A 141434-nucleotide genomic window follows, 5' to 3' on the forward strand; every position below is an offset into this window, starting at 1 on the left:
AAGAGAACAATTCAAAAGACCGGCATAAAAACTATCCTATATTCTTTCTCAAGGTCAACTCTATCTCTGTACCAAATCTCATTAAAATCAGTTCACTGGTTAGGCGTGAAAGCGTAACAGACAGACAGACAGAATTACTTTCGCATTTACAATATTAGTAGGGATCAGTGGGATTGAGATAAACATGTTTTGTAATTAACAGTTGCTTAAGAACGATAATTTAATAGACGCGATCTTAGCTGTCAACTTGCCTCTATCATAATTTACAAATAGACAATTTAAAACGTCATTTTATAAGTCTCGTTCTTGTATCTGTGTATGTAAGGTATACATAAATGCTTTTGTCGTATCACGCCCATCAAGAATTAAATAAATTGGTTTAATTTTGTAATAAAAAAAAATGTGATTATTTATTATTAAGTTAAGGGAACCCTTTGTAATTTTTGTACGCAATTATTTTTAATGTTTTCTACAATATTTGGTAATTTTGTAGAGTTTATAGTACAATAAACTATATAAATGAGTTGGTTTTTTCTCTTAATTATCATCATCATTCCCCTACCCTTATCCCAATTATTATTTGTGGTCGGCGCAACATATCTTGTTCTTCCATACCTTTCTATCTGACGTACTCCATAAGAATGACACTTTGGAACCGTGCAACTAGAGTCAGTAATATAACGTTTTAAAAGTGCCTGAGATACGGCCTATTTGAAATAAAAACTTTTTGATTTTGATTTTGACGTCATCTCACAAGAAACACTCTTTGCAGCCATATCGTCTTACACAATCCATCCATCGTTTCCTTGGTCGTCCTCTTCCCCTATATCCATCCACATCCTCCACACCTTCCTCACCACATGACTCTCATTCCTCCGCATAACATGCTCATACCATGGCAGCCGGTTGCCACGTAGTTTCTCTGTAACCGACTGACGTTTTTCTTATTGTAGATATTTTATTTACCCCGACGCAAAAGAGGGGTGTTACAAGTTTGACGTGTCTGTCTGTGGCATCATAGCTACCGAAAAGATTGAGCTATTTTAATCTATTTTGTTGGGTTCCAAAGGTGATTTATGTCCCGAGTTTTCTTAGATATATTTGAATATAACCAGTCGAGACATTTAAAAGTTGAACGCGAGTGAAAGTTGTTTCTGAAGATTTTTTTTCTTACTATGTTTATTTTTCACATGTTAGTGGTAATAAAAGAAAGAATCTTATTTTAAATTATTTATTTACAATTGTTTTGGTCCAAATTACTATTTTAATAACAAAAACTTAACAATACACTTATCGACTATATTAATACATTTATTTCAGTATCTTTACTTATGAACCAAGTTTTACGAAATATTTTAATGTTACACAAAGATTTAATCACAATTATCTAGAAAATAATGTAGGAAAGTAAATAACTACAGAGGTATTATGTTATTTCATTTTAGGTCTCCTATAACTGCACAAGTTGATCAATCACAGGTTAAGCTACGCCTGATAAGGCCGGTCCATAGATGGGCGATCGTGATATAATAACGTGATATAAATTCCTCCGTTTTTCGGAAGGAACGTTAAATTGTGCGTCCCGGCTGTTATTTACAAATCTTTGACAGAAGCTAGAAAGTCTGACAACCAGTCTAACTAAGGGGTATCGTGTTGCCCAGGTAACTGGGTTGAGGAGGTCAGATAGGCAGTCGCTCCTTGTAAAACACTGGTACTTAGCTGAATCCGGTTAAACTGAAATTTGACCCGGACATCATGTTTTTAGGTAAAAGAACTTGCGTTGCATTATGAAAGGTTTTAGTCAATAATATATCGGACTAAGTTCCTAAATACAAGCTAACGGTAACTTAACATACTAAACCTACAGAAAGTTAACCTTAAAGGAACTTGAAAAGATGTCTAATTCTTTACCCCTTAACTGCAGGCTTAGTCTAGACTGATTTAAAATCTCGTTTCAATCGAAATGAGGTCGTATTGACACTTTGAAAGCCGACACTAGCGCCACTTAGTACAGTGGCAAAAGTTGGAACTTCATCGACTAAGACGGGTGACAACACTATATCGCTACTCCATCTTGGTTATGTTGGATATTGCCTTCTCAAGACCAAATCGAGAATTTCGAGACAAATTCAAATTAAAAACAGAATGAAACCACTAAACCAGTGGTGTCGAGATTAATTCTTATGCTCCAATTCAGCTTAAGAGACCAACAAGTCGATGTAATGATGGTTTTCTCAAAAAATTCGCATTTGTAAGAACAATTTTGAGGACTATTAATAACAACATTAACAATGAAAAAAAAATACACCAAAAAAATGAGAATACTTGTCAAAAATTTCAAAAACGCCTCCTATACTTAAATGATACGGTTTACTCACGCGTATTTATCGGGATCACTCGTTAAGTTTTTAAGTTTATTGTCAGCTCATGATTAAGGACTCCGGTTGTGTCCGAAACTAGTCGGGCGATCCCGATACATACGCGTGAGTAAACTATCATGTCAGTAAGAATCAGCCTCCCATAACAACCAAACTTTATCATAAACCATCAAATAATGTTTGCGTGTAACAAAAATCATCAAAAAATCATAAATATAGTCAAAAACGTTAAACAGGGTGAATAGAGTTTCAAGGGGTGAATAGAAAATAGTGTTTCTTTATTGCATGCGTTTACTTTCGTTGAATAGTTTAAACGCAATTATTTTATGAACAGCTTGAGAATAATCTTCTAATTCTAGATTACGATGTTAGTTACCGTACTCCTCCGAAACGGCTTAACCGATTTATACCAAATTTTATACGCGTATTCAGTAGGTCTGAGAATCGGCTAACATCTATTTTTCATATCCCTAAGTGTTAAGGGTTGTTCACAAAAATATATTTTATTTTTTGGACGAAATTTTTTGTTTTATTTTTTTTATAATCTGGCACTAAAAAATACATACAACTAGAAATAATTGACTAGGCATAACAACGTTTGCTGGGTCAGCTAGTATATGAAAATTAGAAGTTTGATAGGACATATTTTGTCTCATCAAAATTTAAATCTTGAAAGATTTTTGATTGATTTGTTTTTAAACTATCTATAAACAAAATCAAAAATATTTTTTCACCGGATTATACAAAAACGTGACGTCATATTACCGTAACGGAATTCCGTATCATTGTCGTCCAGTTACTCCTAGTCATGGCTAAAAAACGTTTTACTTTCAAAACTCTTTTTCTATCCAGGCCTGTTGGTCTAGTGGTTAGTGACCCTGACTGCTATACCGGAGGTCGTGGGTTCGATTCCCGCCCAGGACAAATGTTGTGTGATGAGCATGATCATTTGTTCTGGTGTCTGGGTGTAATATATCTATAATATGTGTGTATTTAGAAATATATAAGTAAGTTTATAGTCTGGTTATGGTAACCACAAGGTCTGCTTAGTTTGGGATCAGATAACCGTGTGTGAGTTGTCCCCGGATATATTATAAATATGTATGTACAGAATAAATGATTCTATACTTTATACTACAAATCTTCTTCCTTTTTTTTATTTGTCTATCCACCACAAAAATACCTCTATTCACCCTGAACCAAACTTGTATCATCATTTGTACACCAGTCAATTATCAAAACCAACTTTTTTACTAATTTACTTTAACTCTCTTACTGCTGTGCTCTCCGTCATCTTCCTCTCTCAGTCTCTTGCTGTCTCTTTTGTTCTCTTTCCCTTTCGTTTTCTTTCCAACCCCTTTACCTTTATTTCCCTTTGGATAATATTCTTCTATTTTATGGCTATCTTCTCCGGTTAGTGGCTCCAGTTCTATGGTGTCATCAAGAACGGTGTTCTTTGGTCGTTCGGTTAATACTTCTTCTTCTTCGTCTGATTCTATGACGTTTGTTTTTCTTGGTTTTGAGCTGCCTGCTGTAAGATGTATTTTTTTAAGTTTAGAATTTTAATATAGTAATGTTGTGGGAGCAGCTCTTGCTTGCAACTACTTATTGCTGTAAACATGTATATGGGTTTTAAAAATCGTTTTGTTATTTTCGTTTACATAGATAGGATTCATAGTTTTTATTATAACACACTTTGGATACAAAGAAACTTTGTTTTAGAACAAAATTAATTTTCAAAACAAAGACTAATTACTTATTTTAACAGTAATTTAAAAAACAAAAATTGTGTTACAAAATTAAAAATTTGTATCTATTATTTGTAGAATGATGCAATGATGTGATGAATATTGAAAATAAAATCATCATCCATATTAAAATCATATGTTCTGTAATCATTCTCACTGTTTTTGGGCCTACTACAAACTTTTTTTTTTTTTTCAGCCATTACTTTCCCACTGCAGGGCAAAGGCCTCCCTTAGGTTCTTCCACTCTGTCCGGTCTATTGCTTTTGCCATCCACTGTTTGTACAGAAACATATCTAAATAATAATGAAAACATTATTATTTAGATATGTTTCTGTACAAATACCTATTATAATAATTAAGTACTACATAAGTAATATACCCTCACCAGCCTTGTCCTGGTCATCTTGTTCCTCTACATCAACGTGTTTGGGTTCGTCCTTGCTGATGAAGAATGTGGTGATGGGTTTCTGCCACTTGGGGGTCTCGCGCGGGCACACGGGATTGCCGCCGCCGCCGCCGCGGTTGGCGCGGTCTACACTGCCTATAAGTTAAATATTTCTATTATTATTTCTTTATCTAAGTTCATAATAAATAATGTATTCTTATTTTGTCCAATTTTGCTTAGAGATAATGTCTTATAGTAATGAATGCGATTGATTTAATGTTAGGTTAAATTGTGTATGGTTTAAGTTAAATAAATAAATTACGGAAATAGTATTATATCGACTAAAAATGATTTCTCTAGACAGAAAGGAAATTAAAGTAAAAAAAGTAAAGAAATGTCGATTCAGGGACACCAGGCATGGACAACAGTCCATGTCCAGTGGAATATTGATGTTTTAAAAATGTCATTTAATCAGTTGAATGTAAAGTATATTTACCTGAAGCACCAGAACTGCTTGGAGTAGGCGCCGCAACACATCTGGCCTTGCTACTCTTCCCAGACGATACTACAACAATATTAATTCGATTACTATGTTTATGTGCTTAAATCATCTCATAAGAGTCAGCTGCGAAAGAAAATGCTCTAAAGGAAAAAATATTATGTTACAAAGTGCACTCATAAATAAGTAACAAAAGAACTACAGAAAACAGTTCCTAACTGGGAAAAAGAGTATTGAGCGTACATATTTTAATTTTAATATCGACGACGAAAACAAACAAACAGATTTAAAAAGATTAGAAATTACCTTTTGAACCCACCGACGCCTTCGTTCGGGCCATTTTGTAGTTTTATTTTACACTGGCTTGAACAGTTTTACAACTTTATCTACAAACTAAACAGTACAGTAGAAAACAGCAGAAAACTACGTCCACAACTACACATTACAAAACAAAAACGCGCGAAAACTACAATATTGACATTTAAAATGTCAAAGAAATTATTGTTTTAATTTTCGTTCTAAAATGAAATTAGTGAGTTTAAGTACTAGGATTTTGAGTAAAAAACTCTTCAATTTCGAAAGCTTCGGCAAAATGTACACAAATATAATCTATGCTGAGCATTGCACAGATTAAAAATAATGCTGCCAGCGGATATTTGATTCCTTTATTTTAGGGTAAATGGAAATACCCATAGTTCTACAGCTTGAAAAAAATAACTATAGTTGGACATTAGGCCGAATCGTAAGTAAAGAAAATACCGCGGTAACCGCGGCGCGGTTTATATTTATTACTAAATCTTTATTACTAAAACATCAAATCTTATCATGATTCAGATTTTCTGCGTTAGGTTTATTTTATCGTATAGCTGAACAAACATCATGCAAAACAAAACTAAAACCACGTGACAAAACACTATTCCAATAAATGGTATTTCGGCGTTTCAAGGAAAACAGAATCTGTCGTTGCAACACTGCATTTCTGAGTTTACGTCTTACGACTGCTTTTTTTGGGTGGATTGAACTTTATGAAGTTTGTAGGTTAAAACTATTATAAAAACTCTTATTTTGCTACTAATAGACTTTTGTGCATCACTTTTTAATATTATTGTGATAGCAGATACTTAATTCAATCTTATCCCTTGGCTTTGAGGTAAATTGTTTTATTTCTATTTACACAATATTTTAACGGTTTTTAGCTTGTCAAATAGCTCAATTACGTTGACCTAAACATAAAATAATATTAAAATACGAGTCTATTGACAAACTTATCTGTAGTAGATAAAACCAATGCCTGAAATAACTACAACAATTATAACAAAATTGTCTGTTTACATCCGCTGATATAATCAACGAAAATAATAATTCATTTTTATAGAAAGTTTTTCGTGTGAGTTTTGCATTTCGTAATTTTTATACATTTAGAAAACAGTAAGTACCTAATTTAATTTGTTATTAAGTTTTACGTCGGCAGATCCACTCATTGACTATTTTTGTTGATGACGAACTCACATTATTAACTCCTAATTTTAAGAAACAAACAAAATATTACCGAATATATTTCACTATATCTTAAAAACTACAACTTTTTAAAGAACCAGCTTTTTTTCGTTGAATTACGACTCCAACACGATGTAATTTAATCCTTATTGTTGAAATATTGAAAAAGCATATCTGAATCACTCAAATTCCAGCATAGATCGTGCCTACAGCACGTCACTTAAAGTACTCATTGGAAAGTCTTAAAATACTACCAAGCTATCTGCATTTTAATCATTAATTAATTTCTACTAATTTTTACAATTGCAGTTATGTATATTTCTTACTATGTTTATTCCAAGCATTGTATTGCTTTTAATACCTATTGACATTTACTTCCTGATAACTTTACAACCAACTTCAAAAAAAGAGGAGTTTCTCCATTCACAGGTATTTTGTATTTTAATGTTTGTTACCACAGAACTACAGACTGGATTAGCCCATTTTATTGAAACTTTTTTCTTTTAACCATTCAGGTTTATTCACGAACAACATATTTTGGAGTGACTGTACAATCTCCACCCAAACCCACTGGGTACCACACTACCCCAAAAATCCACACATATTACTTACTGTCCCTATAGGCTCAACAACCCTAATTGTGTCTTGGCCTCTGATACACACATTAAAATGTAAAATATATCTTTATTTGTATTTTTTAATCTAAACCACTTAACCAGTTGCAATGAGACTTAATATCATCATCATCATCATCCACAGCCTTTATCCTCCCACTGCTGGGCATAGGCCTCCCCTTTCTCATGCCTATTTCTACGTTCCTGTGCCAGCCTCATCCAGACTTGACATCCCTACTAATATTATAAATGCGAAAGTAACTCTGTCTGTCTGTTACGCTTTCACGTCTAAACCACTGAACTGATTTTAATGAAATTTGGTACAGAGATAGACTTGACCTTGAGAAAGAACATAGGATAGTTTTTATCCCGGACTTTTGAGGAGTTCTCTTGGAAACGCGATATAACCGACCTCGACGCGGGCGAAAAGCTAGTAGTGTGAATAAAAATGGAGTTTCTTAGAATTACTGCAGCATTATCCTTGCTTAATTACTTAACATAACACATTTATATAGGAAAACTTTGAGCATTTTTCACCACCCTAGGCTATTTTAGATACCAATATATAAAAGATCATTTTATTTAGTAACGGTCATATTAATATTTTGTCTATTTTGGGATTGAACCAGCACTTCATGCTTACAAATCCGTAAATATAACCTCAAGGCCACCACTACAGTATGGTTTCTCTGTTTCATTGCAAATAAACAGACTTATTATACAACTAGCTGTTGCCTGCGACTTCGTCCGTGTGGTTAGAAGATATAAGTTAGGATGTTTTGAATGGAATCCCTCAAAGATGAATGATTTTCACTGTGTTTGCCACATTTTTCATTGTATCTTCGCTCCTATTAGTCGCAGCGTGATGGCATATAGCCTAAAACCTTCCTTGATGAATGGACTATTCAACACAGAAAGAATTTTTCAATTTGAACCTGTAGTTCCTGGAGATTAGTGTGTTAAAACAAACAAATAAACTCTTCAGCTTTATATATTAGTATAGATTCAAACAATATTTCTTGAATATACCAAATTGAACTGAAGCTTTCTTTTCACTTTTATTCTATTACTATCTTCTAAATAAATAAATAAATATCCTATTTTATTGTTATTTTACCAACTTCAAAAGGAGTAGGATTTCAATTGTCTGTATTTTGTGATTTTTTCAATATCTCAAGACTGGTTTAACCAATTTTGCTAATTCTCTTTTGCTTATTGCTATACAAGTTTCATCAAGTTTGTTACAGTAGGTTTTAGACCTCAAATGTTTTAATCCCTCCCTTTCTTGCTTGTTTGTCGTTCCTGTTGGATTTTTGCAACTCAATTTTTGTCACTTCCCGATAAGCTAGCAGGCTGAAATTTTCAGCGTAGCTTTAAACTCGATGACAATACAATTTAAAACTATAAAAACATCTATACCGATTTTGAAAAAACAAAAAAAAATAGTAACATTTAAAAACCTAGGTTTTTACATTTTTTAAATCTATTTTTCAGTAACCATAAACAATGGAGGACGACATAGATATCGAGGAGCATGATGTTATGGACAATCCTCGCATCAAGAGCATGTTCCCGGATCTAAGCATCGTCAAGATTGAACAAATGGATGACGGAGACGAGGCTGTTGATGCAGAGGTGGACGAGCCAGGGAATGATGGTGAGTATTATGTTAAGTACTAGCTGTTGCCCGCGACTCCGTCCGAGACCGTCGGTAAAACAGTGCAACGGTATTACAGTATACCGGTACGGATCTTGAGCGCTCGGCGGAAGAGTGGGGATCGCTTTGCGCATCGTTAAATAAAACGCCAATCAATTGTGCGTACTCATGTGTATGCAACTGCAGCAAAGAACGAATTTCAACTTATCCCTCATGTCGGCTATGACGCGATACGCTGCGGGACACTCCCTGCACTGTAGTCCGCCCCGCGCCTCACTTCATACCGCAAAAGGGACACAAACAATCACTTCCGCGCAGGTCAAGGTCAGCGCTCAAGATCCGTGCCGGTAACTATAACTACTCAGGGTTGGAACTTTACTACTGCACCGATAGATGGCGTTGAAACAATTTTAAAAAAATTCGTAAAAAAAACATTTCATTTTCATATTTTTTCTTTATAAAAAGTATCCTATGTTACATCAAATACCTCAAAAAATATGTGTCCATAGTTTCATGATGATCGGTTGTGTAGTTTTCGGGTGAAAGCGTAACAAACAACTTTCACATTTATATATTAGTAAGGAAGTAAGGACTAGCGGAGGCGGGGCTTGCCCGCTACAAACCTAAAATGATCCCACTTGAACATAAAATTGGGATAAATCGCTGGGATCCAACCCGCGACACGTCGGCCCCTCGACTATCCATTCAGTCAAGAAATCTTCACACAATTTTCCATACAACCTTAGATACTGCACGGATAGCCGAGTGGGTGAGGTCACCACGCCAAACTCACTGAGCCCGACGTGTTAGTCCGAACCCGCGTAGGACAGGCATTTGTGTGATCCAGGAATGCTTGTCCTGAGTCTGGGTGTCTTTGCGTATGTGACTTGTATGTCTGTAAAACCTCCCGCGACATGAGGATTAAATCTGTTAAAGCAAGAGTCACTTTTGTTAAAAGATAAATATCAATATTATATTATGTATATTCACAATTCTACATTGTCTCGGGTCTGAGTGTTTGTGGCACCTTCGTTGTATCTGAATTCCATAACACAAGTGCTTTAGCAACTTACTTTGGGTTCAGAACAATGTATGTGATGTTGTCCGCATTTATTTATTTTTATTATCTTTTCAGAATACTACCAAGATGAAGGCATAAGTTACAATCCTCAACAGCTGAATTATTCATATGAATACTTTGAAACTACCTCAGAGAATGTGCCACAAGAGACAATATTTGATGAGGACTATTACGATAGCAATGACATCATATTAGGTATGTATTCTATAACATGTATTGGTTAACAAGCTTAGTAGAGGATAGTGGCCTAACTACAACTGCACCAGTTGATTGATCACAGGTTAAGTTAGACTTGACAAGGTCCGTCCGTGGATGGGTGACCATTTATGTCATAACGAGTTCCTCTGTTTTTTGGAATGGCCATTTCCGGCTGTTATTTACACATCTTTGATAGTTACAGGTTAGATGATAGAAAATTAAAGAACCAGTCTTACTAGGGGTATCGTGTTGTCTGAAACTGGGTTGAGGAGGTCAGATAGGCAGTCGCTCCTTGTAAAACACTGGTACTTAGCTGTATACGATTAGACTCGAAACCGACCCTAACATAATTGGGAAAAAGCTAGAAAATACGCTTTTATGTTATCTCCATATAATCTATAAACTAATAAATCTTACATAATTTAAATTCCAGCTTTAAAGCCTCAAATAGACCAGGAAACGCTTTACCAAGAAGCCCTGAACTCTACAACTCTCGTTTGCTTAGAGAACTGGGGGGAACGCCTAAACAACAGCCCCTGCTACTGCCAAGAGTGCCAGATCCTCTTCCCGACAATCAACGCATTAGACGCACACAAAATGACCAGGCACTCGTACCTAGTCGCCTTAGATATACAGAAAAACACAGCAAGGAAAAGTACGGTGACCTCGAAGTACTGCAATCATTGTTTCAAGACGTTTCCTGATGATACCTCTCTTATTAAACACTTGTATGAGCTTCTACCTATGAGTAATTTTCCAAAAAAGACTCCTGAAAGTCAAAAAAGTCAAAAAGTTCCCGAGTTTAAGTGTGAGACGTGTTATATGACTTTTTCGGATCATTCCGCTTGTAAATGGCATAGGAAAACCGCTCATCCTGAATTGAGTACTGTTAATAATCTTGCAGTCAAGTTGCAAAAGTCAAAAGTTAAATTAAAGGCAAAGGCTATCAAGTTAGAGCCGAAAACAGTCAAGTTAGAGCCGAAAGCAGTCAAATTAGAGCCTAAAGCAATCAAGTTTGAGCCAAAAGCAGTCAAAGTTGAGAAGAAGGAGAAAAAGTCACAACAAGGACGGAAAATGTTTGGCCATCCGTCTCTTGTACCAAAACACACTTTATTCCAATGTAATATTTGTCATATTAATTTTACATCCTGCTTTGGTGCCTTTAAACATTCAAGGATATGTAAAAAAGAAATTTCATACAAGAAATGTACGATTTGCGATAGAAAAATCAAAAATAAAGATGTCGATTTACATAAATTACAACACAGATACTCAGACAAAATAAAAATCTATACAGTCTATAAGAATATATACGAAAAGGTTTTGTACAAGTGCCCGAAATGCTTGGCTTGTTTTGATGAGTTGCTCTTTTGGGCTCATTACAAGGACTGCGACAACGCTGGCTCTAGTTACTGTCCCGATTGCGATCTAAACATAGCTAGCGCGAGATACCAAGGTCATAGACAAAAGCATAAATCAAAGAAATACACCAAAAAGGATTTTATCATCGTTGAATTCCACGTCAAAGTAAAACGAGAGAAACGAAAACACGATTCACAAGAAGTCATCTTATATTATTGCGATTATTGTGGCATCTGCCAGTATTCACTGGCTCTAAAAGGGCATACAGACGGAACTTGCAACAAAAATATATATAAATACCATTGTGAACGATGTGGTTTGTGTGTCAGCTACAAAAGTAAGAAACACCATCAGTTATTGCATCAACGGACACCGTTCTCTAGAGACAACTTGATAATTTACAGTCTTCAGAATGGCAAAGAGGTGTCACCGCCTTGCCCAAAGATGTATCCGTGCAAGAAATGCAAAAAGAACTTCCTTACTCTATATTTATCAAAGAGCCATGACTGCAAAGAGAAATCTATAACATGTAAAATATGTAATATAAAGTTTAACATCCAGGCTTATAAGATACACAGGCATTATCACGTGAAAACCAAAGAAGAGACTGATATTATGATTCCAGAGTTATTAAAGAAATATAATTCGATTAAACAAATTTGGAACATTCTTTACAAGTGTGTGTCCTGTGATACTATCATTGTTAGCTACGATTCTGCTGTCACACACTCTCAAAATCATTTGAATGATTATCATTCTTCGGTCAAAAAATGTGATGTATGTGATTTTAATGTTATCGAAACCGATTATAATGATCATGAAAATCTTCATAACAATAACCAAGCGATACAGAGGAGTGATTTCAAAATTTTAGAGTTTGATTTCAAGGATCTGTTGAAAGATAGATGGATGGTTTTATTTCAACCGTTGCCGAAGGAACTTGTGGATCAGATTTTGTCGAAGAGCATTTATAAGTAAGTATTGGTATTATTATTTCCTTTATATAAACAAATCCCGTCGTAAGAGGCTAGAAGGATAAGGATGCGAGGAGCCATAGATCGATCTCGATGGTATATTTAGAGGCCTATATACAGCACTGATGATGGGCTGATGATGATGATGTACCGAGTAGCTCGTGGCTAAGCTATAACCGCATAAGTGATTCGATCACAGGTTAAGCTATGCTTGACGCGGTTGGTCCGTACATGGGTGACCATCTTTGTCATAACGAGTTCCTCCGTGTTTCGGAAGGCACGGTAAATTGTGTCGTTGCAGGTAGTCAGAAGTTTAAAAAGTCTGACAACCAGTCTAACCAAGGGGTATCGTGTTGCCCAGGTAACTGTGTTGAGGAGGTCAGATAGGCAGTCGCTCCTTGTAAAACACTGTTACTTAGCTAAATCCGGTTAGACTGGAAGCCGACCCCAACATAGTTGGGAAAAGGCTAGGCCTATGATGATATACCTACTTAGGAATTTGATTTTTTTGTCTTGCATGTCACAAACATTCAAAGCGCGACGTGTTAGTTCGATCCCCGCGTAGGACAAGCATTTGTGTGATCTACGAATACTTGTCCTGAGTCTGGGTGTCTTGTGCATGTGACTTGAATGTTTATGAAACTCCCGACACAAATATTAAATTCCTTACTGCGGGAGTCTTATTTTAACATAAACGTTATTTATTTATTGTTTTGTAGTTAAATTTAATGTTTCTATAACACACAGCCAAATAACAATACAACATTAAAAAAAGCCCCAAAATCCAATTTATATCAATTGAAAATATAATTTAATAATCTCCTTTTCAGATACACGCGATCACTGAAGCTAAACCTACATACGGGTCCAACGAACGAAATAAAATACATTTGTATTAACTGCAAGAGACACGTAGAAAGCAATTCACTCGAGACACACGTCTTAACCGACTGCAGACCAAACAACAAGTACACTTGCACATCATGCCAAGAAATATTCAAAAACTTACAGCAATATTTAAAACATGAAGGAACTCATGAGAAACTATTGAAAACAGGTATCGTAACATTTAATGACCCTGCAGATAAAACCTTCAATGATAATTTAATTGTAAAAGATAGTTTGAAAACTAATTTAGTTAATAAAGTTAAGTCTAACAGTAATTTGAATGTAAAAGATCACTTAATAAGCAAAGATAAAAGGTACACTATATTTAGGTGCGCAAAATGTGATATCTGTGTGTTTATGAGGCATAGCGTTGAAAGGCATAGGTGTGGAGGAAAGAAATTGTGTAAAATTTGTAACCAATACTATTCAAATAAAATATATCCACACCATTTGGCATTACATACTAGAAAACCGTACATTAATAAGAAAACCTTAAGAGTTGTATTGTTTAGAATAGTCAACGGAAAAGCAATTATGGATGAAACTCTAGACGAAAAAGATAAATGTTTTGGCAAAGGAAGAGTTAAATCAATTGAGTTTGGAAAGAATAACCCTGTTGGCAGTAAATTAAAATACAATTCTGTTGATTTAGGGAAAGATTCGTCTTTTATTAAAGATAAAAATAAATCTTTTAACGTTTCAAAAGATACCTCACTTGAGTTAGCAAAAGATAAACCTAGTAAAGTCAAAAATAAATCTGTTATTAAAGAAAAAGAGAAATCTTCACCTTTTAATGATGATAACGAAAGCTATTGGGTTATTTCTTTGAAAGATCAGACACAAGCAAGCACAGCTAAGATCTTCAGATGCGTTTGCAACCTACACTTTACCAGCCTAACCCTTATAAAAGAACACCTTTATATTTGCGAAAATAATCCCGATATTTCGAAAGAAAAATGCAGTAAATGTAATTTATACTTCCCCACCGAAATCTTAGTCACCCATCTATGCAAGCATCACAGCAAAGACATACGAATTGATGTTGAAAATGTTAAAAAGAACATCTTCTTTGAGTGCAGTAAATGCACCTTAATTTTCACGAACACAGACTTATTTGATAATCACTTGGAGAATTGCAATGTTGGTAGTTTTAGAAATTGTAATACATGTCAGTTAAAATTTCACAGAAACAGCTATGAAAATCATTCTTGTTCAGCTAAAGAGGTCGATGTTACATACTTGAATAAAATTATCGTTTTGAAGAATGATTATATGTTTTCGACTGTCTTTCAATGCGTTGACTGCAGTATAAATTATTTGAATAGGAAGTCTTTTAAGTATCACATTGTTGACGTCAATCACGAATCGAAATGTCAGCTGACAATTTGTGAATTTTGCGGTTTACAATTTACATCGTACTCTTCGCACCATCATTATGAAATTCATTCGAAATTAGGTAAATATAAAATTAAAATTGTTGACCCTGTTAATGGGAATCATAGTTATATAGAGGGTGTTAACGTTAAGACATTAACTGACTCGGCGAAAAGAAGGTCTAGTTCTAAAAAGGTTGAGTCACCTGTCAAGAAAATTAAAATTGAGGATACGTCTGTTAATCATGGTCATAATACTAGACATTCAGAAAAAATAAATAATTCTAACACCGATTTGGATGTGTCGAAATCAGATTTAAACGATACATCGATCAAATCAGATTTATCGATAAACGATTCGATTAACGAAAGCTCGGAAATCGATAAAAAAGAACCGTTGTCTAAGAAATTGAAAGCTCGAATACTACTCGATAAATACGATAATAATTTGTATCGATGCATGCATTGCGATCAGCACTATTTGAAATATGCATCACTAGAGTATCACCTGACCACGTTTGACCATAGAGTTAAGCCAGAACTTTTTAAGTGCGATGACTGTGGTCTAGATTTTTCGAGATACACCCTGCCTAGGCACAAATATGTTCATCATTATCATATGAAGCTGAAAAGAGAAGATATTGTCGTTATTTCGGATCTACCGAAAGATCTTAATGTAAAAGAAAAGAATTTTGAAGAAAACATTAAAAAAGATGATACAGTTATTTCAAAAGATAGTACCGAAAAAAAAGCCAGTCAAAAGTTAAAAAAGGTAAACGAAAAATCAACAAAAAATATTGAAAATACAGAAATAACTTATTATAAATGCACAGATTGCAACGTATGCTTCTTAACGAAGAAACTATGTTACAAACATACGAAAAAACACGAAATTCTCGATCTAAAAATGTATATACAATGCAAAATATGCGAATTTCAATTTCTAATCGATTCTTTGAAAAATCATATGGAAAGTCATCATAAAATAGATTTTAGAATCGAGAATTTGAAAGTGGTTGAGTATAAACCGTTAGGGGAAGATTTGGAACCCAAAATTGATACTTATATGGCAGTAGATAAAGTCCAAAGTCGATTGGTAAGTAGTACAGATGGTGTAGTGTGAAAAATTTAAGGTTTTTTCAACTTTATTTTAAGTTTTCTATTCCAATGCAATCCCTACTAATATTATAAATGCAAAAGTAACACTGTCTGTCTGTCTGTTACGCTTTCACGTCTAAACCACTGAACTGATTTTAATCGTACAGAGATAGAGTTGCCGTTGAGAAAGGTCTTAGGATAGTTTTTATCACGGACTTTTGAAGACTTGGAAACGCGATATAACCGACCTCGGCGTGGGCGAAGCCGCGAGCGAAAAGCTAGTGTTATATATGACTCTAAGAATGTTATTTTGCTATTTTTTCGTCTATTTAGACATGCTTTAAGAATAACGAGTGATAGCTTTGTAGCTACTAAAATGATGTGCCGATTTTCATGCGGTTTTTTTTAGTATGTAAGCTTAAAAATGTAGTTCTTAAGTGACCAGTGACGAAGTTTAAAACTTGAAGTTTTACTGCGTTTTTGTGAATGTAGGTGAACCTACATTTTTAATTTAAATATTATTTTAATAAGTGTTTTAAACTTTCTTATTTTTTTTACTATTTGACTTGAATTCATAAATACACCCACCAACTATATTTAAGAATAAAATAACTTCAATTTATAACGCCATCTAGTGTCAAACTAAGCAAATCTTGTATTATCGAGTACTAGACAACAGATAAGCAGACATTTATGTTTCGAACCACATAAATAGGCACAGAACAAGTGTGTCCTGGTTGGGAACCGAACCCACGACCTCCGATGTACCAGCCAGGACCACTAACCACAAGACCAACAGGACAGTCTTAAGAAAACGTTCAAATGTGTATATTTCCTTTGCTAAATATTTATCTTTTCATAAAACCACAACTTAAAAATCTTAATTAAAATGGAAGCAAATAAAGTGCCTTAGAATAAGAGTATATTAATAAATTAAGATATTTTAAGACAAATCATGTTTAAAACGTTTTTTTAATGTAACTTAATTTTTATCCACGAATGCTTGTCCTGAGTCTGGGTGTCTTGGGCATGTGACTCGAATGTTTGTGAAACTCAAGACACAAGGATTAAATTCCTTAGTTCAGGAGTTGTTTAAAAAGCAAATAAATATGTGATAGGCCAGTTTCATAATAATTCGTTTGAATTTGAATCTATTATTATTAACAAATCTTTTGTAATATTATATTGATATTTGTATTATATTTATTATAAAAATATGGACTATGTTCGCGTATGTGCAGGTCTGACGAATGGTCAAATTTAGTGTCATTTACGAGCAAGCGACAAGTGTAATTTTTTTAAATAATAAATGCGGACAACATCACATACATTGTTCTGAACCCAAAGTAAGTTGCTGAAGCACTTGTGTTATGGAATTCAGATACAACGAAGGTAACACAAACAACCAGACCCGAGACAATGTAGAAATGTGATTTTTTACATTGACCCGACCGGGGACCTCAGAGCTAGCGACACCTTGAAACCGGTGCGTACGCCACTCAACCACGGAGGTCGTCATTTTTATGTCAGTAGGCAGTAGCTTCCGATTTTACAGGTGATAGGTCAGAAGCTAGAAAGTCTGACAACCAATCTAACTAAGGGGTATCGTGTTGCCCAAGTTAGATAAGTGTTTTTCCAACGCAAAATGCTAAGGATGAGGAGGAATATGAATTGTGTCATTTTAATCCAATTTCCATTAATTCATCAGTCAGATAGATTTCCAAAAAATATGGGATATTATTCATTTTATCACATCAATAAAAATAAAGGAAGGAAAGGGCTAAAAACATCACTTGCTAGTAAAAAGCGTACTGGTAAGTGACGTCACACGAGATTTTAAATCACTGTATATCCTTCATTTTTAGTTTACGAGATATATATACAATATTTACGTATACAATATTATTTGGAAAACTATCTGAAAGACTTGACACTTCTTTTTTTGGCTTATATCCTTTTATGAATAGCGTAATTCTGGCCCAAGACATTTGTCATATCTGTACATACCCTTATATAAAAACGGTCTTCCCACCTATAATAATTATTATAATATAATTTAAAATAGTCATCACAAACAATTAAAATTAGATATTAAGTCAATTGAGTGTTTTTCACTGCCTTAATGATGAAAAATATTTATGTTTGCGTGTATATGTATATGTGTGTTTCAAGTGAATAGATTTAAAAAAATCGAAATCCCACGTTTTTATATGTCACTCCATTCATTTTTTTTTTCAAAATCTGTCCAGTCGTTTTTATAGTTGTAGACTGCATTGTCATCGGGTTTGAAGCTACCGTGAAAATTTCAGCCTGCTAGCTCATCGGGAAGTGTCTCAAATTGAGTTGCAAATCCAACCGGAACAACAAACAAACAAGAAAAGTGAGTGTATAAAAACGTGGGACAATGATAAAAATAACGTTTTTTAATAAGAATAGTCTATGGATAGATGTCTACCGCCTAATTAACAAAACGCTGATCAATAATTAATGTTAATTATAAATGGTTTGTTTACTTAAATTTGTTGCTTTATTATAAGAATGTTGCCCACTATTGGGCATAAGCCTCTTCCAATATAAACAGTTTTGCATTGATCACCACGCTTTATCACTGCGGGTTGCTAAATTGTTGTGTGTGAATATATTAAATGATTTTTTGATAAACAATTGTTTTTTATTGTTACTCCGTGTTTCGGAAGGCACGTTAAATTGTGAATACCGGCTGTTGTTCTTACATCTTTGACAGTCGTTACAGGTAGCCAGAAGCTTGAAATGTCTGATAACTAGTCTAGCCAAGGGGTATCGTGTTGCCCAGGTAACTGGGTTGAGGAGGTCAGATAGGCAGTCGCTCCTTGTAAAACACTGGTACTTGCTGAATTCGGTTAGACTGGAAGCCAACATAGTTGGGAAAAGGCTAGGCCGATGATGAATTGTTTTTTATTGTATTTTGAAATTGTAGATTTTTATATAAACTGGCTCCTAATAGAATACAGGTCGGTTTCATTCGAATTGAGACTGATTTGCTAGCCTGGAACACAACACTAGCCCTTATTTGTCTAGTGTTCAGTGACCCTGACTGCTATACCGGAGGTCGTGGGTTCGATTCCCACCCGAGACAAATGTTTGTGTGATGAGCATGATCATTTTGTTCTGTGTCTGGGTGTAATTTATCTATATTATGTATGTATTTAGATATGTATAAGTATGTTTATCAGTTGTCTAGTACTCATAATAAGCTTTGCTTAGTTTGAGACTAGATGGCGTTGTATGATAGATGTGGATATTTTATTAAATTACTAGCTGTTGCCCGCGACTTCGTCCCCGTGGGTAGAAGATATAAGTTATGATTTATACCTGCCCTGTTTTTTTCACATTTTCCATTGTATCTTCGCTCCTATTAGTCGCAGCGTGATGGTTTATAGCCTAAAACCTTCCTCGATTAAGGGTCTATTTAACGCAAAAAGAATTTTCAATTTGGATCAGTAGTTCCTGAGATTAGCGCGTTCAAACAAATAAACAAACAAACTCTTCAGCTTTATACATTAGTATAGATTAATGCGTGCCATGGCATGGATTGGAACTATGCTCAAGCGATAACTCTAGTCTAATGATGCCGATAACACTAGATGTTGATTATTATTTCTGAAACGGATAACGAATAAAATAATATACATATAACAACATAACAGTCAAATTGGATTTTTTGAAGTTTTTATTCAAGTATCTACAATGAATTCTATATATAAAAAGGTTTTAATAACTATATTATGCTAAACAGCGTTTTCGCGTTAATGGCTGGACCGATCAGGAGTAATCTGCAACAAAATATAATTGTTGTAATAAAACAAAAAGAAGTACTCTAAATAGATACATAGATATAGTAGTAAGCCTGAATGCTTTTTGACGATAAAATACACCGTGATTTTTTAGTCGTCTTACAAAAGCAGCCCAGTTCATGAATCCAATGACTAGAACACGTTCATGTATAGTTTGAATAAATTTAAAATGCAATTTTTATTCAATACCTATTTTGATGCAATTCGTAGTTTTTTAGAAACAGCTCTGTTGCGAGTGCAGTCCGAGCCTTGTAACAATGGTGAGGGGCGCGGGCGGCGGCGTTTTTATCATTTTTAAGAGTATTTTCAGATGTCTCTTGTTTAATTTTTATTCGTACTTATTATTTTAGTTGATGATAAAAAAAATAATAATCACGCCTAGGGGTATTTTACGTCGGATACATGAACTGGGCTCCTTTTGTAAGACGACTAAAAAAATAACCGTGTATATGAAACTGCTGTCTGTCCGTCTATCTGTCCCTAGGCTGTAATCTAACAACTCTTGAAGCTCATTTAAATTTCACTCATTTTAGTGGCCTCCATAAGAACAAATATAATGAAACTGTTGGTAATCGCTCAAACTAATGTTAACCAATTTTTGTTGCAAACACGTTTTTCTTATACCTAATTTTTGTATGGAACCCTCTGGGTCGCGAGTCTGACTCGTACTTGATTGGTTTAATTTCTGCTTGTCTCAAACAAGGTTTGTGATAAATTCGCCATGTTTGACACCGGTATAATATGATAAAATTTGGTTAATCGAAATGCATGATCCCGTTGGATCGAAAATAGTCAGGCATTTTTACAAATACGCGTGAGTATGTAAATTTACTTTCAGTAAATACTTTGTTGGTTCAGTGACCCAAAATGTCTTGGCTTCTGATACGAGAGGGTGCCACTTTACCCGATCCTTGGCCACTTCTCGCCAGTAATCGGCATGAAGCGCCCGAAGGTATCATCTGTATCAATATCTTTTTTTATATAAAAATGAATTGCTGTTAGTTTCGCTCTAAACTCGAAAACGGCTAAACCGAATACGCTTATAAACGCGTCTTGAATTATTTGTAGCAAACCAGGGAAGGGTTAAACCGTTTTAAAATATGGAAAAATTGCATGAAATAGTTATATACATCAACTGGCAGTTAGGCGGTACGTAGTTGGCCGGGACAGCTAGTCTGATATATTTAATAATTATAGATTCTCTCAATTTATAATTTTGTTTTAGACTTATTTACCTTTATTTAAAAGCCAAACGATAAACCACTGCCAAAGCCTCCGAGTTTAGATTTGACAGCTTCTTTAGCTGCGCTGGCGACTTTAGCAGCAGCGGCGGCGGCTGCGGCGGCTTTCGATGCTTTCGCGGCGGCTTTACTCGCTGCGGCGGCGGCGACTTTGGTAGCCGCACCTGTTATATAACAAGCTTTTAAATAGTTCTGAAGGCAGGTTGAATAAGGTTAGACAGCATGAAAGTTTTGTAACTGAGATAGAGATTTTTTTTTGAGTTTTGTAACGTAACTGTAACATCGGGAGCCAAACATTCGGATTGAAGACAAACATTTTTGAAATCTTCACCTTTTTCCAGAAGGCATCGTAAACATAATATATTTTCATAAAAAAAACACTCAAACTATGTTTTTTATGTAATGATTTACGCTGTACTTGCATTAAAATTGCTCAAATTGCGTTTATCTCTAAAGGTAAATATCTCTTAAAGGTCCAGAAACTGGATTGACGATTTGCAACTCTCCAGTAAAGGCGACAGGAGCAATAACCACTACTAATATAGAAGTAATATACTCACCAGCTGCGGCCGCCTTAACAGCACTGACATCTACTCCTTTAGCCCCACCAGCTCCACCAGCTCCGTCTGCAGCACCAGCCCCACCTCCCACGGCGTTAAGTGCACACTCCCCACAGTCTTTACCACCATCAGCCGCTAAGGAATCTCCAACTTTACTGTCACCAACCTTAGAACCAAGATTAGCTGCTAGCCCATTCTTATTATCAGTACTATCCTTGCCTGCTTTTGAATCTAGACCGGTTTTCGAATCATCACCTGATCCTACTTTTAGATCATCATTTGACCCTTTGATGAGGTTTGTTTTTTCGCTTTTTACTGAATCAATTTTGATGTTTGTTGCGGATTCTGTTTTTGTGTCGAGTTTAGCGTCGGTCAATGATCCGGAATCTACTTTTGCGGGGGCACTACCACCGTCGTCTGCTTTAGCGGGAGCATCTGAGCCAGTATCTACTTTAGCGGGAGCAATTTGATCTGTGTCTACTTTGGCAGGGGCATCTGAACCGGAATCTACTTTAGCTGGGCTACCTGAACCTGCTTCTACTTTAGCGGGACCATTCTTATCTGCTTCTGCCTTGGCGGGGGCACTTCCTCCTGTTTCTACTTTAGCGGAACCATCCTTGTTAGCTTCTGCTTTAGCGAGGGCATTTCCATCAGATTCTACTTTAGCGGGACCATTCTTATCTGCTTCAGCCTTGGCGGGGGCACTTCCTCCTGTTTCTACTTTAGCGGAACCATCCTTGTTAGCTTCTGCTTTAGCGGGGGCATTTCCACCTGATTCTACTTTAGCGGGACCATCCTTATCTGCTTCAGCCTTGGCGGGGGCACTTCCTCCTGTTTCTACCTTAGCGGGACCATCCTTGTTAGCTTCTGCTTTAGCGGGGGCATTTCCACCTGATTCTACTTTAGCGGAACCATCCTTTGCATCCTTGTTAGCTTCTGCTTTAGCGGGGGCATTTACATCTGATTCTACTTTAGCGGGACCATTCTTATCTGCTTCTGCCTTGGCGGGGGCACTTCCTTCTGTTTCTACTTTAGCGGGACCATCCTTGTTAGCTTCTGCTTTAGCGGGGGCATTTCCATCTGATTCTACTTTAGCGGGACCATCCTTATTTGCTTCTGCTTTAGCGGGGGCGCTTTCATCAGTGCCTACTTTAGCTGGGGAATCGGATCCTGCATCTAATTTAGCATCAGTACCAGAGCCAGTGTCTACTTTAGCATCTGAAACACCTTTTCCAATATCAGCATTTGCTCCAGTGATGCCAGATTTCGAATCTAATCCTGATCCATCCAAACCAATGTCTTTAGATCCGTTGTCGGTGTTGTCACCAGTTTTACCAGTAGGGTTGCCAGATCCACCAAGATCTAGGTTACCTGAGCCGGGTGCATCTTTTCCAAGACTTTCACCACCTCCAAGGTTGACTCCTTTGTTACCTACATCTCCTAGACCGGAGCCGTCAGCTCCAATTCCTCCAACTTTGTCTTTAACATCTGCACCGCCAAGGTTAGCTCCTGAACCGTCTACAGCTGATTTTCCAAGGTCACCTGCTCCTCCTAGACCAGTCGGTCCATCACCAGATCCTTCTACACCTGTATCTTTTATGCCTGCTGCGTCCAATCCAGATCCTCCTAAACTTCCGAATCCTCCTTTTCCTAGGTCACCAGCTCCTCCAAGGTCACCAGCGCTACCGAGGCCACCGCCTCCTAGTTGGCTTGGTCCTTCAAGGCCAGATTTTCCTATACTGTCTGATCCACCAGCGCCTCCTAGGCCACCAGCTCCACCAAGACCAGCTCCTTCAAGTTGGCCTGATCCTTTAAGCCCCTCTGCAGCGAGGTCAGCCCCTCCTGCCCCAGCTCCTGCCCCCCCTACGGCACCTAGGCCGGCAGTTTTGACCTTCGATTTGACAGCACTCGCTGCATTTACAGCTCCTGGTAATTAATCATTTATTTTAAAAGACAAAGAAAGGTCTCTAATTAAAAAAAAACTACACTTTTGCATTAGTCCTTGTTGTAAGTGGTTAAAGTAAATGAATAAAATTGTTATCAGCGACACAAACCCACACGGTGATGGTGGGATGACCTACGTTCGTTCTTACCGTACTGGTCACTCGTGGCTCTTGAGAAAGACAAGTGGAAAAGTGGAAAGGCTCATATATGTCAGTAGTGGACATTCTGAGGTGATAGCAATAAGAATTTAAAAGTGCAGAAAGAGAGATTCAGGTTTGGATGAAGTTTTTCGGGTTCTGTTAAACGGGATCCGTCTGCCCGTCCGTTTGTCAACAGGCTGTATGCCACGGTGAAATTTGTTAGCTAAAATTTTATCGAATCGAATAATTTCAAAAATCGATTCTTATACTTAATTATAAATGTTGTAAGTAGTTTTTTTAAGCAAATTTGTATCCACTTATCTTTCCACTTCTTTTATGACAACACATTAAAGATTGTTGAAATGACACACAAAGGGGCATTTGTTTTCGTCCTTAATTATTTCAGCATAATATTGTATGTGTAAATTAAACTTACCACTAGCCTTAGCTGCGGCGTCACCAACTATATTAGCTCCAACTGGCAAGAAAGACCAAATATGTTAGATTATTAATTATAATTAAAAACCTGCACTTTCATTTTTCACATTCAAGAATTTAATCCTTATATCGTGAAGAGTTTCACAAATATTCAAGTCACATGCACAAGTCAAGACACCCAGACTCAGGACAAGCATTCGTGGATTAAAAATGCTTGTTCTACGCACGGCTTAAACTAATAAATTCAACGTTGTCTGTGAAACCCTCCGCGATACAAAAATGGATTTTAGGAAAATAAAAATAGCCAGTACTTACATCCACCTAGGGGTACACTAACTGCGGCACCGACCTAGAACAAAAAAATACTGAATAAAGGTCCAATAAAGATTGATGAATGGACTATGATTATTAATGATGCAACGGTTTGCTTACGCGTACTTATAGGGATTGCCCGAATTAACTAGTCTGGCATTCCCGACAATTAAGCTTGCAAAAACGGTAATGGCGCCCCACCGTGGGGCAGATCACAAGCGTGGTGATCAAAGCTCGTGCTCTGTATGAGAGGCCTGCAGTGGGACAGTTACAGGCTGGTGTTATTAACAGCTTCGGTAATGGCGCCCCACCGTGGGGCAGATCACAAGCGTGGTGATCAAAGCTCGTTCTCTTTATGAGAGGCCTGCAGTGGGACAGTTACAGGCTGGTGTTATTAACAGCTTCGGTAATGGCGCCCCACCGTGGGGCAGCTCACAAGCGTGGTGATCAAAGCTCGTTCTCTTTATGAGAGGCCTGCAGTGGGACAGTTACAGGCTGGTGTTATTAACAGCTTCGGTAATGGCGCCCCACCGTGGGGCAGATCACAAGCGTGGTGATCAAAGCTCGTTCTCTTTATGAGAGGCCTGCAGTGGGACAGTTACAGGCTGGTGTTATTAACAGCTTCGGTAATGGCGCCCCACCGTGGGGCAGATCACAAGCGTGGTGATCAAAGCTCGTTCTCTTTATGAGAGGCCTGCAGTGGGACAGTTACAGGCTGGTGTTATTAACAGCTTCGGTAATGGCGCCCCACCGTGGGGCAGATCACAAGCGTGGTGATCAAAGCTCGTTCTCTTTATGAGAGGCCTTCTAAAACGTTAGCTAATAGTTGTATAAATTAATAATTAAAACTCACCACAATACTTAATATAATAATTAACTTCATTTTCGTATAAGTTATGAGTGCCACAAAGTTTTTGATAAACTATTTACGATTGAACAAGATTTTTCGTTTAATAATGTACGCTGTGTCAATATTAATATGTACGTTACTTATTTCGTTTGGAAAAAAACAAATAATATATTTAAAAACAGTTTTAAAGTATTGTTATAGAATGATATACAGAAAATTGGATATTTGTCTGTCTGTAGGTCGGCAATGTGTAAGCTGCCGATATTAGTGAGTTTCAAAGGGTAACAACGGAACTAGAATAAAAAGGCTCCGCTTTTATTCGTCTGTCACCAAACCATATCCCATGAAACATGTAAGCTAAACAGATGGTTTTTTATTGTTTTCAAAAGAACGACTCCCGCAACAAGGATTTTAATCCTTGTATCACGGGAGTTTTACAAACATTATTTAATTTTGCGCATGTGACTTGAATATTGTCCCGCGACACAAGGATTAAATCCCTTATTGCGAGAGTCGCTTTTTCTAAGTTTACAATACTTTTTGCAATGGCAAGCAAAGCCAAGAGTTTAAACTAGCTACAACATATCTCACTGAGTTATAAACTTTAGATATTTAAACAGATGTGCGTTTTGTTTATTAATAGATATTCAAAATCCGTAGCCAATTATTAAGGCTTATAGACATAAGAATAATTAAAATTTGAACTGGCTTGGTGTCGCAGTGGTTAGTGACCCTGACTCGGAGTTCGGTTCGATTCCAGGACAAAAATATGGCAGAGGGAATGTGAATAAAAATGTTTCAGGACAAATGTTGTGTGATGAGCATGATCATTTGTTCTGTGTCTGGGTGTAATTTATCTATAATATGTATGTATTTAGAAATATATAAGTAAGTTTATCAGTTGTCTGGTTACCATAACACAAGCTCTGCTTAGCTTGGGATCAGATAACCGTGTGTGAGTTGTCCCGGGATATTATATCATATTTTGATGATTGGAATATGATATTTTTTTTCAACTTTGACTACTTACATTTATAATGACTTTTGTCAAGAGATTGATAATTATTTCTTTACCGTAGTTCATAGTCATTAGTCGCCGTGTCAGCTATTCTGCTCTTTCTTTTCTTTGTTTTTGTAACCCCAATTCTGCTATTTACAAATGGCCGATAAATGAATGGAAATTTGATTATATTGTCACTTTTCGTATTACCTACTCTAAGCATTTTTCTAACAAAATAATTTGAAATTCTGTTCGGGACGGACGGTCAATCCAATGAATTTCCATATTGTCTTTTTTGAATGTTTAAGAGAAGAGGATTAGTTTCAAATTTAATCCAATTGCCATTCATTCATCGGCCATTGTATACTTACTGCAGAGTCGGGGCCCAGAACTTCAGATTGGACGAGAAAATGTTATTAAATGATGTAACGGTTTACTCACGCGTATTTATCGGGGTAGCCCGACTAGTTTCGGACCCAACCGGAGTCCTTAATCATGAGCAGACGCGGCGGGATCGCGAGTCGAACCGAACGAGAAAATGTTGTTATTTTTTTACCCCATAACAATTTCATCAGGTTTGTCTCAGTATTTTTGATTTAAAGTCGGTTGTATGACATCTTTAAAGATTTCATTCTAATGACATTCAATTTTCTTTTCATTATTATAACAATTTGAAGTAAGATTTGAATCTCTTAAAAATGTGTACAGTCCTTAAATTAACTGTGTCATGGTGAAAAACAATATAAATCCGAAAATATGTTAATTAGCATTATTATTTGATTTAGTTTATTGTAAATCGAACACACTTTATTAATTCAATAATGTATTCTGCCTAAAACGTCCAAAAGGAATGTGATACGTCAGAGGAAAATATTATATTAATAAATGTTTTGCTTTTCTGACGTGGCTGGTACTGAATACTTATTTTTCTTTTATATTTGACGTAATATATTTCAAAATATACACCGTGATTTTTTAGTCGTCTTACAAAAGCAGCCCAGTTCATGTATCCAATGACTAGAACACATTCATGATAAAAAAAATAGGTATATGAGATTTGAATAAATTTGAAATGCAATTTTTATTCAATATTATGATGCAATTCGTAGTTTTTTAGACACAGCGAGTGCGGTCCGAGCCTTGTAACAATGGTGAGGGGCGCGGGCGGCGGCGTTTTTATCATTTTTAAGAGTATATGTCAGATTTCTCTTGTTTAATTTTTCTTCGTACTTATTATCTCAGTTGATGATAAAATAATAATCGCGTCTAGGGGTATTTTACGTCGGATACATGAACTGGGCTTCTTTTGTAAGACGACTAAAAAATCACCGTGTATACATACTGGAGGAGCCAACACGCGTCGTCCTGCATGATTTTTACAAGCGAGTAGAATGTAAACAAAGTAGTAAATGAAAGATAAATGATATAATTATTTTATCTTCATCATCTATACTCTATACTAATATATAAAGCTGAAGAGTTTGTTTGTTTGTTTGTTTGAACGCGCTAATATCAGAAACTACTGGTCCGAATTGAAAAATTCTTTTTGTGTTGAATAGACCATTCATCGAGGAAGGCTTTAGGCTATAAACCATCACGCTGCGACTAATAGGAGCGAAGATACAATGGAAAATGTGAAAAAAACAGGGCAGGTATAAATCATAACTTATATCTTCTACCCACGGGGTCGAAGTCGCGGGCAACAGCTAGTTTCTTATATAGCTTTTGGGTATAATTTGCATCCAAAAAGAAACATTTTAATCTATCCAGCCGTCTTGCAGAAGTTCAGTGACATACAAAAGTTGTGCAGCAGTAAAAGAAAGACATTTAAATACTCAATGCATATAATTATTTAGTAGATTCCAGCCAAAAAGGAGTCGGGCGCGTCGTCCTGCGTACCCGTTCCTATGAGGAGTGAGGGGAAGGCTTTTCACACCTATCCCTTGAGAAGGAGTCCAAAGGACTAGAGCCAGCCAGAATCGCGCAGAGTATGCGCGAGCGATCCCGTGACTCTGGCTATAGCAGTAGAAGGGGCCCGGGTGGTGTTAGTCGGTGGAAGTCCGAGATATCCCCACGCCGTGCCCTCGACGTGGATTGAAGTCAATAGCGTTTCACGCCGGAAAAAAGGCCAAATTCGAATAACGTTAGACTGAAAAGAGACCTCACGAGTCACGACAGGCTGCGAAGGAAATGGCGGGAAAGCTCGGATCCATTTAACAAAACTGGGGCCTGTTAGCCGTAGACCAGGATAAATCGGAGGAGGAAAGGGAGGCATTGCCAGATGGACACTAATGACTAAAAATAATTAATTTAGATTTATTTTTGTTTTAAGGTTGCCATAACGAAAAAAGGAGCGTTTTTTCTTAGGCTCTGCTGTTTGTCCGTCAGTCATCATGCTGTAACCCAATAATATAAAATAAAGGCCATAACCTAATCCGTGATAGCTAGAATTCTATGTCTGTTACCTCTATCAAAAAGAAATGATAAAAACAGACATCGAAGTTAAGAAACAATTAGTACGGCGATAAATTTGATAGGTCAAAAATTTTCTTTGTAATGTTTTCTTTTGCCTGTTTTGAATAGAACTCGCTGTATTGTTTAATAGTTTTTTAAAACAGTTAACAAGAACTAATTCAATATGTCTTTGAATTTGAACCATTGAACCATGAGTTAATATGACTTTCAGTCAAGATGAACGATTTGACATTCTTCTAACATATGTATATTATGTTAATTTGTTTATAATTAAATATTTATGTTTATAATTTATTACGCTAATAACGATAGCATGTTTTTAATAGTAAAAGAGGTGAAATAAACATTTTTATTAAACTAATTGTCATTTATTTTCGACAAATGACGTGACTTTGACTTGTCAGTTCAATTTTTTTATCTCAAGCACAGATTTTCAATTCTTGTGTCGCAAGTGGTTTTTTCTCATTCAATTAACATGCAGAAAGAAGATACCCAGACTCAGAACAAGCATTTGTGGATCGCAAAAACACTCGTTTCCCTGACGTAACAAAACAAGGTCGGTCCGTGGATGGGCGACCATCGCGTCTATGACATAACGAGATCCTCTTTGTTTCGGAAGGCGCGGTAAATTGTGGGCCCCGGCATTTATTTACACGTCTTTGACAGTCGTTGTGGGTAGACAGAAGTTAGAGATTACCGGGGGTTTCGTGTTGTCCAGGTAACTGGGATGAGGAAGTCAGATAGGCAGTCGCTGTTAAGAACACACCAGTAGCTACTTAGCTGCATTCGGTTAGACTGGAAGCTGACCTAAACGTGTTTGGAAATAGGTTAGGATAATAATGTTATAGCCTACTAATATGCGGACAACATCCCATACATTGTTCTGAACCCAAAGCAAGTTGCTAAAGCACTTGTGTTATGGAATTCAGATACAACGAAGTTACCACAAACACCCAGACCCGAGACAATGTAGAAATGTGAATTTTTACATTGACCCGACCGGGGATCGAACCCGGGACCTCAGAGCTAGCGACACCTTGTAACCGGTGCGTACGCCACTCGACCACGGAGGTCGTGTTCAGTGGTTATTGCGTGAGAGTAACAAACTTAGATAACATCTTAAAAACTTAAGCGTTTATAATATTAGTGAGATATTCAATTATATTTACTAAATCGACATTTGTCATGTCGAATGTTTTCGTTGTGAACAGTTATTTGGATTGTTTGCACAGATGCTTAGTTAATATTGTTAATTAGATATAGTACCTACGTAATTGCGTTTTGGAATATTCCAGAAATATTTTTGAAGACACGAAAACTGTATTTATTTGTAATGATGACGTATTTAATTTAATTAAATATAAAATGTGTTGGTCTAGTATTTCAATAATGTAGTTATTTTTGTACAGCTACATGCTTATTGTAAGTATTTTAATAATAATAGTATTTTGTTTACATATAAGTTCAATTTAGCTTATAATTGTTTTGTGCGCAGGTATTCCAACATAGTTATACCTAATGTATGTTTCATGGGTAGGTATTAATGTAAAAAACACCATTTCAGATCATAAACATTTATTATCAAGTGCAAAACATTCATTTTGTGAGAAAATCACTATCGCACCACAATCTTCTAAACTCAATTACGCAAAATGTGCTATTTGTTATAATAAGTATTCAGAGATACACCCGTTTGCAAATTAACAGCAATCATTGTACAGATTTTGTAATCCCATCGCTTTATACGCTCACTAAAAGCGTATTTGTATTCAATCAATCAAATAAATAATAAATAAACACACACACACAATAAAATTAAACTTTTAAGTGTTTTTTCAATTAAGTATTTTAACAATTTGGTTTCTAACCAAGAAAAGATATTTTGAAATTTCTTTTTTTTCTCGTCGTACAATTATGTTGCAATGTTAATACCACTATTCCTTAACTGTTCAAATGTGAAAGAAAACATTAATTGAGCTATTAAAACAAAAAAGTTGTTAAAATTATTTTTCAAATTATTAAATGTAAAAATAGATTATTTCAATATTGAATGCTTACTTAAAAAAAACATTTTTCAATTTAAAAACATTCGGCCATCAATGTTTTCGTGTCAAATTGAAAAACATACAAAATCTGTTTCATGTCAAAAGCTTCACTAATTAATAATTAAAAAATTTAAAGCATCGTTGTACTTAATTATTTACTATTTGTTTGATTTTAATTCTACAACCTCACTCTTTTAAATCGACAAATCCGCCATACTTTTTCATTCCCGCGCTTTTTAACAGGGCCTCACAGGTTATCAATTTTAAATCCAGATATGTAGTTTTATTTTAATAATGTATTATTCTGAATCAACATGTAGAGGTTTGATGTAATTTAACAATTTGATTACCTACTTAAATATTTCAACTAAAAAGCTAGTTGGTATATCAGGTAGATTACTAAAAAACGATTGAAGTCAACGTTTACAATTAAACTCAAATAAAACAATTAAATAATTCAAACCTCATATAGGACTCAAGACCAGTTGCTTTACCGAATCGATTACGTTTGAGTCCTATGTGGGGTTTAAACATTTCACTGTATTTATTCCATTATTCCATTTAATTCTAAATGTTTCCATATTTTATCGCCGTTTAAACCTTCCCTGGACTGCTACGAATAGTTTAAGACTAAAATAAGACAAATCTCCAGTTTTAGCGAGACTTACAAACAGCAATTCATTTTTATATGTAAAAGAAAGAAGATTCAAACATTCCGTGGACCTTAAGAAACACAAACAAACAAAAAGCCGAGTTAGTTCATCCATTATGGAGTTCATCATCACCAACCACAGCCTGTATCCTCCCACTGCTGGGCATAGGCCTCCCCTGTCTCGTGCATATTTCTGCGGTCCTGTGCCAGCCTCATCCAAACTCGACCCGAGACCTTTACTATATCATCTCTCCATCTTGCTCCCGGACGACCGACGTTTCTTTCCCCTTGTCTTGGCCACCATATTGTCACCTTAGTCCACTTGCCGGCACTTCGTCTGGCCAAGATATGCGCTTACCAACATTCATTTAAAACATATATTATATTTTTTCCTTTTCTGAACAGAATTATTGTCGTTTCTATTATAATTGTTTTCTTTATTTTTGTTAAATATGCTTTGTATAAGTATTATAACCTATCGCCAGCGAAACATGAGTATAATTTACATTCATTGTAACGTTTTCTCTTTCATGTTAAAAATTCTACCATTTTACTATTTTACGCTGTTTTTGGAAACATAAATAATAATGTATAAGATACTGTAATAATTTATTTTTAAAAGAGTAATTTATGTAGTTTCTTGCCGATTCTTCTCAACAATAATAACATTTTGTAACCGCGCAACTACAGTCATTATTGTGACGTTTTAAAAGTATCTGAGAAAACAGTATTTGAAACAAACTTTCTGAGTTCACAATTTCTTTGAACTAAATATTGTTGTATAAGTTCTATCATTATTCGATAGATGGCGTTGTGCATTAAGAGACGTTTTCTAGATGGCGGTGTTAAGATTTTCGCGTGAAAAATAAGACTTTCATCTATACTAATTTATAAAGCTGAAGAGTTTGTTTGTTTGTTTGAACGCGCTAATCTCAGGAAGTACTGGTTCAAATCGAAAAGTTCTTTTTGTGTTCAGTAGTCATTCATCGAGGAAGGTTTTAGACTATAAACCATCACGCTGCGACTAATAGGAGCGAAGATACAATAGAAAATGTGAAAAAAAAACAGGGCAGGTATAAATCATAACTTATATCTTCTACCCACGGGGACGAAGTCACGGGCAACAGCTAGTTTAGTAATAATTGTTATAAATATTTAGTTTCAATCCCTCGTGAAGTAGTTATTGTAACTGTATACAATTGTTTAGGTATACTACGACAGGCATGGAGGTCAGTTAATTATTGAATGGTTGAATTTATAATAACTAGTTTCAAAAGTTCGGTTCAGCTTGTACTAGGGAAAGGAGTAACTGACAGTTGTATTTAATTGAAACTATTTGTCAAAGCCCATACAATTGTATGTGCAGACATTTTGATTTGCTGTTTTTCATAAATAAAAATGGTTGCCTGTAAAGTCGGTTTTACGGGCGAAGATTTTACGTGACAACGTCTTTTTCTCGGTAGAATATTTATTGATATGAATATAATTAAATTGCACAATAGGAACAAGGAATTGAATGACAATAAGAATTGCACAAATTTTAACTATAGAAATATATTTTGTTTACTAAAACATTGTACATGTAAGCGCCGATTTAATGCGCCTAATTCTCTAGTGCTGCGCGCGCGCAGACCGATCACAGTTGAGTGGGAGAGAGACGCAAGGCATTCGGCGGGCCTCTCTCTCGTTCGGTGACTCATCGTAACGTTACCGGGCGTTACAGTTTTTCATAAGTGACTCCCAGCCGCAACCTAATTTAAGACGTTGTCACGTCAAAATCTTGTTTTTATTAATAATATGTTAAAGGCAATTGAAGCCGTCGTTCACACAATTTTATCTGCCATTTAAAGTTATAAAGTAACCATCGAGATATTTATAGTAATCTCTAGTTGAAAGTAGCATTTATTCAGATTCTTGAGTATTATAAAAGTTTAAAGTTAAATTAATGATACAACGGTTTACTCACACATATTTATCGGGATTGTTCAAATAGTTTCAGACCCAACCGGAGTCCTTAATCATGAGCTGTCTCGCGGAAGGACTCAAAACATCATTCATTCTCTCTATTTCTCCAACAACTCATGATTAAGCACTCTGATTTTACCAGAAACTTGTCAAACAATCCTTATACACACGCGTGAGTAAACCGTTGCATCATTCAGTATGTATACAAGACTACACAAGTTTATTAAATACCAAAACATAATCTTTAAAACACATTTATTTCGTTCCCAACAAAACTGTTTCCTTCAAGTCTGTGAAAGACAAAATGTTTGAAGCGACATCTAGCGGTCGAGATGTAAGATGATTGTTCTAGTGTTGTGTTCAGGGCACGTAGGGGAATATCTGAGTGATGCGGCCGATGCCCCTGTGAACATAAAAATAGTATATTAGATATAGAATTGGATAGACTTATATACTTATAGCCACATGCTTTCTTTTTTAAACCTGCGGGAGTGGTTTCTAAGGAATTTAATCCTTGTGTCGCGGGGGCTTTCACAAACATTCAAGTCACATACACAAGACACCCAGACTCAGGAGTGCCCTCGTGGATCGCACAAATGCTTGTCCTACGCGGGTATTGAACCCGCGAAACTTCACACACAGCTCATGCATCATCTACATACTAATCATAACATTATGATTGTTTTTATTGTTAACTAATTTCGGTTTTGCGTTCGTGGATTACACAAATACTTGTCCTACGCGAGGATCGAACCCGAGAAACTTTATAAACAGTGAGAATGTGCATTAACTACTGCTCATAATCCAAGCCTCACCTAGTTCGACACTAGATGTCGTTGTTCAACAGTTTATAGAACACAATAGTTTAGCCACCCACCTGGTCCCCAGCCCCGCGGTGAACAGCAGCCTGCGACCTCGTACGAGGTACTCCGGACAGCGCACGAAGCGGAACACGACGGAGGCGCTCTCCGCCGCGCGCAACACGCTGTGCAGGGACATGATACCCTGTGGGGGCGGGTAGGTCGTGAGCGAGTACTGCTGGAGTGGGGGCAGTGGCTGTTGTGGGGGGAGTAGATACCCTGTGGGGGCGGGTAGGTCGTGAGCGAGTACTGCTGGAGTGGGGCAGTGGCTGTTGTGGGGGAGTAGATACCCTGTGGGGCGGGTAGGTCGTGAGCGAGTACTGCTGGAGTGGGGGCAGTGGCTGTTGTGGGGGGAGTAGATACCCTGTGGGGGCGGGTAGGTCGTGAGCGAGTACTGCTGGAGTGGGGGCAGTGGCTGTTGTGGGGGGAGTAGATACCCTGTGGGGGCGGGTAGGTCGTGAGCGAGTACTGCTGGAGTGGGGGCAGTGGCTGTTGTGGGGGGAGTAGATACCCTGTGGGGGCGGGTAGGTCGTGAGCGAGTACTGCTGGAGTGGGGGCAGTGGCTGTTGTGGGGGGAGTAGATACCCTGTGGGGGCGGGTAGGTCGTGAGCGAGTACTGCCGGAGTGGGGGCAGTGGGTGTTGTGGGGGGAGTAGATACCCTGTGGGGGCGGGTAGGTCGTGAGCGAGTACTGCTGGAGTGGGGGCAGTGGGTGTTGTGGGGGAGTAGATACCCTGTGGGGGCGGGTAGGTCGTGAGCGAGTACTGCTGGAGTGGGGGCAGTGGGTGTTGTGGGGGGATAGGTGCGGCTGGTGTAGTGTATAGGTAATATGGGAATGTCATACATTGTAGCGTTTGTAAAGAATATTAAATATAGTGAGTATATACAATATATGTATTTAGTTGAGTTAAAAGAGTAACTTATGGAGTTTCTTGCCAAATCTTCTCCATAAGAATGACAATGACTGTTGTACTTATTTTTTTTTAACCTCAGACAGTACTTTGTATTTTTATTTAGCCCACAGCTGGTTAAAAAATCCTACAATTCTAGCACTAGAAATCAGCCTATACAACTAGCTAAAAAATAATATAAAAAAATCTAACACGAAAAATACCTTAACTCATCACAAAAACATGACTCGTGCGTGAGAATCGAACCCACGGCCTCCTGTATGACATTCCGTGCTACTAGCCACTAGTCCAACTGGCGTTTAGTGTATACACGCGTGTTACCTCTATTATAGCAGTCTGCCTGACGTTCCCGACGTGGACTGTGCATTGGAAGCCGGGGTATATCGCGGTCGAGTGTCTCAACACTTGTACTGATGCCTGAAATATTAATAAAAATAAATGAATACATTTTAAATTTAAATATCCACAGTGGTGTCTTAGGTTTACGCGAATGTTAGACATTGAAATGAAACTACTTTTACGGATTTTATTGCGGTTTAATTTTAGATTTTAGTTCCCGACGTTTCGACAGTCTGCCCGTGACCATGATACCTGCAAATTAAATCGCGATAAAATCCGTAAAAGTAGTTTCATTTCAATGTCAAATATCCACGTTTTTTAATGTATAATTTTATCTAATTTTCTCAGTTTTTATAGTTGTAAAATGCATTGTCATCGGGTTTGAAGCTACCCTGAAAATTTCAGCCGGCTAGCTTATCGGGAAGTGCCTCAAAATTGAGTTGTAAAATCCAACCGGAACGACAAACAAACAAGAAAGTGAGTTTGTAAAAACGTGGGAATGACACAAGTTAAACTGCACTTAATAAAATAATATTCCACAACTCTCACACAAAGCCATCTAATCTCAAACTAAGCAGAGCTTGTATTATGAGTACTAGACAACTGATAAACATACTTATATACCTCTAAATACACACATTAAATACAAAAATTACTCTAAAACATAACCAGGCTCATCACAAAACCATTTGTCCTAGCTGGGAATCGAACCCACGACCTCCGCTACAGCAGTCGGAGCCAACAGTAATGGATTTTCTTGCCGGTTCTTCTCCATAAGAATGACACTTTGGAACCGTGCAACTAGAGTCAGTAATATAACGATTTAAAAGTGCCTGAGAAACGGCCTATTTGACATAAAAACTTTTTGATTTTGATTTTGACAGCAGCAGTAGTTATTGCCTGTCCCCCCCCCCCTGGAACCTTCCTCCTCCCTTCAAGCTGTCCCACAATTTCCCCCCTCACCTGGAAGTACAGACAGCCGCGCGGGTCGTTGGGGTCCTCCAGCAGGACCTTGTCGCTGCAGACGCACTCCCCTCCCTGGAACACGTCCCGCTCCAGGTCCAGCTGCTTCGTGAGACATTCCGGGGCCGTCGCTATGTCTTGCAGGAGGTTGTTGTTTTTCCTTCGGACGTTCTTGCGGTTCTTAGACTTGTCCGTCGTCGTTTCGTCTAGTATCTGTTTTAGCTGTAATTAAAGAATTATTAATTAAATTGGACATTAATTAATCGAAGATATGAAGGTCTCAAGAGATATTGCCAATATAAAATATCTAAAGCGCGAAATTCTTGCTTTACGAATACTGTTTCAGACGATAAGAAAAACAAAATTAAATTATTATCCGGATTATACAAAATGACGATTCAGCGTCATAAAAAATCTACAATTTGCGTAAAAAATCAATTCAACGACGTTGCAATTGTCCGATTTGCTACAAAATTTTGATGAGCTACGAACGTCAAGTTTACTAAGAAGTCTTTGTATTTTCGAATTTACGATTTGCTACGGATATCAAGTGTGCTTCGGATATAAAGTGTGCTACGAATGTCATGTTGGCTACGAATATCAAGTGTGCTACGAATATCAAGTGTGCTACGAAAGTCAAGTTTGCTACGAATATTGAGTCTCTGTATCTTGGAATTTCCGATTTGCTACGGATATCGAGTGTGCTACGAATGTCATGTTTGCTACGAATATCTGGTCTCCGTCTCTTCGAATTTCCGATTTGCTACGAATTTCATGTGTGCTACGAATGTCATGTTGGCTACGAATATCAAGTGTGCTACGAATATCAAGTTTGCTACGAATATAGAATCTCCGTATCTTGAAATTTCCGATTTGCTACGGATATCAAGTGTGCTACGAATATCAAGTGTGCTACGAATGTCAAGTTTGCTACGATTATCTAGTGTGCTGTGGATGTCAAGTTTACTACGAGTATCTAGTCTCCGTCTCTTAGAATGTCTGATTTGCTACGGATTCCAAGTGTGCTACAAATTCCATGTTTACTACGAATATAAACTTGTCGTCACTGAATGTTTGTCAGTACCTGCTTGCAGTCCCCGGGCGGGCACTCGCCGAACAGCTGGTGGCGGGGCGCGTGGCGCGGCGGCGCCAGCAGCACCATGCCGGGGCGGGGCGCGGCCCCCGCGAGCCCCACGCTGGCGCACTGCCCCGCGCGGACCCCGCCGCACGGGACCCGGTTGCGGTAGATGCTGCGCACGCGGCTGCGGGCGAACGAACCGTCGTCCAGGGGGCCTACGGGATATAGGACATATTTCAATTCCACATTTTTGATGTGAAAATTGGTTACGAGCGCTTGAATTGGGGAAAAGCTGGCGAACGCGTTACTAAAAGTGTGATCGGACGACGTGAAAGGGGGTTGTCTGGGGGATGTAAAAAAGAAAATGCAGTGCGCGCGCATATTTCTATCTCTCTACCTCTTTTAGCTAAATACGTTCTGTATATCTAAGCACAGTGCACGCCTATAAAAAAAAGAAAGAAGTTTCACTTCAATCGTGTGGTCATAAGTGTGACAAAACCGCCAAACATGTCCATCATTGCGACCCCTGTAAACCAGGATCAAAAATGATAACTAAAGGAAACCACCTAGCACCTTAAGCTTGGAGTGTCCCAGGGGAACGAATCCCTTTCTTGGAATAGGCAACGCAATACCGTATTTTAACAGTTTGTAACTGTCCTGTCATAGGGATAGTTTCTGGTGACCGCGATAAATGGAGAACAATACTATCAGATGAGATAGCTGCTGTCCGAAAAGCACGACTATAAGTCATGCCAATCAAAAATCTTCTATGAAGCTACAAGGACCTTTGACCAGTAAAAGAACATTTACAGACTGATAATATTACTGAACATGTATCTCATCGGCCTAATCTTTTCCCAACTATGTTGGGGTCGGCTTCCAGTCTAACCAGTTTCAGCAAAGTACTAATGCTTTACAAAGGGCGACGTTTTGACGCGATTGAGCACGTTGCATCATATGAACCTAACTAATATTATAAATTTGAAAGTGTGGATGTTTGTTACTCCATCACGCAGAAACGGCTGAACGGATTCGGATGAAATTTCTCATGCAATATAACCTTTGATCTGGAAAAGAACATAGGCTACATTTTATCCCGATTTTTGAAATAGTTCCCGAGGGAAAATTGAAAAAGTGTAAGAACTAGATCACTAAGGGGATGTATTCCCATGGAAACGGGGACCACCGAACGCTGTAAACTGAACTCCACGCAGACGTAGTCGCGGGAAACAGCTAGTAGTGAATAATTCTTACGAAAGTTACTATAGAAAACTATGTATATAGTTCACTTACCAATAATGACGCTATCCCCCTCGTAGAGTTGCCCCCTCGCCAGTAGCCCCCCCACTACGGGGCCGGAACTGTCCCCGACGTGGAAAATCTCGTCTATTTGAAATTCACATGTTTCCTACAACGGAAAGAAGTTTATAGAAAACAGAACGTGATAAGTGTACGGTCAATCTGTGTTGGGTTTTGCTCTAACTTGATGTTTTAAGGCAAATCAAATTGGACGGGTTGCTTTGACTTAAATACCAATAATAGTTTTAGTCAATTGTCTAAAAATGTCTAACTCAATGGAAACATAATCTACGCGTTTTAAGTTTGACTGATTCCCGTATTGCTTTGAGTCCCCTACTTGAAACTGGGTAAATCGAATACAGTTTAAACCAACCCGAAAACGTTGACAGTGACAAAAAAAAAAAAGAAACTGTCTCAAAAGAATTTTACGGAATGACTGAAATACTAATTTGAGCTGTCGCAACTCAATGGCAACGCGAAACAAAACCTTTCTTATTGGAAATCAATTTCAATAAAAAACCAAGACTAATTTATATTGTGTGGGCAAGTTCCATGTGGCACAGAACAGAGCATCGTGAAAGGCTTTTGCCCAGGAGTGGGACGCAGTGGGCTAGATAAAAAAAGCTTACATCATCAGCTCGATGCGTAGCCACGGGCTGGGGCGGTCGTAGCGCTAACAAGTACGCGTGTAGCGCGCTCAGGCCGTTCCCTCTCACACAGCTGACCGGGAACACCGGGATTATCTCTGATTCCACACTGTTAACAATAATAAACAGTGAAAAATCAAAATCGAAATTAATTTATACAAACTAGACTTCAATAACATCGACAAAACCCTGCTCACTCTATTGCCTACCTTTCACTGCTTTCTAAGTTATTTAGGTGCGAGAAAGATATACAGGAAGAGTAAAATAGAAAAAGATGGATAACAACTATAAAAATACTTCGACGTAACAAGTTTCGTATTATCTGCTTCGAAATTTACCATGTCGTAGAACGTCTCGTCCTAAGTGCTACGAAACTTGCCATTTAGCTCGTTTATCCCACCTTCTACGAAACTTGCTGTGTCGCTTCCTGCTAGGAAACTTGCTACATCGTAGCTCGTGTCACTTCCTGCTACGAAAATTGTCATGTCGTAGCACGTTTATTCCAATCTGCTATGAAACTTGCCATGCAGCACATTTCATCCCACTTGCTATAAAGTTTACCAAGGCGTAGCACATCTATCGTCTCTCATGCTACGAAACTTGCCATGTAGAAAGTTTCTTCCTACCTATTACGAAACTTGGCAGTTCGTAGCACGCGTCGTTCTACCTGCTACAAAACTTGCCAAGTCGTAGCACGTTGCTTTCCACCTACTACGAAATTTACCAGGTCGTAGAACATTTCGGGAAAAGACATATCGTACGAATCGAAAATCGTTTCTAAATAAAAGTGCTACTACGGAACGTGCTACGAGATTCGTACTACGAATCGTGGCATTTCGTAGCACGTTCTGTCCTACCTACTACAAAACTGGCCAGATCTACTTACGTTTTTCGTCTCACTAGCTACAGTAGCTACAATACAAACTCAGCGTGCGCTGTCTCTATCACTTCCATACTCACTCCTCTTTCCCCTTGGAGTCGTCCAGAGCGTCTAGTATGACTGTTTGCGGGGCTACGCAGTCGCGCGCGAGGTTCTCATCAGTTATGAGCAGGGGTTTCTGTAACAAATATATACATTAATATCATACATAGACATTATCATACAAGTTTTGGTGATGAATGATAGTGATGACTGCGAATTACAAGTAGAAATCTTGGTTTTACGTGAGTTTGACGTAAGTATGATAATATTTCGGTGTATAAGGTGGAGGGATTTATTTGCTATTAAATCCGATAATAATTAAATCCAAGATATGAGTATGACGTGGGTTTGAACCAGTTTGACGTAGGTTTGACGTGAGCTTCAAGTGTTTGATGTGAGTTTGACCTAGTTTGACGTACGTTTAAGCCAGTTTGACGTAGGTTTGACGTGAGTTCAAAATGTTTGATGTTTGTTTGAGATAGTTTGACGTACGTTTGAGCTGGTTTTGAATAAGTTTAAAGTGTTTGTCTTGAGTTTGGCGTAGGTTTGACGTGGGTTAGACCTAGTGTGACGTGAGATTGAACTACTTTGACGTTGGTTTGATGAGGAAGAAAAATTACTTGTGTCTTATTGATCAATCCGATGAACCACACTTACACGCTTAGACATAACTAATACATCTTGACATGACTTTCAGTTAGTATCCGCCATTTTAAACTGCTAAACGTGCGTTTGACGTAAGTTTGACCATCAACCCCCTCACCTTATTAGCTGGTGCTAACAGCTCACTTAGCCTGGTCACTATGGCCCTCACGGCCGTGGCCGCCAGCTCACTCTTGCTTATCACCGCGAAGAACGGAAGGTCCAGAGCTGACAGGATGGCGATGTGCTCCTCCGTGATCGCTGTTATACCTGCTGTGGCTGATATCTGGAGAAATAGGGCAGAATAGTGGTGTTAGAACAATCCTTACTAATATTATAAATGCGAAAGTAATTCTGTCTGTCTGTCTGTTACGCTTTCACGTCTAAACCACTGAACCGATTTTAATGAAATTTGGTACAGAGATAGAGTTGACCTTGAGAAAGAGCATAGGATAGTTTTGATCCCGGAATTTTGAAGAGTTCTCTTGGAAACGCGATATAACCGACTTCGACGCCGCGGGCGAAAAGCTAGTTAATAATAATAATATCCCCAACACATTGTATATTCAAGTTCTCAACAAGGCCTCTACATGTTGGACCTGTGTCCCCGTGCAAGCCTTTAAAAAGGACCGGGTCTCTTCACATGAAGTTATACAGAAAAGAGATACAAATAATAAAATTTCATAACGCCATCTAGTCTCAAACTAAGCATAGCTCGTATTATGAGTACTGGACAACTGATAAACATACTTATATGTATCTAAATACACACATATATTATAAATAAATTACACCCAGACTCAGAACAAATGATCGTGCTCATCACACAAACATTTGTTCTAGGTGGGAATCGAACCCACGACTTTCGGTATAGCAGTCAGGACTTAAAATACCAAACTACATGGCACGCTTATTACATTTTGCGGCACCTGCGATATATTTCATCGGCCTAGCCTTTTCGCAACTATATTGGGGTCATATACCAGTCCAACCGGTTTCAGCTGAGTACCAGTATTTTACAAGGAGCGACTGCCTATCTGACCTCCTCAACCCAGTTACCTGGGCAACACGACACCCCTTGGTTAGACTGGCTGTCAGACTTTTTCAAGCTTCTGACTACCTGTAACGACTGTCAAAGATGTAGGAATAACAGCCGGGACCCACAATTTTATATTTAAGAAGATCGAACTCACCACAAGCATGGCGTAGTGCGGTGAATAACCGGTCAAACCGTGTAGCGTTGTCCGCTGGTACTTGCTGTGACCGGCGAGGTCGAGAAATGACACTAGTTTGGCACTTCTCTCGCCGATACGCTCTGCTGTCATCAGCTCTGAACAACCATAGTTGACTACATTGCCCTGGATGAAGTAAGGAATAATATTTTATAGTGAGAATGATTCATTATTTGGCGAGTCGAAAAGGCGTTATTGCCGCGTCAGCTCATGATTAAGGACTCCGGTTGGGCCCGAAACTATTCGGGCGATCCCGGTAAATACTGCACTTCCCGATAAGCTAGCAGGCTGAAATTTTCAGGGTATCTTCAAACCCGATGACAATGCAATTTACAACTATAAAAATGGCTGGATCGATTTTGATAAAATTTATATGGACATTTAAAAACGTGGATTTTCGTTCTGTTCGTTCATGAATTATTTGGCTTATTTTCGACTTAAAATATCGGTCGAAACTGCTGACAATAACTAGTACACATAACAATAATAAATCTGTATTACCTGAGCATCAAACCCGAGTATCTCGTGACTGAGTGACGACGTCCTGCCACTCTTCACCTCGTGCAGATGCCTGAACATGTTTAGACGGGCGCTACCCCGTCCGTTGTCTAATTCACCTTTAACAAACACAAAATATAGTTTTTAGACTCCGTTTGTTGATATATTTAAAAATGGTATACAATGTTGGTGTGTCTTTGACTTAGTAAGTTTAGCAATAGGATATTTGACCGCATTTAGCAATCCTTGCATTGCGGGGGATTTCACAAACATTCAAGTCACATGCACAAGACACCCAGACTCAGGACAAGCATTCGTGGATCACACAAATGCTTGTCCTATGCGATACGTCGCGCTCAGTGAGTTTGGCACGGGGTGACTTCAACCACTCGGCCATCCGCGCATTCAGTTCAGTAATAACACATTTTTAGACAGTTTTATGAGTGTGTATCATGTGATTGTGAGTGAGTGTTTAAGTGACTGTACATTCTATAGTAAGGCCAACGAGACAAGATAAACAATGTAAACAAATTTTCAGGGGTTCATAATATTTTTATTTGAATAAATTTCGAATCTTGACAAAAATGAAGGAATGAACTTGTTCACAACATGGCGGACCATATGTTGACAACTGCCGCACTGACTGCCTTCTTGTACCACGAAACACATAACGACAGCTGTCATCGCCCAACTCACGCCGTATATGCGCGTACGAGTGACAAGGACAGGGATAATAATCCCTCGCTATCGCAATGTAACTCAGTAACGGTCCGCTTGTTTACGTTTTTTATCTCGTCTCGTTGGTCTTACCATGGGTTTATCTTACCTTGTGTTAACACTCCGATCAGCGTCGACTTGCCAGCCTCGTTGGCTCCCATCACAGCCACTCTTAATTCCACACTCTGTTTTGGGTCTGGTAACTGTAGGGAAACATATATTTTGCTTGAAAATGACTCATACGCAAAGGAATAGGGATGATGAAAATTTTTTTTCCAGTGTCCGTCTTGTAGAATTTTGTATAATAATGGATACGTATTTTTTAATTTGTCCCGTAAACATAAATTGACCAAATTACAGTGAATGAAACTTATGCGTGACGTCACTATTGAGTAAAAATTTTACTCTATCGTTACGTCACAAGCTCCCTTTCCTAAACTTTAAAGCAGTTAATCTTTGTCAATTCTAGTTTTTCTAAAAAAGGAAAAAATACGTGACTAATGAGATTTTTTCTTTTTATACCCAGTCATCATCCCTATTGTTGGCAGGTAGTCAGGTGACGTGAGTATGACCCACCTTCCTGACGTAGGCCTCGGCCACGGCCCGCTGCGGCGCGACCCGGCGGGCCCGCACATGGGTGAGCGCGGCCCCGAGCGCGGCGGCCATGCGGCGCAGCGCCAGCAGCGAGCCGCGCAGCGCCCGCGCGCGCAGCCCCACCAGCGCGCCGCAGTCGCGCACGCCCAGCACGTACACCGCGCTGCCGCCCCCGGAGCGCAGCCGCCACTTCAGCTAGGGGGGAACGACGTCTAATCAAGTCATTTATTTCAATATCATAGGCCATGCGAGTATGGAGCGATCCCCACTCTTCCGCCGAGCGCTCAAGCTCCGCGCCGGCAACTAATATCATTTATTTCATTATCTTAGGCAGTGCGCTGCGATAGGCGTGCGCACGACACGTGATATTTCATGCAATCTCATAAATCAGCGCAGTAGGACCCGCCCCGCGGCGACGAATGTCCGTGTAACAGAGCACACAAGCAAAAATGTTACTAGGAAATCTGAGACAAATTCTCCACTGAACAATCTGGACGCTACATATTGGCTGATTGACTGCCGCTCTTGTCTACATCGTCCTTTAGCTAGGTAGTATATCAACAAATTATTCATGATATCAACTGTACACCTACGCGATCAAACCTGTACTGGCAGCGCTGCTAGTACAGGTTTGATCGGCTACCAGTCTAACCGGTTTCAGCTAAGTACCAGTGTTTTACAAGGAGCGACTGCCTATCTGACCTCCTCAACCCCCTTCTGACTAACTGTAACGACTGTCAATGATGTAGGAATAGCAGTCGGGACCCATAATTAAACGTGCCTTCCCTTTAAATTTCTAGCTTAACCTGTGATCGATTCACTTATGCGGTTATAGCTTAGCCACGAGCTCCTCTGAATAAAATAATAGCTCACACTTGTATGTATATTTAATATACTTTACCTGCGTAACTAGATGCTGGAACCTCCTCTCGCACAGCGACACTAACTGTAGTTTGTACTCCACGTTCCCGAACCTAGGTTCAGGCGGCAGACTGCCGTATACTTCATCTCCTGAGTCATCGGGTTCTGATGTTCTGTTGATAAACAAATATTTTTTTGGATGCGACAAATAGGAGCTAAGATACAATGGAAAATGTGAAAAAAACCGGGCAGGTACACCTAATTCATAACTTATATCTTCTACCCACGGGGACGAAGTCGCGGGCAACAGCTAGTTAGTTATAAACTTCGGTATAATAATATACTTAAATAAAGTAGTCAGTAATCTGTGCCAACTTGTAAAATATCAAAATCACATCTTTACGTAATTATAGGGAATGTAAAGAAAATAAAACGTTCAGAAACACAAAATATCCTACTAATATTATAAACGCGAAAGTTTGTTTGTATGTTTGTTCCCCTTTCACACAAAAACCACTGAACGGATTTAGACGAAACTTGGTACACAGGTATTTATAACCAAGATTAACACATAGGGACATTTTTATCTCGATTTTATTTTTTCCTAGGATTATTTTCGGTTTGGAGCGGGCGGTCCCGCGGGCATCTGCCGAAACTAGTCAGGCGATCCCGATAAATACGCGTGAGAAAACCGATGCTACAAAAGGGATGATGACTATTTTTTTTTGCAGTGTCCGTCTTGTAGGTTTTTGTATAATAATGGATACGTATTTTTTCATTTGTCCCGAAAAGATAAATTGGCCAAATTACAGTGAAAAAAACTTACGCGTGGCGTCACGATTGAGTATAAATTTTACTCTATCGTTACGTCACAAGCCCCCTCTCCTAAACTTTAAAGCAGTTAATCTTTGTCAATTCTAGTTTTTCTGAAAAAGGAAAAATACGTGGTTCATACTTTTCAATTATCTAACTTTTTATATCCAGTCATCGTGCCTATTAGTTAAGAATCACCCTCACAAAAATCACTAAAAATACATGAAAAACTACTCACGATTCATCCACATATTCGTCCATGTCATCGGAACTGTACAAAAAATCATTTTCCAGATCTTCACTGTCAAAATCTCCTGCCAAATACATGTCGTCCTTTAAAATAACCTTTTCGAGTTTATCGATAACATTATACACTTCCCTATCTGTGAAATTATCGATAGACGTCACGTCATTACGTTGTTTATCAACTTTGTCGTTTTTCAGATCGTTAACGCCCTTCCCTATAGTGTCGTCGCATATTTTTTGTACTTCTAATTTGTTGTTCCAACTCGTGTGTTCGTTATCATCTGTCTCGTTCCAGGCCGTGTTTGGAAAATCCTTTGCTGGGGACACTTTGTTTTTTTTCCTTCTTGTTTTTCGTCCTGAGTTGCGACGTTTCGGTTTCTTGTCTGGATCTGTTTTATCTGTGAAGATATTTGTATATTTTTAAAGGTAATTTTATTTAGGAAATTTAAATTTATTACAACAATGCCGATGAAAAACATTACACAAAAAAATAATCGTTTGTCATGTTGTTTCAAGTCTACTTTAGGAGTTTTCACTAATATTAAAAAATATTTGAAGGCCCGAATAATCCATTTTGGATCAAATAGCATGCGTACTAGCCAGTATTATCTTTCTTTTTTGTAACTTTAAACAAAAACGACTCCGGACAGCTATAAGGAATTTAACCCTTGATAATACCAGACTCCCAGACTCAGGACAAGCATTCGTGAATCACACAAACGCTTGTCTTACGCGGGGATCGAACTAACACATCGCGCCGAAACTTAAGCGTGGTGACTTAAACTACTCGGCTACTCAAACACTCATACTTCCGCCAAACTTTCATCTATCCAAAATTAAAAACAGACTTCTACACTTTCACAGTCAAATATCAAGGTTAAGCGCCTGTTACACAATCACTGATCAGCTGCTAACAGGCAGACAAATTGAAGAATTTTACATTGTTTGTATGAAAAAATCTGTCAAGTAATTTAACGGGAACTTATGTGGCGATTGTGAAACAGGCCCTAGGAGTATCGAAAATTAAAAACCATCTTCTAGACTTTTACTATCAAAAATCAAAATTAAAATAAAGAAATTGACTTACCATCGTCCTTCTTTATAATCTCAATGAAGTTCTCAATGTAGCTAACATCTTTGACTAAGAGATCGGTGCTGAGATCCGGTTCGCACAAGAACGAGGACTCTTCTGGTAAGGTTTCGTTCTTGACAGCTGAGCGACGGCCTCTTCTGCGTCCTGAAATACCAATAACTATATTAAAAGCCTTATTTAAGGCATAAGCAAAATTTCTTTAACGTAATACGTGGCGATTTTAATAAAATTTAAAGCTCCTAAATCAGCGCTATACGGAATTCAGATAGATAAACCGATATATTATTGTTTATCACACCACATACTGGCAGGGCAGGATTAATGGGCCCTGGGGTCCCGGGGCAACAAAGGAGTGGGTGCTCCCATGGTCCAAATTATTTTCATTCGTGAAAAATTAATCGCTTTCACGATTTTTTTAAATGCCTACCAATAATGTGGGCTTTTACCTTTATTTCTACCGTGATTTCGTAAAACCACGCAATACGGTTATTTAACAAAAAAAAATCGGGTGTGCTAGGCCCTTAGTCATAGTGGGCCCCTAGGCACTGGTCTAAAGTGCCTTATGGATAATACGGCACTGCATACAAGATTGGATACAAATAAATTGTTACATGTTGCCACAGTTTTAGACGTTACTCATAAAGCTGCTACGTTGAAGTGGAATTGGGCTGGTCACGTCTGTCGTATGCCAAACAACCAATGGGCAAAAATTAGCACCGAATGGTCCGTGACACAAAACCGACGTCAGCGAGGCAGACCCAGACGGAGATGGCGGGATGACCTGGATTCGTTCTTACCGAACTGGTCACTCGCGGCTCATGACAGAGACAAGTGGAAGAAGAGTGGGGAGGCCTTTGCCCAGCAGTGGGACATTCTAGGCTAGTAATAAATAATGGTGCCACAATGGGCGGTCTTATTGATAAAAGATCATTTAAAGACCACCTTTGTATGGACTAGATTATGAAGGAGTAACATTTGTGTAGGTAGTCCGAGACACTAAAAGCATGCTTACCTTTGGTGCCTTCCGGTTTTTTCTTGACTGTATCCAATTCCGGTTTGAGTTTCTTTTTATTCTTATGTTTATTTTGATTTCCTTCTGACGGATCGAAGAGGCTGAAGAATGAATCCATGGTTCTGTGGACAATAGGAAAACAAGTCATAATACATATTTTTTAATAACTAGGAAATACAACTTGATAAAATTCATCAAGTTTATCTAGACCGAAGTTCTGAGGTAAAAACAGAGAAAGAAAATACCAACCCCTCTTTGTAAGGGGAGATAAAGGCGTTCAAATAAAAAAAAATGGTCTACGACCGCTTATAAGACGAAGAGTAATGTTTGTAGAGTGACCCCTGTAAGAAAAAGTGATATGGACAACTCTTTGGTACAAACTTCTACCGTTCTTTCTAACTTCCTAGCTTCCCCGTAACGAAGAGATATCCTTTCTAACCTTCCAGCTTCTGACTACCTGTAACGACTGTCAAAGATTTGCAGACAGAACAGCCGGGACCTACAATTTAACGTGCCTTCCGAAACACGGAGGAACTCGTTATGACATATATGGTCACACATCCATGGACCGTCCGTATTTAGTGTAGCTTAACCTGTAATCGACTATCTTGTGCAGTTCTAGCTTAGCTAGGAGCTACAAAGCTCTAAGACCAACAACAACAAAAAATACTATGTTTAAAAAAATGAAAGGCATTTTGTTTTTCTTCATTCAACAGTTAAATTTTAATCTATACTAATATATAAAGCTGAAGAGTTTTTTGCTTGTTTGTTAGAACGCGCTATTCTCAGGAACTACTGGTCCAAATTGAAAAAATAAACCACCACGCTGCGACTTATAGGAGCGAAGATACAATGGAATATGTGTAAAAAACAGGGCAGGTATAAATCATAACTTATATCTTCTACCCATGGGGACGAAGTCGCGGGCAACAGCTAGTCTAGGTTATTTACGTAAAGTATTTAAACTATAATTTGAGCTAAGCCCTATTTGAACTACAAGATAATTTAAGTAGATCAGATTTTTAATTTAGTCACCTGATAAGAATTTGCAGGCCAAATTTGACGGAAAATACATGTAGGTACATCTTTTTCTTTTTAGATTAATAATACTAGGGGAAAATATGGAAATTGGATTTCAGCATATTTATAAAATATTTGCAATTATCTATCTATACTAATATATAAAGCTGAAGAGTTTGTTTGTTTGTTTGAACGCGCTAATCTCAGGAACTACTGGTCCAAATTGAAAAAATCTTTTTGTGTTGAATAGACCATTCATCGAGGAAGGCTTTAGGCTATAAACCATCACGCTGCGACTAATAGGAGCGAAGATACAATGGAAAATGTGGAAAAAAACAGGGCAGGTATAAATCATAACTTATATCTTCTACCCACGGGGACGAAGTCGCGGGCAACAGCTAGTTGTGGAATATTTACCGGGCATTGATATTATTATTGTCTTATATCAGAGTAGCAGGTTGGAGTTCTGCCTGGATTTTGTATTAAATTGCTTATTATATAGGTAGGTTTTTATATATAGCAATGGCCGCTAACTATCCCACAGCAAAGGCCATATAGAAAAAGCGGAAAAAATATGTATCATTATAAAATTTTCTCATTGGATTTATTAAATTTCTTTTAAAACAGTAGCGACCTTTCATTTAAGTATTTCGACTTGTTCACGAAGTTCAATCCTAACCTAAAGAAAACCTCGTGAGGAACTATTTTTTAATTTTCAGATTCAAACGCTGGTGACTTCAATCCACGTCGAGGGCACGGCGTGGGGATATCTCGGACTTCCACCGACTAACACCACCCCGGGCACCTTGTACTGCTTAAGCCATAGTCACGGGATCGCTCGCGCATGCTCTAGCGATGAGGAAGCCTTTGGTCTTTTGGGATATCATCAATTGATTCCTACCGTTTTGGGTTGAGCGAAAGGGAGTGTCAAGACTCCTACTGACTAAAACCCACCCATGTTCCTTCCTTTGCCCTTCGTGTACCGGGGCCACGATAAACCTTTCGGACAATCCCGATGCCCCGGCAGGCATCGTGAGGAAACCTGGATTCCAAATATCGGAATCTGAAACCGCAGTGAGCTAGCTTAGTGACCTTAATTATTTTGGGGAGGTCTGTGCCCAGCAGTGGGATAAAAAGCTAGTATTGTAAAATAAAATTCTTATACCAGTCGTTTAATCACTTAGATAGTATGACTGCAAGCCGTTTCGTTGTATTTTGGTTTAGTAAACAAAATAGTGGATTCGGTGCCAAGCTTCAATATCTCAATGTAATTTATAGAACTGTCACTAGCCGATACTGCTTTTAAAGGACACACTGCTATTAGAAGTTCACGGTCATTCATTTGTTATCTTCATGGATAGCCGAGTATAGGTCACCACGCCAAACCGACTGAGTGACGTGTGACGTGTGTTAGTTCGCTCCCCGCGTTTGTGTGATCCACGAATACTTGTACTGTGTCTGGGTGTCTTTGTGCATGTGATCTGTATCGTTATGAAACCCAAGACATAAGGATTAGATTGCTTGGTACGGGATTCATTCTTATAATTAGATTCTTTCGTGGTTTAGCCACATTTTAATGGTATAAAGTTTGCCAATATTAATTAGATACTACTGCTGTGATTATGAATGGAAAAACACTTTATCAACGAAAGGCAATAAGCTCAATAAATTGGAAATATAACCGTTCAAGTAAAATCTATTTGCTCCCCTTTTAAGTCTTAAGTCATGACACCAGGTTGTACATCAACCATAACAAAAGAAAAAGATGTTTCGGAAGGGACGTTACATTGTGGGTCCCGGCTGTTATTCATACATCTCTAACAGTCGTTACAGGTAGTCAGACGCTTGAAAGTCTGACAACTAGTCTAACTAAGGGGTGTCATGTTGCCCAGGTCACTGGGTTGAGGTGGTCAGATAGGGAGTCGCTCCTTGTAAAAGGCAGGTACTTAGCTGAAACCGGTTAGACTGGAAGCCAACCTCAACATAGTTGGGAAAAGTCAAATGATGACCAAAAGGAGATGATGGCGTATTCAGCGTGGTTCACAAACAATTATAACTTTACCAACAAAACACATTATTATAATAAAATGAAAATCTAAATAATTCTATTTCGATAAAATGCTTCATGAGAAACATTTAAATTGCTGTGTCATAAACATTTTCGCGGGTTCATCGACACTGTTCGTTTAATACGATCTGATATCACAGCGATAACGTTTCTATTTGTGTTTAAACATAGATTCGCGGAGATAAACAGCCTCTGTAATCTTTTAGAGGGCAGAATATTATAACAGTTTCTTTGTAAGGTTCCTTACTACCACTAGCATTTTTCCCGCGGTTTAGCCGACGTGATAAAAGGAAAGTAACCTATTCAGCTGATTCTAAACTAAATTTTATCAGGACTAGTTTGACGTTAAAGAATATTTGTGTGATTAAAGACGTGAAGTATTTCATTTCTGTTTTATTTTAAAATTTGGGCCGAAATTCAGGTTTATTAAGAATCAAATATTCAAAGAACGTGAAGGCGAATACAACTTCTGACGTGGGTTGTCAAAAATGTGTTAATTTCTCCAAAGTTGTAGTTTTAAAACCTATTCATATATGTTTTCACTGCTTTCATTAAGTAAGCCAACGGAGATAAGATAAATACGATTTCAGATAATTTTAAACAAATTATAAATAGCTTTTCAGCTCTCAACATTCTCAAAGATATTATACACTTAAAAATAACACAACAGAACTCCAAACTGCTTTATTAAAATCACTAAAATAGTTTATAAAAGACGACGATAAAAATAAAACACTATCTGTGGCGTACTTGTTTTTTCAAAGTTGGCAATGCTTGAAGTAAAATGGCGGGAATTTGGCATACCAATAATGTTGTTCAGTTGACGGGAGCCGACATTTTTTATTTACAATCTATGAGCGCCAAAAATAAAATAACAACGCGTGTAACGATTTATAAAGATAGAAGTTAATTCACCTTTTTATTGCGACATAGAAAATAAATATAGTATAGTTAAATGTGACCTCTTTGGTATAACCAAGAACTTGAGGATATATGGATATTTATTAAGCTTTCACACTCTAATACCAACAGGGTAACATTATTACAGCTATTATCGACAATTGCGCGAGGAAAGCCGGAGGTAAATTTAGTATTTCAAATTAATGTAACCCTCTAGCAAATGAAAACATTTATTTCACACTAATATTATCATCTGCTTAAAATAGTTTTGTCATCCTTTAGAGCTTGCAACAATGTTGCTCCCTCTGTTTGAATTACATCCAGAGGTGTCTTTATTTATTTCTTACTAGCTGTTGCCCGCGACTTCGTCCGCGTGGTTAGAAGGTATAAGTTAGGAATTTTTGAACGGAAGCGCCCGAAAATGAATAATTTTCCCTGTTTTTTCCACATTTTTCATTGTATCTTCGCTCCTATTAGTTGCAGCGTGATGTTATTATAGCCTTAAACCTTCCTCGGTGAATGGTCTATTCAACACAAAAAGATTTTTCCAATTTGAACCAGTAGTTCCTGAGATTAGCACTTTCAAACAAAAAAACAAACTCTTCAGCTTTATATATTAGTATAGATTCGCCACCATGGGAAATAACATCATACACAATCCAAAAAGGTCTCCACATAATAAAAACTCCGCAAAACATTCATAGGTTGTCTGTTAAAGAAAGACTTAGCAATAAAGTCTTATTGCTAAATCTATCTCTAATCTGCCCATGGTGGCACCTTGTATCTATTTATATTTTATAAATCTTCAAGTTACGTGGTGTAAAATATTAAGAATGATTTAATAAAAAAACAATAATTTTAGACAACCAAAGTAGTAATGACTAAATTACTGTTAAAATACAAGTTTTATATGATCTCATGATAATTAAATGTAAAGTAAAAACTCAATAGGTATGAATGAGTCATAGGGCAAAACCACATAATAATGGATTGCACAATACACAATGTCATTAGTTAGTCTGTAGTTTTAAATACATTTTTATCTCAACTTATTTCAAAGAAAACAAATTAAAGATGTTTTTTTTTGAGAAATTGCCCCATACGTTCCTCTATGGTGTAGAAGTTTATAACTCTCAACTCATATTTAAGGATTTGTTTGTTTCTCTGCCTGAATATAAACAAATTCTCGGTTTTTTATGAAATTATTTGTGAGAATATTTTTAACTCCAATAAAAATATTGTTCTACTTTGCTGCCCTCGGTAAAACTTGTTGTAAATAAAAAAATATAATTATGTTCTTGTGTTATAGGCAAGAGAACAAAAAAAAATCAGCAAAGGAGATTTAAAAGATATTATTATTAATCCAGAATCATAAACTACTAATGATAGCATTTTTAAAGCAAACAATGTATAAATAGCTAAACTAATTAATAATTATGAAGCAAAACAGAGATATAATTATTTTTATGAATATTCATAACAGAAAGTAGGTTTTCATAATGATGTACTAAGTACTTTCACTATTTCTATGTTAAGAAGAACAGACCATTCATAAGCAACCAATGTTTTTTTCTTAATCTGTTGTCTTAAGCAAGTTTATTATTATAACACATTATTCCATTGTTGCTCATAAAATGCTATTTTATAATATGTGTTTTGTTTATTTAACTTTATCACAAGGTTATTTGCAAATAATAGCAATAAATAAGATTTCTTTGTTGTTGTAAATTGTTTTATTTTAATATTTTCTTGAATCTTTTTAATTTATATAAACCCAATATTATATTTTTTACTTATGCTGCCCATATTTTTTTTTAAGTTGTGTCATGGAAGATTTGCATAACTTATGTTGTTTATTTCATGCTTATAGTACTCAATACCATTTATTTATTCATTACAATGGTTATAATTATTTCAGTTTGCAATCAGATACAGGTAAAGATGAAAATATAATATCTTCCCTACATTAATAACACAAAAACATAAGGTAAGGAAGGAATTAATTAAGAATATTCAATTAGTTATTAATTATACCTAACAGCTGTGATAAAATTACTAATTATTACTCAGACAGATTTAAATTATCAGACCATAGCCATTTAGGAGTTTAGTGTGTGTAACATTTCACAATATTTTTTTCTAACTGATACACTTATGATTCAAAATGAGTCACTTAATAGTATCTTAATTATTGTAACTGCCCTTTTCGTAATCTAAATGACAGCAATTGCCTTTCTTTTAGGCAATAAATACAATCACCTTTGTTGAAAATTTCAAGGTCTTTTGAAAGATAAATACAAATTCGCGGGAAATGATTGCAATATAATTAAATAGACAGAGAACGAATATCTATAGATTATTTTTTAAATTGCTTTTTTTATCGTAATTTATGCAAAGGTACTTACGTTAACAGCTGTTTAAACCAAGGTCACTGTTTCACTAGCTACAAGCTTGTTGCCAATACAAGCTCCCAGGCTATTGTGAGTCAACAAACAAACACAGGAACACAGCCAAATTATTTACTGTGACGTAAATATACGATTTGTTACATCTGAACAAATATTATGTGCAACACATCGCTAGTGACTGCTTACTCTGTTTAGAAACGTCACACGATTATAAGCAAGCGTTATTATATATAATTGTATAATGCTGTTGTTTTAATTCCGATAAGATTATTTCGTTATGGTTGCGAGAATTTCGTCATGAATTGCACTGGACATTTTGACATTTATCGACTTCAACAGTGACATGAAAGTATCGAGAATGAGATCCATTTTTAGCACTTGTTTTCTGAGATGGCAATGCATAGAAGTGTTAAACTTAAAATGGATATGAAATTTAATATTTTAATAATTTGTCTAAATAAAGAAGAGAAAAGAAAACAATAACCACTTGCTTTATTTATGATACGTTAAAAAAAAACACGTATCCGGGATTTTGGTTTCAAAACGCAAGGTTGTGCATTTAAAAAGAAAACCATTGTTGCATGTTTTTTGTTTACAAACAATTACACCATCAATAACATTTTATTTGAATATATAACAAAAAGTTAAATCCATAACCTTTTACTGTTGTAAATCTTTGCACGTTTATGAGTAGCCAAAAGTACCCTCTTACTTCGCAATTTCAAAGCAAATTGTAAGAATTTTTGAATCATGCTTCATAAACGTATCTTATTCTGACAATGACATCTGCCAAAATTGATTAAGTTGGCGGGAAAATTAACAGTTTATTTTGCAATTCTGAACCTATTGAATTTTATTGATAGATAACATTAACACTTCACCTTAATCATGTCGATACAAGTAGAAAATAATCTTCGGAACGTAGAAAATAAAGAAGTGTTCGAACAAAAGGCGCATTATATCCCTTGTAAGGTTGAAGAAGACGGGCCGGCTAATGTCGAAAAATATTTTGAACCGTATGTTCTTGAGAAGGATGGAGGTATTTACACTATATTAATATGAAAATTAATAGTTCAGGCCTATGAAGCGTTTTGAATATCCATAGAGTTACTACGTACGATCTTTTGTTATCACACTTCATAATAGTAATTTTAAAGCGAAAGTACCTAGAAGTGTATTACATTTCTGTTTGTGTGTATATTTGTTACCTTTTTTCCGAAATAGCTAGACCGATTTCTAAAACATTAGTTGTGGAGGTAGCAGACACCTTGGATTAACACACTGGCTACTTTTACCCAAGTTATTACAGAGTAATGCTTTTGTATAACTTATCTGGCGGATGAAGCCGTGTTCAACAGCTAGTCATGTATACCTACTATAATTTTTGATACAAATAATTTATATCCTTTATCTGTTTTTAGAACTCACAGCATCTTTCCGAGGGTACCCTCTAGATGGGACAAAGATGACTTTGCCAGAAGGATACAGAGCTGTTGTCATTACCGAAGCTAAAAGACCACTAGCTGAAGATGCTGAGAGGAAATTCCAGGTAATTGTAGTCAATCATCATTCACAGCCTGTCCTCCCACTGCTGGGCTTAGGCCTCCTTTCTCATGCCTATTTCTCTGGTCCTGTGACAGCCTCATCCAAACCTTAACTATATTGTGGACCCATCATGCTCCCGGACATAATTATTATGGTTTGTGATCTATACTGTATTTGTTTAGCTTCCTAATAAAAGGTAAATAATCTTTTTGTTATAGAAACGCTTTTTAAATAAGAAACAACTAATATATTTGAGTGGTATCTTTAATTTTGGCATTTGTTTGTAGTTTTACATAAGTTTTTAGTCACATTTCTTCTTTATCTAGCCTAATAGCCTCTACTGAGCAAAGGTCATCCCGAAATCCTTTCACAATTCTCCATCCTGGGCCTGATCTTCAATCAAGGCAACCAGCCCAAGTGGTAAGCATATAGATCGCCATCATCATCCACAGCCTTAATCCTCCCACTGCTGGGCATAGGCCTCCCCTTTCTCAAGCCAATTTCTACAAATATATCATACATACAGCAGAAAGATACATACATATATTAAATTACTTATACAATTGTAGGTAGCGGGCGGTTTCAAAGACTTCACTTACTGGAATTGGGATAAAAAGCCTTCTAAAAATGATAATATGGTGAAGGCTTTAGATTGGATTGACATCAGTGAAGCTGTGAGTATTTAAACCACTAAATAATTTACTTTATACCTCTCAACTCTACTGTTGGGCCAAAAGCTGTTTAACCAAAATGCATAGTGAGTGGATTGTGTTTCAACCTAATAAAATCACTTTGTAAATACTTGTCTGACCTCAACAAGCCTCGTGAGAGAGCTCTATACTGTGTATTCCATATTAATACGAATTTAAGGTGTGATAAACCCTCTGTCAAGAGCCATCATCATCATCCCCCTGCCCTTATCCCAATTATTTTATTTGGGGTCGGCGCAACATGTCATCTTCTTCCATACCTTCCTATCGGCCGTCATCTCACAAGAAACACTCTTTGCAGCCATATCGTCTTTCACACAATCCATCCATCGTTTCTTTGGTCGTCCTCTTCCCCTATATGTCCCCACGTCCCCTTCCTCTGTCAAGAGCCATAGCAACACAAATTGTATTTTATAATATTCAAACTAGCTGTTGCGTGCGACTTAGTCCATGTGGTCCAAGTCCAAAGATATTAATTAGGAAGTTTTTAAAATCGGCAAAATAGTTTTAGAGTCCTTGTATATTCGCATCGTTTTTGTCATTACTGATCTGCTCCTATTATTCATAGCGTGAAGTTAGACTGATATGTTTTGGGCTATCTAACACTTAAATAGTTATATTAATATGTCGATTATTTTCTACTTTTCCAGATACACGGCGATTGAAAACAACAAATAAAACAACACGTCTCAACAAAAGTAATTTATTTAAAGACAACAATGAACTAGCAAGTTAATTACAAACGAACACAAAATTGTGATGATACAATGAAATAAAATGTGACGGTAGTACACAAAAAACTGACTTTCAGGAATATAAGATTGTTACTATAACTATATAACTAACTCAGTCCTCCCTATCTGGTCTCCTATGCATGTGATACCAACAGTCCATGAGTGTTTTGATAGTAACTATCGTGAGAATGATTCATTATTAAATGATGTAACGGTTTACTCACGGATCGCGAGTCGAACTGTTCCCGCCGCGTCTACTCATGATTAAGGACTCCGGTTGGGCCCGAAACTAGTCGGGCTACCCCGATACATACGCGTGAGTTAACCGTTACATCATTTACAACTATGAGTGTGACATGTTTGTGTTGGTATCACACGCAAAGGAGACCAGTCAGGGGGTCTAAGAATAGGGTAAATGACTGACTGTTAGATTGATTTAAAAAAAATATTGGATATGTACTCGTTATATTAAATTACGACGAAAAAAAGTCAAAGACTGGAAGTGGGGGCTAATAACATCATTCGTCGGTATATGAAAGTGGATGCTACAAAAGACATTTGTCGGTAGAAAGCGTACTGATTAGTGATGTTACACGTTTCAACTTCAATCATTGTAATCCATACGCGAAAAAACAAAAACGTGTCCATTATTTTCAGGAAATCAATCTTAAGGACTAATTAGACGTTTTCTATTCATATACCTAATTGTAATCTCGACTTAAAAGGGCCTAAAACTTAATAACAAAATTGACTAAAGTTATTAATTAAGATAGTTTCATTAAAAACCCATTATCCTACTCTCCTAAAACAACATAATCAAAATCAATCATTCAATATTGCACTTAAAAATAAAAACTACTCACAATTTGTACATAAACGTGCAAAACAAACAAAAAATCATATTCTAAAAAAACAAAGACTACTGTCTTTCTAATAGTTTTATTTAGTATAAATAGCAAGTTTCATATTCCTAATTAACTTATAAATGGGGGGGGGGCGTGACGGGGCGATGGCCCAGGGCGACAAATTCTGGGGGGCGCCAAGGTCTGAAGTTGGAGTCTCTTGCCTCTCCTGGCGCAAACCCTCAGAACTGTGCTCTACGCTAGAGGTGGAATACTTCCACCGCCAAACGTAACGCTAAAGGAAAGATGAAATTCTTAATAGAATTTCACTTGGGATCAGCAAAAAACGAACACTTGACATTGCTTCCCACAAGTGGGCGCCACAATATTTTCGCCCGGGGTGTCAGTGGCCCTTACACCGGCACTGGTTGTCACTTCAATACATTGGATTGAAGTGTACAGCGCTAGCGAACAGAGTTTATTGTCTAATTGAATGTTAAATATTAAATATTTTTTTATAGTGATACATTTAGTAAACATCATCTTCTCAAACTTCTGCTGTTCTCAAGTCAGACCGAAAATTGTACGGAACCAATACAAAATCGAGTAACGATCATCGATACGCACCGGTCTCTAACCCTGAGGGCCCGGGTTCGATTCCCGGTCGGTTCAATGTAAAAATTTACATTTCTACATTGTCTCGGTTTCTGGGTGTTTGTGGTACCTTCGTTGTATCTGAATTCCATAACACAAGTGCTTTAGCAACTTACTTTGGGTTCAGAACAATGTATGTGATGTTGTCCACATTTATTATTATTATTTATTATTCTACTTATAACATAGATGACCACCCATCCATTAACCGACCGTACCAAACTTAGCTAAACCTGTTATCGATCAACTTTTGTAGTTGTAGCTTAGGCACAAGCTCCTTATTACTCACGTAAATAAGGTTCGAAATAACTTGCAATACATAATTTATAATGACGCTCTTAGTTGCTAATTATTAATTAAACCTTAGTTAAACCTCAAAAATTAAATATACCATCTAAATAACAACTGCTGAAGATTAAGTTTTGACTATTTCATAAGTTATTAAAATATTTTTAAATAGGTAATTCAAAAAGAATTATTCTCTTAGTCAAGACTTTCTAAATTTATTATGTTGGGAGTATCATTTTCTGCTTACATAGTAAGATGCACAGTTAAATATTATCCCACTGCTGGGTTTGACTATATATTTTCAAGATAGCAAATTTAATTAAATATTAACCAGGGCCCATATTCTGCTATTTATAATAGCTGATGAATGTATGGAAATTGATTTCTTAGGTTTAAGCGAATGTTAGACATTGAAATGAAACTACTTTTACGGATTTTATCGCGGTTTAATTTTAGATTTTAGATCCCGACGTTTCGACACCTTTGCAGCAAGGTCACGGGCAGACTGCCGTGACAATGATATACAAAATTAAACCGCGATAAAATCCGTAAAAGTAGTTTCATTTCAATGAATGGAAATTGAATTCTATTTAACATTATTTTGTATTTGAAAAGTCTGACAACCAGTCTAACGAAAAGGTATCGTGTTGCCCAGGTAACTGGGTTGAGGAGGTCAGATAGGCAGTCGCTCCTTGCAAAACACTGGTACTTAGCTGAAACCGGTTAGACTGGAAGCCGACCCCAACATAGTTCGGAAAAGGCTAGGCTGATGATGATTGTTTTGTATTTGCCTAAGCATTTTTCATCACTATAATTGGAAAATTAATTGAGTTTTCCTCTCCGTATTAAATTTGCTTATGAGAATGCAAATAGTTTCATTCCAATCTCAATCATTGACGGGCCTGTTGGTCTAGTGGCTAGTGACCCTGACTGCTATTCCGAAGGTCGTGGGTACGATTCTCACCCAGGACAAATGTTTGTGTGATGAGCACGATCATTTGTTCTGTATCTGGATGTAATTTATCTATATTATGTATGTATTTAGAAATATATAAGTATGTTTATCAGTCGTCTAGTACTCATAATACAAGCTCTGCTTAGTTTGAGACTAGATGGCGTTGTGTGAAAGTTGTGGAATATTATTATTATTATTCCTATTTCTATTCATTTATCGGCCATTATAAATATCAGAATTGGTGCACAGGTTTATTTAAAAACACGTGACTATTGACTATCTTTTAATCTTTTCCGCATTTCATCTTTAATTTGATTCCTTTTCAAATATTCCTTTTTACTAATCATTATAGCTCTCGTAAACTTATTTTTACCTTTTCTAACCACTTTTCTTAAACCACCTTTGGTTTTCACACTGGCAACATTATCAGTAGTGTTGCTAGCTTTAATATTATTAGTATTAACTTCGGTGTTACTATTATACATTTTATGCATACCGAAATCTGTTCTGTTTTCTAGATCTTGAAAGTCGTTAATATTTTCTCTGCCCATTTTGTTAAATATTTTCAAAAACTGCCAAAATTCAATATCTCCGCCTTTGATATTATTATCATAAAATTCAATTAACTCTTTGTCGCATCGATGTTTATTTTTAACCGGATTCGGTTTTGCCTGATTGTTAAAAGTTAAACTAACCGCGCTGTTAATATTTAACTTTTTACCGCCAACTTCTCTGATATTATTGACATCAAAATTTATATCTTTAACTTTAATTCTTGGTGTGATAACTTTTTGTGATTTTTTCTTTTTAATATTTTTACTATTATAACAGTTTAAAATCTTGTTTTTCCAGACTTTTGGTTTGAATGCCTTTGGGTTGTTTTCGTGTTTCCGACTATGTAGTTTTAAAGCACACATTGATAGGCAAATTTTCTCACAACCGTAGCAAGGAAATAACATTTTCAGACCTTTCTTTTTAGCTAAAAAACTCAGACTTTTTATCCTACTTAAATACCCATTACCTATATCTTTTATCTTTTTATAATCATCTTTCGAGAACTCTGGTAAAAGATAGTCATTATTTAAGTTAACCGGTTGCTTCTCGACAATCCAATCATTTCCCTTTTTGACTAATTTCGTTTTACCTAAAAACACGTTTTTCTTTTGACGATTACTTTCGTCAATTTTCATAGACGCGATTTTATTTAAATTGCTAATACTAGGAATGATTTCTAGTTCACAACCGTCATCGATATGAAAAACATATTTGGATCCGTTTCCGCTTGTCCGTTCTTTTATTTTCGCGTATGGTAACTCTATGTAGACATTGTGGACTAGACGAATGTGCCTTGTTATTTGTAAATTCGTGACGTATCCGCAAAACGGGCATTTCTTCAGCATTTTCTCGTTGCATATATCGAAATGTTCTGTGCAGTGTCGTTTCAAATCCGATTTTGTTTTGAAAAGCTGAAAAATAAAATAATAGGTATTCATAAATTATTGTTAATTCATGCGTATTTTTTGGGATCGCCCGCCTAGTTTAGAACCTAACCAGAGTCTGGAGTCGAAACAGTTCCGACTCGCTCGCTCGTTCGATTCAGGACTCCGGTTGGGTCCGAAACTAGTCGGGCGATACCGATACATACGGTTGAGTAAACCGTCATTAAAACGATTTCAAATATTTTCAAAGTTTACATCAAATGGATAGGTATAGACATGGACAATTAATGAAAACCTCGTGGGGAAACCTGGATGCCAAAAAACGGAATCTGAAAACTTCCCATGTATGGCGTTGATCACTACGATAGCTCATTGTGAGCTTTGCAGGATCCATTTAGGAAAATATATGTATGTTTCCACATGTTTTTTTAAGCAACTCCCACACTAAGGAATTGAATCCTTGTGTCTCGGGTTTCACAAACATTCAAGTCACATGCACAAGACACCCAGACTCAGGACAAGCATTCGTGGATCACACAAATGCTTGTCCTACGCGGGGATCGAACCCGCGACACGACGCGCACAGTGTATTTGTGGTAACCTCCACCATGCGGCTTTGCTCAGACCTCATGATATTTACCATCACTGTTCATTTTAGAATAATCAACAAAAAATAACTTCAAATCAAGGAACATACTTACTTTAAAACATATGTAACACTGATGCGTGTTAAATGTTATTTTATTTCTATTGACTTCATCATTTTCAGAATCGCTCTCTCTATAATCTATATCATTTTGATCATCAACATCACCGATAGAATTTCCATCATCGTCATCATTAACTTTACCATCACCAGTTTCTTCGCTCCGGTTATTATTATCACCAGTACCATCAAAATTTTCATCACCAGCTTCATCAGTTGCATTATTTGTATTATTCTCATCACCATTTTCATTACTATTAGGTATTGAATCACCATTTCCATTTTCTTCATTATTTCTGTTATTATTTGTATTGGTTTCTGGTTTCTTAAAGTATCTTATAGATTTATTTTCTAGAAAAATGAAAAAAAAGGACCATATGTCATGTTAAGTAGATAAAGACAGATGGTGTATTGAAAGAGTAGTCGTAGGTTCGAATACAATGCCTATAGATTGTATTTACAAGAAAAAAATAGTTATAAAATTTTATAATATTGTTAAAGAAATAAAACTTTTCGAAGTGAAATTTCTTTATTTTAATTTTCAAGTATGAATATGGGTCTAGGCGCCAACTTCAATTCTAAAGGACACTGACAATTTTTATTTTAGCAGTAGATTATTTTAATTTAAATCCTCTGGTCTTTAAGAATATTAATATTATAAGCCCATATCGTCCCACTGCTGGGCAAAGACCTCCCTAACCACCAGTTATAAAAATAAATAAACAATCACCTGTCTTATTCCCAATGTGAGTTGCCATTCTAATTCTCTTATTATATTCTCTCCTTAACTTCTCAATCTCTCTCCACTCCCTTTGAATCCTCGCTTCTGAGAGGAGTTTCTCGATGCTTCGTTTTACTTTCTCTTCTTTTCGCTTGTCTATTATTTGTTTTGGTAGTACTGGAATAATATAATATAATATTCCACAACTCTCACACAACGCCATCTAGTCTCAAACTAAGCAAAGCTTGTATTATGAGTACTAGACAACTGATAAACATACTTATATATTTCTAAATACATACATAATATACATATTACACCCAGACAGAGAACAAATGATCGTGCTCATCACACAAACATTGTGGAATGCAATAAAGAATTGAGCATTGAGTATTTGTCCTGAGTGGGAATCGAAGCCATGACTTCCGGTATAGCAGTCAGGGCCACTAACCACTAGACCAGGCGAGTCGTGTGAAAACAACAATTGAGATTCATCATCATCATCACGCCAAATTCCACAGTGCCTTAAAACTCGTCTCTTTAACCAGTGCGTCCTGCCCACTATGACCTATGGTGCCGAGACATGGACGCTTACACGTGAGGCTGTCCATAAGATTAAAGTAGCACAGAGAGCCATGGAGCGCGCTATGCTAGCCATCAAACTCCAAGACCGAGTCCGTAATGTGGATATCCGAAAACGAACCAAAGTTCGAGACGTCGGTGACACAATAACGAGGCTGAAGTGGACCTGGGCAGGCCACTTGGCCAGACGAAGTGACGGCAGGTGGACTAAGGCGGTGACAGAATGGTGGCCAAGACAAGGCAAAAGAAGCGTCGGTCGTCCGGGAGCAAGATGGAGAGATGATATAGTTGAGGTCTCGGGTCGAGTCTGGATGAGGCTGGGAGAGGACCGGAGAAATTGGCACGAGAGAGGGGAGGCTGATGCCCAGCAGTGGGAGGATAAAGGCTGTGGATGATAATGATCATCATCAGCCCATATTCGTCCACTGTTATACATAGGCCTCCCCAATAGCACGTCATTGAGATTTCCAAAAAAAAAATCTTACTGTCAACATTATAAACCTACCTCTATCCCGCGTCTTCTTGACCAGCCGTCCGATATAGAACTCGTCATCTTCTAGAAGACGCTCTCGTTCTAGAAGAGACCTGGACATATCTTCAGAGAGAACCTGTCTAGAGTACGCTATGCTGTCAGTATCTATGGGGTAAGCGGGCTGTGGTGATAAGATGTCGGGTTCTACTGGAAAAGAGGAAATATTGAAACATTTAATAGGGTTTTTATTATTCTTATTATAAAATTAAATATTTTATGTCTGTTGTTTCTATTATATAAAATTCTTATGTCACGGTGTATGTAAGTAATTGAACTCTATATAATATACTAGCTGTTGCCCGCGACTTCGTCCCCTTGGGTAGAAGATATAAGTTATGATTCATGTATACCTGCCCGGTTTTTTTTTCACATTTGCCATTGTATATTAGCTCCTATTAGTCGCAGCGTGATGGTTTATAGCCTAAAGCCTTCCTCGATGAATGGTCTATTCAACACAAAAAGAATTTTTCAATTTGGACCAGTAGTTCCTGAGATTAGCGCGTTCAAACAAACAAACAAACTCTTCAGCTTTATACATATATTAGTATAGAGTATAGATTATATCCCTACGAATATTATAAATGCGAAAGTAACTCTGTCTGTCTCTCTGTTACGCTGTCACGTCTAAACCACTGAACTGATTTTAATGAAATTTGGTACAAAGATAGAGTTGACATTGAGAAAGAACATAGGATAGTTTTTATCCCGGACTTTTGAAGAGTTCTCTTGGAAACGCGATATAACCGACATCTACGCGAGCGAAGCCGCGGACGAAAAGCTAGTATATTATTTAAACTTTGCTTGTTACATGTATAAGATTGAACTATAAACATACCTTCTGTATTTTCTTGTTTCATATCCACTTCGTATATATAATCTGTCTGTGCGTTTGTGTCCGTTGTGATCTCCAATTCATACGGTTCTTCTTTAATAATAACCTCATCTTCTTTCCTATAAGATGAATTAAGCATATTATTTAACTTTTTTAATAATAATTTATTTTCCTCCTCATCGTAATCTTTTCAACTATGTTGGGGTCGGCTTCCAGTCTAACTGCATTCAGCTAAGTACCAGTGTTTTACAAGGAGCGACTGCCTATCTGACCTCCTCAACCCAGTTACCTGGGCAACACGATACCCTTTGGTTAGACCGGTTGTCAGACTTTTCAAGCTTCTGACTACCTGTAACGTCTGTCAAATATATGTGAATCACAGCCGGGATTCATAATTTAACGTGCTATCCGAAACACGGAGGACATTAATGGTCACCAATCCAAGGACCGACCGTATGAAGTGTAGTTTAACCTGTGATCGATTAACTTGTGCGGTTGGCGTTTTTTCATATATTTGAGCTTTATTTATTGAGATTAATAATTTAAGATATGTCAGTTGTATAAGTAAAATCTGACTTACTTTTTTGGTATCAAGCTGTATTTAATATTATGTCTTTTCATATAATGTTCTTTTAAACTTAAATATTTCAGATAATCCTTATTGCAGATTCGACATATTGTCTCCTGAAAATAATAAAAACATTTATTATAATGACGAAATTTGACAGCGTGAGTAGCATCAAGATATAATTCACTACGCTAAACCACTATGCGTGACGTGTCGTGGGTTCGATCCCCGCGTAGGACAACTTTTAAATGCCATAAACAGTGCCGGCGTAAGGGCCACTGACACCCCGGGCGAAAATATTGTGGCGCCCACTTGTGGGAAGCAATATCAAGTGTTCGTTTTTTGCTGATCCCAAGTGAAATTATATTAAGAATTTCATCTTTCCTTTAGCGTTACGTTTGGCGGTGGAAGTATTCCACCTCTAGCGTAGAGCACAGTTCTGAGGGTTTGCGCCAGGAGAGGCAAGACACTCCAACTTCAGACCTTGGCGCCCCCCAGAATTTGTCGCCCTGGGCCATCGCCCCATCACGCCCCCCCCCCCCCTAACGCCGGCACTGGCTTTGAGTGGGGATCGAACCCACGACCTCCGGTATAGCAGTCAGGGTCACTAACCACTAGACCAACAGCAATACTTACATTTTCCGTCCCATGCCCATATTTGACATGTAAAATAATACCCTTTCGCGTGTATGTCACAATTTCACATATATCACAAATGTATTTTTTGGAGTTGGGCCCATGGGCTTTCTTTATATGACGACCAAGATATGTTTTCGTTGCAAATCTGTAATATAATTCATACTAATATTATAAATGGGAAAGTATTTATTTTCTATTTTTTAAAAAACGACTCCCACAGTAAAGAATTTAATCCTTATATCGCAGGGGGTTTCACAAACATTCAAGTCACATGCACAAGACACCCAGACTCAGGACAAGCATTCGTGGATCACACAAATGCTTGTCCTACGCGGGGATCGAACTAACACGTAGCTTTCAGTGTGTTTGGCGTGGTGACCTCAACCACTCGACTATCCGAGTCAGTCTGTTTTGCTTTCACAAGAAAATTTTTGAACAGAATGTAATGAAATTTGGTATAAAGATATTTTAGAGTCTGATAAGACATAGGCGACTTTTTAAATGAAATAAAGAGTTGTATTGGGAGTAATGGGAGGTCAAAGTTTATATGAAACTATTTTTGAGAATGTCTAAAGCTTTGAAATTTGGCTTAATTATTATTTCCTTTATTTCATTTAAATACATACATATAAATTACATTTTTAAATATATATAAAAAACAACTTACATTTAAAATATAAAAAATAGTGTCCAACCGGCAACGGGAACAGGGCCCAATTATTATTATTATTATTTTCAGCCGGTACTTTCCCACTGCAGGGCAGAGGCCACCCATAGATTCTTCCACTCTGTCCGGTCTATTGCTTTTGCCATCCACTGTTTGTGGTACTTAAATATTGTTTATTCAAAATAATGAAACATTACCATTGTCTTAGGTTTGAATAATTTAGGTATTATTAACCTTTCCCAAATATATTGGGGTCGGCTTCCAGTCTAACCGGATTCAGCTAAGTACCAGTGTTTTACAAGGAGCGACTGCCTATCTGACCTCCTCAACCCCTACAGACAACACGATACCCCTTAGTTAAACTAGTCATCAGACTTCATATATTCTACCGGTATCCACCATCAAAGACCACCAGACTCACAGACCAGCCTTCCGGACAACACAGACGGTCACCCATCCACAGCCCAACCTTACCAAGCGTAGCTTAACCTACAAATACTCACGTGACCCCGCAGTAGTGGCACTCGACCCGCCGCCCGCTGTTGTGTAGCCGCTCGTGTAGGTTCAGACGATGTCTGCGAGCGAATCTTCTCTCACAGTACCCACACTGGTATTGGTGCGAGGGGTAGTGAGTGATGGAGTGCTTTTTGAGGTCACCCTGAGGAGTATATGTAAACAAAGTGCATGACATTTTAATCAGAACTATTTTGTATTTGACACATATAGGGTTTTATATAATTATTTTTAATCTATGGAGTGATGACTCGTGACATGGTTTAAAGAGAGGATGTTTTTAAGCGACTTCAAAAAAGGGAAGTTCTCAGTTCGATTGTTTGTGTGTTTGTCCGCGATTATTTCGCGTTTGGCTGAAGCAATTTGGATGCGGTTTTCAGGAATGTATTTTTAACATTCAGGAGCAGGTTTTAGTGCTTTAACCGACTCAAAAAAGGAGGAGTTTGACCTGGTATGTATGTATGTGTGTATAAAGGTTTTTAGTTATAATACAGTATAATCCGCAATATGGAAAGAGTAATTACAGCCGAAAAACAGCTTAAATTGTTGTTTCTCTTTTCAGGTTATTTGTTTATACTAATAAGTATGTTTGTGAACAAGTTCTGTTCACAATAGTGTTCAAATAACAGCTCCTCTTTTGTAGAGAAACTCTTAACTAACCCTTAAGGGCTATATATCACCGGGACACCATGGCGGCGCAACCAGTTGCGCCACCGTGGTGTCCGTAAGCTACCAAACTGGACACCATACAGACACCAGAGTCGCCACACTACACTGAAGACAGTATCAAAATGGACGCTGAAGAGACAGCACTACTGCTATATGTACGTAGGAGGGTTCATCCTTATTTAGCCGATCGCTGTAAGAAAGGACAATTCGTTAACATATACGACGATCTAAGAAGATATCCGGATAAGGTTTTGGCTATGTGCGGATGTCCTTGAGGTCCTTTGATGAGTTACTGACTTCGTGTGACCATGATTAGTTGAAGCAAGACACATTATTAAGAAAATCAACCGTGGCGGCGCAACCGGTAACATTCTGTGCACGCGTCCGAGTCGGTCGCGCCGCCAAACGGACACCAGGTGAGGAACTCTCTATAGAGCTGTATACATTTTGTCGGTAGCGGCGACTGGTTGCGTCGCCATGGTGTCCCGGTGAAGTATAGCCCTAACTCTTTCTTAGAGTAACTCAATTCGGATGTAGTTTTTATCCTGATTGTATGTTCCCCTGGGATAATTTTCGATTTGAAGCGGGCGGGTCCGCGGGCAACAGCTAGTATACTATCCGGGAGTCTTTTTATAAAGTATGTCCTCTCACCTTATGCTTGAATCTTCTGCCGCACTTCTTGAAGCTACACTTGTAAGGCTTCACGTCAACATGGCGACGCATATGTGATTTCAGATTATTCCTCGTCACTTTAGCGTTGCAAATCTCGCATTTCACACGATTATCTTTATTGTGGACTGTTTTCTGCAACAAAAAAAACATATATTTTTATCTATACTAATATATAAAGCTGAAGAGTTTGTTTGTTTGATTGTTCGTTTGTTTGAACGCGCTAATCTCAGGAACTACAGGTTCAAATTGAAAAATTCTTTTTGCGTTAAATAGACCCTTAATCGAGGAAGATTTTAGGCTATAAACCATCACGCTGCGACTAATAGGAGCGAAGATACAATGGCAAATGTGGAAAATACAGGGCAGGTATAACTTATATCTTCTAACCACGGGGACGAAGTCGCGGGCAACAGCTAGTTTTATATAATAATGTTAGTATGGATAACAGATACATACCACATGCAATCTAAGTGACGCTTTAGTTTTGAATAACTTGTCGCATTGTTGGCAAGGATTCTTCCGGGTGTCCAAATCGAAATGTACCTCATCTACGTGGATTTGTAGAGACGACTTGTTCTTGAAACTGGGGAAGAAAGGAAAAATATATTTTATACTGGCTATACAGGAAATAATGTCTGGAGGAGTTCGTTGCTAAGCTAAAACTGCACAACACGGGTTAAGCTACGCTTGGTACGGTCAGCCGGTGAATGGGTGACCATCTTTGTCAGAACGAGTACTACCGTGTTTCGGAAGGCACGTCGAATTGTGGGTCCTAGCTGCTATTTAAACATCATTGAAGGTAGTCAGAAGCTGGTGTAATTGCAACGCATTGCCATACACCGACACAAACGCGGATGACGTAGCACGGCGGTTCAGGTTTAGTCAGTAAGAGTCGGACACTACCCATTCCCTCCCACGAGGGAGCGGGTGTCCATGAGGATTACCCCGAATTAACAAAAAAAAAAAAGCTAGTCAGAAGCTAGAGAGTCTGACAACCAGTCTAACTAAGGAGTATCGTGTTGTCTGTAACTGTGTTGAGGAGGTCAGATAGACAGTCGCTCCTTGTAAAACACTGGTACATAGCTGAATCCTGTTAGACTGGAAGCCGACTTTTGAAGGTAGTCTACTTACCTCTTCTTACATATCGTACAAGGATAGTCTTTTGTGATCCCCATGTGCCTTTCCTGATGTCGGCGTATAGTCGAGTTGTCTCGGCAAGCGTAGTCGCAGAAAGCGCATTGGAATGGTTTTTCACCTGAAATTAAGATTTCATTTTTTTTATCGGGGTTTAAAACGAAAACACACGACTTCCACACTTAGGTATTTAAACCTTTTATCGCGAAGGGTTTCATCGGGTTTTTTTTTTAAGAAAAAATGAAATTCCGCGTCAAGGTACCTAATTTTTATGTCAAGGGGGGTTTCATAAGCGATCAAGTCACATGCACAAGACACCCAGACTCAGGACAAGCATTCGTGGATCACACAAATGTACGTTCTTAGAAGGATCGAACCCGCGATACGTGAGGCTCAGTGAGTTTTTTTTGTGATTTCCTAAACCATTCGGCTATCCGCGCAGTCTTCGCTCGACAAGTTTCGTTAGAATCAGAATTGGTAACCTATCACATTTACTATCAAACTAACCAATTGAGTAACGTCGAATCAAAGGAATTGTCACTTAACGACATCATTGTTCATGTGATTTGTATGTTTGTGAAACCCAAGACACAAGGATTAAATTACTTACTGTGGGAGTCGGTTTTTTAAAAAGAAATCGCAAGTCAGCTGTCTTGCTATCGTGGTTTCACATACAGCCTGATAAGACTTCGAACAGTTAATAATATCATCCGATTTACCTTTCGCATACGCAACCCTAAAAATAATAAATGCGGACAACATCACATACATTGTTCTGAACCCAAAGTAAGTTGCTGAAGCACTTGTGTTATGGAATTCAGGTACAACGAAGGTACCACAAACACCCAGACCCGAGACAATGTAGAAATGTGAATTTTTACATAGACCCGACCGGGGATCGAACCCGGGACCTCAGAGCTAGCGACACCTTGAAACCGGTGCGTACGCCACTCGACCACGGAGGTCGTCATAAATTCAAAAAAACATACAATCTTGTAATTAACGTTTAATTGGTCTTACGTAACACAATGATTACGGTACTAATAGTGTTTCATTATAGCAATTACGAAATGTTAAATGGGTAGATTTTCAATTTCATTTTTGGCATAATTCCTTGGGTTATCATGCAGGTTTGATAACATCATGTTTGTATTTTTCATGCTGTGGAGAATCGGAATAACAGGTGAAGTCTTGTCGTGTCAATGTATAATAATAAAGTTAAAAACGATGCAACGGTTTACTCACGCGTATTTATCGGGATCAATTTAAATTCTATAGTATTCTAAGGCATCACTGACAAACGGTGAAGGAAAACATCGTGAGGAAACATGGATTCCGAATATTGAAATCTGAAACCCGCAGTGAGCTAGCGTGGTGATCAATGCTCAAACCTTATACGGGAAGAGGCCTGTGCCCAGAAGTGGGACCTGTATAAGACCAGTATCTCTTTTCTGTCGCGGGATAACTCCATGTGAAGAGACCCGGTCTTTTTAAATGCGTGTACGGGGACACAGGTCCAACATGCAGAGGCTTTGTTGAGAACTTTAATATAAAATGTGATGGGGTATCTACCAGGGCCTGTCCGCCCGTTAATCTGGTATTATCATTATAATTTAACGTTAATCTGTGTTTCAGAAGGTCGAGTCTATTGCCAGGACAACAACGCTACTCCCTGGATGCCACTGGGTCACCCGTGCCCTATAACTTGTAGTACCATCCTGACAGCTGTTGAGAGGTTCGTTACAAATATGTGTAGGGGTCTGAGATACTGAAATATATAAAATTTATAGATTAAAAAATCTAAAAACCAAAGCATTGAAATTTCACTAAATTAAAATTTTATCAAATTCGGTCCAGCCAGGTCCAGTTTGTACACTTGTTAATTGTCGTCGGGTTTGAAGCTATCCTGAAAATTTCAGCCTGCTAGCTTATCGGGAAGTGCCTCAAAATTTAGGTGCCAAAAATCTAACCGGAACGACAAACAAGCAAGAAAAGTGAGTGTATAAAAACGTGGAAAATAGAACGACCGTTTAAAAGTAAATTTATTATTTATTTATTGAATAGAATAGAACGGTAAAAACCAATTACACTACTCATATACACATAAAACATAACTTATCAACATCAGTAACTTATATCTAATCGGTACAACATACGAAATTTTAATATAAATTGAAGATACAAGAAAATACAAGAAAAAAATAAAATAATATCAGATAACACAAATTTACAAAAAAAAAAAACAATAATAATGAGAATTATAGTACACAGCACTCATACATCTCGCGCACAGAACCTCAAGCATTCCGACAAAAACAATCCTCGGCCACTCGCAAACACGTCACACTCTGGTTTGGAATTGAAAACAAATGTAAAACACTAAAGCGATATTAATTAAAATGCATTTCAAATGTCCCAAATAGTTATGACTACATGACCATTAAACCATTCAGTAGCCTAGCCTTTTCTCCACATTTTTTTAGGGTCGGCTTCCAGTCTAACCGGATTACGCTAAATACCTGTTTTACAAGGAGCGACTGCCTATCTGACCTCCTCAACCCAGTTACCTGGGCAACACGATACCCCTTGGTTAGACTGTTTGTCAGACTTTTCTAGCTTCTGACTGTCTGTAACGACTGTCGACGATGTATGAATAACAGCCGGGACCCACAATTACATATTTAAGACTCTTTTTAAATCTAAACTTCTCGTCCCCAGATTAAAAGTAACAGACTACCAATACCTACTGAACGAAAAATTAAAAAACCGGATCAACATGTCATCGGTAGACCTATACACGATGGGACAAAAACTACAAGAACAATCCAGCATCTACAATCGAAGGATCACCCGGCCAGAGACAAGACGCCATTTGAAAATATTCAACACCTACCATAGACTGCTAAAAAACGAGAAATTTGTCGATGGTCTAAAGAGAGAATTGAAACACGATGACTATGATTTCCGTAATGGGACGTGCAGTTTGAACGACGCGTTAAAATATGATGTCAAGTATTATGTGAAATTAAAGGGGAGTAAGTGTTTTCGGAGGTTGAGTAAACGACCCGACGTTATAGAGAAATTTACTAGGTTTTTAAATAAGTTTGCTGATCCAAAATATCCTTTTGATGAAGAAATGTCTTCGGTGAGTAAATAGTTTATGTTGATAACAAAATATCCTACTACTATTATAAAGGCGAAAGTTTGTAAGTATGGATGTATGGATGTTTGTTACTCTTTCACGTAAAAACTACTGAATGGATTTGAATGAAACTTTACCACAATATAGCTTATACATCAGAATAACACATAGGCTACAATTTTTGAGGTTTCTAATGTGTTGTCGTAAAAAAACACATTTTTTGCGCTTACATTGCAAACGCTGACTGAATCCTACAAGATAGATAGAAGGCAGGTATAAATTATAACTTATATCTTCTAACCACGCGGACGAAGTCGCGGGCAACAGCTAGTGATGAGAATAAAGTGAAGCTTCGCCCGCGGCTTCGCTCGCGTCGATGTCGGTTATATCGCGTTTCCAAGAGAACTCTTCAAAAGTCCGGGATAAAAACTATCCTATGTTCTTTCTCAAGGTCAACTCTATCTCTGTACCAAATTTCATTCAAATCAGTTCAGTGGTTCAGACGTAAAAGCGTAACAGACAGACAGACAGAGTTACTTTCGCATTTATAATATTATATAGTAGGGATTTATCTTTTCCAGGTTATCCTGCAAAAGCTAGAAGGGAATTTGAACCTTCGATATGGTGAAGTAGACTTCAAGAGAATAATAGCATATCTCCGAAAGGCACTAAGATACCATGGATCTAAAACCAACACTCAAATAATTCAACTGCAGAGCAAAAACTGCGTTACTATATATTTGTCCGGGTGCTTCTGTAGGCATGGGTGAGTTACAACGCCATCTAGTGTCAAAATGAGCGAAGCTTGTATTATGAGTATTAGATAAGTGATAATCTTACTTATCTATACCTCTATCTATACTAATATATAAAGCTGAAGAGTTTGTTTGTTTGTTTGTTTGAACGCGCTAATCTCAGGAACTACTGGTTCAAATTGAAAAAATCTTTTGTGTTTAATGGACTATTAATCGAGGAAGGTTTAAGGCTATATAACATCACGCTGCAACTAATAGGAGCGAAGATACAATGGAAAATGTGGCAAAAACGGGGAAAACTATTAATATTTGAGGGCTTCCGTTCAAAAATTCTTAACTTATATCTTCTCACCACGCGGGCGAAGTCGCAGGCAACAGCTACTGTATGGATAAATACATACATAATATAGATAAATAGCACCAATTTATAAATATTTTTACTTTTTAGTACGTTGTGTATGTTTGTCCGCGATTATCTCACGCTTGGCTGAAGCCATTTCGATGCGGTTTTCAGAAAAATATGATTGTTACATTTTACGATTTTATCTAGTGTCATACCTACTCGTATACATTAAAGTCGTCAACACCATCCTAGCCTCTTCCCAACTATGTCGGGGTCGGCTTCCAGTCTAACCTAATTCAGCTTAGTACTAGTGTTTTACAAGGAGCGACTGCCTGTCTGACCTCCTCAACCCAGTTACCTGGGCAACACGATTTAGAATTATTTTGAGGTCTTGCTTTCCAGGTTCGTGGAAAACCAGGGTCTGTGCGTGAGACCAGAAGACTGTATTGGCAACTCTGCCCACATAGACTACTTACAGAGAATCGTTATACATTGACCTTTATACATTGTGTATGTGAGATCAGTGTATCTCTACCTTTATTTAAGTTTATTGTTATCAAGTTAAATAAATTATTATGAAATTTTATTTCTCTTTCTTTTACCTCAGTTAGATAATTGAAAAGTATGAGACACGTATTCTTTCCTTTTTCAGAAAAACTAGAATTGACAAAGATTATCTGCTTTAAAGTTTAGGAGAGGGGGCTTGTGACGTAACGATAGAGTAAAATTTATACTCAATCGTGACGTCACGCGTAAGTTTCATTCACTCTTATTTGGTTAATTTATGTTTGCGGGACAAATTAAAAAATACGTATCTATTATTATACAAAAAACTACAAGACGGACACTGCAAAAAAATTTGTCATCATCCCTATTTTATTGGAACAAAACACAGCTATTCCACGTTAAATAAAAAAATAATTGACATTCACAAACTAGTTGTCACCCGCGGGCCTGCCCGCTTCAAATCAAAAATGATCCCAGAACACAAAATCATGACCAAAAATATTCTGTGTTAGTCCTGGTTATAAACTATCTGTGTACCAAGTTTCGTCTAAATCCGTTCAGTGGTTTTTGAGTGAAAGAGGAACAAACATACTTACAAACTTTCGCGATTACAACATTAGTAGGATATTAATTAACTTACCAGTGTGTATCAGTTTGTGTCCAGACAGTGAGTAAGATGAACTAAACGCTTTGCCGCACACTTTACATTTGTATGGCTTTTCACCTGCAAAGGAAAACATTATTTATTAAAACCCATTTATTTTTTCTTAAAAGCAATTTACAGTAAAAATTAGCCGAAAACTAAATATATTAGACTTAACTTAATATTCAGAACATATACAAGTATATTGATAAGAAGATATTCTAATTAAGCGACTTCAAAAAAAGGAGGTTCTCAATTCGATTGCTTGTATGTATGTATTTTTGTCCGCGATTATCTCGCGTTTGGCTGAAGCAATTTAGATGCGGTGTTCAGAAATGTATTTTAACAGACTCAAAAAAAGGAGGTTCTGGGTTTGACCTGTAAGTAGGCATGTATGTATGCATGAAGATTTTTAGTTGTTATAATATAATATAATATATCCGGGGACAACTGATTCCAAGTTAAGCAGAGCTTGTGTTATGGTAACCAGACAACTGAGAAACTTACTTATATATTTCTAAATAAATACATATTATAGATAAATTACACCCAGACACAGAATAAATGATCGTGCTCATCACACAAACATTTGTTCTGGGTGGGAATCGAACCCACGACCTCCGGTATAGCAGTCAGGGACACTAACCACTAGACCAACAGGCCAGTCATTAATTAGTATTAGTTTCATTAATTATTTAAAGTAGGTATCTCTTTTGCCCGCGACTTCATTGTATTCAGATCAGACAAATACTATTCCTATGCGGGAAACCATCTCAGAGTGGAACCGATTCTGTTATCTTTTTTTATCGTTAGCATTTTTTTATTTGTAGCCGGATAAACAATATAAATTCAAGTGTAGTTATTTAACGAAATATAATAATGAAGTCACGCCAAATTCCGCAGTGCCTTAAAACTCGTCTTTTTAACCAGTGCGTCCTGCCCACTATGACCTATGGTGCCGAGACATGGACGCTTACACGTGAGGCTGTCCATAAGATTAAAGTAGCACAGAGAGCCATGGAGCGCGCTATGCTAGGCATCAAACTCCAAGACCGAGTCCGTAATGTGGATATCCGAAAACGAACCAAAGTTCGAGACGTCGGTGACACAATAACGAGGCTGAAGTGTACCTGTGCAGGCCACTTGGCCAGACGAAGTGATGGCAGGTGGACTAAGGCGGTGACAGAATGGTGGCCAAGACAAGGCAAAAGAAGCGTCGGTCGTCCGGGAGCAAGATGGGTCGATGACATTATAAAGGTCTCGGGTCGAGTCTGGATGAGGTTAGCACAGGACCGTAGAAATTGGCACGAAAAAGGGGAGGCCTATGCCCAGCAGTGGGAGGATAGAGGCTGTGGATGATGATGATGATGATTTAACGAAAGAAAGAAATAATAATACACAACTCTCACACAGCGCCATCTAGTCTCAAACTGCACAAAGCTTGTATTATGAGTACTAGACAACTGATAAACATACTTATATATTTCTAAATACATACATAACATAGATAAATTAAATAAACATGAGATATTCACATACCTGTATGGACTCTCATATGTTTCTGCAAATTACAGTCGAAATGAAAACATTTACCGCAAACAGTACATTGATTACCGACAGGCTTCGTGTGGACTTTCTTGACATGACGTGATAAATACTTCTTTATTTTACACGTGTATTCACATAGCTCACACTTGTATGGGTATTCTGTTGTATGTAGCTTTGAATGAGCTTTCCAAAGGGCTGAGCTCGTGAATTTCTGCAATTAGGATATTATCTTTTATAACTTCATATTAAAAAAATCCTAGAAATGAGAATTTTGTACAGTGTTTAATTTTAATAGAAAACTTTCTTCGTATTTATATAGTCATAACAAACAGTCATTAATATGGTTCTATCATATATTATATTATTATGCTATGGTATATTTTAATCTCTTTTGATTTACAAGATAAGGTAGATGGGTCACCATCTTTGTCATAAGGAGTTCCTCCGTGTTTCAGAAGGCATGTTAAATTGTGGGTTCCGGCTGTTATTCCTACATCTTTGACAGTCGTTACAGGTAGTCAGAAGCTTGAAAAGTCTGACAACTAGTCTAACCAAGGGGTATCGTGTCGCCCAGGTAACTGGGTTGAGGAGGTCAGATAGGCAGTTGCTCCTTGTAGAAACACTGTTACTTAGCTGAAACCGGTTATACTGGAAGCCGACCCCAACATAGTTAGGAAAAGGCTAGGCCAAAAAAGTGATGATTTACAAGATAACTTCATGAGAAGAAAACTGATCCTTTAAAGGTGTGCACAGAGACACAGGTTTAACATGCAGAGGCCTTGTTGAGAATCTTAATTAATTTATATCTGGGGCTGTTCAAGCCTGCTCTACTGAAGATCAGATATGGATGGGCTAAAGTAACTACAAAACTATTAATACAGTGAAAATAATCTAAGCTTCTGTTTATAGTAATGTAAATAAAAGTGTGTCTCCAACTATGCAATAATATGGCGCCTACCTCTCAACACATGAAAATAGAACTTATTGGCAGATAATGACTTGCTGGCTCAATTAAGCTCAGCTCCCCCCACTATACTGTAACGATGGACAGCAGGGGGCGAATATGTATATTATTATTAGTTGGATATTTAGCAATAATATATGTGGAGTTGTCAGATAGAAAGGTATGGAAGGGGAAGACATGTTGCGCCGACCCCAAATAATAATTGGGATAAGGGCATGGGAATGATGATGATGATGATGATGATACACACCTTGCCACATTCTGTACAAGGGTAGCAAGTCTGTTTCGGAGTCGGTTTTGCATTTTTCTTTTTCCTTTTCTCACGCATTTTGCATTTATGTGATGTTCTCTGTAAAAATTAACAAGAGAAAGTGGTTAAAAGTGGCATTTAGGAGAGTTTATATAATTTTATTAAGTAACACTTTAGACAGTTTCTAATTTTAGCTAATTAAATTAGTATTTTCTTTGCTTTTGAATTAAATTTTATGATTAATCATGTAATTTCAATAAAATGTATCTAACTTTAAGTTATTGTTTTGTTAAACTTTTATAGTGGATTTTTAATGTAAATAAACGTTTTTGTATTTCATTTACCCACAATATAATTTCATTTTGTGATCGTACCTGTATTAAAGTATAGAATGCGCGTAGCTTATTGGTTTAAAATGTTATTGCACAGTAAATATTAAATAACTTATTAACTAATATCGAAAAATTGTGATGTTGGTGTATCTATTTCTAATTTTTGTTTCAGTTTTGCATTTTGATTATGTGTGAGATGTTTTTTTTTACCGGTGACGTGAGAGATTTCGTTTAGAAGCAAATCACTTTAATTTAAAAGACGGCAGAGCGCAGATAATATAGAAAATTAATTGAAAACTCCTTTAAAGTTTTTTAACAGGATCAAAATAATTACCCTTTTCAAGAACCATCAAAGTAGATGTGTGTTTAGATATTGGTACAGCAGTGGAAAGAGTTTTCGATTGAGGCTTAACAAATAAAAGGTTCAGTACCACCAAAATTAATTGCCACGTGAATGGTGTTTGTGTGAATAACACCAGTTATACGACATGATGCTCCCACCGCTGCACCGCCGTAAAAGATAGAGTCATGAGAAGACTTCACAATCTGTGAAAGTTATGCGCTGATTCAGGGATCAAAAACAATAACGATAATAGTGAATTGTTAGTTTCTATTCGGCCATATCTCGCGGAGAACCGATAACCGATGGAGTAAACGAGTTCTTGAGTGGAGACCGCAACTCGGCAAACGTAATGTAGGACGCCTAGCGGCCAGGTGGGATGACGACTTGCGAAAGACTGCAGGTGGTTGCTGGATGCGGCAAGCCGAAGACAGGGCGCTATGACGCACATTGGGGGAGGCCTATGTCCAGCAGTGGACTACTAAAGGCTGATGATGATGATAATGATTCGGATACTTTCATCTACAATCAGCTGCCTGAACGATCACTTTCCTTTAGATCGAGTTTCAAAAATCAATCAACTAAGACCAAGTGTTTGTGTGATTCACGAATTTTTGAGTATGTCGTCCTGCTTTCATCGACCAATGGCATCTTGAGTGTGTTTTCAGTCCGGTGTCAACGGGATACTCACCTTCTACAATATACAATTCCATCCAAGGGACGTCATCTTAATTGAATTGAATATTGCAAAAAAAGAGCATAATGCAGTTTATAATCCCACACTGTAAAAATGTTGTGTGCCTTAATTTATTGTTCCAAATTATAGCCCAATAAACTTTTTGGAGCTTTAATCCAAGCTTATCAAATAATACATTTCCGAACGAAGTTACGTAATAAAAAACAAACTTATGACAGATCTAATGTCTATCGTCTATCCTTATCATTCGCGGCACATTGGTTTTAATTCAATCTTTATTTATTATTTATTAAACATTATTTTAATATGTAAAACCGCAATTTAAAACTACAATATATGTATGTAGTTAGATATTTATTTTCAAGACTTCTTTAATTATTTAAAGACCTTGAAGTTGACATTAACCTTGTGTTTATTGGTTATTTTTTTCAAAGGAGTAATTTGTTTTTATACAATAAGTTATTGTTTTTGCATTTGAAACTACGTTACTGAGGTGAGTCATGAGTGTTCTTTTAATTCGCTAATCCTTATATAGTATATCGTAACATCTAAAATAGTATAATACACACTCAATTGATAAAATATTGAAATTTAGTATTATCGTAATTATTTCCGGGTTTAATCTTAAAAAAAGCTCTATTACGTAATAAATTGACCTTTATTATTATAATCTATGCATTAAAGATGTTAATTAGTATTAATTGCGATTTAAATTCCTATTCGATTTGAATCAAAGTTCATATTTTATTTAAAAACGCGTCACTTGTTTCAGCTTGGCTACAGTACAATATAAAATACTATAAATAGATTATCTTTCTTTATTTGCACATTAAATAGACTATAGGCATCAGAAAAAACACAATAGGTAGAGTTCTATGATGCAACAATGGGCGATCTAATCAGTTAAAACCATCTACATCTGATAAACTGTGGGTTGATCTTATATTGCTAAAGAAATATAACATAATATGCAGCATAGCCTATAATAGAATCGTTTGCGTAGGTTGTCAATGACTGCCGAGTTCAAGGAAACATTAAAGTATTTCTCATGTATGGAATGCATAGGATTTGTGAATAGCGTTGTTTGTAGTTAAATTCCCCTGAAAATTCTTGATGGTTCTAATGAAATTTAATATGTATATTGGGTAGGTCTGAGTGTTGGGGAAAACTTATTTTTAATACCTGTCATGTTTTTTTATTCATATGTAATGTTATTTCTACACCAGAAATTCCCTATAACTCTGTTGGCAAAACAACTTGTGACAGACAGCTAGTACTGTATCAATTTTCCTTACAGGAAAATAATAAAGAGCTCATTTTATTATGCTAATCATAATAAAATGAGCACTAGTTTTTTTAGTTGTTAACACTCAGACTCGGGTTGAGCATTCATGGATCACACAAATACTTGCCCTATGCTGGGATTTCTGAACCATTTCAGAGGAGATCAATTACATACACCATAACTCAAGAATGTTATATATTAGATTTAAACTTACTAATAACTTGTTACAATAAAAAACAATTTTCTTTCCAGAACGAGAGCTGTGAGAACCCACCAAAAATGTTAAATAAAACTCTAAAGATATACAAAATACCTCAATACACATCGTTACTTCAACGCACAATAGAACTCAACGCAAACCTTAAAACACTTAGCCATATAAGACCATACTCTTGTCTGTGCGGCCAAGTCTATATAAGAAAGAGCATCAATGTATCCAGAGATCATTCTACACGTAACGATCATAGACAGAAAGCTGTTATAGAAACCACTACACCGAAGATTGTCTATGAGAAACTGCAAGAGTTACCTAATTCTAGTCAGATACCAACGATAGAGAATTTCTGGAGGGATAAAGTCGATCCTTATGTTAAATTGGCGAGATGGGATAAACCTATTGGTAAGTACAATTCATTTTTAAGTAGCTGTTGCCGGTGGCCATGCTTACTCCAAAACGAAAAAAATCGATCCTGATCCCACGGGAACATAAAATAGGGATAAAAACTATCCTATGTGTTAATGCTAGTTATAAACTATCTGTGTACCAAGTTTCGTCTAAATCTGTTAAGTGGTTTTTGCGTGAAAAAGGAAAAAACGCAAAAGTTTGTATGTATGTATGTTTGTTAGTCATACAAGCAAAAACCACGGATTATAGCTGTATGAAAGAAGATGACGTAGCACGCCGGTTCAGGTTTAGTCAGTAAGAGTCTGACAATAGCCGTTCCCTCCCCAAAGACAGTGGCTGTCCATGATTATTCCCCAGTCCTCACCAAGAAAAGAAAAAGGCTGGCTCGCAGGCAACAGCAAGTCCATGCATACAACCTCAAGGTCATCTGATGTGCATATGTGTGCGTGCAAGCACCGCCATGTTGTGACCTTGGTCAGTAATAAATTAGTATCCATGAACAACGGTGGTTTTATTTGGTAGCTGACAGATCACCATCACAACACCAGAAGCAGATATTTTTATTTATATCCTCCTTGGTCGAGTGAAATACGCACCGGATTCAAGGTGTCGCTAGCTCTGAGGTCCCGTGTTCGATCCCCGGTCGGATCAATGTAAAATTCACATTTCTAGATTGTCTCGGGTCTGGGTGATTGTGGTACCTTCGTTGTATCTAAATTCCACAACACAAGTGCTTTAGGAACTTGCTTTGGGTTCAGGACAATGATGTGATGTTTTCCGCATTTATTTATTTATCATTTTAACCATCTTCCCCAGGCATCTACCTCCTATATTGGCCCTGTGCCTGGTCAATAGCCCTGGCCTCTATCCCGGGCACAGTCCCCCTGCAGTCCTCACTGCAGACCGCGGCCCTGTTCCTGGTGGGGGCTGGCCTCATGAGAGGCGCTGGTTGCACTATCAATGATCTATGGGACCGAGATGTTGATGCTAAGGTAAGATTAGTCCGAGTGGACCAATTCTTAATAAGTGTTTAATATGCATGTTGACTGGTCTGTTGGTCTAGTGGTGAGTGGCCCTGACTGCTATACCGGAGGCCATGGGTTCGATTCCCACCCAGGACAATTTTGTTTTGTGATGAGCACGATCATTTGTCCTGTGTCTGGGTGTAATTTATCTATAATATGTATGTATTTAGAAATATATAAGTAAGTTTTTCAGTTGTCTAGTACTCATACAAATGTTCGCTATAATCTCCGTAATATTTCATTTTGATATTGCTAATATGTTTTTCATTATTAACTTCTGTCCATTAACGGACAGAAGTTAATGAAGTTAACGGAACGTTCTCTTTAACAGAATGTCTGTGAAAGCGACATTTTGCGAAATAGACATTCTGCGAAAGAGACGTTTTACGACCAGGGGACATTTTGCGAGAGACGTTTTGCGCCTGAGCCCCATTAACACGTCATTGCCCAACACTGCGATCAAATGATAAAAATATCTATCTGTTACAGGTAGAAAGAACGAAAACGCGCCCTCTGGTGACGGGAGCGGTATCTGAGACCCAGGCTGTAATATTCCTAGCTGCACAATTGAGTCTAGCTCTAGGAATTCTATTACAATTAAATTGTTATAGTATATTGTTGGGAGCGAGTAGTATGTGTGAGTATAAAATAAAAAAAATACAATTATAATTATATTGAACTAGCTGTTGCCCGCGACTCCGTCTGCGTGGACTTCAGTTAACAGCGTTCGGTGGTCCCCGTTACCTTAGTGATAGATAGATAGATCATTTGTTTGTTATAACATGAGTTACATGAAAATACAACATGCAAGAGGTACAGAGAAATGTGGTGAAGCACAGTCGTGTTTGGCCTTTCGGCGCACAAATATAAAGATGAGTTTCAATTACAATATGACATGTCATTAATTAAATTATTACAATTCTATTGTTTATATAGTTAGCTAGTTGTAATCAACAGTATAATCATTAATTGCAATACAATATTAAAATAATCCAAATAAATCCTTAAAATACATCACAGCGATCTTATAGCTTTTACACACCTTTTCAATTTTCCCTCGGGAACTGTTTCAAAAATCGGGATAAAAGGTAGCTCATGTTCTTTTCCATGTCAATGGCTATATGCATGCTAAATTTCATCCAAATCCGTTCAGCCGTTTTTGCGTGATTGAGTAACAAACATCCCAACATCCACACTTTCACATTTATAATATTAGTAAGGATTAATACAATTATAATATATTAAGGAGCTTGTGGGTAAGTAATAACTGCAGAAGTTGATCGATCACAGGTTAAGCTACACTTGATACGGTAGGTGTATGGATGGGTGACCATCGAGACAACGAGTTCCTCCGTGTTTTGGAAGGCACGTTAGATTGTGGGTCCCAGCTGTTATTTAAAAATGTATGACAGTCGTTTCAGGTAGTCAGAAGCTTGAAAGTCTGACAACCAGTCTAACCAAGGGGTATCGTGTTGTCTAGGTAACTGGGTTGAGGATGTCAGATAGGTAGTCGCTCCTTGTAAAACACTGGTACTTAGCTGAATCCGGTTAGACTGGAAGACGACCCCAACATAGTAGACCACTCTCTATCCTGTGCATATAGACTTGGGGTAGATCTTTGCCCAACAGTGGGACAAAGTATGCTAAATAAAAACATGTACATTTAAATATAATTTCTTTCTTTCAGTCCTCGTAGTAACTTACCCTCTTGCCAAACGGTTCACAAATTACCCCCAAGTGGTATTGGGGGCTACTTTCAACTGGGGGGCGTTGCTGGGGTACAGCGCGATACAGGGGTCTGTGGACTGGGCTGTCTGCGGCCCCCTATATGTGGGGGCTTTAGCGTGGACAGTCTTGTATGACACTATTTATGCACATCAGGTAAGATTTTACCCCTACGCTAAAAGTTGAATCAAGTTTGTAAAGTTTGTTTGTCTGTAGCACCATAGCTCTCGAACGCTTTGAGCGATTACAATTCAGTTAGTTTAGTATTAATAAGTTTGTCGACTTAGTAACGCGGATATAAAAGAAGTCAAATCTTTCGGAAATTTCAGTTCCATTCCAATTCAACCAGTATCATTCAACAATATCATTTTGATAAAATTATTTTAACAATTTGTTGTTCACGATAAGTCTTTGAATCTTTGCCTATAAATTAATGACGTCATATTTTAACCCCTTTTCACCGCCCTGCCACAAGCAATAATCTTTATATTTTTGCCTTTAGGATAAAGCAGATGACATCATAGCGGGGGTAAAGTCCACCGCGCTAACCTTCGGCCCCCACACGCGACCCGCGCTCACAGCCTGCCTGGCACTGAGTGCGGGGGGGCTGGCCGCGGCGGGGCTCGCGGCCGGGGTCCAGACCCCCTACATGCTGGCTGTGGCGGGGTATCTAGCTCACGCCGGGCGACAGGTGAGGGTAGCTATGTACTGAGTGCGGGGGGGCTGGCCGCGGCGGGGCTCGCGGCCGGGGTCCAGACCCCCTACATGCTGGCTGTGGCGGGGTATCTAGCTCACGCCGGGCGACAGGTGAGGGTAGCTATGTACTGAGTGCGGGGGGGCTGGCCGCGGCGGGGCTCGCGGCCGGGGTCCAGACCCCCTACATGCTGGCTGTGGCGGGGTATCTAGCTCACGCCGGGCGACAGGTGAGGGTAGCTATGTACTGAGTGCGGGGGGGCTGGCCGCGGCGGGGCTCGCGGCCGGGGTCCAGACCCCCTACATGCTGGCTGTGGCGGGGTATCTAGCTCACGCCGGGCGACAGGTGAGGGTAGCTATGTACTGAGTGCGGGGGGGCTGGCCGCGGCGGGGCTCGCGGCCGGGGTCCAGACCCCCTACATGCTGGCTGTGGCGGGGTATCTAGCTCACGCCGGGCGACAGGTGAGGGTAGCTATGTACTGAGTGCGGGGGGGCTGGCCGCGGCGGGGCTCGCGGCCGGGGTCCAGACCCCCTACATGCTGGCTGTGGCGGGGTATCTAGCTCACGCCGGGCGACAGGTGAGGGTAGCTATGTACTGAGTGCGGGGGGGCTGGCCGCGGCGGGGCTCGCGGCCGGGGTCCAGACCCCCTACATGCTGGCTGTGGCGGGGTATCTAGCTCACGCCGGGCGACAGGTGAGGGTAGCTATGTACTGAGTGCGGGGGGCTGGCCGCGGCGGGGCTCGCGGCCGGGGTCCAGACCCCCTACATGCTGGCTGTGGCGGGGTATCTAGCTCACGCCGGGCGACAGGTGAGGGTAGCTATGTACTGAGTGCGGGCGGCTGGCCGCGGCGGGGCTCGCGGCCGGGGTCCAGACCCCCTACATGCTGGCTGTGGCGGGGTATCTAGCTCACGCCGGGCGACAGGTGAGGGTAGCTATGTAGTGAGTGCGCGGGGCTGGCTAACATGGGGCAATTAGGACGATCCTATATTTATTTAATATTAGAAAGTTAAATATCACTAAATCTAATAAAACGACACTCTGTCACAGACGAGCACAACACGCGGCTGACGTCACCCGGCGGTTAGGTTTAGTCAGTAAGAGTCTGACACTACTCGACTCTGCTGACGGATCGAACTGCTACTGACGGGCCTGTTGGTTTAGTGGTTAGTGACCCTGACTGCTATACCGGAGGGTTCGATTCCCACCCAGGAAAATGTTTGTGTGATGAGCACGATCATTTGTTCTGTGTCTGGGTGTAATTTATCTATATTATGTATGTATTTAGAACTATATAAGTATGTTTATCAGTTGTCTAGTACTCATAACACAAGCTCTGCTTAATTTGAGACTAGATGGCGTTGTGTGAATGTTAAAAAAAAAAAAAAAAAAAAAACTACCTGTTCCGTCCCCCGAGGGGGCGTTATCCATCAAGAATCTCCCATCATACCAAAATAAATGCAGCAGATATCTTGATGCACACCTTATTAAATAAGTTTGCTTACATTTTTATCAACATTAAGTTGTCTTTTCAGATCTACACCCTAGACACAGAGAATCCGGAGGACTGCGCGTCCAAATTCAGGTCTAATTCCTCAGTGGGGGCTATAATCTTCATGGGGATCATAGCCGGGGGCTACACACAATACTTGGAGAATCTAGACAAGAATGCTAACCAAGAAGATACTACTAAGAGCTGTTTAGTCTCTTATTTAGAATAATAAAGGCTGTTGAATGTCCCACTGTTGGGGAAACGCCGTTGTTGATGTCTATAAATGTCATTATGCTGGGCAAATATATCTGTAACTGCCTATATTTATCCCACTGCTGGGCAAAGATCTTTGTTGATGTCCATAAATGTCATTATGCATGGCAAATATATCTGATACTGTCTATATTTGTCCCACTGCTAGGCAAAAACTTCTGTTAATATTTAGAACTGCCCCACTGCTGGGCAAAACTTTTACGGTGCATATATTACTCACTTTGTGAAAATATTACTAATGATACAATGATGGGCAAAGATCTCTCTTAATATCCATAATTGACCTACAGTTTTGGGCAATAGTTGGACTATTAGGCGAAGCCCTCTGTTAATGCCTATAAATGTACCACTGTTGGGCATAAGCCTCTTCTTTGAATTTATCATCACTCTTGTCTTGCTACCGACTGATGGGCAAAACTCTCTTATAAATGTCTCCCACTTATGGGCAAGATTTCCTTTTATCGTCAATTTTTGAGCATTGATCACCACGCTAGCTCACTGCGGGTTTCAGATTCCAATATTTGGAATCCAGGTTCCCTCACGATGTTTTCCTTCACCGTTTGTCAGGAATCCCGGGCAACGATTTACTCGCGCGTATTTATAATATTGAATGCACGGATAGCCGAGTGGTTGAGGTCACCACACCAAACCAAACGCTCCCCGCGTAGGACAAGCAGTTGTGTGATCCACGAATGCTTGTCCTGAGTCTGGGTGTCTTGTGTATGTGACTTGTATGTTTGTGAAACACAAGACAAGAATTAAATTCCTTACTGCGGGAGTCCTTTTTCTTTTAAAATCGCGCGACTAGTTTCGGACTCATACAGTCCTTATTCAGGGATTGTGTCCGAAACTAGTCGGGCGATCCCGATACATACGCGTGAGTAAACCGTTGTATCATTTAATTAATTGTATATTTACAAGGGTTTTCTACGAAAGTCTGTCAAATATGAGTTGTATAACAATGTATACACGGTGATTTTTTAGTCGTCTTACAAAAGCAGCCCAGTTCATGTATCCAATGACTAGAACACGTTCATGATAAAAATATAGGTATTTATGAGATTTGAATAAATTTAAAATGCAATTTTTATTCAATATTATGATGCAATTCGTAGTTTTAGAAACACAGCTCTGTTGCGAGCGCGGTCCGAGCCTTGTAACAATGGTGAGGGGCGCGGGCGGCGGCGTTTTTATCATTTTTAAGAGCATATTTCAGATTTCTCTTGTTTATTTTTTTTCGTACTTATTATCTTAGTTGACGATAAAAAAAAATCGCGCCTAGGGGTATTTTACGTCGGATACATGAACTGGGCTCCTTTTGTAAGACGACTAAAAATCACCGTGTATAAAAAACTATATTTTAATTATAATTTTGTTGCTGTGATTATTTTTAATTAAATATTAAGTACTGCTTTCAAAAGTTAGAATTTTCAGTTTAATTTCAGTTTTTTAAATGCGATATTTAATTATTGTAAATAAATAGATTTATACGTTCATTTAGAAATTGTGTTTTTATTCACAAATTTGGAAAATTTTGCATAAATTATTTCGGTTTTTATTTCAATAATTGTATATGCTTTCGTATTATTTGCATAGCGCCAATAGAAATACATTTTATGTACAAATTTCAACGGTATACCTATCAGGGTTCATGAGATATAGCCTCGTAGGTAATAACGCCTTTAAAATATTATTCTAAAAGTTTCACACAACGCCATCTAGTCTCAAACTGCACAAAGCTTGTATTATGAGTACTAGACAACTGATAAACATACTTATATATTTCTAAATACATACATAACATAGATAAATTACACCCAAACAGACAAAATGATCGTGCTCATCACACAAACATTTGTCCTGGGTGGGAATCGAACCCACGACCTCCGGTATAGCAGTCAGGGTCACTAACCACTAGACCAACAGGCCAGGTCCTGTTAGCGTTTTTTCCCTTTACGTGCGTAACCCTAATTATGAATGGGTTCTGTATACTGTGTATAAAAAGCATTTAGTTCAAATTACCTAAGCTTAGCAATAGATAATTATTAATATGTTATATTTGTTTGTGTTAATAAATGAATCTTGCCATTAATCCTGTTTTTTATTAAAGTTGGTCTTTTAACCGACTTCATAAAAAAGGAGGTTCTCAATGGACCCCCGGCGACACAAGGATTAAAATCTTTAGTGTGAGAAAAAAATATCCTAGCCTTTTCCCAAATATATTGTGGTCGGCTTCCAGTCTAACCGGATTCAGCTAAGTACCAGTGTTTTACAAAGAGCGACTGCCTATCTGACCTCCTCAACCCAGTTACCTGGGCAACACGATACCCCTTAGTCAGACTGGTTGTCAGACTTTCAAGCTTCTGACTACCTGTAACGACTGTCAAAGATGTAGGAATAACAGCCGGGACCCACAATTTAACGTGCCGTCCGAAACACGGAGGAACTCGTTATGATATAGATGGTTACCCATCTATGGATCGACCTTATCAAGCGCAGTTTGACCAGTGATCGATTAACTTGTGCTGTTATAGCTTAGCTTCTAGCTACATCTCGTAAGCTACTAGTTTTAAAGAATAAAATTTATAAAGGTGTGTTTTATATCATAACACGTGCTATTTAAATTTTTCATGGATTATGAATCATAATCTCATTATCAATTAAACAATACAATGACATTATTATCTTTAAAACAAAATCAAATTGTTTTGAAGTTGTTTAACGATAAGATTTTAATCAAATCAAATTAGTTTTATTTGTGATTTAGCTTGTTCCCAGGCCGACCCGAAAATGAAAATGCATCATAAAATCGAAAAAAATATATATTTTATGTCTTAATCCTGGTTATATACTGCCAAGTTTCGTCTAAATATATTCAGTGGTTTTTGGGTGATTCTCCTGAAAAAGAAAAACAAGTTGAAAACGTCATTATCCTCACGACACTTTTGATACTGCAGATTGATGTATTCTATATTATTTTTATCCAAGTTCGTAAAGTGCTGGCTATTAATAGATGACTTAAAAATTTAAACAATTTAGTACTACACTTACTTAGACCAGTTGTTGAGGATAATGACGACGTTAACTTGTGCTATTTTTTGTCTGGAGAATCACCCTTTTGCATGAAAAAAGAAAAAACTTACATACATACAAACTTCCCCGTTCATAATATTAAAAGACACTATTACAGAAATTACGAAATTCAGCCTTTATTGTGCCAGGAGGCGTTTACATTACCGATAGGACAACCTGGTCGTGTTTTAATCTTGGCACTTGGAGTTCTGACTTCTGCTGAACACCTGACCAGTTTTCAAACATTCGTGGATCACACAACTGCTTGTCTAAACTTTGTTTAAACTTTTATCTTTAATTACGGTATTATTGCACTAAGTAGGGTCGCTAAGCTGTGTATTAAAAAGATTAGTTGTCTATGCAACAATATTATATTGGTTAGGGTATATGCACATGGCATATTTCACGATGACAGGGTCTTAAGAAAATTTTGCTAATTCTAACTATTGTAAGTCGAAAGTTTAATTTTCAACTGTTATTTATTTCTGAGCCTCAATTCAGCTTTTTACATAAAAAAACGACTCCCACATAAAGGAATTTAATCCTTGTTTCGCTGGAGTTTCAGAAACATTCAAGTCACATGCACAAGATACCCTGACTCGGGACAAGCATTCGTGGATCACACAAATGCTTGTCCTACGCGGGGATCGCACTGACTCGCCGCGCTGAGTGGGTTTGGCGTGGTGACCTCAACTCAATTGGCCTCAAAGGCAATTGGATATTTGACTCTATTCGTATTAAAACATTTTGCCAACACAATAATTGGAAGTTCACAGTATTGACCGTAAGTGTTCCGTCCCCTAATCAGTATTCTCTCACAGCTAAAACACTTAGGAAGCGGTGACGGGTGGGCGAAACTGGGTGCTGTCCAATGTAATCTGATCTTCAGAAAGTGCTACTTAATAGCCTAACATCGTAAGTGATCCGCCCCGTAATCAATTTCCTAATTATTGTGTTGGCAAAATGCTTAAGAGAATAGGAATAGTGTTATTTTAATCCTATTTCCATTCATTCATCGGCCATATTATTTGTATGTAGCGGAAGTGGTGCCCCTGTTGTCACTAGGGCAAAATATAAACTTCGGGAATTTAGCAATATATTTGGGTAACCTATCTGATGATCTAAACTGGTTTTTGCAGTCAAATACCTATCTACCGTATTCGTTATATTTTGGGCAACCTATATGATTGACTAAACAGATTTTTATATTTTTATAATAACTATCGTGAGACTGATTCATTATTAAATGATGTAACGGTTTACTCACGCGTATTTATCGGGGTAGTATGACTAGTTTCGGACCCAACCGGAGTCCTTAATCATGAGCAGACGCGGCGGGATCGCGAGTCGAACTCAGATTTTTTTAGTCAACCGACCCTATTTGCTTCTGTATCTAGAGTCATCACTGTAACGTTTTAAAAGTGTCTGATAAACAGCCTATTTTAAGCGAAAAAAATAATTTTACTTTTGAAGTACCAGAAAAATACGACATTAAGAATTGTGAGTAGTAAACTTAGTTATCTAAACCCACCTTTAATTATTTATCAAAATAATTATCACTATAAATATGGGTATATGACTGATTAATGAAGTCATTAATTAATTAAGAGTCAGCCATGTTACGGTTAATAGCAATTACGATATTAGTAAGTGCCATTTCAGGTAAGAATTTTCGAAAGAAATTGTCTTAAAAACTGTTTATTTATTTATAAACTAGTGGTATCCCGTGGTTCTGTTTATGTTAGATATAGCAATAACGCACAATCCTGATTTTTTATTTGATGAAAACGATGATACCACATTTTTTTTATTTTGTTGTTTGTTTAGTCGCGTTTTATTTTTAAACTACGTTTTAAGATAAAAAGACTCTCCACGGTTGTTTAGTAATTCCATTTTTACCCTTCATTTATCAAAAGTGCTGTTAAAAATATTATTTTTGTCTATAGGTACACCGTGATTTTTTAGTCGTCTTACAAAAGCAGCCCAGTTCATGTATCCAAAGACTAGAACACGTTCATGATAAAAAAATAGGTATTTATACTATTTATGAGATTTGAAGTGTAATTTTTATTCAATATTATGTTGCAATTCGTAGTTTTAGAAACACAGCTCTGTTGCGAGCGCGGTCCGAGCCTTGTAACAATGGTGAGGGCGCGGGCGACGGCGCGGCGTTTTTATAATTTTTAACACCATGTTTCAGATTTCTCATGTTTCATTTTTCTTCCTACCTATTATCTTATTTGAAGATAAAAAAAAGTAATCGCGCCATAAAATACCCCTGTATTTTATGTCGGATACATGAACTGAGGTACTTTTGTAAGACGACAAAAAATCACCGTATATTATTGGTTGCCGCAAAGTCACACCAAAACTCTATTGGTTGTCGCGCTCAAATTGTCCATGACAACCAAACTAAAATGCTTGCAGATTAGTATTGACAACTTGTTTGCGATTTTTAACCGACTCCTGACATTCTTCTGACATTTAAGTCAAAGACATCCAGACTCCACAACAGTATTCGTAGATTTATCCTACACTGGAATCTAACACGCGACAAGTACCAGAAATTCGATGAACTCGACCACTTAGCTGTCCGTGTAGTAAATTGTTCGCTTAAAGATGATTTAAAACGTCACTTTTGTGACGTAGCAACCCATTCAAAAATTCAAATTACAAAACAATGTATTGCAAGCTTATATGACGTGAAATAGAAAAACCGGTCTAATATTGATTAAACAACAAAACACACATATGAATCATATTTCTAAATGATAAATTACATTGTTTATTTTAGAAAACATGTGAAATATGAAAATTCACTTGTCTATACTATAATATTATAAAGCTGAAGAGTTTGTTTGTTTGTTTGAACGTGTTATTCTCAGGAACTACTGGTTCGAATTGAAAAATTATTTTTGTGTTGAATAGACCATTCATCGAGGAAGGTTTTAGGCTATATACCATCACGCTGTGACTAATAGGAGCGATGATGCAATGGCAAATGTGGAAAAAACGGGGATAATTATTAATCTTTGAGGGCTTCCGTTGCATGCGCTGCGAAAACGGTTCAAGATCTTCTAACCACGTGGACGAAGTCGCGGGCAGCAGCTAGTATCAAGATAATTTGATTGTTTATCATTGTTAACTTATTTAAAATTTCCGGTGACAATATTTCTAATGATTGAATCAGTGTTAATGAATTTCTTATCATTGTTTTCGGTAGAAACTTATGTTTTCGTACAAAACGATTAATTATAAGATTAGTTTTGGTGTCAGCGATATATCGCACGCGTTGATTCACGATACTAGCTAAACACGCACGCCGACTTCGACTCAAAATCAATAGTCATTTATTCAAATGATTAATGAATCATTTATGAATTATTGAAGGTCAGATTACATTGGACAGCACCCAGTTTCGCTCGCCCTTCAGCGCTTTCTAATTGCTTTTGCTGTGAGAGAAGAAACAGAGCAACAAACTCCTCAGCAGCATGCTGTCATTCCGTTGACTTAACATAGATTAGACTCCAAAATCATAATATTACTATAATTTACATTTCTGCTAGGCCTAAAAAAGCTGTATGAAGGATTAGAACGCATTGCCATACACCGACACAAAAACGCGGATGACGTAGCACGGCGGTTCAGGTTTAGTCAGTAAGAGTCTGACACTACCCGATCCCTCCAACGAGGGTGTCCATGAGGAAACGCTAAATTATACTAATATTGAGTTAAAAGGTCGAAGTAACGTGACTTATCGAAACGAAATGTAATTTCCCTACATTTGAGTGTTATTTATTTACGTTAATGTTTTCATCGTGATCGAATGCTTGTCCTGAGTCTGGATGTCTTGTGCATGTGACTTGAATGATTGTAAACCGGGATATATGTGCTCTTATTTCTTTAGGGATTGAATCGTATTTTCAACCGACTTCAGAAAGTTTGTCGATTCGCCTGTAGCCATCTGTCCCATAAAATCATTAAGTTATGTTGCATGTTTTTGTCGTTAAATATTATTGTTTTATACTTATATTAGCTTTGCGCCCGCGGCTTTGCCCGCGTCGAGGTCGGTTATATCGCGTTTCCAAGCGAACTCTAAAAAAATCCCGTATAAAAACTATCCTATGTTCTTTTTCAAGGTCAACTCTATCTCTGTACCGAATTTCATTAAAATCAGTTCAGTGGTTTAGACGTGTAAGCGTAACAGACAGATAGACAGAGTTACTTCGTATTTATAATATTAGTAGGGATGATGGAGTTAATAAACCGATTTTATGTCTTTCAGCGTTTCCTTATGATTCAATCATCAGCAAATTAGACGATGGTGTCCGATACCAGTACATGCTTGATGGCAATGGAATCCCACATCTGGTGGACCTCTGGGGCACCACCAGCGACCTGGTTGAGGCGTCGAGATACAACCCTGATGCGGAGAACGTGTATCATTTATTTACAAGGTAAAAAACATACGTGAGTTAACCGTTGCATCATTTAATAATGAATCAGTCTCACGATAGTTATTATAATAACCTTCCATTTGGAAAAACAATGTCTAGCTGATGTTGAGATCAGTCCTAATTCCAAAGCCATCGGATTTTCGTATTAGTCGACAGTAGTTAGTAATTGGGCTACCAATTATTTACATTATTATTACAAAGACTTAAATAACTTACTATTTATTTGTATCCAATCCTGTACTTATGTGGTGTGCAATAAATAATATTCTCTCTATGTATCTATCTAAACGTACCCCGAAATATGAAGTGATTGATAGACAAACCTATTTTGCAGTGTAAAACTCTAATTATACTATATTTAAGTCACCATGCAAAATGTCTATCCGGTTTCCACTTTCCACTAAAAGACCGCATGAGTATTGACATCCTTTTCATATGCTATGCTATTTTGCTGTGCCCTATAGGGTCCAAAAGTGTATATAGCTTTTACCCTATGCGAGGTGAGGTATGCAACCTTCAACACATTGTGGGATGCAAATATATTATACTAGCTGTTGCCCGCGACTTCGTCCACGTGGGTAGAAGATATAAGTTATGATTTATACCTGCCCTGTTTTTTTCACATTTTTCATTGTATCTTCGCTCCTATTAGTCGCAACGTGATGGTTAATAGCCTAAAGCCTGCCTCGATGAATGGTCTATTCAACACAAAAATAATTTTTCAATTTGGACCTGAGACCTGAGATTAGCGTGTTCAAACAAACAAACAAACAAACTCTTCAGCTTTATATATTAGTATAGATAGATTAGAGTTTCCGCGTTTCTAACATTTCTTTGTTGAGATTGCTTTACGCTCGGTTGCTTGTTGCTCTGCGCAACTTGCTCATGGCAACCAACACAACATTTATTTCGTCATTCATATTATTTTGTTGTAAGACCGCGAGTAATGACTTTGCGATAACTCTTCAGATTAAAAATAAGTAATAAGGTAATAAATCATCATAATATTCAATTAAGCATTTAAACCAAAGTAATTATCCCAACAGAAATTTGATTCTGATAATTTTATCAAAACAAAACATGACAATATATTGCATTCTAGCTGTTGCCCGCGACTTCGTTCCCGTGGGTAGAAGATATAAGTTATGATTTATACCTGCCCGTTTTTTCCCCATTTTCCATTGTACCTATCTTCGCTCCTATTAGTCGCAGCGTGATGATTTATAGCCTAAAGCCTTCCTCGATGAATGGTCTATTCAACACAAAAAGAATTTTTCAATTTGGCCCAGTAGTTCCTGAGATTAGCGCGTTCAAACAAACAAGCAAACTCTTCAGCTTTATATATTAGTATAGATATTGTGTACACGGTATCAAAAAGAGTTAGATCGAAGCAGATATAAGAAAGTTTTGTGAGGCTCCTGCTTTTACATATCTGTCTAGTGGTTAGTGACCTTGACTTCTTAACTTTACATCATCATCGGCCTAGCCTTTTACTAACTATCCAATATAGTTGGTCAGCTTCCAGTCTAACCGTTTTCAGCTAAGTACCAGTGTTTTACAAGGAGCGACTGCCTATCTGACCTCCTCAACGTAGTTACCTGGGCAACACGATACCCCTTGGCTGGTTGTCAGACTTTTCAAGCTTCTGAATACCTGTATCGACAGCTAAAGATGTAGGAATAACAGCCGGGACCCACAATTTAACGTGCCTTCCGACAAAGATGGTCACCCATCTACAGACCAACCGCGTCAAGCATAGCTTAACCTGTGATCGATTCACTTATGCGGTTATAGCCTAACTTTACATAGTTATATGTAATTTTAATGTATTCTTTCAGGTTAAACCCTACAGTAAGTCAACCCATGGTCCTTGGCAACAAAGCACTCTTATCAAACAACTTTGACCCTAAGAAAAAAACTGTGATACTTATCCATGGATGGATAGTTGATATTAATGGGATTCTAGGAACCAATATGATACCAGGTAAAAAAATTAGACTAATATCATCATCATCATCATCACCCCATATTCGTCCACTGGACATAGGCCTCTCCCGCACGCCATCGAGATCTATCTTCGGCTGTTCGCATCCAGCTCCTGTCTTCTTCTTCTTGGTGCTCAATTACAGTAAAAGAAGAATTATATGTATATAAATTTTGAGTTGGCATGTCAATGTATGTATAGATTCTCTCAGACTGCACGGATAGCCGAGTGGTTGAGGTCACCACGTCAAACCCACTGAGCGCAACGTGATAGTTCAACCCCCGATAGACAAGTATTTGTGTGATCCACGAATGCTTGTCCTGAGTTTGGGTGTCTTTGTACATGTGACATGAATTGTGTGGTATGATTTGTCCAGCCGTGGGCAAGTAGGTAAAGGATTAAGCATTTATACAAGAAGATGATTTTTTTCTCTAGCCCACTGTGTCCCTCTGCTGGGCAAAGGCCTCCCAAAAATTCTTCCACGATTCTCTGTTCTGGGCCTCATTGAACCAGCCCGCGCGGTAAGCATTAAGGTCATCTCACACCGCTTCCTAGGCCTCCCACGACGACGCCATCCATCCACTGGCTCTCATAGTGTGGTGACTTTGTCCCAGCGGTCACTGTCCATGCGGCTGACGTGACCCGCCCAATCCCATTTTAGCCCGGCAGTCTTTTTGTTGACGTCTATAATCCCAGTTTTTGAACGCAGATGATTACAAAAAACTTTAAGAAACTTCGTAGTTTTTGTCAAGAACTTCTTTTTTTTCTCAAAATCATATGCAAAATCCTTCACACTTTTCAAACCCTTTCTTTTCTTTGACAGCTCTACTAGCTGGCGCTGATGTGAATGTGATAGCCGTTGATTGGTACGCAGGAGCTGGCTCCATCAACTATTTTGCTGCTGTCCGTAATACGGAACCATCGGGTATGTACCTACTGTCCTTGGTAATGGTGAGAAAGAACTAGGGTCAGGAATTTGAGGGAAACGCAGATTTAAGAAGAGCAATAATAATTGCCACGTTTTTATACACTCACTATTCTTGTTTGTTTGTCGTTCCGGTTGGAGTTTTGCAACTCAATTTTAAGGCCCATCTGAAAAAAAATATTTTTCTACATCTAGACTGTTAGGCGGTACTAAGTTCGCCGAGACAGGTAGTTTGTATATTAAAATAAGTATGTATGTGGAAAGAACTTGGGTGAGAGGAGCTCGTGGCTAAGCTATGACCGCATAAGTGAATCGATCACAGGTTAAGCTATGCTTGACGCGGTTAGTCCGTAGATGGGTGACCATCTTTGTCAAAACGAGTTCCTCCGTGTTTCGGAAGGCATATTAAATTGTGGGTCCCGGCTGTTATTCCGACACCTTGACAGTCGTTACAGGTATTCAGAAGCTTGAAAGTCTGACAACTAGTCTAACCAAGGGGTATCGTGTTGCCCAGGTAACTGGGTTGAGGAGGTCAGATAGGTAGTCGCTTCTTGTAAAACACTGGTCACTCAGCTGAATCCGGTTAGACTGGAAGCCGACCCCAACATAGTAGGGAAAAAGCTAGGCCGATTATGATGATGTAGTATGAACTTGAGGACTATAATACACATTTTAAAAGGTCTATTTTAAAAGAAAAAGGTCGTTGAATTGACTCATTTCCATTTCTCAATAGTGGCTGACGTCAAGTAATTCAATCAATGCTCGACGGAAATGCCACACCTAGAACATTATCAGTTGCCCTCATTAAGAGTGTAAATTAATTAATTAATGATTGATTAACACGATTCCAGATAATTATGATTAGAAATAAATCAATCAATTTGACATTTGAATGTGTCAGATAAGATGATTGCGAGTTTTTTTTCTTTTGTTTTTTCAAGTCATGATGAATTTGTGGAAATTAATATGCAAGTAAGTTGCAAAAACCCAACCGGAACGACAAACAAACAAACAAGAACGTGAGTGTACAAAAACGTTCGAAAACCAATATCGAAGTTAAGCCCTTGCTTCTCTCACATATTTAACGGTTGACCAACTAAATAAATAAATGCGGACAACATCACATACATTGTTCTGAACCCAAAGTAAGTTGCTAAAGCACTTGTGTTATGGAATTCAGACACAACGAAGGTACCACAAACACCCAGACCCGAGACAATGTAGAAAATGTGAATTTTTACATTGACCCGACCGAGGATCGAACCCGGGACCTCAGAGCTAGCGACACCTTGAAACCGGTGCGTACGCCACTCGACCACGGAGGTCGTCAAACAAACCAACTATCTCCTAATATCTACCTTTCTTTAGTCCGTTTGACTTCCCAAAGACGTTCTTACCACCTGAATTTCGGCAGATTTTATCACTTTACATACACTCACTTTCTTGATTGTTTGTCGTTCCGGTTAGATTTTGCAACTCAATTTTGAAGCACTTCCCGATGAGCTAGCAGGCTGAAATTTTCAGGCTAGCTTCAAAACCGATGATAATGCAATTTACAACTATAAAAACGGCTGGACCGGTTTTGATATTCTTTTAGAGAATACTCTAATTATCTCCGCTTTTTTCAGGTGTATCAGTGGCAAAGTTCATAACCTGGTTGAACTTGGAGACGGGGGCATCCCTCAGTAACTACTTCCTGATCGGACACAGTCTAGGAGGGCATCAGGTTGGAATTGTTGGTAGAAACTTGGGAGGACAAGTCCCATATATACTATGTAAGTACCTAATCTGTACTAATATTATAAAGAGGAAAGATTTGTATAAATGTTTGTAATGAATAAACTCAAAAACTACTGGACCGATTTGAAAAATTATTTCACTGTTGAGAAGTTGCATTATACCCAGTGAACATAGGCAACAATTTATTTTCAAAATTATTAGGGTTCCGTAAAAATACCTAACTTATGCTTATATCTTTTGACCACGCGGACGAAGTCGCGGACAACAGCTAGTACATTATTATAAATAATTTTTAAATATGGTTTTTAATTGTTTAAATATTATTAACAGCAAAAGAATTGAACAGAAAAGAAGTGGAAAAGGAAAGTGTCGGTTCTTCTTTTTTTGCTTGTTTGTGACATCCTCTTTTCAAGAGAAGGTCGTTAAATAATGCAAATTAGTATTTTGATCACCCATCCTATTGAATGGATTTATACTCCTTTACCCAGCTAAGAACCCGGAATGCTATACCGAAGGTCGTGAGTTCGATTCCCACCCAGACCAAACTTTTGTGTGATGAGCACGATAATTTCTTCTGTGTCTGGGTGTATCTTATTCGTACATACAATATGTATTTACTTAGAAATATAAGTATGTTTATCAGGTGTCTAGTACTCATAACACAAGCTCTTAGTTTGAACTAGATGGCGTTGCGTATACATAACTCCTATATTTTACCCTGAAAATGTAAATTACTTTTTCCCTACAGCCATAGACCCAGCTTCCCCTGGCTGGAATTTCAAGCCAGAACGGTTTCAGAAGACTGATGGCATCTACACCGAAGTGATACACAGTAACGCTGGGCTCATGGGGTATCTCGTACCGTTAGGAGATGTGGATATATACCCGAATGGGGGAATTGACATGCCGGGATGCATAACGCCAATGTGCAGCCATGACAAGTTAGTATTTATTTATTATCGAAAATCGTTGCGTCCAAAACTAGTCGAGCGATCTCGATAAATTCGATAAATACGCTTGAGTAAACCACTGTCGGTCACGATTGTTAGTGTTGCCCGATCAAAAAAAGTCCCATACAGATCAAAAAATAGCTCATGATTAAGGACTCCGGTTGTTTCCGAAACTAGTCGGACGATCCCGATAAATACGCATGAGTAAACCGTTGCATCATTTGATATCTGTACCTGAACTAAATTCTTTCCATCTCTTTTCTTACAGAGCTGTATACTACATAGCTGAGTCGATGGCCTCAGGTGGTTTCACAGCCCAGGAGTGCAGCTCATTCTTCGCAGCCATAAGGAACAAATGCAATCTCCCTGGTTCTCTGAAAATGGGAGGACTTGAGCCAAAGACTGGGTATGTATACCTAAAATAAACCAACATATCAAATGGGCACAATGACTTTGACTGCATGCGCCAAACCCACTGAGCGCGACGTGTTAGTTCGATCCCGTAAGACAAGCGTTTGTGTGATCCACGAATACTTGTCCTGAGTCTGGTTGCTTGTGCATGTGACTTGAATGATGGCTTCGCTTTGTGCCCAACTTGCTTTTATCGGATTCTTTTTTTTACAACACACTAATAATGTTATTTTTCTTTTCAGAATATCTGGCGTCTACCGAGTGGATACGAACGCATTCTCACCTTACTCTATGGGCTGAACAAGAACCGAAGATCTTGATTAATTCTAATAAAAATAGGCTATTTTTTAATATGTTTTTTCATTTTATATCGTGTTGCCCAGGTAAAATTGTATGTATTAAGAATCACTGCTGTAATTCCATGGTGTACAATAAAGAATATTGTAATCTAATCTAACTGTGTTGAGGAGGTCAGATAGGCAGTCGCTCCTTGTAAAACACTGGTACTTAGCTGAATCCGGTTAGACTGGAAGCCGACCCCAACATAGTTAGGAAAAGGCTAGGACGATGAAATAATGATGATGATTCTGATTTTTCCTCACCATATACCATCACGGATCCGAAGGTTGCTGTAAGGTCAGTATTCCATCCGTGGACCAGCAGAACAGTCTTCTTGCTCGAGTCATAATTACTGTTTGAAAGAAGATCTGGTCTGTTGAAGAGTAGTGGCTGACTAACTTCAGGGTTTGAACTGGAAAAAAAAATCATTTTGAAAAAGATTGATTTTAGAATGTCTTTATAGGTGATTTTATTGTTGACGTCCATACCACGTTGAATAGACCGGTTCCGGTTCTCGTCTGATCACCGAAGTTGCAGTTGAGGGTTGCAGTTGAACCGGTATACAAAAGATCGATTACCTCATATGAGATAGATATGAAAATATCTCTTAATTATTTGTTGTATGTAATGATAAGACTATAATAGGATTATGAGAATCCTTGAAGTTTTATTTTAATTGACCGTTGGTACTTTTTACGATAGTAATACTTTGAACTTTCATCTTTTAGCAACATTTCTTTCTGTTTCAATACTTGTTTCATATCCTTATCTAAAATTACCATGACCTCAAGTCGGCGTACTGGACATAGGTTTTTAGATGACTCAGGATGAGTCGGGAACACTCGGGATCACTCGGGATGACTCGGGATGAGTCGGGATTACTCGGGATCACTCGGGATGAGTCCCTTGGGAACACTCGGGAACACTCGGGATCAGTCGGGAACACTCGGGATGAGTCGGGATTACTCGGGATCACTCGGGAATACTCGGTATCAGTCGGGAACACTCGGGATGAGTCCCTCGGGAACACTCGGGATCAGTCGGGAACACTCGGGATGAGTCGGGATTACTTGGGATGACTCCCTCGGGAACACTCGGGATGAGTCCCTCGGGATGAGTCCCTCGGGAACACTCGGGAACACTCGGGAACACTCGGGAACACTCGGGATGAGTCGGGATTACTCGGGATCACTCGGGATGAGTCCCTCGGGAACACTCGGTATGACTCGGGCTGAGTCGGGATTACTCGGGATGAGTCGGGATTACTCGGGATCACTCGGGATGACTCCCTCGGGAACACTCGGGATGACTCCCTTGGGATGACTCGGGATGACTCGGGATTACTCGGGCTGAGTCGGGATGAGTCGGGATTATTCGGGATCACTCGGGATGAGTCCGGATGAGTCCCTCGGGAACACTCGGTATGACTCGGGCTGAGTCGGGATGACTCCCTCGGGAACACTCGGGATTACTCGGGATGGTGATTACTGGGTGACATTTTGCCGACTTGAGTTTGTAGGTCACGTTGATGACGATATTTTTGGTAAAAATCGCCTTCAAGTTTTTCTAAATATAGGAAAAAAAATGATTTTAGTTCAAAATGACTATTTTATTAGTATTTATTCATAGCGCATTCAGAATTATTCAACCGTGTGTGTCGAATACAAATCCCAAAAATATGATTTTATTCTTCTTTTCTATTCTTTATCTAATCCATGGAGAATGGCGGAGAGTCGTTAGTATCCACTCGGTAGATACCAGAAACTCTGAAAAATAAGTACATCATTAGTATAAGTGAAATATGGTGTTCAGGTGAATATGATAGACAAAGCAAGTCAACTTCTAATATTTTGGAAAAAAAGCGAAAGAAACTAATTAATTTATGAAGTCCTGGCAATTCTGACAACCAGTCTTACAAAGGGATATCATAGATTTTTGGAACTTATGTTATAATTAAAATATGAAGGTAGAACGAGCATTCGCGTAAACCTAAGAAACGACTACGACCCAGGGTATCAAGTTTTTTGAAAGTTATTTTTCTTAGTGTACTTAAAACGACTCCCGCACTAAAGAATTTAATCCTCGTGTCGTTGTTTCACAAACATACAGATCACGTGCACAAAGACACCCAGACTCAGAACAAGCATTCAAGGATCACACAAATGCGAGGATCGATCTAACACGTCGCGCACAGTGGGTTTGGCGTGGTGACCTCAACCACTCGGCTATCCGTGCAGTTTAGACTTAACTTACCCAGTCTTAGGTTCCCACCCTCCCATTTTCAAGGATCCTGGCAGGTCGCAGTCACCGCTGATCGCTGTGACGTATGTTGAGCACTCTCGACCGGTAAAGCCTCCAGAGATCACCGATTCAGCCATGTAGTAGATACCTCTGGAAATTTGAATATGGATCGGTTATTTATTTGTATAAAATTCCATGCTATTTAAAACTATAGCTGAAATATCGGAAAATAATATTATTTTTTGTATCTTTTAACTTCATGGAGGGACCATGTCCTTTTTAAAGGCGTGCACGGGGACACAGGTCCAACATGCGGAAGCCAACTTGAGGAATTGAATCTAAAACGTGGTCGACCAGAATCCACCCACCCCTGTTTTATAGGAGAACAGACATGGATGGCCAAAGATAGGCAAAGGCTCAATCTCCTCTCTTCCTTTTTCTCTGTCAAACTACAAACAAATTAATCTGAGTAAAAAAACTCTTAAGATAAAAATTATAAAGAACAAATTAATAGTGTTTTGAAAAAATTCATCCGCATCACTATCGTTTGAGAGTATAGGCTAGCGGCATTATAATATAATATATTCTACAACTTTCACAACGCCCTCAAGTCTCAAACTAAGCAAAGTTTTATAATGAATACTAGACAACTGATAAATAATGATGCGTCAACAAGACGCTTTGCAAGACCCTCATATTGCAAAAGGTTTAACCTCTTGCAATATAATATGAGGCCCCAAACAATTCAATAAAGAAACTACCCACGGATTGCACGCACTAGACCCATTAGTTTCGGACCTAACCGAAAACCTCACCTCATGATTAACTACTAAAGTTGTGTCCGAAACTAATCGGAGGATGGGATAAATACACGTGAGGAAACCGCTACTAAATAACAACTAAACTATTTTGTCAGTAAGACCGCTCGTTTTATAACCTTGAAAAGCAAACCCACCTATCATGGCTACAGTAATTTCCTGAGCATCCTGTCATCACAACCCCTCCGTTGGGGTAGAAGTCCACATCACCAGCTGGCAGCAACACGCCATTGACACCAGCATTCGTGTGAATAACCTCGGTATAGACCGCGTCAGTCGCGTTGAAGCTGTCAGGGTTGGTGATCCAACCGGCGAGGGTTGGGTCTAGAGCTGAAATGGAATGGCATTGGGATGTTGTAACATGTCATAGATATTGTTGACTGGCGTGTCCAGTGGTTAGTGACTTGCTATGAAGGGGGAGCGGCTTCGATCCAAACCTATAAACCTTCGTGTTATGAAAATCGGGGATCGAATTCGCAACACGTCGTGTTTAGAGGGTTTAGCATGGTGACCTCAACCACTTGGCTATTCGCGTTACATCATTTAATAATTAATCAGCCTCACGATAGTTACTGTAAAAAAATCAAGCCCTTAGTCAAATAAATAAATAATAAATAAATGCGGACAACATCACATACATTGTTCTGAACCCAAAGTAAGTTGCTAAAGCACTTGTGTTATGGAATTCAGATACAACGAAGATACCACAAATACCCAGACCCGAGACAATGTAGAAAATGTGAATTTTTACATTGACCCGTCCGAGGATCGAACCCGGGACCTCAGAGCTAGCGGCACCTTGAAACCGGTGCGTACGCCACTCGACCACGGAGGTCGTCAAACAAACCAACTATCTCCTAATATCTACTTTTCTTTATTCCGTTTGACTTCCCAAAGACGTTCTTACCACCTGAATTTCGGCAGATTTTATCACTTTACATACACTCACTTTCTTCATTGTTTGTCGTTCCGGTTAGATTTTGCAACTCAATTTTGAAGCACTTCCCGATGAGCTAGCAGGCTGAAATTTTCAGGCTAGCTTTAAACCCTATGATAATGCAATTTACAACTATAAAAACGGCTAGACTGGTTTTGATATTTTTTTTAGAGAATACTCTAATTATCTCCGCTTTTTTCAGGTGTATCAGTGGCAAAGTTCATAACCTGGTTGAACTTGGAGACGGGGGCATCCCTAAGTAACTACTTCTTGATCGGACACAGTCTAGGAGGGCATCAGGTTGGAATTGTTGGTAGAAACTTGGGAGGACAAATCCCTTATATACTATGTAAGTTTTATAGTATTGAATTGTATAAATATTACTCAATACTTAATAGTGGTTTCTTAGGTTTACGCGAATGTTAGACATTGAAATGAAACTACTTTTACGGATTTTATCGCGGTTTAATGTTTGATTTTAGTTCCCGACGTTTCGACACCTTTGCAGGTATCATGGTCACGGGCAGACTGAGATGGTGTTCGTCTTGACAGAAGATGTTGCTCGTTCTACCTTCATATTTTAATTAATTATTTGTGGTCCGAGCTCATACTGCGTAGGTCGGACCACCATCTTAGTCTGCCCGTGACCATGATGCCTGCAAAGGTGTCGAAACGTCGGGAACTAAAATCAAACATTAAACCGCGATAAAATCCGTAAAAGTAGTTTCATTTGTCAGTGTCAGTGCAACTAGAGTCAGTAATATAACGTTTTAAAAGTGCCTGAGATACGGCCTATTTGAAATAAAAACTTTTTGATTTTGATTTTGATTTCAATCAATACTCATATTTATTGCTTCCATGATTTCAGTTTACAAAGATATTTTGAATACGAACTTCTTTTATCTCGTAAATATGAAAGTGATACCACTGTATCCCTATCATTTTTCGTATTACTTATAATTCAAGCTTTGCTTAGCGAGACACTAGAAGGCATTGTGTGGTAGTTGTGGATTGCTATTGACTTTAACTCCTTTTCCCCTCAAAATGAGAATTACCTTTTGCCCACAGCCATAGACCCAGCTTCCCCTGGCTGGAATTTCAAGCCAGAACGGTTTCAGAAGACTGATGGCATCTACACCGAAGTGATTCACAGTAACGCCGGGCTCATGGGGTATCTCGTACCGTTAGGGGATGTGGATATATACCCGAATGGGGGAATTGACATGCCGGGATGCATAACGCCAATGTGCAGCCATGACAAGTTAGTATTTATTTATTATACGCGTATTTATCGGGATGCAGGTGGCAATGATCCGGTCGCGCTGGAGAACGTATAGAGAGGCCCATGTCCAGCAGTGGACAGCGATAGGCTGAGATGATGATCATTATGTGTGTCTGGATCACCCGACTGGTTTTGGACATAAACGGAGTCCTTAATCATTAGCTGACGCGGTAGGGTCGCGAGTCGAATTATGGGATCCTGTTGGGTCCGAAACTAGTCGGGCAATCCCGGTTAATACGCGTGAGTGAACCGATGCATCATTTAGATAATAAGGATTTTTCTACGATAGTCGCTCTTTACGTATTAGTTGTAACTAATACTATTGTATATCATCTGTCAAAAAGGACAACCTAACAATGTCAGCGTATAATTGAAATTTACCAAAAGTACGAGACACGTTTTTTGACACAATCGGTAGCCACTGTTGTCCGACTAAAAAAATCCCAAATAGATCAAAAAATAGCTCATGATTAAGGACTCCGGTTGTTTCCGAAACTAGTCGGACGATCCTGATAAATACGCATGAGTAAACCGTTGTATCATTTGATATCTTTACCTGAACTAAATTCTTTCTATCTCTTTTCTTTCAGAGCTGTATACTACATAGCTGAGTCGATGGCCTCAGGTGGTTTCACAGCCCAGGAGTGCAGCTCATTCTTCGCAGCAATAAGGAACAAATGCAATCTCCCTGGTTCTCTGAAAATGGGAGGACTTGAGCCAAAGACTGGGTGTGTATACCTAAAATAAACCAACATATCAAATGGGCACAATGACTTTGACTGCATGGATCGCGAGTGGAGGTCACCACGCCAAACCCACTGAGCGCGACGTGTTAGTTCGATCCCCGCACGTCCTGAGTCTGGGTGTCTTGTGCATGTGACTTGAATGATGGCTTCGCTTTGTGCCCAACTTGCTTTTATCGGATTCTTTTTTTACAACACACTAATAATGTTATTTTTCTCTTCAGAATATCTGGCGTCTACCGAGTGGATACGAACGCTTTCTCACCTTACTCTATGGGCTGAACAAGAACAGAAGATCTTGATTAATTCTAATAAAAATAGGCTATTTTTTTAATATGTTTTTTCATTTTATATCGTGTTGCCGAGGTAACATTGTATGTATTAAAAATGACTGCTGTAATTCCATGGTGTACAATAAAGAATATTCTAATCTAATCTAATCTAACTGAGTTGAGGAGGTCAGGTAGGCAGCCGCTCCTTGTAAAACACTGGTACTTAGCTGAATCCGGTTAGACTGGAAGCCGACCCCAACATAGTTGGGAAAAGGCTAGGACGATGAAATAATGATGATGATTCTGATTTTTCCTCACCATATACCATCACGGATCCGAAGGTTGCTGTAAGGTCAGTATTCCATCCGTGGACCAGCAGAACAGTCTTCTTGCTCGAGTCATAATTACTGTTTGAAAGAAGATCTGGTCTGTTGAACAGTAGTGGCTAACTTCAGGGTTTGAACTAGAAAAAAAATCATTTTGAAAAAGATTGATTTTAGAATGTCTTTATAGGTGATTTTATTGTTGACGTCCATACCACGTTGAATAGACCGGTTCTGGTGCTCGTCTGATCACCGAAGTTGCAGTTGAGGGTTGCAGTTGAACCGGTATACAAAAGGTATTGATCGATTACCTCCTATGAGATAGATATGAAATTATCTCTTAATTATTTGTTGTATGTAATGATAAGACTATAATAGGATTATGAGAATCCTTCAAGTTTTATTTTAATTGACCGTTGGTACTTTTTACGATGGTAATACTTTGAACTTTCATCTTTTAGCAACATTTCTTTCTGTTTCAATACTTGTTTCATATCTTTATCTAAAATTACCATGACCTCAAGTCGGCGTACTGGACATAGCTTTTTAGATGACTCAGGATGAGTCGGGAACACTCGGGATCACTCGGGATGAGTCGGGATGAGTCGGGATGAGTCGGGATGAGTCGGGAACGCTCGGGATGAGTCGGGATCACTCGGGATGAGTCCCTCGGGAACACTCGGGATCAGTCGGTATGAGTAGGGAACACTCGGGATGAGTCGGGTTGTGTCCCTCGGGAACACTCGTGGTGAGTCGGGATCACTCGGGATGAGTCCCTCGGGAACACTCGTGGTGAGTCGGGATGAGTCCCTTGGGAACACTCGGGATGAGTCGCTTGTGCTGAGTCTGGGTGACATTTTGCCGACTTGAGTTTGTATGTCACGTTGATGACGATATTATCGGTGAAAATCGCCTTCAATTTTTTCTAAATATAGGAAAACTTACTTAACTTACGGTGCTCAGACCTGGTCGCTGACCGACTCGCAGAAATTCCGCCTTGGAGTTTGCCAAAGAGCTATGGAACGCAGCATTCTTGGTGTTAGGTTACAAGACCGAATTCCGAACACCACGCTGCGTTCCAAAACTGGGATTATAGACGTCGGCAAAAAGGCTGCCAGGCTAAAATGGGATTGGGCGGGTCATGTTAGCCGCATGGAAAGCAATCGTTGGGCCAAAGTCTATGGGCCTAAGTCTATAGTCACTATGGGAGCCAACGGATGGACGGCGTCGTCGTGGGCGACCTAGGAAGCGGTGGCGAGACGACCTTAACGCTTACCGCGCAGGCTGGTTCCATGCGGCCCAGAATAGAGAGTCGTGGATGGATTTGGGGGAGGCCTTTGCCCAGCAGTGGGACAAAGTGGGCTAGAAAAAAAAGAAATAGGAAAAAAATGATTTTAGTTCAAAATGACTATTTTATTAGTATTTATTCATAGCGCATTCACAAAATTAAGAATTATTCAAACGTGTGTGTCGAATACAAATCCCAAAAATATGATTTTATTCTTCTATTCTCTTCTCTTCTTTTCTATTTTTCATCTAATCCATGGAGAATGGCGGAGAGTCGTTAGTATCCACTCGGTAGATACCAGAAACTCTGAAAAATAAGTACATCATTAGTATAAGTGAAATATGGTGTTCAGATGAATATGATAGAGAAAGCAAGTCAACTTCTAATATTTTGGAAAAAAAGCGAAAGAAACTAATTGATTTATGAAGTCCTGGCAATTCTGACAACCAGTCTTACAAAGGGATATCATAGATTTTTGGAACTTATGTTATAATTAAAATATGAAGGTAGAACGAGCATTCGCGTAAACCTAAGAAACGACTACGACCCAGGGTATCCAGTTTTTTGAAAGTTATGTTTCTTAGTGTACTTAAAACGACTCCCGCACTAAAGAATTTAATCCTCGTGTCGTTGTTTCACAAATATACAGATCACGTGCACAAAGACACCCAGACTCAGAACAAGCATTCGTGGATCACACAAATGCTTGTCCTACGCGAGGATCGATCTACACGTCGCGCTCAGTGGGTTTGGCGTGATGACCTCAACCACTCGGCCATCCGTGCAGTTTAGACTGGGTAAGTTATTACCCAGTCTTAGGTTCCCACCCTCCCATTTTCAGGGATCCTGGCAGGTCGCAGTCACCGCTGATCGCTGTGACGTATGTTGAGCACTCTCGACCGGTAAAGCCTCCAGAGATCACCGATTCAGCCATGTAGTAGATACCTCTGGAAATTTGAATATGGATCGGTTATTTATTTTTCAATAATTACATATGTAGAATTTAAAACTATACCTGAAATATCGGAAAACATTATTATTATTTGTACCTCTTTTCTGTCACGGGATAACTTCATGAGAAGAGACCCGACCCTTTTTAAAGGCGTGCACGGGGACACAGGTCCAACATGCAGAAGCCTTGTAGAGTGCTTGAATCTAAAATGTGGTCTACCAGAATCCACCCACCCCTGGTCTATGGGAGAACAGACCTCAACAAAATAGGCGTCAACAAGCAGCTTTGCAAGACCCTCATATTGCCAAAGGTTCAACCCCAAACAACTCAATAAAAAACTACCCACGGATTGCACCCACAAGACCCATTAGTTTCGGACCCAACCGAAAACCTCACCTCATGATTAACTACTAAAGTTGTGTCCGAAACTAATCGGAGGATGGGATAAATACACGTGAGGAAACCGCTACTAAATAACAACTAAACTATTTTGTCAGTAAGACCGCTCGTTTTATAACCTTGAAAACAAACCCACCTATCATGGCTACAGTAATTTCCTGAGCATCCTGTCATCACAACCCCTCCGTTGGGGTAGAAGTCCACATCACCAGCTGGCAGCAACACGCCATTGACACCAGCATTCGTGTGAATAACCTCGGTATAGACCGCGTCAGTCGCGTTGAAGCTGTCAGGGTTGGTGATCCAACCGGCGAGGGTTGGGTCTAGAGCTGCAATGGAATGGCATTGGGATGTTGTAGCATGTCATAGATATTGTTGACTGGCGTGTCCAGTGGTTAGTGACTTGCTATGAAGGGGGCGCGGTTCCGATCCAGACCTAGGGCAAGTGTTCGTGTTATGAAAATCGGGGATCGAATTCGCAACACGTCGTGGTTAAAGGGTTTGGCATGGTGACCTCAACCACTTGGCTATTCGTGATAAGTACATCATTTAATTATGATTTATCAGCCTCACGATAGTTACTGTTAAAAAAAATCAAACCCTTAGTCAAATACCTTATTGTAATATGTAGTACTACGAAAATATTACCGACAGTTGACGATGGACTGCTTGCTATTAAAGATTATGCAGAAACCTAAAGTTTACCCGACTCCCTCACCTTTAAATTTCAAAATACTTACAAGTGATATAAGGCAGTTGTCCATCCAGGTTCCTGCCGACGATCCCAACCTGCTGTCCTCCAAGACTGTGGCCTATGATGTGGTAGCTGCTGAGAGAGGCTCCCGTCGCCGAGTTTAACCAGCTGATGAAGGCAGCTACTGCAGCGCCTGAGATGAAGTTTTGTGATATTTAGGACGGCTTGCTTGTGTATAGTTTGAAGGATTACCACGCGTTGCAATACAGCGACACAAAAACGCGGATGACGTAGCACGGCGGTTCAGGTTTAGTCAGTAAGAGTCTGACACTACCCATTTCCTCCCCCGAGGAAGTGGGTGTCCATGAGGATTCCCCCACCGTAACAAAAAAAAAAGGATGGCTTGCAATGGTAAATTGGCCTTCGGTAATGTGAAAATGTGAGAAAATAAAAATGTGAAGTAAATTTTGATGAAATAAAGTCATTTATTCTGTACTACCTGTTGCCCGCGGGGCCGCCCTCTTTAAATCGAAATATATATCCCATGAAAAACTAAAATCGGGATAAGAATCCTATGTCTTAATCGTGGTTATAAGCTATCTGTGTACTAAGTTTTGTCTTGTTTTGTCTTAATCCGTTCACTGGTTTTTGTGTATGTTTAACACACAGGATAGTTTTCATTCCGATTTTGTATTCCTGCGGGATTGTATGCAATTTGTAGCCTCATATTTCTGCAGGGCAACATCTCAACATCTCAATACCTCATTACATTATTAGTGTAGATGAGTATATAATCTAAGGTCTAATTTTAATATATTAATTCATATTTTAAATCTAAAAAAACAGCGTGGCTCAGCTATAACTGAATAAGTGAATCGATCACACTTTAAGCTACGCTTGACGCGGTTAGTCCGTAGGTGGGTGCGACGAGTTCCTCCGTGTTTCGAAAGACACGTTAAATTGTGGGTCCCAGCTTAGTCATTCATCTTTGACAGTCGTTACAGGTAGAAGCTAGAAAGTCTGACAAACAGGGGTGTCGTGTTGCCCAGGTAACCGGGTTGAGGAGGTCAGATAGGCACTCGCTCCTTGTAAAACACTGGTACTCAGCTGAATCCGGTTAGACTGGAAGCCAACCCCAACATAGTTGGAAAAAGGCTAGGATGATGTATTTACCTGAAGTAACAGTGTTAGCCATAGCCGCGAGGTAGTTAATAGTACTTGCTCCTGCACTCCAGTCTAGACCGATGACGTTGACATCTCCCCCTTGTAATAATGCTGAAACCGAAACACATGACTGGTTAAATTAATACTCCTTTCGTCTCCTTCTAATCCATACTATAGTATTTCTGTCTGTCCTAGTATTAAATTTGGTACACCATGATTATCATCTTACCTGGAATCATAACGCTTCCTAAGAGACCGGTGACGTTGGTCCTCCATCCGTGAATGAGGATGACAGTTTTCTTGCTGGGGTTGAAGTTGCTGTTTGAGAGAAGCGCTGTGTTGCCATGGAGCAGGGGCTGACTCACTGAGGGGTTGTTCCTGAAAAATTACAACCTTTAAATGATGCAACGGTTTACTCACGTGTATTTGTCGGATCGTCTGACTAGTTTCGCCGGTTACCGAGATCGGTTATGATTAAAGACGGCAGTTGTGTATGAAACTAGTCGTGCAACTCCAATAATATGGTTAAGGATGTCAGTATTGTTCGAAACTGTCAGTGTTGGTCGTGTAACTACGATAAATAAATTTTAATGTACGTTTTTTATTTTTTGTAGAATTCTTTCATTATGGTTTATTATGTAAGCGCCTGTGAAATTATACTTTTTGTCATCATTTAAGAACAGGTTTAAATTGCATGGTAAGAACACTTAATTATTTTAAAATAATCAACACGGTCAATAAAGATCAGTTTAATGTAGATAAAATAATTAAAAAACTTCTCTCTCTCTTCTCTTCTCTCTCCTGAGAATTTTGTATAACGCTGATGCGCGCACATATTCACTGTCATATTTTTTCCATAGCCCACTTCAAGAGGGACCAATTCAAGACCTTAAAAATGTCAAAGAACATACCTAGTAAACAGGTGATAAATGTTTTCAGTCGTTGGGTTATATCTCGCGGCGTCAGAGAGGTCACTCTTCGTGTCCCAGAAGTCCACCAGGTGGGAGACACCCTCGGCATCCTGGACGTACTGGTAACGAAGACTGGAGGCTTCAGGCAGTGCTGTAAGAGGTGAACGACTAGTTTTATAAGTCCTTACTCGTGAGATGACGCGGCGGGGTCGCGAGTTGAACTTGCGACCCCGCCGTGTCAACTAGTTGAGCAATCACGAGAAATAAGAGTAATGAATTTATAACCGTTTCCATAGTTGCTGAACCTTGCTTTTTATTTTCATTGTTTCTTATGAAAGCGGCTATAAAACTTCAAATGTCTAGCTATCACGATTCATCATCGTTGGTAAGTGGGTTCCACTGCTACGGTTGCGGAACCCTAAAAATTTATAAAAATATTCACCTGTAACAGCACCGATCGCGAAGCAAACTATAGCTATAGCACCCAACATGATGCCTGATTAGAAAATGAAGAGCAGATAATAATTCCTTCTTTTAAGTAATATTTGCATGTTGATAAAATGATAAAAATATATATCTAACTAGCTTTACCCGCGACTTCGTCCGCGTGGAAATCTATACTCTATAAACTAATATATAAAGCTGAAGAGTTTGTTTGTTTGAACGCGCTAATCTCAGGAACTACTGGTCCAAATTGAAAAATTATTTTTGTGTTGAAGAAACCATTCATCGAGGAAGGCTTTAGGCTATAAACCATCACGCTGCGACTAATAGGAGCGAAGATACAATGGAAAATGTGAAAAAAACAGGGCAGGTATAAATCATAACTTATATCTTCTACCCACGGGGACGAAGTCGCGGGCAACAGCTAGTATATTATAAGAATAAAAGTAGCTTAATTTACTTCTTATTATATCAATTAACTGACAATAAAAGTCTCGTCAAAATCAGTACAGCAGTTTCAATGGAGCAAACAGACTAACAGGCAAAAAAGAAGTTAATTACTTGCAGTTATTCGCTGCTCTCACCGCGTTGATTGCTGGACACCGCTGTGATGCCGGCTGGCTGTCTGTCCGTCTATCACTAGGCTGTCTCTTATGAAACCGTATTTTTGTTTTGGCTGATAAAAATTATATACCTTATGTATTTCTGTTGTCGCTCTTAATGCTAAACTAAAGATCGATTTGAAGCAAAGCTGTGACCGTTGTGGTCGGCTGCCAGTCTAACCAGACACAGCTAAGTACCAGTGTTTTACAAGGAGCGACTGCCTATCTGACCTCCTCTACCCAGTTAGCTGGGCAACACGATAACACTTAGTCAGACTGGTGGTCAGACTTGTCTGGCTTCTGACTACCCGTAACGACTGTCAAAGATGTGTGATTAACAGCGGGTACCCAGAGCTTGCATGCCTTTCGAAACGCGGAAAACTTTGCAAACCGGATTCATTGACTCATTCAGCTCCAATCAAAATGATTTGGGCAGTGTAAGAGTTCAAAGTTTCATCATGATCGGTTATTTTTCCATAGATCTACGAATGCTTGTCCTGAGTCTGGGTGTCTTGTGCATGTGACTTGAATGTTTGTGAATCCATTTTTTCACAAAGATTCAATTCCTTATTCCGGGATTCGTTATTTTTAAGAAATAGCTATGTCAGTCGTCATAATAATTTATCCTAATAGATTAATTCTTATCGAGATAATTATAAGCCAATATCCTAAGCCAAGGTGTTAATCCGTTTCGCGTGTTATTTTAAACGATCGGTCTCCATAAAACGAAGATTATATTATTAGATTACATTTAATTAATTATTGAGGATCTAGTGACTAATCTACAACTGCACAAGTTGCTAGATTAATTAAACCTACACTTAATACGGTCGTGTAGATGGGTGACCATCTATGTCATAACGAGTTCCAACGTGTTTCGGAAGGCACGTTGAATTGTGGGTCCCGACTGTTATTCATACATCTTTGACAGTCGTTACAGGTAGTCAGAAGCTTGAAAGTCTGACAACCAGTCTAACCAAGGGGTATCGTGTTGCCCAGCTAACTGGGTTGAGGAGGTCAGATTAGCAGTCGCTCCTTGTAAAACACTAGTACTTAGATGCATCCGGTTACACTGGAAGCCGACTCCAATATAGTTGGAAAAAGGCTAGGATGGTGATGGCAGATATTTAATAACCGTTTGCTTAGTTACTGGGTTTACATGATGAGATAATTAAAAGATCAAAAGCAGATAACTAGGTATTAAAAAAATATAAATGCTCCAATGTAACGGTCAAGCGCGAGTCTGACTCACTACCCAGAGGGTTCTGTACAAATAAGCTGTAGACAAACAAATCGGTTTGTTAAAATTCTATTTGAAAGTCATCTCACTATAAATATTAAAATCGTTGCTTAATTTCAATCTATGTTATAGAAGCACGTGAAATACAGCATCTGTAGAAAATTCATAAGTCTAGCTATTAACTTTCGTGAGACACAGTCTGGTCAGTAATGAGATTTCTATTATACCCTATTTTTACGGAACCCTAATAAAATAAACTGACAAGTGACTTGAATTTGTCAAAACCTTTTTACCTACATTTGGACTCTATCTAAATCTCCCAAACACCTTTAATTCCTATTTAATTGAACAGTCTTGATCAGTGTTGATAAAGAAAATTGGTCAAGTGCAGGTCGGACCTATAAAACTAAAGGTTCCGTACAAATAATCTATCACTAATTTGTTAACTAAAATTGGTCAATGGCTATTAATTGTTTCCCCTGGGACACACCGAACTTAAGTGTTTCGGTGGTTTTCGTTGCTTAATTGTAGATCCTGGCTTACAGGAGTTGCAATGATGGGCATGTGTGGCGGGGTAAGTCCTAAAAAAAACAACTAAAATTGGTTACCCATCAAATTTCTGACCGTAGCGGGTGTTGCTTAACCTTTATGTTCTTTTTGCCCGCTGACATTACAAGATATTTTATAACTTTTACGTGTCTATCGGTCTGTTTATGGCGTAGCTCCCGAACGAATGGAGCGATTTCAATTTAGTATGTTTTTTTATTAAAGGTGAATTATGTGAGAGTGTTCTTAGACATGTTTGATAAAAATCGATTAAACGGTTTAAATGTAGAGGGCCAAAAGATTTTCAAATGAGGGTCTTTATTTGTAATAGCTGTTGCCCGCGACTTCGTCCCCGTGGGTAGAAGATATAAGTTATGATTTATACCTAAACTATTTTTTCACATTTTCCATTGTATCTTCGCTCCTATTAGTCGCAGCGTGATGGTATATAGCCTAAAGCCTTCCTCAATGAATGGTCTATTCAACACAAAAAGAAATTTTCAATTTGGACCAGTAGTTCCTGAGATTAGCGCGTTCAAACAAACAAACAAACAAACTCTTCAGCTTTATATATTAGTATAGATATAGATTCTTTGTTGTTATAGTGGTAACAAAAGTGTGTAATTTCATCTAGCTAGCTGTTCCGGTTCATGAGATATAGGCTGCTGAAAGATGGACGGTCAGCGTTACCTCATTGACAAGGTTTGGATATATTACCCGACTATATAAAAAGAAGCGTTATGTTCAGGGTAAATAAAAATAAAACTAATTATACAAATAACATTGTTTAATTCATCCGTATAACAATATTGTTTTAATTAACAAAAAAACACACAACCGACTACAAATAGAAAACTACTAAGCCAAATTTGATGATTTATGGGACCAAATGACAGCTATTTAAGGGAAAATAAAAAACATGACAAAAAACAGATAAATTAAGAATCTCCTATTTTTGAAGTCGGTTGAGTATTAAGGATAAGTCTTCAGTCAAATCTTGGAGATCAGCCTCGCGAGAATGGGGGTCCAGCGTTGGTTTGGAGGTAGAATATTCCAGATTGTCTGAAAAATAATAAAAATATGTTATCTATACTAATATAATAAAGCTGAAGAGTTTGTTTGTTTGAACGCGCTAATCTCAGGAACTACTGGTCTAAATTGAATTTTTTTTTGTGTTGAATAGACCATTCGTCGAGGAAGGCTTTAGGCTATAAACCATTACGCTGCGACTAATAGGAGCGAAGATACAATAGAAAATGTGAAAAAAAAAACAGGGCAGGTATAAATCATAACTTATATAGAATCTACTACCCATGGAGACGAAGTCGCGGGCAACAGCTAGTAAAGAATATAATTGACGTTTGTTTTAGAGGAAACTAGGAAATAGATTTCTGGAAAGGTGAGAATAGTAGGATACAAGAGAATAATATTTAGAAAATCAAGCTCATGCCCGGCAGTGGGTTCCAAAAAGATGATAATGATAAAAGATGAGACCTGAGGAGAAAGGCATGGATCGATTCCATTATTTTTTATATCAGTTTGCCTTTTAAGAATTTAAGAAAAAAACTGGAAGTAATTTTTCCTAGGTTACCTAGGTCCAGCAGGATCTGGGAACTTCAATAGACTGAGTAAATTGATTAAATGGGCACATAATTTCCAAAAAGTTATTGCGTTTGCCTAATTTGAATAAAAAGGTAGGAATACCAACCCAGTCTTAGGCACCAGCCCACCCATTTGGAGATTGCCCCATAGGAAGCAGTTGCCCGTCATAGCGGTCAGGTAGGAGGCACAGCGGGTGCCTGTGAAGCCACCAGACCTGAACGACTCAGCCATGTAATGGAACGATCTGGAAAGAAAGAGCATAAATTGACTGGCCTGTTGGTTGTGCTGTTGGTCTAGTGGTGAGTGACCCTGACTGCTGTAAAGGCGGTCGTGAGTTCGATCCTCATGCAGGACCTAATGCTTGTGTGATGAGCATGATAATTTGTTCAGTGTTGGGTGTTTTTTGTACATAAACCGACTCCCGCAGTAATGAATTTAACCCTTGTATCGCGGGAGTTTCCCAAACATACAAATCACATGCACAAAGACACCCAGACTCAAGACAAGCATTCGTGGATCACACTAATGCTTGTCCTACGCGGGTTCGAAACTGCGACACTTCTTCTTCTTCAACCACTCGGCTATCCGTGCAGTCAAATACATGTCATGCTATGTTAAATACAGTGCCGGTTCTTCTCCATAAGAATTACACTTTGGAACCGTGCAATTTGAGTCATTATTGGACCATTTTAAAAGTGCCTGGAAAACGGCCTGTTTGAAATAAAAACTTTTGAATTTGAATTACCTGCTATGGTCACAATCCATGTTGTTACAACCAGGCATCCCAATCCCACCGTTGGGGTAGAAGTCCACTTGTCCCAGAGGTGTCAGGTAACCCAGGTTGCCGGCGTTGGTATGAATGACTTCGGTATATACCCCATCAGACTCCCTAAACCTCTCGTTGTTGGATGTCCATGATGGTAGAGCCGGGTCCAAGGCTGGAACAAAGAGAATTTCGTATAAATCGAAAATGACCGCAAGGGGAAAATAAAATTGGAATGAAAACATTCATCGGTCGTCATATTTTTTATTTCTTTTAATGTACGACTTGCCTATTAAGGAATTTAATCCTCGTGTTCACAAACATGCAAGCCACATGCACAAGGACACCCAGATTCAGGACAAGCATTCGTAAAACACAAAAACCTTTATCCTAAGCGGAGATCGAAACCGCGACACGTCACGCTTAGGAGGTTTGGCTTGATGACCTCAACCACTCGGCTATCCGTGCAGTAAATATTACGACGAACTTTGATCCTAGATCTTCAGGTGCTACTTACCAGTGACGTAAGCCACCTGTCCTCCAAGGTTTCTCCCGATGATGCCAGCCTGATGCCCACCAAGACTGTGCCCAATAATATGGTAAGAGTTTAAATTAGCTCCAGTGGCTTGGTTCAACCAAGAAATGAATCGAGCCACGCTGACGCCTGTAAAAATAAAACGAACATGTGGATTTTGTGGTCTAGTGGTTGATAGAACTTACTGCTGTACCGGAGGTCGTGGGTTTGTTTCCCAGCTAGGAAAAATGTTTGTGTGATGAGTACGGTCGTTTATTCTGTATCTGTGTGTAGTTTATCTATATTATGTATGTTTTTAGAAATGTTAAAGTTTTTCAGTAGTCTAGTATTTTTAGTACGAGTTTTTCTTAGTTTGAGGCTAGATGGCGTTGTTTGAATAAGGAGAAAAAATACCACTGACAATAACTCAACATCAATTTTCTCGTAAAAAAAGTCTAAGAACTCTTTTCATTAAGACATCAATAGTCTATTTCAGAGATTAGCTGGCAAAAACGGAGATACAGACAAAAACATGTTATTTTGAACTTCTTACTTTCGTTCCAAATATATGCATAATATGTAGGCAAAAACAAAATCTTATTTTTTTCAAAATTACCAACCGACTTTGGGGAAAACAGGACAGAGAGCCGTGTTAGAATTTGGGGGAGGTCTTTGCCCAGCAGTGGGACATAGTGAGCTAGACAAACCAACAGAAACTCCGATATTATCTATATGTTTAGTAACTCTTGTATCACTCACCAGATGGCACTGTATTGGTGACGGCGGTGAAGTAGTTGATGGTGCCGGCGCCGGCGCTCCAGTCAACTCCGATAACGTTGACATCTTCCGCTGACAGAATGGCTGGAAAGAAGCAGGAGTTTTATATAGACTCATTTTACCCTTAAAATAATGATCCAATTCAAAATATTATATTATATATAAACGAGATAAATAGACGACGTCCGTGGTCGAGTGGCGTCCGCACCGGTTTCAAGGTGTCTGAGGACCCGGGTTCGATCCCCGATCGGGTCAATGTAAAAAATCACATTTCTACATTGTCTCGGGTCTGGTTGTTTGTGGTACCTTCGTTGTATCTGAATTCCATAACACAAGTGCTTTAGCAACTTTTTTTGGGTTCAGAACAATGTATGTGATGTTGTCCGCATTTATTTTATTATTATTATTTAAATAGTGGAGTTTCTCAATTGGTCTGTATGTTTGCTACCTTAGAACTTTAAACTGGTTTTCTTTTTTAAGTAGATTTTAATTATTTTTTTAAAATAATTTATGTACAAACAAAATGATAAAAAAACAGAAAATATCAAAGTAGGTACAAGGGTGCTGCTAATTTCCAAAGAAATTTCTACCAGCAGACACGCGGTAGTGGTTGATTTTGGCCGCATTTAAACAGATGTAACAGATGTCAAATAAAAACTGCTAAGCTACTTAAATGTTGTTAAAATATATTGTAATATGTGTTATTACTACTTCAACATTTGCTCATTTAATCCTTGAATCGAGAGAATTTTCACAAACATTCAAGTCACATACACAAAGGCACCAAGACTCATGGCAAGCATTCGTTAATCACACAAACGCTTGTCTTACGGGGGATCTTACCCGCGCCACGTTACACACATTGGTCCTTGGAGTATTATCCGTGCAGTTAGAAGTCCTTTTTCTTTCGGATGGGATATCATTAAATGAATCCTCATGCTTTGGGTTAAATGCTAAAACCCACCCATGTTCCTTCCTCTGCCTTTATGACCCGGGGCCAAGGTAATTCGCAATTCCATATCGGAGAGTAACTTATGTGGTTTCTTCCCGGTTCTTCTCCATAGGAATGACACTTTGGAGCCGTGCAACTAGAGTCATTATTGTAACGTCCTAAACGTGAATGAAAAACGGCCCATTTTGATTTTGATTTTGGACAGTCCGACTGACCTGGCAGGCATTACCCCAATGGGTGTTATATAAGTCCTTATTAGTACCTGGTATAAGCACAGTATTGAAGTCAGCAGTGATGGAATCCAGCCAGCCGTGGAGAAGGACAATAGTTCTTCTGTTTGGGCTGAAGTTGGTGCTGCCCAGCAGACCCTGGCTGCCCAGAAGGAGAGGCTGACTAACTGTGGGGTTCAACCTGGAAATAGCAGAATTTCTATGAATAAGGTTTAACATAGGTGCGCGAATAGTTCAGCTGTTGAGGTACCCACATCGAACCCACTGTACACGACGTGACGCCGGTTCGATCCTCGCGTAGGAAAAACATTTACCCACATATGCATATGCATCTTTGTGCATGTGACTTGCATGTTTGTGAAATCATCATGACACAGGGATTAAATTAGCACAAGCATTCGTGGATCACACAAATGCTTGTCCTACGTCGGGATCGAACGCACAACACATAAAGCTCGGTGGGTCTTGGCGTTATCCATACAGCTAAATCCATCTCTGTCCTTTGCATGGTCAAAGAGCCACACACTGTCGATTCATCGTTACGATATTAAAATTTATGATTGCATAGGATTTAGTTGCGATTTCCGATATCGTCTTCGATGAAGTAAATCGTTAACGATTTTGATATACATAATCGATTCGTCGTTTCTCTGAAGCGAAGGATCGTACAGACGAATCGTACCATGTATGGGCCCCTTTATATATTGAACTGATAAAGTCACGTCACTTGTCGACAATGAATGCCATCCACATACATTTGAAGTTTTCTATTCGTGACACCGATTGAGGAGCTCGTGGCAAAGCTATAACCGCAGAAGTGAAACGATCACAGGTTAAACTATGCTTGACGCGGTTGGTCTGTAGATGGTTGACCATCTTTGTCATAAGGAGTTCCTCCGTGTTTCGGAAGGCACGTTAAATTGTGGGTCCCGGCTGTTATTCCTACATCCTTGACAGTCGTTACAGGTAGTCAGAAGCTTGAAAAGTCTGACAGTCAGTCTAACCAAGGGGTATCAGGTCGCCCAGGTAACTGGGTTGAGGAGGTGAGATAGGCAGTCGCTCCTTGTAAAACACTGTTACTTAGCTGAAACCGGTTAGACTGGAAGCCGACCCAAACATAGTTGAGAAAAGGCTAGGCCAATGATGATATTCGTGATGCCGATACGATGTGGCGTTGTCTAGCTTCAATTTTTTTGTAAAATACCAAACTCAGGACCATTCTTGATATATCTGTTTGTCAATTAATCTAATAATTAAAATGGTTACTGACCTAGTGTATAGATGGTATATGTTTTGAGTGTCAGGGTTGTATCTGGCGACAGCTGCGAGATCAATTGTTTTGTCCCACAGGTCCGCTGGGGTGATCCCATGAGGAAGTGCTGAGGGCAAAAATGGCAGGATAAGTACATAAAGGGTAATAATATGACTGAAATCTATACTAATATTATAAAGCTGAAGAGTTTGTTTGAACGCGCTAATCTTAGAAACTAATGGTTCGAATTGAAAATTTTTTTTTGTGTTAAATAGACCATTTATCAAGGAAGGCTATTGCCCATATAACACCATGCTGCGAGTAATAGGAGCGAAGATACAATGGAAAATGTGATAAAGGCGGGGAAAATTATTCTTCTTTGAGGGCTTCCGTTGCATGCGCTGCGAAAACGGATCAAGATTTTCTAACCACGTGGAAAAAGTCGCGGGCAACAGCTAGTATTTTATAAAATAAAGATGAAATAGTACGTTCAACTTAAAGCCGGTAAATCTCTCTATCTCAAAAACCACTGACCCGATTTTGATGAAATTTGCAGTATTCTCCAATCCTGTTTGAAAGCAGCTCTCTTCCTAGGTGGTGGCTTTTCAGGGGATCCCAATATGCTTAGAAACACCAACGTTATGATATACTAGAACAAAAAATACGACATACCTGATACAGCAGCAACTCCAAAAAATAGTATTGTCACGAGCAGGGCCATAGCTGAAAAATGACTGATTAATACCAAAAATTAATAAATTGACTTATTTAATCGTAATGATATTATTTTAATCTTCATAAAACTAATTAACCCACGATAATTTTATAATCTAGAGTGTTTTTTCCGTGTTTGGTGTTTAGTACTCAATGGGGGAGAATGGAACTCAAAAATGAAAATATCAAGAGTCCACTGTCTGTTTGTCTGTCACCACGCTGTACCTCATTAACCGTGATAGGTACACAGTTGTTTTTAAATGAAACGCAACTTTGTCATTTCATGTTTAATCCCGGTACATAGGCGTGTAATTTTGAAAGATAATGTTATTCGATTAAAGCTATGAAAATTAACATCTATGTTAAGCAACGGCTGCTCCAATAATGATGGATAAAGAATATTTGATTTTTTTTTTAATAATAATTAAAAAAAAATATGATTGTTTTTGAAGCTCACTTGCTCTACATCATCGGCCTAGCCTTTTCCCAACTATGTTGGGGTCGGCTACCAGTCTAACCGGATTCAGCTAAGTACCAGTGTTTTACAAGGAGCGACTGCCTATCTGACCTCCTCAACCCAGTTACCTGGGCAACACGATACCCCTTGGTTAGACTGGCTGTCTGACTTTTCAAGCTTCTGACTAACTGTAACGACTGTCGAAGATGTAGGAATAACAGCCGTTACCCACAATTTAACGTGCCATTCGAAACACGGAGGAACTCGCTATAACAAAGATGGTCACCCATCTACGACCCAACCGCGTCAAGCATAGCTTAACCTGTGATCGAATCACTTATGCGGTTAGGCACGGGCTTACTGCTTATACTGGTTAAAAATACTGTTTTCAAAACTCACTTGCTCTGCCTTACCCGTTAACTTGAGGCAATGCTTGCTGAAATACAGACAATACACCAACTTCGGCAGTAGATTCCAATTGTATGTCAACAATTGTTAATACATACATTATGTTAGATATAAGTAGCTTATTAGCACTTGTGTAAACATGCTGTTTTTCATGTGTTTGATAAAAATAAATATAATAATACTAGCAATTGTCTGTGAGTCTACTTTTACGGTACGAATATTTCATTAACCTAAATCTATACTAATATATAACGCTGAACAGGAACTACTGGTCCAAATTGAAAAATTCTTTTTGTGTTGAATAGACCATTCATCGAGGAAGGCTAAACCATCACGCTGCAACTAATAGGAACTGAACTAATAGGAGAATACAATGGAAAATGTGAAAAAAGCAGGGCAGGTATAAATTATAACTTATACGAGTATCTTCTACCCACGGGGACGAAGTCGCGGACAGCAGCTAGTACTTTCATAATTTATCTGAGACATCGCTGACAAACGATCAAAGGAAAACATTATGGATTCCAAGTACTGTAATCTGACATCACCCTTAGCTAGCGTGGTTATCAATGTTCAAATCTTCCTTATATCGGAAGTGAGTTGTGCCCAGGAAGGCTGATATCATCTAGATATATATAACTAAAAGATTAAAAAAATCAAAAAACCCACGTTCAAATGTCCAAAAAATTTATCAAAATCGGTCTACCCGTTTTTGTATTAGTCGATTATTATTATATTTGTAAATTACACTGTCATCGGGTTTGAAGCTACACTGAAAATTTCAGCCTGCTAGCTTACAGAAGTGCCTCAGTGTTGAGTTGCAAAAATCCAACCGGAACGACAAACAAACAAACAATCATTATCATACATAGTCAAACATGGTCTCCTGACCTTGGCCGATTAGTTGACAGTTTAAGTTCATAGTGGCTTAGGTACCACGACCTCAAATATTTGTTTGACACGGCACCTACACACTTATTTTGATATATTTTTTAATAATTATATGTATTGTAAATGGAATGACAGCGTGCTGCTGGGGAGTTTGTTGCGCCGTTTCTTCTCTCACAGCAAAAGCACTTAGGAAGCGGTGCTGTCCAATGTAATTTGACCTTCAAAAAGTGCTACTTAGTAGCCTAATTTGAATAAACGAATTTTGATTTTGATTTTGACATTCAAGAAGACGTAAAAAATGTGGGGTAAAAAACATGGCAAATACAAAGCAATTTAACCGAATAATAAGTAAATACTATAGATATATTGGTAATTTACAAGTTAGCAACAATTATACGCCAATCTTCTTGCAAAAAACAGGTATTGATAAGACAATGTATCTTTTAATAATTGGATAAGGATTTGATAATTTTAATTAGGTATTACCTACGTTGTAATGTTTTTAATTTGTATTTGAATTTATCGCGGGAGTTTCACAAACATTCAAGTCACATGCACAAAGACATCCAGACTCAGGACAAGAATTCGATAATCACACAAACGTTTGTCTCAAGCGGGTATCAAACTCGCGACACGTCGCCGTAAGCCTTTTAAGTTGGTCAAAAATGTATTTTTGACTCATACATGACGAGTTTTTACATGGAGGAGCTCGTGGCTAAGCTATAACCGCATAAGTGATTCGATCACAGGTTAAGCTATGCTTGACGCGGTTGGTCCGTGGATGGGTGACCATCTTTGTCATAACGAGTTCCTCCGTGTTTCGGAAGGCACGTTAAATTGTGGGTCCCGGCTGTTATTCCTACATCTTTGACAGTCGTTACAGATAGTCAGAAGCTGAAAAAAGTCTGACAGCCAGTCTAACCAAGGGGTATCGTGTTGCCCAGGTAACTGGGTTGAGGAGGTCAGATAGGCAGTCGCTCCTTGTAAAACACTGGTATTTAGCAGAAACCGGTTGGACTGGTAGCCGACCCCAAAATAGTTGGGAAAAGGCTAGGCCGATGATGACATGACGAGTTTTTCAAAACCGTTTGAAGGTTCCACAAACTAAACTGAGCAATATACAGAATACTTCTATTTTTTTTCAGCTAGCCCACTGGGTCCCACTCTTGGGCAAAGGCCTGCCCAAAATTCTTCCACGATTTTATATGTTCTGCCACATAAAATCAACCTCTATTAATAATTCTTTATTTTATTATTTTCTTTATCAGACATAAACTATGCATTAAATTAACATACTCCTGGATTCGAACCAGTTACCTTAGCCAATTATTGAGCTTATGAAACACATACAAGCATCTCATCAAAATCATTACAGTTGAGACGCAGTCTTACTATGTGATACTGTGTTACAGTAACATGTGTTGTGTTGTCAGATAGACAGTCGCGAGGTGACATGCTGGTGTTCAGCTGAAACTGAGCCTGGGAGCCGACACCAATGTAATGTCAAATACAATGTCCCATATGTTACATGTAATAGATGTCCGAGGTTTATAAGTTGTTTTTCGAGTGTCAGGGTTTGTGGAGTGTTTCAAGAGTGTCAGGTGTGGTTTTTTTTAAGTCCATAGTCGCACATATCTACTCACTGTTTTCGGCAAAAAAATGGTATACAGGGAAAATATTAAGCTTGCATTGCGCAGGGATCGAACCTGCGACTTCAGCTTCAATGCCTCGTACACTTTATGAACTATCAACCTTACAAGCTAATGAGGTCAGTGACCGAGAGTTAAAATCCTTCCATTCCGTGAACCAAGTGAGAATATACTTATTTGAGTTGAATCAAAACCACGTATCTTGATGGTTCTGACGTCTTCGGAATCTGTAGGACCAAGAATCTTAAATCTTGAGATTAGGGTTTACAATTTAAGAATCAAAATCTAAATTACTCGCCCCTCTCCTTTTGGCCTGTTAGCTGAACTTTTAAGCTAGTGCCCTCCTTACCACACGCAGACCTAACCTTATAATAGCCGTAGGTCATATCACAAGATCCCCAGGAATTGAACTACTTGATATGACTAAACATAACTCTGAATGCGATGGAATATTTTTTACCATATTTTACCATCTTTCCAAAAAAATCCGCTCCCTTGCTCTAGGTCAGAAAAACCCTAGAGGAAAATTTTGAACGTAACGGTAAAACGGTGTGAATAGAGGTGTTTTTGGGGTGAAAAGAAAGGAGTTTTTATTACGATTCGGACGTTCAAAAACATTATATGAAGATTCTCAAGAGATTTCATAAACTCATTCTGTTTAACCATTTTTATGCGAGCAAATGCAACCTCTTCCTTTCTACCCCCTGAAACTCTATTCACCCCGTTTTACGGTCTATAAGTAAAAATTGACACACATGTTTATAAAAGGTGTTTAATTTTCTTCCGTATAGAGGGTGTTTGGGGTAATGAATAGTGACGTCTAGTGCCCTTTACCTTTATTCTGTATTTTTCTGAAATAGCACATCGTTATGTTTCCTTTTTGCATTTAAAATGGAGTTATTTGTTATATTTGAGTTATTTGGAAAAAAATGGACTTAGGTCATAATAGTGTTATGTTTTAAGACAATTTTATTACAGTATTTTTTTAATTGGCTCCCGCAATCAGTTCTTTTATCCTTGTGTGGTGGGGGGTTTTACATTCAAGTCTTTTGAGGCAAGGTTTTAACAAACCCTACAGCTTTTAGATAATCCAATATTACGACTACGACATTTATGTTTATAAATATGAATCCCTATTTCCCTTGGTCACGACATCACGCGTAAACGGCTGGACCGAATTAACTAATTCTTCTTTGGCTGTATTGTTTATTGACAAGAGAAAGTTCTAATAAAAGAAAAAAAAATCACGGAAAATTAGGAAATTCAAGAATACTTAACCACCGTTAAGTTATCATGATTTTGTTACGATAGTGAATTTTTGGATCCATCTCCGCCACCAATAATATAAAGGCACCGAGAACGGGACCTACGTTTTCACGCGGGTGAAGCCGCGGGGCACAGCTATTTTAATAATATTTATTGTATTAGGGTGTACTTTCTCAAATTAGCCAATAAAACAGAATGGATTTTTTCACCCTGAACGGTTTAAATCTCTCTCTTTACGAATCATAAACTTTTACGTCCAAATAACTCCTTATTGATCAAATAGCCCCATTTTAATATAATTATTATAATTGAAAACCGCAAATATATAACGTTTTAATGTATGGGCTGAATAGCGTGTCATGAATTAAAAACTAGAATAAAAATTAGTTTTAATTGACGACCTCCGTGGTCGAGTGGCGTACGCACCGGTTTCAAGGTGTCGCTAGTTCTGAGGTCCCGGGTTCGATCCCCGGTCGGGTCAATGTAAAATTTACATTTCAACATTGTCTCGGGTCTGGGTGTTTATGGTACCTTTGTTGTTTCTGAATTCCATAACACAAGTGCTTCACTAACTTACTTTGGGTTCAGAACAATGTATGTGATGTTGTCCGCATTTATTATTATTATTTATTATTTAAATAAGTCAGATTGAGTGCACTACTTGGGCCTGTGTTCGAGCTACATGTCTCCTCGCTAACGCTGACGAATTACTCAACGAACTGACAAGTCAAAGTCACGTCACTTGTCGAAAACGAATCATCATCCCAGCTTTTTAATAACTATGTTGGGGTCGAGTTAAAGTCTAACCGGATTCAGCTAAGTACCAGTGTTTTACAAGGAGCGACTGCCTATCTGACCTCCTCAACCCAGATACCTGGGCAACACGATACCCCTTAGTTAGACTGGTTGTCAGACTTTGTAGCTTCTGACTATCGGTAACGACGGTCAAAGATGTCTGACCTTTGTTTGAAATGTCATTCCCATAGTATTTGAAGTTCTTTTTTCGTTTTCAAGTCTAATGCGGTGTAATATTGTTAGGGCATTATGATAAAGATTGAAATGTGGCGGTTTGAACAGAGAAGATATTTTAGAAGATGTGTTTTTCAGCTGCAAATCTTAATTTTTTAGGGAGTCTTTGCCAGATATGTTTGTCTTTTTTGACGACTCCCCCTGTAAGGAATTTCATCCTTGTGTCTTGGGGTTTTCTAAAGCAAATTATTTACACAAAGACACCCGGACTCAGGACAAGCATTCGTGGATCACACAAATACTCGTATGATACGTCGCGACGGTTTGGCTTGGAGACCTCTGCACTCTGAATAAAAGTTCACTAAATTTTAAACTAGATGGCGTTGTATTATTTTTACATGACACGACATTTACCCATACATTTAAACAAAAGTTGTGATCTTGATTATGTAGGCGTGGGTCGATACCTGAATCTGAAACTGTCAGTGGTCGGGAGAGTCGAGACATCCTGACCAAGACGACCTTGCGACGGTGTTACCTGCAAAACAATGGTTTATTTTTCATATATATATGTAAATATTAATTTTCGACGGTAGCAACTTCTGTAATATTAATGAACATGTTATTTTAAATCATTTAGCGATTTAACGGTACGGCGTTCCTTCCACCCTGTATAGCCTAAAACATTCCTCGATGAATAGTCTATTCAAAACAAAAATATTTTTTCAATTTGAACCTGTAGTTCCTGAGAGCAGCGCGTTCAAAGAAACAAACAAACAAACTCTTCAGCTATAGGTATATATATATTAGTATACACGGTGATTTTTTAGTTGTCTTACAAAAGCAGCCCAGTTCATTTAAGCAATGACTAGAACATGTTCATGTTAAAAAAATAGGTATTTATGAGATTTGAAAAAAAAAATGCAATTTTTATTCAATATTATGATGCAGCTCGTAGTTTTTTTAGAAACACAGCTTTGTTGCGAGCGCGGTCCGAGCCTTGTAACAATGGTGAGGTTCGCGGGCGGCGGCGTTTTTATCATTTTTAAGAGCATATTTCAGATTTCTCTTGTTTAATTTTCTTCGTACTTATTATCTTAGTTGATGATAAAAAAAAGGTCAAAAAGGCTGCCAGGGTCATATGGGATTGAGTCACCGCTTTACATAGCTTTGTTTTTCGTCTGAGTCTGATAGTTGCTATGGTTACAGTTTTTGCGAAAACGATCCCACGGGAACATTAAATCGAGATATAAACTCTCCTAGGTGTTTATCCAGGTAATAAAATATTCCTGTACCAATATTCGTCAAAATACGCTCTGTAGTTTTGCGTTAAAGATTCATAAACATTATACATACATAAAATAAAACACTTTTATAATATTAGTATAACAAAAAAAATTAACATAAATGAAGCCCGTCTAAACCATGAATAAGTACCAAAAAAAATAGATTAAAAAAATATAAATACCCACGTTTTTACTGTCGGTCAATTTTTTTTATCAAGATCCATCCAGTCGTTGTCAAAAGCATTGCCATCGGATTTGAAGCTACCCTGAAAATTTCAGCCTGCTAGCGTATCGGGAAGTGCCTCAAAATTTAGTTGCAAAAATCCAACCGGAACGACAAACAAACAAGAAAAGTGAGTGTATAATAAGTGGAAAAAAGAAGTTTTAATGAAATGAAATGAAATGAAGTCATTTATTCTGTAAGTAGGACATTTCTTATCTGACTACCCTGAGAAGAAATGTCGAAACAAACTCAGGGGTCACAGTCTCTTTTGAAGTCCAGACAATTTCAATGCGAAAAGAAATGCATAAACCAATGCACGGTATTTCTTTGGACTGACCTTTTGAAGAAAGTACCAGATCGATCTGAGCAACGGAAAAAAAAGGAACTCACTCAAATCGCCAGTTTAAGAAACTACAAAACAATACCTGCATACCTAAGGTTTATACTTACAATAAAATAAAATAGAAACAAAAAAGATTGAAAATTAAAAATAGGTAAGTAAATATTATATGCAAAAGCACAAATCGCCGGGCGCTGCTGCTGGAGCCGCGGAAGCCCTAAAACGGCGGAAATATAATAACCTTGTTGGTAATTATATTTTTGAGCCTTTTGGGGTCGAAACTTACGCGACATGGGGACCAGGTGCACGAGTTCTTTATAAAGAACTCGCAAAGCGTTTGGTCGACTCTACACGTGATCAGAAGGCTGGTCTATATTCTGCCCAAAGAATTAGCATTGCCATACAACGTGGCAATGCAGCCAGCCTTCTGGGCACGTTTCCCGACTTTGGCAAGGATGAGGATGTCTTTTTTGACGCTTTGTGAATAATGTATAGTTTTCTTTTATATTGATATAGTTTTAAAAATGTAAATATTAGTTTAGTTTAATTTATTGTAATAAATAGGTTGAATGTTTAGAATAAAAAAAGAAGCACAAACTATGTCAATATTTGTATAAGTGTATATGAAATTGGTCACTACGAGTAAATGTGTATTTAATGAATTGACTACCTCGTGTTTAGAAGGGTGCTCCGTGGTGGTGGTAGTCTTCTGTTCGTCCCCCCCTCCAGGGTGCCGAGTCATCTTGGCTGGTGGTTCAGGACCTCCCGGTCCCATGTTTTGAATAATAGTATGAATCATATTTCTGTGGAACAACGATATTTTTTTAACAAAAAAGGGTTGGAAAGTGCCTTCCGTGTTTCGGAAGGCACGTTAAATTGTGGGTCCCGGCTGTTTTTCCTAAATCTTTGACAGTTGTTACAAGTAGTCAGAAGCTAGAAAGTCTGACAACCAGTCTAACCAAGGGGTGTTATTGCGCTGTTGTATTTCGTATATTATGTTATGAGGAGGAATGAGAAACATGCGGCGAGGAAGGCGTTGAGCATGGATGTGGATGGATATTGGGGAAGACGACCAAGGAAACGATGGATGGATTGTGTAAAAGACGATATGGCTGCAAATAATGTTTCTTGTGAGATGTCGACTAAAAAGGTATGGAAGAAGAAGACATGTTGCGCTGACCACAAATAAAATAATTAGGATAAAAGCAACGATGATTGACAAACTCATCATATTTCAGAAAATGCTAGGATGATTATAATAAGGTATGTTAAGTCCGTCAGACAGGTTTCCAAAAAATATTGAACAAGAAACAGTGATTTAAAATCTCGTGTGACGTCACTTACCAGTACGCTGTTTACTAGCAAGTGATCAAGCCGCACTACCTAATACTTATTTTTATATCTTCCTTGCTTTTTAGTTATACAATGAAAAAGGGGAATTCATTTTTTTTTTGAAGTCCGTCTGACGATCTAAACAGATTTTTATTATTAGACTAGCTGTTGCCCGCGACTTCGTCCGCGTGGTTAGAAGATATAAGTTAGAAATTATTGAACGGAAGCCCTCGAAGATGAATAATTTTCCCTGTTTTTTTTTTTCACATTTTACATTGTATCTTAACTCCTATTAGTCGCAGCGTGATGGTATATAGCGTAAAACCTTCCTCGGTGAATGGTCTATCCAACACAAAAAGAATTATTCAATTTGAACCAGTAGTTCCTGTGATTAGCGCGTTCAAACAAACAAACTCTTCAGCTTTATATATTAGTTTAAATAGATTTAGTCAAATACTCTATTCACAAAATTTTAAGCTTTTAAACTCCTTACCCGGCAAATTCAAACCCTAGATCCCTGAAACCGTTTCTTTCTACAACAGACAGTTCATAATTAAAAGCCTTGTAATTGTCTAGTTCTTTGATAGCAGCCTTATTGACTTCTTGATCCGGCTCCGGGTCAATCGGATCCTGTGGTCCTTCGTCTTCAGAGTCGTCTTCCTGTCTTCGGTTGTTGAAACTGTGGTAATAACTGGAACAAAGTATCTTGAAAGAATTTTGGCAAAAAATTAAATCATCATCATCGGCCTAGCCTTTTCCCAACTATGTTGGGGTCGGCTGATAGCCCAACCGGTAAAATGATAAATGTAAAAAATCTAATTTTTTTTTAAATGTCAATTTTTTTGTTATTTTAGCTTTAAATTGTATTGTCATCGGGTTTGAAGCTACCCTGAAAATTCAGCCTCTAGCTTATCGGGAAGTGCCTCAAAATTGAGTTGCAAAAATCCAACCGGAACGACAAACAAACATTCAAGAAAGTGAGAGTATGAACACGTGGGGAAAACAAAAAGTTTTTTATTCTTTCTCGTCTCTTAGATCTTAAATTAGGTAGACCCTATGTAACATGGTCGTTGATTCAATTCTTGCGCAGGACAAGCATTTGTGTGATCCAAAAATGCTTGTTCTGAGGAAAACACTTCGTCTGAAGTACTCTTTTATCCCACTTTATTTAATTTGATCGGAGATCGCGGAGAATTTCACAAACATTCAAGTCACATGCAAAGGACTCCCAAACTCAGGACAAGCATTCGTGAATCACAGAAATGCTGCAAGCGAGTATAGAACAAGCGACACGTTGCGATCAATGGGTTTGGAGTGACCTCAACGAGACGGCTTTCGATGCAGCGCATAAAGGCCTTAACAAAAGAATCGATCATCCCAACACCTCTGCCTATGGTTGCACCACACCAAGTCTCCCCCCCCCCCTTTCCGCATACACCACGGGCCAGCTACCTTTAGATAGCACAGAAGATTGGCTGTTGTGGAGTTTCGTGCTCAGTTTCTTCTCTCACAGCAAAAGCACTTAGGAAGCGGTGAAGGGTGGGCGAAACTGGGTGCTGTCCAATCTAATCTGACCTTCAAAACGTGCTACTTAGTAGCTTAATTGATGAATTGATAAATCATTTATTCCCAAAAAGAAAATAAAGCCACTTGCATGAGAATACAAAATAAAATTTAGTTTAATTATCTGGGGGCACGGCTGTGCCCCCACCAAGTCGAGCAAAAAAGCGTCATGGCCGTACCATCCTTTTCTCGAAGCAATTCAGACCATTTTCGACCCCCTGTCTAATTGACCGCCATCGATAGAAAAAACCGTACAATCGTAACATCATTAGAGGTACTTAATAAGTAATATCATTAGCCAGTAGGGTAGTTTAAAACAATAAAAGTGACAAAATGGGTAACATTAAATTAAATTTAATGAAAAAATTATGAAATTTTGGATAAAACCAGTTTTCTGTTATATATTAAGACAGTAGCGATTTAAGAATGTTGAACGAGCATTAAAAAAGAATTTTAATTTTGGTCAAACTTACACACGGACGGTGGTTGGCCCGGTGGGTTCCTCGGCATTAGTCCGGGCAACCCCAACCAAGTCTGCAATTCTTTGGACCATTTTCGTGTGATAGTAGTGCAAGACCTGAAGGCTCATTTCCTCGTAATATATCATCATGTCATCCATCTAGAAAAAAACAGCAAAAACAAAGGCAAAATATAGCAAAAGGCTAAATATACACGGTGATTTTTTAGACGTCTTACAAAAGTAGCCCAGTTCATGTATCCGACATAAAATACCCCTAGGCGCGATTATTATTTTTTTATCATCAACTAAGATAATAGGTACGAATAAAAATGAAACATGATAAATCTGAAACATCCTGTTACAAATGATAAAAACGCCGCCGCCCGCGCCCCTCACCATTGTTACAAGGCTCGGACCGCGCTCGCAATAGAGCTGTGTTTCTAAAACTACGAATTGCATCATAATATTGAATAAAAATTGCATTTTAAATTTATTCAAATCTCATAAATACCTATTTTTTTATCATTAACGTATTCTAGTCATTGGATACATGAACTGGGCTGCTTTTGTAAGACGACAATCACGGTGTATAACTTCTTCAAATCCCCGTGTCACAGTGTACACAATTTAATGTGCCTTCCGAAACACGGAGGAACTCGTTATGACAAAGAAGGTCACCCTTCACCAACCGCGTCAACCTGTGATCTGTTCACTTATGTGGTCATAGCTTAGCCACGAGCTCAAACATAGACATACCTTATCAGACAATATTTTCAGATAGTCTGGAGTTCTCCTGAATCGCCTCAAAACGGATTTAAAATCTTCGCTATACAATTTCATTGCTTCATTTTCGACGTCATATTTCCGACTGTTTCCAGCAATTTCGGTGACTAGAAATTAACTTTATTATTTGATATGTAGAGCGACTGTTATCAACCGACTTTAAAAAGGTTCTCTGGGTGAATTTACCGGACCCAAAAATTGCGTGGCATCGATGAAATTGGTACTAAAAAGCATTGTTATAATGTTCTATCATTTTTTTTTAGGTAGATGAAATAAAAATCTTTTTTTTGGTTTTCCAAAAAAGAAGTTATTCTGCTAGATATTAAGCAAAACTGCATATCTGATCTTAAACTTGAGTAAACACTATTTTATCTTGTTCTCAAGTTGAAGAATAAAAAAATCCACGGAAATGAAGATTTTATTGGACCTGTTGAAATTCACCGCTCTCTATTTGTCTGTATTTAGAGTTTTTTTATTTGTAACCTCATAGCTTCGGACTGGATAAACCGATTTTGTTAATTCTTTTTTCAGAATTTGTCCAGAGTTTTTTATTTCAGATAAAAATAAGTAAGTAATTGCGGACAACATCACATACATTGTTCTGACCCCAAAGTAAGTTGCTAAAGCACTTGTGTTATGGAATGCACAACGATGGTACCACAAACACCCAGACCCGAGACAATGTAGAAATGTGAATTTTTACATTGACCCGACCGGGGATCGGGACCTCAGAGCTAGCGACACCTTGAAACCGGTGCGTACGCCACTCGACCATGGAGGTCAAGATGTTACAACAATATTATAATGAATTTATATTTAAGTAGATCTACCTGTGTTAAAATAAGGTACTTAAAAATATATGTATGTACTTACCAAAAGTAAAAAATACACATATTTTTAAAACCAAGCACCATTTTCTCATTCTATTCAGCATATTTGAAAGAAACCAATTCACCGTTACATGAAATTGGTGCAGTTATAAAATTGATTTTATATTATTTTTATTACGAGTACTAGAATAAAACATATTTTAATGGTTTACGCAATCGGCATACGTTTTTGAAATTAGATAATTTTGATGATGACATTTTCATTCAACGTCCGTCTTGTAGTTTTATGAATAACTAGCTGTTTCCCGCGACTTCGTCCGCGTGGTAGAAGATATAAGTTAGGATTTTTGAACGGAAACAGTCGATGATGAATATTTTTCCCCGTTTTTGCTACATTTTCCATTGTATCTTCGCTCCTATTAGTCGCAGCGTGATGTTATATAATATACCCTATAACCTTCCTTGATGAATTGTCTATTCAACACAAAAATATTTTTTCAATTTGAATCAGAAGTTCTTGAGATAACCGCGTTCAAACAAACAAACTCTTCAGCTTTATATATTAGTATAGATAATGAATTCATATTTTTTTATATTGTCCCGCTAAAATAAATTTATTATATTACAGTGAATGGAGCGTTATCGTGATGTCACTTATGTGTATAAATTTTACAAAATAGTTGCGTCACTAGCTCTTAGACTATTAAACAGTGTATCTTGGTCACTGTTTATTGTCCCAATAAAGGCGAAAATACCTGTCTAACATTCTCTAATTATATTTGATGCAAACTAAAAATATATTTACTTGTTGGACCACTAACGAACCAGCTTGATACAGCAAAAATGTTTACTTAACTTTTTTTGATGCCTACTTCTGGTTACCTCTGAATCACTTTATTTTTTCATCAAATATATACCCTCGCTAACTAAAATCCGTGTACCAGAACCGTGGTAGCCCTTTCGGACAATCTCGCTCTCAGCATTAACCCAAATAGGATTTAAAGCTAACTTGAAACTTTCAGCCGTCTAGCTGATCGGGAAGTGCCTCAAAATTGAGTTACAAAAATCCAACCGGAACGACACACAAACATACAATTGATTTTAAAATCTCTATTCATAGAAGCTATGATATGCCTTGACATTCCTGTTAAGGATTTGATTAGGACTACATATGTATTTAGATTATGTAAAATTATTATTAAATTATTATTGTATGCCTTTTTTTTTGTGAAATATGCTTTGTGTATGTATCAACAGTGTAAACCTCAGCAAAACTTACTTCATTGTAACGTTATTTTATTTTTTTCTTCCCTGGAGGTCAGTTTTTATAGAAAATCATTAACATTTTGCTATTAGATACTTGTTTTGCTAATTTACGCTGTTTTTGCAGACATTCATTTTAATGTAAAATGTTACTGTAATATTTTATTTTGAAAAGAGTAACTTATGGAGTGTCTTGCCGGTTCTTCTCCATGAGAATGACACTTTGGAACCGTGCAACTAGAGTCAGTAATATAACGTTTTAAAAGTGCCTGAGATACGGCCTATTTGTAATAAAAACTTTTTGATTTTGATTTTGAATCCTTCAAGAAAAAATTGTGAACTTAATTAAGGTGAACAAATGAAAAAACCCTTTATTTATCGGCGTATATTCTTTTCTTGCCAGCAAAAGGTATTGGTGTCCTACCAAACCCGCTGAAAGGGGGCACGGCATGTTGGTTATTATGCGGTCTCTCATAGCTCTCATGCCGTTTCGGTTTCTTCGGTTTGTAATATGGTTGTTCTATCTTAGGCACATAATTAGACCAATCGACGCCTTGCTTCTTTTTATTCCCTTCACTACTTCTGTTTCCGCTTTCGAAAGATTTCGCTTTATCTTTATCTTTGCCTTTATCTATATCATCGAGTCCAACTTTATCCCAATCGTTTGATTTACCGTTCTGTCTTAAATCATCTTTTTTATTCCAATCGTTGTCTTTGATTTTGTCTTTTTTCTTTTTATTCCAATCGTCGACGCCGTCTTCGTTGTTTTCTTTTCTATTCCAATCGTTATTCTTTTTATTCCAATTGTCTTCTTTGTCGTTGTCGTCCCATTTATTAGATTTTTTATTGGAATCTTTATCTTTATTGTCCCAGTCGTTATCTTTTTTCTTTCGGTCGTTGTCTTTATTGCTCCAGTTATCCCAGTCATTTTTGCGGTTTTTATCATCATCCTTTTTATCCCATTCATTATCTTTTTTATTTCCGTACTTATCTTTTTTATCCCAATCGTCTACCTTTTTATCCCAGTCATCGTCTTTCTTTTTTTTATTCCAGCTATCTTGTTTGTTATCTTTCCTGTCCCAATCGTCATTCTTTTTATCCCAATCATTATCTTTTTTATCCCAGTCATTTTTTTTATCCCAATCATTGCTTTTGTGACTTCTCTCGCTATCTTTTTTATTCCAATCATCTTTTTTGTCCCATTCGTTACTTTTGTGATTCCTATTATCTCTCTTGTCCCATTCATTACTCTTGCGTCCCCTATCGCTATCTCTTTTATCCCATTCATTACTTTTACGGCCTCTATCGTTATCTTTCTTGCCCCATTCGTTGCTTTTATGATTCCTTTCATCATTTTTCTTATCCCAATCATTATCTTTTTTATCCCAGTCATTATTCTTTTTATTCCTATTCCAATCGTCGTCTTTTTTATCCCAGTCGTTATGTTTTTTCTTTTTACTGTTTTCTTTTTGGTCCCAGTCATCGTTCTTTTTATTCCAATCGTCTTTTTTATCCCAGTCATCATCTTTCTTATCCCAATCATTGTTTTTCTTTTTTCTGTCGTTATCTTTTTGGTCCCAGTCATCGTCTTTTTTATTCCAGTCATCTTTTTTGTCCCAGTCATTCTTTTTCTTGCCTTTACCTTTTGTATCCCAGTCGTCATCCTTATTGCGATCGTAGTTTTTCTCTTTCTTTTTATTATAATCATCATCTATCTTTTTATCCCAATCAGGTCTAGTACTGTCATATTCAATGCTTTTCTTTGATTTGTGATCTTCTTTCTCGTAGCTGTTGTTTTCGTTCCAGTCTTGTTTTTTGTTTTTCCTTTTTTCTCTAGAATCCCAAGCGTTTTCCTTTGATTTGGCTTTATCTTTTCCTTTGTCCCAATCGTTTTGTTTCTTCCATCCATAGCCTTCATCTTTCCAGTCTTTGTGGCTGTTCTTTTTACCGACTTCTTTATTGTTATATTCGTCATCATCGTTCCTAGCAATCTTCTTCTCCCAATTCTGCTTTGGTGCTTTTTCTTCTGGTGCATCTTTAGTATCTTCTTTCACCCAATCCTTTTCATTGATCTTCATTTCTTCTTTTATATCATCTTCGAATTCTTTCTTCTTGTGCGCTTCATATTCCTCTTTATTCCAATTGTCTTCGGTTTTCTCTCTCATTTGCCAAGCTGATTCTTTTTTATGTGTGTTTGTGTCTGAATGTTTTGTGGTTTCGCGAGATTCTTTCGCTACAGTTTCATCTTTGACCCAAGGTGGAGTTTGAGAGGAAGTCCAATCTGGTTCGGTTTCTTTAACGAATTCTTGACTTTTGATAGCTGTTAAGAGTTCCTCGTTTTTTGTCTCTTTCTCTTCGTTGTTCTCTTCTTGGAAATTCGGTTCATCGTCGTCGGGGAAACTTGGTTGGAAAGAGACTTCGTTTGTGAAAGACTTAGCCATTGCGTCCTTGGCTGATAATTCGTCAGGGTCGGGAGTAGTTTCCATTGATTCAACTGCAAATATAAAATGTTGTTTTAAAAACTGTTTGACTAATTAAACGTCAGAATCTACTATTTTAAAATGATGGCACTAGGAAGGAAGATGTGATAAAATGAAAAATACGTATTCAATACTTTTTTAATCCTACTACTATTATAAAGGCGAAAGTTTGTAAGTATGGATGTATGGATGTTTGTTACTCTTTCACGTAAAAACTACTGAATGGATTTGAATGAAACTTTACCACAATATAGCTTATACATCAGAATAACTCATAGGCTACAATTTTTGAGGTTTCTAATGTGAATTCGTAAAAAAACACATTTTTTGCGCTTACATTGCAAACGCTGACTGAATCCTACAATTTTTGTGTTGAATAGACCATTCATCGGGGAAGGTTTACTATCACGCTGCGACTAATAGGAGCAAAATGCAATATGAAATGAAGAAAAAACAGGGGAAATTATTCAATTTCGAGGGCTTCCGTTCAAAAATTCCTAACTTATATCTTCTAACCACGCGGACGAAGTCGCGGGCAACAGCTAGTAGATTCATATGATGAGATTTAGTCAAAAATCCTATTACTGAAATCTAAAATCACTTGATGTACACTCACGGCCACTCATTTTGAAGTCTACAATATTTCTTCTGACTGTCGAAAGCTTTCTTTTCCCTCTTCTGCCGTAGAATTCGCTGGAGGAACTAGTGTCTTCTGATGAAGAACTTGAGTATCGGGGCTCGAACCTAAAACGAAAGGATTGAGCTAGTTTTGGAAAGTTTTTTTACCAGTCAATCTTGCGACATTAAAGGTTCCGGACAAATAAGACGATGATACAAAATTTGGAAAAAAAATGACAACACATTCAATTTTTTAAACTTTTTTTTAGTATTTATTGCATCAGAAATACATCATCTGTGAAATTCCATATCTAGTCATAAATTTTGTTATAGTGACAAACGGACAGATAGCGTTATTTGGCAAAAAAAAAAATTTTTTTCCTTGTTGCAGAAATAACTAAAGTGACAAAGAAGAAGTTGTGTGAGAGTGTTTGAGACAATATTGGTAGAGCTGTCGTGATCTTCATAGCCGCAACTGTTGCTAAGGTCCTAGACTACGACTAGTCATTAGCCTACCCATTGTTTTGTTTTTTTTTATTATTTAGTCACATCATTATCAACATCAATAGCCCATATTCGTCCACTGCCAGACACAGACCTCCAAAATTGCACTTTCTTTACCCCGTACATAACGGGATCCTCCCTTTTGCAAATCCGACTCTCACTTCCTAACCAGTTGTACCAGTTCTTTAAAACTTACTTCTGGGTCAGAGCCTTCTGGTATTCTTCTAGAAGCTCAGGGTTATCGATGACATGGTACCTCACGACACTCTCCAGTTTCTTCTTGTAAGCCTCTACGGGTTCATAGGTCGGTTTCAGGACATCCCACATTGACAGGAACCAGGGTTTGTCACCTTCCGTTGTAACTATCATGTCATCGTAGCTACCTGTAACAAATAGGATAGTTGGATCCTTAGATTTTGGAAAAATGTCTCCCGTTTTAGGAATTTGATACCTGTGTTATGGGGGTTTCATTATCATACGAGTCACATGCACAAGAGACCCTGACTTAGGACTAGCTTTCGTCGATCAAAACTCTTATTCTACGCAGAGATTTAACTAGTGACACGTAGATAATAGTGTTTTTGGCGTGGCCGCGTGGCGACCTCAATGGATATCCTATTGAGGTGGTGTTTCTAAAAAATATAAGATACGATTTTTCTATTATATCTCGTAAACAAAAAATTAAAGCGGTACAGTGATTTATAATCTCGTGTGACGTCACTTACCAGTGCGCTTTTTACTAGCAACTGATGTTTTTAGGCGCCACTATCAAAACATAAGTGCTTTTATTTTCCTGACTTTTTATTGACGTGACGTGATAAAATTAAAAATACGTATTCATTTTTTTTTTGGAATTTCATCTAACAGAATATACAGATATATATTATAGAGACTAACGAACAGCAATTCGATTTTATAATTATAAAAAAATAATTTATTTTCTACTTTTTAGTTCGGATTATTTATAACAGCTTGTTTTTTTATTTTATTTTAAACTATTGCACGACTCATGATGCGAAGCATCAGAGAGTGCTTTCGATCGATTTTTTTTTATATAAATTAACAAAAATTTTATATAAATCATATTTTGCAAATTAAAAAAAGGAATAATTTTATCAAATTAGTGTATTGTCATCGGTCCTCAATAAATCTACAAAGTTTGAACGAAATTTGACCGTTTATAGTGGGTCTAAATCGCGCCCAAAGAAGTCGGTTACAAACAAACATACAGGTGAAGCTAATGAAAAGCGTGTAAAAAGAGAGAGATTAGTCAAATACCTTATTCTTATACATGTTAACTACTTACCAGTTGCTGAGCTACTTACGTTTAAAAGGACCTTTTGAGTTTCCGTTTGCTGAAACTTCATTATCTTTGACTTGAACGCTGTTGACGAAGTTTATAAGCTGAACAGTTTTAGACAGCTCTCTTGGTGCAAGTATAGGTTTCGAAATAGGCGTGGTTTTTGATTGTGATAGTGATACGTGTAGTATGCATACTGAAACAAAAAAATATATATTTAAAATCAAAATTACATTGTATTTTACCATTTTTTTAAACGACTCCCGCTCTAAAGAATTTAATCCTTGTATCTTGGGTTTCACAAACATACGATTCACATGAACAATGACACCCAGTCTCAGGACAAGCATTCGGCGATCAACAAATGCTTGTCCTACGTGAGGATCGAAACCGCGCACAGTCTGTTTGGCGTGATGACCTCAAACACTCGGCTATCGGTGAAGTAATCCCTAATTTCTAGTTACTTTTAAAGTGTTACAGTCATTGGAGAAGAACCGGCATGAAACATAATTTACTTTTATAAAAATAAATCCTAGTATAATCAGAAAATTACATATTAAAACAGTTGCTGGAATCTAGAAATGCAACTATGTGCATAATAATTCAATCTTTGAAACCCTAGTTCACATAAATACTTAGACCTTTGTTTAGTCCTAGCTACCGCATTAGGTTAAGTAACCTGTAATGGTAGATTAGTGTGATAATTAAATAAATAAATAAGTAAACATTATCGCGAAAGTTTTTTGTATGGATGTTTGTTCGTCTTTCAAGCAAATCCACTGAACTGGTTTCAACGAAACATTATTAACCAGGATTAACACATAGGATACTTTTTACCTCGATTTTATGTACGTTTGGGATCATATTCACGCTAAAGTGAATAGGAGCAGAGCAGTAATGAAATA

The 141434-nt window shown here is 38.1% G+C and overlaps 15 protein-coding genes across 17 annotated transcripts; 7 read left to right on the forward strand and 8 right to left on the reverse strand.

Moving 5' to 3' along the window:
• Positions 1 to 3318: 3318 nt before the first annotated feature.
• Positions 3319 to 5465, reverse strand: LOC113508876 (PCNA-associated factor-like). The gene is made up of 4 exons (XM_026892038.1): positions 5317 to 5465; positions 5008 to 5076; positions 4512 to 4667; positions 3319 to 3909 (listed from the first exon to the last, which is right to left on the reverse strand). The coding sequence occupies exons 1-4, from the start codon at positions 5348 to 5350 to the stop codon at positions 3632 to 3634; spliced, it is 537 nt and encodes a 178-aa protein (XP_026747839.1). The 5' UTR covers positions 5351 to 5465; the 3' UTR covers positions 3319 to 3631.
• A 499-nt stretch (positions 5466 to 5964) lies between these two features.
• On the forward strand, positions 5965 to 15844 carry LOC113508877 (zinc finger protein 521-like). Of its 2 annotated transcripts, none has more exons than XM_026892039.1 (5): positions 5965 to 6160; positions 8609 to 8778; positions 9914 to 10054; positions 10491 to 12393; positions 13224 to 15844. In XM_026892039.1, exons 2-5 carry the CDS (start codon positions 8628 to 8630, stop codon positions 15775 to 15777), a joined length of 4749 nt encoding a protein of 1582 aa, XP_026747840.1. In that variant the 5' UTR covers positions 5965 to 6160; positions 8609 to 8627; the 3' UTR covers positions 15778 to 15844. The 2 variants fall into 2 exon arrangements, with proteins under 2 accessions (XP_026747840.1, XP_026747841.1); XM_026892040.1 differs by having other exon boundaries at positions 8616 to 8778.
• Positions 15845 to 19443: 3599 nt separating this feature from the next.
• Positions 19444 to 25149, reverse strand: LOC113508879 (uncharacterized PE-PGRS family protein PE_PGRS54-like). Of its 2 annotated transcripts, XM_026892042.1 has the most exons (7): positions 25074 to 25149; positions 24224 to 24257; positions 23907 to 23948; positions 22078 to 23312; positions 21387 to 21957; positions 20821 to 20990; positions 19444 to 19564 (listed from the first exon to the last, which is right to left on the reverse strand). In XM_026892042.1, exons 1-6 carry the CDS (start codon positions 25101 to 25103, stop codon positions 20827 to 20829), a joined length of 2076 nt encoding a protein of 691 aa, XP_026747843.1. In that variant the 5' UTR covers positions 25104 to 25149; the 3' UTR covers positions 19444 to 19564; positions 20821 to 20826. The 2 variants fall into 2 exon arrangements, with proteins under 2 accessions (XP_026747843.1, XP_026747842.1); XM_026892041.1 differs by having other exon boundaries at positions 21387 to 23312.
• An 8296-nt stretch (positions 25150 to 33445) lies between these two features.
• On the reverse strand, positions 33446 to 54657 carry LOC113508880 (GTP-binding protein 2-like). Its single transcript, XM_026892043.1, has 18 exons — positions 54327 to 54657; positions 47934 to 48055; positions 46916 to 47065; positions 45821 to 46226; positions 44810 to 44942; positions 43891 to 44103; positions 43424 to 43517; positions 42601 to 42716; positions 42061 to 42225; positions 40989 to 41153; positions 40264 to 40361; positions 39286 to 39412; positions 38651 to 38765; positions 37364 to 37572; positions 36280 to 36501; positions 35299 to 35394; positions 34085 to 34212; positions 33446 to 33610 (listed from the first exon to the last, which is right to left on the reverse strand). The coding sequence occupies exons 2-18, from the start codon at positions 48049 to 48051 to the stop codon at positions 33568 to 33570; spliced, it is 2598 nt and encodes an 865-aa protein (XP_026747844.1). The 5' UTR covers positions 48052 to 48055; positions 54327 to 54657; the 3' UTR covers positions 33446 to 33567.
• A 488-nt stretch (positions 54658 to 55145) lies between these two features.
• Positions 55146 to 57388, forward strand: LOC113508881 (ribonuclease H2 subunit C). Its single transcript, XM_026892045.1, has 4 exons — positions 55146 to 55368; positions 55751 to 55878; positions 56444 to 56548; positions 57235 to 57388. The coding sequence occupies exons 1-4, from the start codon at positions 55218 to 55220 to the stop codon at positions 57247 to 57249; spliced, it is 399 nt and encodes a 132-aa protein (XP_026747846.1). The 5' UTR covers positions 55146 to 55217; the 3' UTR covers positions 57250 to 57388.
• A 2873-nt stretch (positions 57389 to 60261) lies between these two features.
• Positions 60262 to 78254, reverse strand: LOC113508882 (protein PFC0760c-like). Its single transcript, XM_026892046.1, has 15 exons — positions 78228 to 78254; positions 77884 to 77982; positions 76661 to 76880; positions 75119 to 75202; positions 69729 to 69852; positions 69054 to 69180; positions 68577 to 68729; positions 67247 to 67401; positions 66074 to 66221; positions 65450 to 65553; positions 64873 to 64988; positions 64011 to 64184; positions 62933 to 63100; positions 62198 to 62553; positions 60262 to 61523 (listed from the first exon to the last, which is right to left on the reverse strand). The coding sequence occupies exons 2-15, from the start codon at positions 77959 to 77961 to the stop codon at positions 60327 to 60329; spliced, it is 3204 nt and encodes a 1067-aa protein (XP_026747847.1). The 5' UTR covers positions 77962 to 77982; positions 78228 to 78254; the 3' UTR covers positions 60262 to 60326.
• LOC113508883 lies at positions 72368 to 74557 on the forward strand. Its single transcript, XM_026892047.1, has 3 exons — positions 72368 to 72876; positions 73455 to 73639; positions 74374 to 74557. Exons 1-3 carry the CDS (start codon positions 72508 to 72510, stop codon positions 74465 to 74467), a joined length of 648 nt encoding a protein of 215 aa, XP_026747848.1. The 5' UTR covers positions 72368 to 72507; the 3' UTR covers positions 74468 to 74557.
• A 1201-nt stretch (positions 78255 to 79455) lies between the features above and the next one.
• On the forward strand, positions 79456 to 86915 carry LOC113508884 (4-hydroxybenzoate polyprenyltransferase, mitochondrial). Its single transcript, XM_026892048.1, has 7 exons — positions 79456 to 79745; positions 80790 to 81156; positions 81979 to 82154; positions 82677 to 82824; positions 83875 to 84068; positions 84415 to 84603; positions 86140 to 86915. Exons 2-7 carry the CDS (start codon positions 80817 to 80819, stop codon positions 86323 to 86325), a joined length of 1233 nt encoding a protein of 410 aa, XP_026747849.1. The 5' UTR covers positions 79456 to 79745; positions 80790 to 80816; the 3' UTR covers positions 86326 to 86915.
• Positions 86916 to 91019: 4104 nt separating this feature from the next.
• Positions 91020 to 96595, forward strand: LOC113508663. Its single transcript, XM_026891744.1, has 4 exons — positions 91020 to 91103; positions 93727 to 93898; positions 95737 to 95955; positions 96592 to 96595. The coding sequence occupies exons 1-4, from the start codon at positions 91058 to 91060 to the stop codon at positions 96593 to 96595; spliced, it is 441 nt and encodes a 146-aa protein (XP_026747545.1). The 5' UTR covers positions 91020 to 91057.
• LOC113508664 (lipase member H-like) lies at positions 96592 to 100257 on the forward strand. The gene is made up of 6 exons (XM_026891745.1): positions 96592 to 96619; positions 96706 to 96807; positions 98436 to 98582; positions 99296 to 99488; positions 99766 to 99903; positions 100151 to 100257. The coding sequence occupies exons 1-6, from the start codon at positions 96592 to 96594 to the stop codon at positions 100206 to 100208; spliced, it is 666 nt and encodes a 221-aa protein (XP_026747546.1). The 3' UTR covers positions 100209 to 100257.
• A 4169-nt stretch (positions 100258 to 104426) lies between these two features.
• On the forward strand, positions 104427 to 106602 carry LOC113508665 (lipase member H-like; the record flags this gene model as incomplete). Its single annotated transcript, XM_026891746.1, has 4 exons — positions 104427 to 104592; positions 105312 to 105504; positions 106116 to 106253; positions 106493 to 106602. Coding segments are annotated over 4 exons (555 nt in total), but the record flags the coding sequence as incomplete, so codon positions are not given.
• Positions 106603 to 108371: 1769 nt separating this feature from the next.
• LOC113508885 (lipase member I-like) lies at positions 108372 to 112807 on the reverse strand. Its single transcript, XM_026892049.1, has 8 exons — positions 112714 to 112807; positions 112272 to 112422; positions 111590 to 111738; positions 111370 to 111471; positions 110243 to 110389; positions 109639 to 109831; positions 108961 to 109098; positions 108372 to 108457 (listed from the first exon to the last, which is right to left on the reverse strand). The coding sequence occupies exons 1-8, from the start codon at positions 112760 to 112762 to the stop codon at positions 108400 to 108402; spliced, it is 987 nt and encodes a 328-aa protein (XP_026747850.1). The 5' UTR covers positions 112763 to 112807; the 3' UTR covers positions 108372 to 108399.
• A 3248-nt stretch (positions 112808 to 116055) lies between these two features.
• Positions 116056 to 121968, reverse strand: LOC113508886 (pancreatic triacylglycerol lipase-like). Its single transcript, XM_026892050.1, has 8 exons — positions 121866 to 121968; positions 121212 to 121320; positions 119974 to 120122; positions 118742 to 118843; positions 117986 to 118132; positions 117451 to 117643; positions 116812 to 116949; positions 116056 to 116165 (listed from the first exon to the last, which is right to left on the reverse strand). The coding sequence occupies exons 1-8, from the start codon at positions 121912 to 121914 to the stop codon at positions 116108 to 116110; spliced, it is 945 nt and encodes a 314-aa protein (XP_026747851.1). The 5' UTR covers positions 121915 to 121968; the 3' UTR covers positions 116056 to 116107.
• Positions 121969 to 132711: 10743 nt separating this feature from the next.
• Positions 132712 to 134677, reverse strand: LOC113508653. Its single transcript, XM_026891733.1, has 3 exons — positions 134408 to 134677; positions 133508 to 133641; positions 132712 to 132910 (listed from the first exon to the last, which is right to left on the reverse strand). The coding sequence occupies exons 1-3, from the start codon at positions 134466 to 134468 to the stop codon at positions 132761 to 132763; spliced, it is 345 nt and encodes a 114-aa protein (XP_026747534.1). The 5' UTR covers positions 134469 to 134677; the 3' UTR covers positions 132712 to 132760.
• A 1261-nt stretch (positions 134678 to 135938) lies between these two features.
• On the reverse strand, positions 135939 to 140753 carry LOC113508888 (protein starmaker-like). Its single transcript, XM_026892051.1, has 4 exons — positions 140555 to 140753; positions 139426 to 139612; positions 138724 to 138851; positions 135939 to 138121 (listed from the first exon to the last, which is right to left on the reverse strand). The coding sequence occupies exons 2-4, from the start codon at positions 139596 to 139598 to the stop codon at positions 135999 to 136001; spliced, it is 2424 nt and encodes an 807-aa protein (XP_026747852.1). The 5' UTR covers positions 139599 to 139612; positions 140555 to 140753; the 3' UTR covers positions 135939 to 135998.
• Between the last annotated feature and the right edge of the window lie 681 nt (positions 140754 to 141434).

Source organism: Trichoplusia ni, chromosome 3 (genome assembly GCF_003590095.1).
Source record: "Trichoplusia ni isolate ovarian cell line Hi5 chromosome 3, tn1, whole genome shotgun sequence".
Lineage (NCBI taxonomy): Eukaryota > Metazoa > Arthropoda > Insecta > Lepidoptera > Noctuidae > Trichoplusia > Trichoplusia ni.

Excerpts from the sequence above, each read along its gene's own strand:
- LOC113508876 (XM_026892038.1), bottom strand. The coding sequence starts at position 5,350 with ATGGCCCGAACGAAGGCGTCGGTGGGTTCAAAAG. Across the intron at positions 4,668-5,007 it reads AAGCAGTTCTGGTGCTTCAG|GCAGTGTAGACCGCGCCAAC; the intron begins GTAAATATACTT and ends TTTAACTTATAG. Across the intron at positions 3,910-4,511 it reads AGATGACCAGGACAAGGCTG|CAGGCAGCTCAAAACCAAGA; the intron begins GTGAGGGTATAT and ends TACATCTTACAG.
- LOC113508877 (XM_026892039.1), top strand. The coding sequence starts at position 8,628 with ATGGAGGACGACATAGATATCGAGGAGCATGATGTTATGGACAATCCT. Across the intron at positions 10,055-10,490 it reads TAGCAATGACATCATATTAG|CTTTAAAGCCTCAAATAGAC; the intron begins GTATGTATTCTA and ends TTTAAATTCCAG. Across the intron at positions 12,394-13,223 it reads TTGTCGAAGAGCATTTATAA|ATACACGCGATCACTGAAGC; the intron begins GTAAGTATTGGT and ends TCTCCTTTTCAG.
- LOC113508879 (XM_026892041.1), bottom strand. The coding sequence starts at position 25,103 with ATGAAGTTAATTATTATATTAAGTATTGTG. Across the intron at positions 23,949-24,223 it reads TAGTGTACCCCTAGGTGGAT|TTGGAGCTAATATAGTTGGT; the intron begins GTAAGTACTGGC and ends CTTTCTTGCCAG. Across the intron at positions 23,313-23,906 it reads CGCCGCAGCTAAGGCTAGTG|GAGCTGTAAATGCAGCGAGT; the intron begins GTAAGTTTAATT and ends ATTAATTACCAG.
- LOC113508880 (XM_026892043.1), bottom strand. The coding sequence starts at position 48,051 with ATGGATTCATTCTTCAGCCTCTTCGATCCGTCAGAAGGAAATCAAAAT. Across the intron at positions 42,226-42,600 it reads TACTCGGGTTTGATGCTCAG|GGCAATGTAGTCAACTATGG; the intron begins GTAATACAGATT and ends TACTTCATCCAG. Across the intron at positions 40,362-40,988 it reads TGTTAGCACCAGCTAATAAG|AAACCCCTGCTCATAACTGA; the intron begins GTGAGGGGGTTG and ends TATTTGTTACAG.
- LOC113508881 (XM_026892045.1), top strand. The coding sequence starts at position 55,218 with ATGTCGATACAAGTAGAAAATAATCTTCGGAACGTAGAAAATAAAGAA. Across the intron at positions 55,369-55,750 it reads TGTTCTTGAGAAGGATGGAG|AACTCACAGCATCTTTCCGA; the intron begins GTATTTACACTA and ends ATCTGTTTTTAG. Across the intron at positions 55,879-56,443 it reads ATGCTGAGAGGAAATTCCAG|GTAGCGGGCGGTTTCAAAGA; the intron begins GTAATTGTAGTC and ends ATACAATTGTAG.
- LOC113508883 (XM_026892047.1), top strand. The coding sequence starts at position 72,508 with ATGTCATCGGTAGACCTATACACGATGGGACAAAAACTACAAGAACAA. Across the intron at positions 72,877-73,454 it reads TTGATGAAGAAATGTCTTCG|GTTATCCTGCAAAAGCTAGA; the intron begins GTGAGTAAATAG and ends TATCTTTTCCAG. Across the intron at positions 73,640-74,373 it reads GGGTGCTTCTGTAGGCATGG|GTTCGTGGAAAACCAGGGTC; the intron begins GTGAGTTACAAC and ends CTTGCTTTCCAG.
- LOC113508882 (XM_026892046.1), bottom strand. The coding sequence starts at position 77,961 with ATGCGTGAGAAAAGGAAAAAGAAAAATGCAAAACCGACTCCGAAACAG. Across the intron at positions 75,203-76,660 it reads ACATATGAGAGTCCATACAG|GTGAAAAGCCATACAAATGT; the intron begins GTATGTGAATAT and ends TTTCCTTTGCAG. Across the intron at positions 66,222-67,246 it reads TGCCACTACTGCGGGGTCAC|ATTTGCAACGAAAACATATC; the intron begins GTGAGTATTTGT and ends ATTATATTACAG.
- LOC113508884 (XM_026892048.1), top strand. The coding sequence starts at position 80,817 with ATGTTAAATAAAACTCTAAAGATATACAAAATACCTCAATACACATCG. Across the intron at positions 82,155-82,676 it reads ACCGAGATGTTGATGCTAAG|GTAGAAAGAACGAAAACGCG; the intron begins GTAAGATTAGTC and ends TATCTGTTACAG. Across the intron at positions 84,069-84,414 it reads ACACTATTTATGCACATCAG|GATAAAGCAGATGACATCAT; the intron begins GTAAGATTTTAC and ends TTTTGCCTTTAG.
- LOC113508663 (XM_026891744.1), top strand. The coding sequence starts at position 91,058 with ATGTTACGGTTAATAGCAATTACGATATTAGTAAGTGCCATTTCAG. Across the intron at positions 91,104-93,726 it reads ATTAGTAAGTGCCATTTCAG|CGTTTCCTTATGATTCAATC; the intron begins GTAAGAATTTTC and ends TATGTCTTTCAG. Across the intron at positions 93,899-95,736 it reads GTGTATCATTTATTTACAAG|GTTAAACCCTACAGTAAGTC; the intron begins GTAAAAAACATA and ends GTATTCTTTCAG.
- LOC113508664 (XM_026891745.1), top strand. The coding sequence starts at position 96,592 with ATGATTACAAAAAACTTTAAGAAACTTC. Across the intron at positions 96,620-96,705 it reads AAAAAACTTTAAGAAACTTC|CTCTACTAGCTGGCGCTGAT; the intron begins GTAGTTTTTGTC and ends TTTCTTTGACAG. Across the intron at positions 99,904-100,150 it reads GGACTTGAGCCAAAGACTGG|AATATCTGGCGTCTACCGAG; the intron begins GTATGTATACCT and ends TTTTCTTTTCAG.
- LOC113508885 (XM_026892049.1), bottom strand. The coding sequence starts at position 112,762 with ATGTTGGGTGCTATAGCTATAGTTTGCTTCGCGATCGGTGCTGTTACA. Across the intron at positions 112,423-112,713 it reads CGCGATCGGTGCTGTTACAG|CACTGCCTGAAGCCTCCAGT; the intron begins GTGAATATTTTT and ends CACCTCTTACAG. Across the intron at positions 111,472-111,589 it reads AGGAAGCGTTATGATTCCAG|CATTATTACAAGGGGGAGAT; the intron begins GTAAGATGATAA and ends TTTCGGTTTCAG.
- LOC113508886 (XM_026892050.1), bottom strand. The coding sequence starts at position 121,914 with ATGGCCCTGCTCGTGACAATACTATTTTTTGGAGTTGCTGCTGTATCA. Across the intron at positions 117,644-117,985 it reads ACAGGTGGCTTACGTCACTG|CCTTGGACCCGGCTCTACCA; the intron begins GTAAGTAGCACC and ends TCTTTGTTCCAG. Across the intron at positions 116,166-116,811 it reads GGGCTGGTGCCTAAGACTGG|ACAATCTGGAATATTCTACC; the intron begins GTTGGTATTCCT and ends ATTATTTTTCAG.
- LOC113508653 (XM_026891733.1), bottom strand. The coding sequence starts at position 134,468 with ATGCTGAATAGAATGAGAAAATGGTGCTTGGTTTTAAAAATATGTGTA. Across the intron at positions 133,642-134,407 it reads ATGTGTATTTTTTACTTTTG|TCACCGAAATTGCTGGAAAC; the intron begins GTAAGTACATAC and ends GTTAATTTCTAG. Across the intron at positions 132,911-133,507 it reads TGAAAATATTGTCTGATAAG|ATGGATGACATGATGATATA; the intron begins GTATGTCTATGT and ends GTTTTTTTCTAG.
- LOC113508888 (XM_026892051.1), bottom strand. The coding sequence starts at position 139,598 with ATGATAGTTACAACGGAAGGTGACAAACCCTGGTTCCTGTCAATGTGG. Across the intron at positions 138,852-139,425 it reads CAGAAGGCTCTGACCCAGAA|GTTCGAGCCCCGATACTCAA; the intron begins GTAAGTTTTAAA and ends CTTTCGTTTTAG. Across the intron at positions 138,122-138,723 it reads AGACTTCAAAATGAGTGGCC|TTGAATCAATGGAAACTACT; the intron begins GTGAGTGTACAT and ends TTATATTTGCAG.